Below are 144,179 nucleotides of genomic sequence, written 5' to 3'. Positions count from 1 at the left end.
CGGTTGGGAGTTGCTTCGCGTGGAGAGAGGTAAGGTTATTTTTAACTACTAATTATAAGTAAGTGGTCATGTTTGAGGGTATAATCGAACTCTGTAGTGTTTTTTGGTGTATGTATTAATAGTTTAAGTAGCGTTTTGGTGAAAAGTCTCCGTTATGGATGTGTCGTGCTTTTTTTACTTCAAGTCTAATTTTAAGTGTTCGGAAATGTCTTCTTACATGGTTAATGTTAATGGTTAGTATATTTACAAATGTGAAGGGGGTATTTGTGGGTGGCTTTCGTTATGTATGTTATTTTACAGGTTTCGGTTCCTCGCATGAAAACTACATGGAAGGAAGCGTGTTTTTTAACGGAGAAACAAACGTTTAAGTTATTATGCTTATATTTAGACATTCTTTCTCCTATTTTTCGTGTTTGCCAGGAGCGGTTTTTACACTTTTTAAACCTTTTTCGGGTTTTTTTGAGGGTTTCGATTCGGATTGATACATTGATATGCGTGACCGTTTTTTTAAAATAGTGTGTATATAACTTTAAATCCTAAAGTGTCCACACTACTGTTTTCGGGATTTCCTGGAGCGTTTTTTTACGTTTTACTTTTTATTTTCGGGTTTTTGAGGGTTTCCCATATTGGAATAGTAAGATATTGGATTGGATTGTATGGATTGATTTTTCCTTGATTGCGTCTCTCAAGTCCAAAAATTGTAAGTATTTATTTTACAATTTTGATTGGGTGGGAAATGTCGATTTTTCATGTTATGTGTATGTTATAAAAAATTATAAACATTGCATATTTGTTACGAATTTTTCAAAAAAAATTTAAAATGTTTGTCAAACAAATATGTTTTATTTATAATTCATTATATATGTGTATGAAATGTAATTTTTTTTAATATTGTAAGAAGACATTCGTATATTTACTTTACATTTATTTAGAGGAGACTTTTTGCTATTATTGCCAGGTATTCTAATCCTCTAGTTGTAGGGTATAATGTGACTTGATTTTGAAGTAGTCGGAACATTTGTTGGGTTTGTTTAGTGAGTTTTGGACCTATTTGTGACACTGATTGTTCCATTCTTAGTTCCTGATAGCTTTGTTCTTTTTTCAAAGCTTCTAGAAGGTTTTGGAATGTGGGTTTGCCTCGGTTTGTAGTTGCTTGGAAAGCATTATGCCACCCTTCAACACTGTTGTTGGTTTTAGCCTCTTGGTTTAAAGTACTGAGGTAGACATTCCACCAAGGGATTTGGAATTTGGGCTGGCGTCGATGTCCTGATCTGTGCAACCTTCCCACCCAAGTGTCTTCAAAATAGTCTAGCAATGGTGTTAGTTTGTCCTCATTCCTCTTATAGTATGCGCTGTCAATTAATAAATTGTAATGTTCAGCAACATCTGTAACAGGGACGTAGGCCAGGGCTATTAACTTTTTAACTTGATAGGCAAAGGTGCTATCTGTAGAGTATAGTATACTTAAAGTAGATTTTTGGAGATGCCTCCATATACTCTGATTAAAATGATAATAGCAACCCTGGATTGCTGTGTGGGGAAATGTTCTCAAAATGCTATTAATCATAGCTAATTCGAAATCAATAATTATTTTTTCAGGAAAATAATTATTGATTTCCGTTTTGAGAACATTTAAAATTTCGGTGTAAGTTGTTTGCTGTTTGTTGGGTAGCAAACAGTAAATGAAAGGTATGTTAGAATGATGGTATAAACCGTGGATGGAATACAGTTGGTAAAAAGGTTTTGGGCAGGGTTTAAATGTTCCATCCATCATCCATTGGGGACACTGTTGGATTTTTCTTAAATTACTTGCAGTTGCAAACATAATTATTCTGTTTGTACTGCTTTCATTATCAAAAAGAATAAATTTATCTTTATTGTGTGTGATGGCCATTTCGGGAGAAATAATAATTTCATCAAAACAAGTTGGGTTGGGTTGGGTTGTGCTAGTGAGGCGTTTAGTGCGTGCAATTGTGCGTTTCAGGGAGTCAATAGAGGGTAGTTGACCTGAAGCATGGGCAGGGATTTTTACCAGTTCTTCTTTCAGGATTTGTGTGGTGGGTTTGTCACTTTGTGTGCTAGCACTTTTAATACTTTCTAAAGCATCTCTAATTTCAATTTCTGTGACATTTGGGGGATGATTATGTTCTCTAGTAAATAGCACATTACTTTCCTCAGTAGTGGCCCTCCCATAACATTTGTTGGAGTAATATTTTGTACACTTCCAAAAAACCTTTCTACCACTTTGTCTCTCCTGATTGTACACATAACCCATGTAGCATAATAGTAATTTATTTTTCTGAGACATGACAAATTCTGCACCTTCAGTCATTTTGATTTACTTGTTCTAGGAAAGAGTAGAAAGAAACAAAATCAGAACCCATTTTTTTTACTTTTGTGGTGCTAACATCATTATTGATGCATTTATACTTACAGTTAATCAAAGTAGTAGTCACAGAAGCAGAAATGTCTTTTCAATGATGTTCTTGTATGTATGTCTTTATTTGCTGTTGGTATGAAAATATAGAAAAACAACGTTAATGTTTACATATAACAAACGTATTTCCTACTCAAAAGCAGTTGTCATTTTTGCCTACTAGTGCATTTGATGTAAACATTACATATACTTACTTGTTTAAATAGTAGTATAGTAGTAATTGCTGGAGTACATCAATTTAGTACAGGTATGATCTGTAGAGTAGATAGAATAAATAAAAGCAAAATATTATTATTTTAATACTGAACCGTTTGGAAATGTAACAGATTTAAACGTATACTAACTTCTAAATATGTCGTTTTCTTTGTTGTAGATAGAATAGCTGTATGATGTATTCTGAATATCTGTAGAGGAAATATAAAATAGATAACATGTTGTTAAGGACATAGTCTGTGTTATTTTCGGCAGTTTTAGAGAAATGACAAGTATACTTACATTTTTTACAAGGCTATTCTTGTATATTGGTATATTTTGTGTATGATGTTTTCATATGATATGTAGAATAGATGTATGATGTTTTCTGAATATCTGTAGAGGCAATTCAAAATATATAACATGGTGTTAAGAATATAGTTAGCGTTTTTTGTGCCCACTTTTTAGCAAATTACAATTATACTTACATTTTTCTGAAGGGTATTCTTGTGTTTTGGTATAGTTGATGTTGGCTTTTTCAAATGATCTATAGGGAAGATGTAAAAACCAAGATATGTTGTTTAAAAATGTGCATTAATGAAATTGGCAGTTTTATCACAAACACATCTATACTTACATGTGTAATTAGTTTAGTTTTATCGTTTTTCCTGTAGAAATAGCACAATTTCTGGATATCTGTAAATATAATGTTTTTAAAAATTAAATACTCTTGTAAATTAGTGTTTAAAAACAGCAGTTGTTGTGTAACAGAGAATTATTATATACTTACTATCTGATTTTGCACGTGAAGAAATATGACCATTTAATAGGAATTGTGTTGGAGTAGTTTCTATTAGAAAAGTAGGAAGACATGAAAATAAAATAAGTGTAAGACTTAGGAGATGTAAGGAAAATAGTGCACTTCTAATTTAGTTTTCTACAAAAATGCTGTGTTACTTACTTGATTAATTAGCTAGTGAGCTGGATCTTTAAAGATGTTTATTGTGCAACAAAATCTTCAAAGTGTTGGCATCTACTTTCCAGAGAGGTAGCAGCAACAAATGGTAGAATGCATGTATCCCTTTTATAGTATATGTGTTATGTGTGCTTTGATTTGATTGGTTGTAGGATGTAAGGAAGCATAGTATAGGCTAGTTTGAATTTTTGTAAGTTAATTGGAGTGTTTGTTGATGTGAGAATGGTGGTATGTGGTCTTTCCCGCATTAAAGCAGGTTCGTGTTTAAATGCAATATATTTATATGTGAAAATAAGTAATGAAAATGTTAGTTAAATGCAAAGAATAGTAGAAAATGATAAAATGCATGTAATAGAATGTATAGCAAATGTGGATTAATAGTAATTTTATGTAAGTAACAGGTATTATATGTGAAATGTATTTTTTAGTGAGAAATGACTTTTATTGATGATAAAGATGGTATTTTAGAAAGAAAAGTGTACAAACATGAACTCGATATTTTTTTTTTTACGATATTGTGGTAGTCTATATTTTTGTAGTCGATATTTTTGTAGTGTTAAGGCTAATTTCATGTCCAACGATATATTTGTAGTCGATATTTACTTAAGCGATATTTATGTATTCGATATAGTTAGTACTCGATATTTTTTACTCGATATTTTTGTATTTTGTGTAATAAGTATAGTAAGTCGATATTTTTGTCGTTGATAATTTGTCAACGATATTTTGGTAAGTCGATAAGGTGTCCGTCGATAATATTTCAGTGATCCGAATTAATTACAGTGGGACACAAGCCTGTATCCATGAACTCACATAACAAGGGAAAATGGAGAAAGGCTCAGGTAGATTGTAGTTGTCTGTATCAAATAATTACAATAAAGCAAACAACAATTGCAGAGGGTTTACCTTTAACATAATATAGCATACAAATCACTGTGTATAAGGTTGACAAATTTGTTGACGGCGTTTCTATCCTTAACCAAGAGATATAGGATCAAATGTCCCTGAAAACATTTGTCTGTAGTTTACTTGTGTAATGCTTTGGGAGCGAAGCCGTGCACGATGAGGGCGATGATGTTGTGATACAGGGATCACCAGAAGCAATGATCTGATCTAATAGGATTTAAATAATACATGGGAGGTAGCCCATGGAAGGTAGTCCATAAGGCTTAATGCTTATCTTTAGGCCACTTCGAAGTCATCATCATTCAAATCGATTGGCTTCAGTGAATTTGAAAACTTCCATCTTCTGGTGGCAGTACTTGCCGTAGTCACGCTCATGCCCACGCCATGAGTCATTCCATCATCTCTGATCCTCCTGAGTCTGACCCCAAGTATGGTGTCCAACTCCGTACCAACAGTGTTCCCACTCAAAATGCAATAGTTCGGCCTGTAGAAGTACCATTTTGTTATTGAAAAACAAGAAGGGAACGATTGAGTCACTTTTTGGGTAGACTAGATTTGTGTTTGCAAACTTTGCATTATGTAAGGGACTGGTCGAGTCTGAGTCTTTGAGGAGTATAAATACAAAGCATAAAACAATAAAAAACAAGACAGAGTGGAGTGTGGACTGTGTGGAGTGGAGTTGAACCCGGGGAAGGAATCTCACTATCCAATCTTTTAAAGGGGAAGGAAAAAAAATAACCTTCAGGGGAAAATGCAAATTTATTGATCAGCTGCCAGTAGGCCAAGGCCACCAACTTGTTAAGAATCTCAAATTCATCACTTACACTTTAAGTGTGGCAAACACCCAGTCTAACACTGCCTGCCAGCACATGAATCATATCAACAAAATGGTGTTATGCTGTTCCTCTAGAAGGGGGAGAGGAGAAGGGAATAAAATGAGTCAAAACTAGAGGCTGGGACCCACTTTAACCAGGTGCGTTCTACAGTTGGGAATCCATTGGTTGGATTATAATGCCCTCACACACCCTTTCAGGTGTCATGCTTCATCATATGGACTGCTCCTCGTTGGGTCGGTGGTGCAATACCCAACGGGCTCACCTAAAAGGGGCACTTTATCAGAGATCTTTTATCCAACAGCCGTATGGTGAAGTGCGGGTGTGGGGCCAGACGGGTGTAGATGTGTGTGTGGATTAAGATAGGGCTGGCGTCAATTCTTTTATTCTGGTGGTCTCCTGCCCTTGTTAAAAACAGTGAGCAAGGCACTCATCATGATATCATGTCTCCTGTTAGTGTGGCCGTTACTGAGAATTAATGGTCAACATGTTTCTCGCGTTGTGTACAATAACTCGCGATTCTTCAGGACCGAGAAAAGACAAATACTATTTTCACTAAATACCTTGGCTGTTCATGTGAGCCAAAGAAGTGGGTCTATCCCCAATATGTGGAAGTACCTGTGGTAGTCTGGATATGCCTGTAATCAGAGAAAGAAGGAACAACATTTCAGGCATTAAAAGTAGCAGACAATCAGTTAGGTGCAGCAGTAGTAGTGACTCCAAAGTTTCTTCTATAGTTAAAAGTGGTGAACGCAATATCGCGAAAGGATATAAAATACATAAAGGTAGAATAAGGTGGTGCATTCCCACAGTGAGCTAACCCCTGTGGAAAATTGAAGCAGGAACAGAAGAACAGGTTGGACTCACCTAAAGTACCACACTTTCAGGCTTCAACCCGGTAGTTGTCACATAGGGCATAGCTCCTATGTTATGGACTGTAAACAAAGGACAAATGTACTCGCTGTTAACGGGGATTGAGCCTGGTGGGGATGGGGGGATGTCTAGTCTCCAGGCCCAAACTTATCATTATTTACATAAAAACATGGTTGACAACATGGTTGAAAACAAGCCCTTTACTCAATAAAAATGGTGTCAATACATATAGGACAAAGTGTTTGCCTCTGTCATCACCCAATAGCTGTAGTTATATTGGGCCATTGCGTGTGCTTCTAGATGTAGGAGATTGATAGTAGCATCACTATGTGCGCGCTGTAAGATAGTCACAAAAAACTGCCAGGCCGCTACTTAAGATTCTAGACTGAAGGGGGTGTTGTATTCTCAATAGGAAATCAAAAGGCACCAATACAAGCATAAGCTATTTAGATGTGTTATTCTCTAAAGGAACATGCGCTATGCCATACGTGCTTGTATTGGATGGTACAGTGGTTGCAGAGGTGGTGTAAAGGAGGATCAATGGAGGGGGCCTATGCCAGCCGGGCAAACATGGGTGTCGATCTTTCTCTGTTGAAAAAGGGTTTGTTGACCTCTAGTGATGGAGTCGCTCCGGTTAGTTTGACACAGGCTACCTAATGGGGGTGGGTACTGGTCTCAATCAGTCGCGTGTGCCTGTTAGTAAAGGACAGCGGAGGGGCCTTAAGGTTGCGTGTTGTGGATGAGTCTCGATCCTAGTGAAGATCGCTATTGTGGCAGTATCACAGCGTGGTCAGTGGCATGAGCCCGCTGTAAGCAGGCGGTGGCTACAGGCTCAGTGTAATATAAGGGCAATGAATATTTAAAAATATAAATTTCAACTAGAACCGACCCCGAATTCGCACCCCATAATTACTCACGTTTGGCTGCTCTGTGTACACGCTCTTGACCTACCCGCTCCACAGGATCTGGGAGGTGGTGGGTTGCGGAGGCCATTGCTCAAAAGCAGTGAGGCGTTACCACGTGATGGGGGTGAGGGCAGTGCCGAGTAAGGCCAGCAAGTTCCTAATGCGCGCAGGGCTACCATATTGGAAAGGTGTGATTAATATTGTGTATTGTTCTGTTTGAAATGCAATACTTGCTGGGGCTTGCAGACTGTACGCAAACTGGTGTGTGATCACCTGTAGTTTGTTAAAAATAGTACCGTAATACCACTCGATGGGGGTAGTATCAAGTGAGTCCCGCATGGCCCTTCTGCATGTTTGGCGGCCATATTTGAACTGTGTGAAAATGGTTCTTGGGTATTGTAGTTTTTATTGTATATTGTCCTATGAGGAATACAAAACCTCACTGGAGATTATGTTAAGCATGAAGGCCCAACAGCGTGTGTAACAACCTAGGAGGACTGGCTGAGGAGGGTGAGAGTGTGACTTAGGTTTTGATAGAGCTCCACGGTATCTCCTCGTTGAGGCCAGTGTTGTCTGAACAAAGACGATGTATCCATCTTTGTTCCTTTGCAAAAAGATTCTGTTTGGACGTGTTTGGGTTGGCCTCTAGAATAAGCCATTTCAAGAGTCAGGAGAGTGGTTCTTTTTTAGGTAGTACATACACATCTTGGTGTTGGATTCTTGCATCTAAAGCTACTGCGGTGCTCTGAGATCCGCAACTTAATGGGTCGAGCCGTCATACCCACATACTTGAGACCACAGGGGCATGTCAGGAGACAGATACAGTTTGACGTTTTGCAATTAGTGTGTACTCTCATTTCCAACTGGAACGAGTTGTTCAGTGTGATGGTTTTGTGCACTGCGGTGAAGGAACAGGCGCTGCACATGCCACATGGGTAGTGCCCTTTCACTGCTGGTAGTTGCCACAGTGTCGTCTGTTGACTCAAAGGCTTTTCCTTCTTTGGTCCTGTCTGGATCAGTATATCTTTAATGTTTCTAGAGCGTTTGAACGCAAAACGTGGTTGCTCAAAGCTCATGACTCCCATGTTGAGGATACTCCAGTGTTTCTTCAGTATTTTTCTCAGTTTGTTCGAGGCTGGCGTAAATGTAGTTACGCAAGTCAGAAGTTCTGTGTTAGTTTGTTCTCCTGTTTTATATTCCAGGAGTCCTTCTCTGTGATTATTACGGGATTGTTTTCTTGCAAGTGACACGTTCCTGTGAGGATAACCTCTGGCGGTTAGGTTTCTTGTTAGTGTTGTTGACTCAGTCTTATATTCCTTAATGGTTCTGCAGTTTTGCCGCACTCTTAAAAATTGACCAAAGGGGAAGTTTTCTTTGAGTGCTTGGGTTGTGGCTGTTGAAATGTAAAAGGCTGTTTCGGTCGGTACTTTTCCTATACATTGTGATTGACAGATTGCTACCTTCGATTTTAATCGTCAGATCCAGGAAGGCTATCTGACTAGGGGATGCTGTTATAGTGAAATTCAGGTAAGGATTGAGGCTGTTAATCCACCTAAAAAACCTCCTATATGACTCACTATCTCCTGACCAGAAAATCAGGATGTCCTCTATGAAACGTTTCCACAACCGGATGTTGGCATGGTATGGATTAGAGTTGTAAAAAATGTTTTGCCCCTCGAATTACACCATGTAAAGGCAGGCCACACTGGGAGCAAAGTTACTCCCCATGGAAGTACCTTGCGTCTGATGCTAAAGCTGGCCCTTAAACTCGAAAACATTCTCGGTCAGGGCCAGTGTGGCGCAGTCCATTATGAAGGTCGGTGGGGTAGGTGACTCCCAGGGGGTGGCATTCAACACCTCCTCAATAACCGCTAGTGTGGCGCTCTGTGGGATGTTCGTATAGAGGGCCTCCACATCTAGGGTTATGAGGAAGTTGATCTGATCAATGTTTTCAAACTGATCAATTAATCGTAGGACGTCTGTGGTGTCTAGTATGTATGACGGGATGTTTGACTAATGGCTGTAGAAAATGGTCGCAACATTGCGACAGTGGTTCTAGAACAGAATCTATTCCAGAGACTATAGGGTGGGCTGGTACTAGTGAGACCCCTTTGTGAATCTTTTGAAGTGTGTAGAAGTAGGGGGTATTTAGTTCTTTCTTTGGGAGGAAGACAGCTTCCTTTTGGCTCACTCACCCTTGCCTCCCTGCGGAATCAACTAATCCTGTGATGACTCTAGTCAGTCATTCAGTGGGGTTCACAGGAATGGGTGTATAGTATTTCAGATTGCTCAGTTGTATAAGGCATTCTGTCTCATAGTCCTTTGTGGCCATGATGACTGTGGCACCACCCTTGTCTGCTTGTTTAATAGTGATGGTGGGGTCCATTGCCAGGGATTCCAGTGCCTGCATCTCCTTCCGTGGGATGTTGTTAAAATGTTTAAGTCCAGTAAGGGTTTTCACATCTTTTAACACTGCCTGCTCATAAGTGAGCACTTCATTTGGGAACATCCCGCTGTGTGGGGTGAAGGTGGAAGGGTTGTGTAAACCTGAGTCATCATTAGGTTCATAGGTCTTGCCCTCAAAGAAAGCTTTGAGGTGTATCTTGCGAACAAACTGGTGTACTTCGCATGTCTGTAGGAAATCGTCAACCTTGGGTGTCAGGACAATTCCTAAACCTTTCTGAAGGACAGTTACTTCAGTGTCAGTGAGTTGGCGTGGTGACAAATTGACCATTAGATTCATTTTTTGGAGGTCCTGCTCCTGGTTTCCACCATCAGTGTCTGGGGTTCCTCCCATTGTACTCTTTTTTCCAGTTGATTTCCTCTTCTGCGCCCTCGCCCTCTGCGAATGAATTTAATGGTCAACTTGTCACCACGCCAACTCACAGACACTGGGCTTTCAAATTTCCCCAGACACTCTTATTGTATCTAATAACAGGAGACCCTCTTGTTTAATGCGTTCCTGGAGATCCCCTGTATTGTTTCAGGGTTCGTAAAATATTCTGGGTGACCCAGGTCCTCCATAAAATCACGTTCAAACCTTACCCAGTAGATTTTCAAGGACTCTTCCAGTTGGAGGCTATCCTGCAAGGTCTCCATATGTAGCTAAGTCTGTTCTTTTGACCAGATCCAACTCCACAGCAGTATGGGATCCAGTTTTATGAGGTCCGAGATAAAGGCCCAGCTCCTCGTGACGAACATAAGAAGATGTGCTTGGTGGAGCTGATAAAATTTACCTTAGGAAGGAGTTTTCCACCAGTTGTAGCGGGGAAGTGTTGGCAAAACTGTCACCAAAATCAAGAGAATGCTCACTTGAATAACTGTGTGCACTGAATGCTCACTTGAAAAACTTCGTACACTACCTTAAATCTTTATAAGTGTTGGCAAAACTCCACACCCCCACCCCATACATTGCAGTTGAGATGCACTTGGCTCTGTAGATTTGAATAAGCTCAACTGGCGGTTTTCTGCCCAGTTTCTTGGAAAAGGATGTAAGGGCAGCTGTTGTCCATATGAATGCCAGCCTTTTGGTAGATATAGTGTGGGCCTATGAATCAGCATGGCTAAATAAGACACCACTGTATGTAATACTCTTCGTTGGAGCTAATTTCTGTCTGTCTACAAACATGTCTCGTGACCTCTGACTCCCTGTGCCACATTTCATAACAAAGGTCTGAGATATATTAATTCCGAGACCAAGGTCCTTCATATAGTTAGTGAAACTACTTAGGACCTTTTGGAGGCTGATTTCAGTTTGGGCCATTAAGACCGCATCGCGAGACTAGGTCGGCCACCGGCTTGAGGGAAGTCTTGTCTGCCCCTAAGTAAGGCATTTTCCAATCCATTAATATAAAGGTTAAAAAGAAAGGGGGCCAGGATGCAGCCTTACCTGACCCCCTCCCCTAATGTAAAATGCAGCTGTACGTTCCTCATGCAGACCGAAACGCACGCTGGCTGAGGCACCAGTATAAAGCCGCCTAAGGAAAAGGGTGATATTTGCCTCAACCCTCACAGCTTCGAGGACCTCCCACAGTTTGTCATGTATTACAGAATCGAAGGCCGCGTTTAGGTCCACAAATGCCAGGAACAATCTTCCCTTTTTCGCTTTTATATATTTCTCCATCAGAATAGACAGATTTAGGCTTTGATTGATTGTTCCCAGCCCTTCCCGAAAACCATACTGCATATCAGATAAAACCCGTCTTTCCTCAACCCAATCTTCCAAGCGTTCCAAGATCACAAGCCCTTCCACTTTTACCATAGAGTCAAGTAAAGAAATTGGCCTGTAACAGCCAGGATCATGTCGGTCCCCTTTTTTTAATATTGGGACTATGATAGACTCAGCCCAACTCTTAGGTAATGGAGCTTGGGAACTAGTGTTAATGACCTCAGTTATAATAGGCCCCCAGAGGGTAGTATTAGAGTTGAACAGGTCCACTGGAACACCATCTGGACCGGAGGCTTTTCCGCCCATTCTAAGTGCGAGCGCTCTGTTCACTTCCTCCACGGTGACCTGCAGGTACATGTCATTATAAGGTTCTAATATTGTGTCACAAGTTGGCCTTTTAGGGTATCCTTGTCCATTATATAACTTTGAGAAGTGCTCAATCCAGGAAACCTCAGTTATCGCAATTTATTATGAGGGACCATCACTAGGAAGTAGGAACAGGGTCTTCCAAACTCTCCAGATCGCGGCGCTATCTTTCTGTTGCGCCGCTCTGCGGAGTGCTCCCCAAGCATCAATACGCATAGCACTCCTCGATGGCCTGTCTATAAGCCAGTCTAGCCTGACTAACACCATTAGGACTTCGGGGCTGATTATGAAGCACACGCTTTAAATTGGAATGTGCTTGCGTGCACTTCGTGCTAAACTATCCCAGCTCTTTATTTCTATTACGATGCTGGACAGTTAGTAAATTCCTAACCTCTTCTGAGATTTCCAGAAAAGACGCTAAAATACTATCATGGGTGGCTGATTCACTTAAACAAGTGTCACTAGTCAATATCAATTCATTTGTCACCATGAGAGGATCCACTTTTGTCCACGGTAGAGTAAAACCATTTGTTTAATCCATTTTTATCTCTCTGTTGTCATGTGTTGCGTTGGCGACCCTTTTCGGTCCATATGATGGTGTATTAATCGTTAAACATACAGAAAAATGATCACTCAAAGAGTTATTGCCCACCTTAAAAGAATGCAGCCTAAATGCATGGTTACAAGAGACCAATATATAGTCCATAGTTGATACTAGGCCTCTTCCATTAAAAGTATAAGGTATATCGATAGGCATATCCAATAATTTGCTTGCAAAGCCCAGTTCTACACTAAAAAGCAACTCTTTAAATAGTTCCCACAATATTGAATGACAAAAGTGGGTATTGGACAAACCATCTTCACTGATGAAACCACAAATTCTGTTATCCTCAAAGGGACAAAGAGCACAATTAAAATCGCCTACCAAAATTAACATTGTATTTTTTGAACCAGTGTTACGGATAGGCTTTAGATCATCACTCACCTAGTTTTTTTAACACCTTGCCAAGATTAGCTAGTGGGATGCTACTGTAGAAATTAACCAGGACGATACAGTGTGTTATACTTAAAGACAATTTGACTATATGGTAATAACTGTCGGCCAGGTATGGTTCAATTTTATTTACTACCAACTTGTTGGAGATGTATGTGCAGAGCCCGCCCTTTGGCCTTCCCCTCAAAGCCCTTCACTGTCTGTTTGTGGAGTGTTTTAAGTCCATTTATATGAGATGCCTCTATGGACCAGGTTTCCTGCAGGCAGAGTATCTCGTGGTTCACGATATAGCTGCACCATTCTTGATTTTGTAATTTTGCGCACAACCCTGATGTGTTCCAGGGGATAATATTCCAAGCAAGATGCTCAGAATTAGTCAGGGAGGTAGAGAGGGCAGGTTTAGAAATATTGAGGTTACCAGTGCAGGGTGGGGCAGATGATTGAGTTAAGTGCTCACAGGGTCTAATGGAGGGAGTTGTGCTCAGTTTACTAGCATCCCACTCTGTGCCCTCCTTCATTCCAATACTTGGAATTGTAGCACTCACTGTTTCTTGGGAGTCTATTCTTGCACCCTGCTCCAATGTACTCTCCGTACTGCACTTAGCAGGCCCGCTATCATAAGTTAAGTGCTGGTTCTTAGAAGCCAGTCAGTCAATGTCTTCTTAGGAGTTGAAGACATCAAAATGATTACTGACTAGGACTGAATACCTGGTCTGTCTTGGTCCGCAAGGATTCTCTATCTCTGGGAAATACGATGGAAGACTATGAGGTTTATAGTGGTAAAATGCTAATCCCAAAAGCTCTAATGGACCAGTTACCTATCCAGTCCAATATAGTTTGAACCATTCCCTGAGACCTAAATGATAATACAATGCAATCGCCAGATAAAGACTTGGTAGACCTTCCCACCCAACCAATACCCTGTGCCGTCTTAAATTCTGTGAATAGGTCATTAGAGATTCCTGTCTTTGCTCTTAAAAAATGTAAGAACTTGTTTCTCAATGTTGACCAGTCTTCTACAATGCCAAAAAGCAAGGGAGGGACAATAGCCAAGACAACTGTATAAAGTGTTGCGTCGGGGGGAAGATGTAGCTTCCTTGGACCCCTGGTCTAGTTTTGTCATCTTGGGCAACTATCGACTGTCCTCCATCTCTGTACTGGGGTGAATGTATGACATTTTTCTGCATTCTGTCCATCAACGGTTGTTTTTGCATTTGTCACCCCGAGTGGGGCGGGTATGCTCAGACATGAGCCCCGTGCTCTCCATGCCACTGGAATCAAGGTATCCAGGCTGATGAGGGCTGAAAGCCCGAAACCGGCCCTAGGATGCTTGTTTGCAGTCCAGGGAGAACCTGGCTTGGCAGGTCGGGCTGGACTGTTCCCATGAGGCACAGGGTCCAGACTGATTTGCATATGGCTGGGTTCCAACTGAAATGGCGACCAAAAAAATGATGGATTTAGGCCCAGATCTCTTTACTGGGGTGAATGTATGACATTTTTCTGCATTCTGTCCATCAACTGTTGTTTTTGCACTCATCACCCCGAGTGGGCCGGGTATGCCCAGACGTGAGTCCCATGCTCTCCATGCAATTGGAATCAAGCTATCCTGGCTGATGAGGGCTGAAAGCCCGAAACCGGTCCGAGGATGCTTGTTTCCAGTCCAGCGGTACAAAAGGGGGGGGTGGTAATGGACGGAGCATCTGAACCAATCAAACACTCACACCCAGTCAAAATATCTGGGTTTAATCCATCACCGTTCTTTAGCCCACTCTGCCACCCCAGTTCAGACATGGCTATATGCAAATCAGTCTGACCCTGTGCCTCATGGGAACAGTCCAGCCCGAACTGCCAAGCCATGTCTTCCCTGGAGCGGAAACGAGCTTCCGAGGACCGGTTTCTGGCATTCCAGCCATCTTCAGCCCGGCTTGCTTGAATCCAGTGGCAAACTGAGCAAGGGACTCATGTCTGCGCATACCCTGCCAAACTTATGGCGGTCAAAAGCGGTACAAAAGGGGGTGGTGATGGACGGAGCATCTGAATCAATCAAACACTCACACCCGGTCAAAAGATCTGGGTTTAATCCATCACCGTTCTTTAGCCCTCTCTGCCACCCCATTTCAGATATGGCTATTTGCAAATCAGTCTGACCCTGTGCCTCATGGGAACAGTCCAGCCCGAACTGCCAAGCCATGTCTTCCCTGGACCGGAAACAAGCTTCCGAGGACCGGTTTCTGGCATTCCAGCCATCTTCAGCCCGGCTTGCTTGAATCCAGTGGCAAAGTGAGCAAGGGACTCACGTCTGAGCACACCCTGCCACACTTATGGTGGCCAAAAGCGGTACAAAAGGGGATGGTGATGGACGCAGCATCTGAATCAATCAAACACTCACACCCAGTCAAAAGATCTGGGTTTAATCCATCACCGTTCTTTAGCCCACTCTGCCACCCCAGTTCAGACATGGCTATTTGCAAATCAGTCTGACCCTGTGCCTCATGGGAACAGTCCATCCCGAACTGCCAAGCCATGTCTTCCCTGGACCGGAAACAAGCTTCCGAGGACCGGTTTCTGGCATTCCAGCCGTCTTCAGCCCGGCTTGCTTGAATCCAGTGGTGAAGTGAGCAAGGGACTCACGTCTGAGCATACCCTGCCACACTTATGGCGGCCAAAAGCGGTACAAAAGGGGGTGGTGCTGGACGGAGTGCCCCATGGGGCAAAGGGTCAAGACTGATTTGCATATGGCTGGGTTCAAACTGGAATGGCATGGTGAGCAGAAAAACGATGGATTTAGGCCCAGATCTCTGTACTGGGGTGAATGTATGACATTGTTCTGCATTCTGTCCATCAACTGTTGTTTTTGCATTTGTCTCCCTGAGTGGGATGGGTATGCTCAGACGTGAGTCCCGTGCTCTCCTTGCCACTGAAATCAAGCTATCAAACCGGCCCTAGGATGCTTGTTTCCAGTCCAGGTAGAACCTGGCTTGGCAGTTCGGGCTGGACTGTTCCCATGGGGCACAGGGTTAAGACTAATTTGCATATGGCTGGTTGGAAACTGGAATGGCATGGTGAGCAAAAGTGCAATGTATTTAGTCCCAGATCTCTGTACAGGGGTGAAAGTATGACATTTTTTTGCATTCTGTCCATCAACGGTTGTTTTTGCATTTGTCACCCCGAGTAGGACGGGTATGCTCAGACATGAATCCCCTGCTCTCCTTGCCACTGAAAGCCCAAAACAGGTCCTTGGATGCTTGTTTCCAGTCCAGGGAGAACCTGGCTTGGCAGTTCGGCCTGGACTGTTCCCATGGGGCACAGTGTCAAGACTGATTTTCATTTGGCTGGGTTCAAACTGGAATGGCATGGTAAGCAAAAAAACGATGGATCTCTGTACTGGGGTGAATGTATGACATTGTTCTGCATTCTGTCCGTCAACTGTTGTTTTTGAGTCCTCCATCTTTTGGCATGAGGGTCTCCCTACCACAGTTAGTCCCCTTTGGTTCATCTTGCCTACAGGGCCTGCCATGTTTCGAGTTGGAGAATTCAACTTGGTTGATGAAGTGGACACAGCTCCTCTCCCCAGCAGCCGTGTCGAGGCCAAGTGATTAGTGTCATTAGACAAGTGCAGTGCCCTTGTAATGAAATGCTCTTGTTTGCAGGGTTACCTTCCAATCGAATAGGAGGTTGGTCTCCAATGCTGTTAGAGTGGACAGTCCTCGTTCTGCATTAACAGAAACTAGACAAAGCTGCTGGAGGACTGTTTCTTAGTTGTTATATATTAACCAGCCTCTCCTCCAACTGGGTTATCTTTTGCATCAACGGACTCAGAAGACCTGACACAATCATATTTAATTTATCCCAGAATTCCTCCTGCTCCTGCTCCTGGGTTGGGGTCAAACTTAATAATGCAATATCCTTCGGGTGGCAGTAAGTCCTTGTGTAGGCTCTCGTCCAATAGGTTTTTAGTTCTATCCCAGCACCTTTGATGGAGGGTTGGTTTGTTTATTAGGGCCCTGACCCCTCCTCTTCTTAGGTGGTGGGGCAAGGCTGCTCCCTTGACAGGGTGTAGCTTTCTGACCTCTTGGGGTTATATTTGGCTTTGGCATATTGATACTTGCCTCGGAAACCTCCGGGACTTCATTAAGTTCTTTAAGTTCCAGAACAGTTATCGGAGGATGCGGTGTGTTAATATCATGACAGTTATCCACCAAATCAATGATTTCTGCAGGGGCAGTCATTGGCAGTCGAGTTGGAGGGTAGTGAGGCTCTAATGACAGTCTACGTGTGGTAAATGCTATTTCATGGATCAATGCCAACTCAGCCCTTAATAAGAAGGCATCTAGAGTTCCTACCACACCCTGCCCTGATAGCGGCTTGTACTTACTCATAGTTTAATGCAGATTTGATTTGTTCCTGGTATGACGGTTAATTGCTGTTAGTTAGTTAATTACTATGTCTACGTACCTTGTTTAAACCACCCAATGCATCTGGTCTGTATTACGATCTGTCAATAATATGGCCCAGCCTGGCCTCCTTCAGGCTGTGACAAGCCCAGACGGGCCTTTCCTTGGTCCAGGCTTTGCCTGGGCACACCCACGTGCTTCCCGCACTGAGGGAGCCCTGTCATCCTTTTTAACACCTCCTGGCACTGCTCGATGGCGTGGGCGACGTGCGCGCCGCTAGGGCTGCTGGGGCATGTAGTTCCCTAAACCGGGAATGGCCACAAGTATCTCCGGTGGTGGTGGCGGCAAGTGACTCTGGTGGCGGGGTGGCAAGAACAGTTCAGGCAAGTAACAGGTGCTCCCACGCTGCAGAGCCCTGTCGTCCTTTTCAACGCCTCCTGGCGCTGTTTGGTGGCGTGGGTGGCATGCGCGACGCTAGGGCTACTGGGGCGTGTAGTTCCCTGAACCGAGATTGGCCGCAAGTGTCTCCAATGGTGGCGGCAAGTGACTCTGGTGGCGGTGGCGGCATGAACAGTTTAGGGAAGTAACAGGTGCTCCCCTATCACAACAAGCTCACAAATCACAACAACAAACACAAATCACTGAGCGTGGAATGCATGCCAGCATTTACCTGTTCTTCTGGTATGCTCACCGTGATCTATTGGTGGTTCATTGCAAAATGCTGATCCTCCATTTGTTCATTAAGCAGAGAATTGCCAGTGTAAATTGAATTATAAATGTCACATGTGGGTGGGGCAGTACCTCAAGGGTAGGAAAGCATTGATAGTCACAGCTTAGGATAGAGGCAGGCGCACATTTGTTTGTATTCTCTGTCCAATGTCTGGCTAGAGGTAAATGGCTTTGGAGGGTGTGTCGGGAGTCAGATTTCTTCACTGACTGCAAACAGTTGCAACTCCAATCCGGCAATAAAAATGTTTCTTATTGTAAGTCGGTGGGGATGAATTGGTCAACCAGACAGTCAGACACACACAAATAATAAAAATAATAATGTTCATATATTTTTTTTGTTTTTGAATGTCAAAGAAAGAAGGCCTAGTGGTCAGGGAAGTCGAAATTGTCCTCAAACTCTGGTGGTTCGCCCAGAAGAAGGTCTTGTAACACACTACTTCCATGACCTGAGTCAACGTCATCTTCCTCATATGATACTTAACATAAGAGGCAATCCAGTGGTATAAAGTGCTGATTCATTTTGATCAAGGTTACTCTCTCCACGTTTTGGGGTGAGAGACAGATCCTTCTCTCTGTGACAATGGCACCAGCAGCACTGCAAACACGCTCAGCGGAAGCTTTGGCTACAGGGCAAGCCCAATAGTTTTTTCCAGGCTGCTGAGCACTACTCACTGGTACATCTTCCCATACCAATACACCAATGGGTTTTGATCAAGGTAGACCTCTGTTTCAACATTCAGATAGCCTTGGACAATTCGCTCAATATTCAATGTTGGTGCTTAACTTTGCTTGACCTCTTTTGCTTTCGCCTCCATGCTGGACTTAAGCTCTGCCAGTAAAAACCACTCAGTTGCCGTTTTGAGGCCTGATGCTCCTGCTCTTTGTGTTGTTAATGGTGTTCTTGTCATTGGTTTTGGGTGCTGTGAGCCAACAGCACTGCTGTCAGGCTCTGATCTTGAAGGCCGCACCACAGCACTTGTGCCCTGGACCAGTGGGCCTCTATTTCCCTGCTGTTCTTTTTCTAGCTCACTGCCTTGCTCAGCTATCTATGTTTTGTATTTTTTAACATCCCTGTCTAAAAAAGGAATGAGAGTGGACAGTAATGGTTTGGACCGTGGATCAAGGATTGTGGCACTGATCCACCAAGTCATATGCATATTTTCTTTCCTTCCACACCTGCATACATTGCAGACACCTCTTTTGGCTGTTCCTGTAGCATGTCCAACAATGGCATAGCTTGGCCCATGGTACTGACCTCTTTACTGACTTCCCATGTGAACACCTCAAAAAGAAGCAACATCTCTGTCAGGCATTTGACTAGGCCCCATTAGTCCATCTCAATAATCATTCCTTTTACAGTTACATCTCCCCTTTGCATGACATATTCATTGATAGGCCTGTACTGCCCAAACAGATATTCAATCATAAAATTAGTGGTGTTCCAGAGTGTTGGCACCCCTCCATGAGGGCTTTAAGAGGCATTTTATTATCACGCTGAATAACCCTTAGCTGTTTCCGGGCTTTAAATGAATAGCTGAAATGAGTGCAGATTCTTCTGCAGGTAAGTAGTAAGTTGCTTACTTGGGGCCAGATGTACGACGGTATTTAGCATGTGCAAATGGGTTTGCGACCCATTAAAGCATGCCAAAATCTTGTGGCCAATGTAAAACACTATTTTGCGATTCTCAAATAAATTACGGTTCGCAAAATAGTGTTTAGGGACTCGCTATTAGGGAGGGGTTGTCTCCTTCCTAACAGCGACCACAAACCCATGTACCAATGTTTTGCGACTGAAATTGCGGTCACAAAACACTCGCAAATTTCCACCGTCTTCAAGAGGGTGGTAATGCGGACCCCTTCCCTTTTGTGACTGGATCAAAAAATATTCTTTAAGGGCAGGCAATGGACCCAGGAACCACTACCTGCCCTTATTAAATAAAGCAAAAACATTTAAATTTTTTAATGCATTCCGTTTTCCTTTAAGGAAAAAGGGCTACATTTAAAAAAAATCTGCTTTATTGAAAAGCAGTCCCAGACATGGAGGTCTGCTGAGCCCAGCAGGCCACCATCCCTGGGAGGGCCAGCCATTCCCAATGAGGTTGCAAATTGCGAGTGGCTCATTAATATTCATGAGCCTCTCATTTTACAACCCTATTGGGAATCGCTCACAGTGTCTCTAACACTGTTGTACATTTGCTACTCGCAATTTTCTAGTTGCAAAAACAAATGGTCGTTCATCTGTCCCTGTGTCTTTTTTATTTTTAAAGTCCTGTATAATGATGTTTATGCAGTGCGCCAAACACAGGACCCTGAAATAACCACCATCGGCAATGGCCTTAACTATGTCACTGCCATTGTCTGTGGCAACAAATCCAATCTTTAGCCCTCTTGGATGCAGCAATTTAAAGACCTTGTTGGTTACGTCTTCCAAAATGTTTGCAGCTGCACGCAATTTCTCCATTGCGAACATTGCTACTGTGGTATGCTTCTGAGCAGCATCCAAAATCTCAGCAGTGTCAACACCTGAAGATATTTTTTCTCTAGCCCCCCACAAAAGAGATCCAGTGTTGAGTGATGCACATGTATTCAGTCGCTTGGCAACTGGTCTACATGTCTGTTGTCAGGTGGATAGTGTGGACAGCACTCTGCTGCAAACCTTGTCCAAGCAATTTAAGCGCATTGTAATGAAGCGCTGGAACAGCAACTGTGGCAAAATTGGACCAGCTGGGAACCTTCCATTCTGGGCCGATGGCTGCCATAAATAAAAATAAAAAACCCCTTTGACAAAAGAAAAAGGAAGGAGGTCAGCGCTAACATTTTAGTTAGCTTTGCATTGTACAAATGTTCGGTTGGGTGGTTGCGTTCATACTGCCCCTCTGGCCTAAACATGGCAGGAATAGTAGCGTGAAGGTTTTCTTTCCTGATACCACTGAATCAGGTGACTTCTTGAAACCAGGCGGCGGTAGGCTCAATGTGCTTTTCAGTGGGGCAGTCACTGTCCTCTCTTGCCTTGGTGTCTTGACCTGAGTCTTGGACCATTGAGATGTTGCGGGCTATACTACTGCATTGCTGGGAGAGGACTGCTTTGCGTAATGAAGATGTCTTTCTCTTCTTCTCCTTCCACCATGATCGGATCGTATTTGGATTACCTGCTCAGCCAGCTTTTACCCCCTTTTCCAACAACACCTGCAGTTTTTTGGCAGCTAAAGTGTGTCTCTCAGTGGATCATATGTTGCTTTCTCAAATGGAACATTTAGCCCCGGTACCATGGTTTGAACCGAGCTTACCTGACAAACCTTTGCTCTGCAAAGGGAGCATATGGCAATGTTCGCTTCCTTCTGGCTAACAGAAAAGAAATCCCAAACTGGGGAGCTCAACATTTTGATGCTGTTGGTGCCACTGCAATGTCATATGAACTGGTGGTAGGTGGGCGTTTTCATGTTTGACCCTCTGGTTCTGCAGTGCCTACTTCTACTGAAGAGGTTGTGGATGTAGGTCGCTGCCAGGACTTTGCAAAAATGGCAGCTGGCGGTGGTTGGATATGTGGTGCCACTGCCACATCCCCCCGGGAAGTTGGGAAGGGATACTTAGGTCTCCACTGGGGCAGGGCTAACATCCATGATGACTGGCTCGTCATCATCCCCCTCTTCTACATCTGCTTCCATAACTCTAAAGGTTTTTGGAACCTTCCTTTTCCCTAGCCTCTTCTGAGTCGTCTTGTGGCGTGTCTCACTCTCAGACTGAGGCGGGATCCAAGCGCATCTAGATCATCAGAAGGAGAGCTTGTAGAAGAAGACTAGGCACCAATAACCCTCCTTGTTCTAGCTGGAGATCTGGAAGACGATGGATCTTCTGGAGCAGATTGCTCTACTTCCTCAGTATGTAGCTCAATCTCTTGAACTGCTCCTACCTTGTAGGAACTACAATTAGCGGTTGTGGCTGTTATTATTGTTGTTGTAAACTTCTCTGAGTTTCCTGCATGTTCGGGTACTACTTTGCGATAGAGATAAGTCAATATTGACATCACTGCTCGTCGACGTTGCCGTGATTAGACTGGCTGCCTCTGTGACACACATGGGCTTGGGCCTAGATTGGGGTGGGTCCACTGATTTGGGGTTGCTGCTCCTAGCTTGCTCCCCAGAGGCCAATGTTGCAGGCACAGTTTTTTGTTTTCCAAAAAACATCTGGGGCGACAAACCAGTGGTGGTGGTAGTAAGATCCTTCTTCTTCTCACTGGCTACTTTCTTGGTACCAGTTTTAGGCCTACCAGTGACACCTTTCTTTGGGGCCATCCTGAAGCTGGTAGATAGCAGTGGCACTTAGCTTCACAAGTTGAAGAGACGTCTGATGTGTGGGTCGCATCATGCTGTGCACAGCGCGTCTTTCAGGCAGTACTGTGAGTGATGTGTTGTTGTCTCTTGTTTTGTATCTAAAAGAAAAGAGGCAAGAAGGACATCACTGAAACATGGCATTGTTGCTGTTCAATTTGAAGTGCAAACAAAAAAATCATTTATTCTGTGGTCACTACTGTTACTACCTTAATTAACAATAAAGTGTACATATATCTACTTGTTTGTAAAACTGAAAACCACACCAACAAATAACTACTTTCATGGTGACTGACACTCAGGAAGAATAAGAGAAAGCAAAACAACAACAAAACACAGATGAAATTGGTTGCTTTATGTGCAATATGTGATTTCCCATCACTCATGACATGTGATGTGGCAATGACTCTGAGGTAGGTGGACCTTACAATGGCAATAGAAGGAATAATACCTATACAACGAATGCTGTTGTGCATCTATAGCAGACATGTGTTTGATTTGATTGAACCAAGATGTAGTGGCAAATGGTATAAACAAAGAATTATACAAAAAAACCAGAAAATTTAAAAAACTATTTACAAAGTAATTTAAAAAAATTTAAATAATTTAACTAATTAAACATAAGTGACATCATCAAAAAATAATAATGTTCTAATTAAACTGCTATCTCCTTGCTCAACCATCACAAGGCTGAATTTGTTTGGACGCACGAAATGGCTGCCAACCAGTGCCACATTGTCTTCAACACCAAAAAGTTGCCTCTCACACCTATATTTTAAACCACATTTGCGGAAAAGTTGAGCACACCAATAGTCGTGATCAACAAGGTATTTTTATTTATACCGAACCAATCTGGGAATTAATCAAGTTTAAGCATGTTTTCACACATAAAGACACATAGATACAAAAATTATTTACAATTTGAATATGAAATACATTCAGGAAAAAAAGGGGGGATATAATCCTGGTTCTAATAAGCAAAAACCATTTATAAGCAAAAATAAGTGATTATTCAAAGACAAGACAAAACCATTATGAACATGTGTAACATACAGTGAAACATTTCGGGTTGTGAATGATGATTAAAGCAAGCATAGTAATGAAGAAAAAAAGGGGGGAAGTAAGAAAGAGGCAAAGTAAATTTGTGACTTTTTGCAGTAGCAGAATAACTACTGCCTTGAATTGACTCAAAACAACTCCTTCCTAACTGGCCGACGCGTTTCGATTCCAGTGCAAAAGTTACTGGAATCTCATCAGGGCACAAGTGAAGTTCTGTCTGTCAAGAGAGAACGGAATTGAATTAAATCAGAACTATATGAGTTCTTTCTCCCATTAAAAGTGACGCTCAGCAAGGAACCTACCAGAGTGTAGGAATTGAAGAAATGCACATAAATTCTCAGTGTGCAGCGTGAAGCTTCTAAAACAGGGGATCAGATGAGGGTCACCTACAAATATGAACATTATGTGGTCAGACTAATGTTTTATTGTCCAAACACAATCAAGAATTGAAATGAAAACAAAAAGGACGTACCGTCCGAGGTGAATATGCAAATTCCGCCTGCCGGCGCTGTGTCACCGTTTGTAAATCAATGTGGGGGAAGGCTGGACCATGGCTCTTGTTCGCGCTGAGAGAGAGAAGCGAGGCCACAGGTCAGAGTTTTAAGTAAATATTTGTGTGAAGTACTAACTGCGATTAGATGGGAAACAGGATGTACCTTACTATCAGCAAACAACCGGGCTTAGCGCTCCGTAAATGATTGTCAAGGGAGTCCCGTCATGACATCTAATTGGAAGGGACATCCGCTGTGAAAAGGAGGCGGAAAAAGCATGAGACCGCGTCCTTGAACAATAATGTGAGTGAATCTAAGAGCAGCGCTGGGGAGCATTGCCTACCTGTGTTCAGTTAGTGTCAGCCTTCAGGCGTTCTGGCGATCTCTGTCGAATCCAAGATTGGCGCCAGGTGTGTTTACCTGTATATGAGTCACAGGTAAAAAATGGGCATCATGGGATATGTAGTTTCTAGCCCAACATGTGTGTTGAACAGTGAAATACATATTAAAAGAATGACGTTTTTATAATTAGGTGACCGAGACATGTACAGCTTTGGAAAATTTAGAAGAGGAGGAAAGAGACAAACAGAGCCTCCCGGATGGGAGTGGTCTGCCGCAGCATTAAGTTGGAATATCTAGACCCTTGAGATTTCCGATAAAGTGTTAAGACCGTTTTGGGCACTCTTGAATTTTAAAATGAGATATGCTTCTTTCTGGAGGAGCATTCTGTCGATATCCACGTTTCGATTGGAAGATCGGAATGTGTACAAGACCGTCCACTTGAAGTCATTGATGTCGTGTTTCTCATTTAGAAAATGATCCACCATTGGGGCATTTGCGGTTTTATTCTTTAGCCTTGATCTGTGCTGGCAAATACGAGTGTTGACTTGTTGTGTCGTCTTACCGATATAGATTTTGGCACAGGGACATTGGACTGCATAAACCACATTCCTGGTTTTGCAATTAGAGAATTCTCTATGGTTCCATCTTGTCCCCTCATGCGTGAATTCATCCCCTTCAATGGTGTTGGGGCATACTACACAGGTGCCACATTTGTGGTGGCCTGTGATCGGTTTGAGATTCCACTGACTAGGGTCAGTGGAATCTCAAACCGATCACAGGCCACCACAAATGTGGCACCTGTGTAGTATGCCCCAACACCATTGAAGGGGATGAATTCACGCATGAGGGGGCATCATGGGATATGTAGTTTCTAGCCCAACATGTGTGTTGAACAGTGAAATACATATTAAAAGAATGACGTTTTTATAATTAGGTGACCGAGACATGTACAGCTTTGGAAAATTTAGAAGAGGAGGAAAGAGACAAACAGAGCCTCCCATACTACACAGGTGCCACATTTGTGGTGGCCTGTGATCGGTTTGAGATTCCACTGACTACGGTCAGTGGAATCTCAAACCGATCACAGGCCACCACAAATGTGGCACCTGTGTAGTATGCCCCAACACCATTGAAGGGGATGAATTCACGCATGAGGGGACAAGATGGAACCATAGAGAATTCTCTAATTGCAAAACCAGGAATGTGGTTTATGCAGTCCAATGTCCCTGTGCCAAAATCTATATCGGTAAGACGACACAACAAGTCAACACTCGTATTTGCCAGCACAGATCAAGGCTAAAGAATAAAACCGCAAATGCCCCAATGGTGGATCATTTTCTAAATGAGAAACACGACATCAATGACTTCAAGTGGACGGTCTTGTACACATTCCGATCTTCCAATCGAAACGTGGATATCGACAGAATGCTCCTCCAGAAAGAAGCATATCTCATTTTAAAATTCAAGAGTGCCCAAAACGATCTTAACACTTTATCGGAAATCTCAAGGGTCTAGATATTCCAACTTAATGCTGCGGCAGACCACTCCCATCCGGGAGGCTCTGTTTGTCTCTTTCCTCCTCTTTTAAATTTTCCAAAGCTGTACATGTCTCGGTCACCTAATTATAAAAACGTCATTCTTTTAATATGTATTTCACTGTTCAACACACATGTTGGGCTAGAAACTACATATCCCATGATGCCCATTTTTTACCTGTGACTCATATACAGGTAAACACACCTGGCGCCAATCTTGGATTCGACAGAGATCGCCAGAACGCCTGAAGGCTGACACTAACTGAACACAGGTAGGCAATGCTCCCCAGCGCTGCTCTTAGATTCACTCACATTATTGTTCAAGGACGCGGTCTCATGCTTTTTCCGCCTCCTTTTCACAGCGGATGTCCCTTCCAATTAGATGTCATGACGGGACTCCCTTGACAATCATTTACGGAGCGCTAAGCCCGGTTGTTTGCTGATAGTAAGGTACGTCCTGTTTCCCATCTAATCGCAGTTAGTACTTCACACAAATATTTACTTAAAACTCTGACCTGTGGCCTCGCTTCTCTCTCTCAGCGCGAACAAGAGCCCTGGTCCAGCCTTCCCCCACATTGATTTACAAACGGTGACACAGCGCCGGCAGGCGGAATTTGCATATTCGCCTCGGACGGTACGTCCTTTTTGTTTTCATTTCAATTCTTGATTGTGTTTGGACAATAAAACATTAGTCTGACCACATAATGTTCATATTTGTAGGTGACCCTCATCTGATCCCCTGTTTTAGAAGCTTCACGCTGCACACTGAGAATTTATGTGCATTTCTTCAATTCCTACACTCTGGTAGGTTCCTTGCTGAGCGTCACTTTTAATGGGAGAAAGAACTCATATAGTTCTGATTTAATTCAATTCCGTTCTCTCTTGACAGACAGAACTTCACTTGTGCCCTGATGAGATTCCAGTAACTTTTGCACTGGAATCGAAACGCGTCGGCCAGTTAGGAAGGAGTTGTTTTGAGTCAATTCAAGGCAGTAGTTATTCTGCTACTGCAAAAAGTCACAAATTTACTTTGCCTCTTTCTTACTTCCCCCCTTTTTTTCTTCATTACTATGCTTGCTTTAATCATCATTCACAACCCGAAATGTTTCACTGTACGTTACACATGTTCATAATGGTTTTGTCTTGTCTTTGAATAATCACTTATTTTTGCTTATAAATGGTTTTTGCTTATTAGAACCAGGATTATATCCCCCCTTTTTTTCCTGAATGTATTTCATATTCAAATTGTAAATAATTTTTGTATCTATGTGTCTTTATGTGTGAAAACATGCTTAAACTTGATTAATTCCCAGATTGGTTCGGTATAAATAAAAATACCTTGTTGATCACGACTATTGGTGTGCTCAACTTTTCCGCAAATGTGGTTTAAAATATAGGTGTGAGAGGCAACTTTTTGGTGTTCAGAATATAATAGGGTCCAGCCTCTTCACCTGTCCATAAGGGCCTGGCTCCTCTCTTTTCCCACATTGTCTTCAACAACAACACTGAACAGAAAGACTTTGATTGGAAACAAGGAGAAGACATGCATGCCTATAGGGAAAGCACACTGGCTGGATCCACAAAATGGCCACCAGCCACATGGTCAGAATAAGAAGCTGGAGGCCTAGAACAAAGAAAGCATGCAAGTCTATGGCAAAAGCACACTTGCTGCCTACACAAAATTGCCACCAGCCACATGGTCACAACAAGAGGCAGGAGGCCTGTAAAACAAACCGGCAGCACATGCAGGCCTAGGCCGGTACAGTGCACTGACTATACACACTGGCCAAATGGCATCTGGAACAAAGGCATGCTGGCCTATGGCAAACAGAAAAACGCACACACTGGGCAGACAAAGGAGGCATGGTAAAACAGAGAAAACATCATAAATTCAGCAATCCAAAAATGAAAATTATTGGGCTATTTTTTTTTTACAATAAGACTCATCCTTCAAAGGTATTATCCCACCTAGTCTTGACTCCTACACACTGTTTGCATGAAAAAACACCAAATACAACAAAAAAGCAAATTTTGTATTTAAATCAAAATCCATCCTCTAGCCCAGAGCTTTCCAAAGTACGTGACGCAACACGGTACTGTGTCGCCTGACATATGTGAGTGTGTCGCGCGCCGGTGCTCTCTAATCAAGCATGTAAGTCTGTCTTCAATCTTTAAGACAGACGTACATGCTTGAATTGACGTACGCACATTCTCGTACATCAGGACGTCCGTGCTGCATACTTTGCAAAGCTCTGCGTATGTTTTTTGCATCAGACAACGAGACCGCATGCCCCGCTTTCTCACTTTCTGTGTGCTAGTGAGTGTTTGCTTTGCCGACTCCGAAGACAGTAGGCTTTCATGCCTCTGGCAGGCTCCTAGACTGTAGCTTTTACAAGGCCTCTGTTTCTTCGAAGCAATGATTACTTTAGACAAAAAATTGATCCTAGATTGTGGTGCAGGTATTTGTAAAATATCCAAGATTCTAAAAGGTGGACATTCTGCTCCAAAACTGTGTTCCGTCTTGCAGCATTCATGGACAGCAGGTACCCAGTCATGCTTGGTGCTACTAAGTTTGCTTGGGGACTGCTTGTTTTTGTAAGGTGTTTTCACTATGGCGCCCACATTTTAAGGAGCTGCAAGGCAGAGTTGCGTTTCGGAACAGAGTTCACCTTTTAGATTTAGAAACTTGGATAATTTACAAATATCTTTACCTCAATCTAGGATCAGTTTTTTGTCTGGCCGTCCTCGACCCATGCCCTTCAGGTGTGCCACGCTTGTTTCCCAAATTGTTTTTGGTGAGCTTTTGTTGGGACATGCCAACAACAAAGCACCTTAACTTTTTTTTTGGCATTCAGCTTTCTGATCCAGCGCCATCTTCCCACTTTAGGCGTTACAGGAGTTGGTGTGGGAGTGAAGGGTCGTTTCTTTTATATCTTTTAATGCTATCGAAATAGAACAAAGGTTTACACCTCCGGTATACAGTTGTGTTTAGTGCTTGGAGCACAGGGTTAGATTTGGCAGCACGATCTTAGCATTCCATCCCATATAGGTCAATATGTCAGTGCCACTGGCTGAATAGCAAAAACACCTTTCACTGCAAGATGTGTGATGGCAAATGATATATAAAAAGATTTCCGCAAGGTAACACATTTTGTCACATGACTAGACTGCCATTAGTGCTTAGATCTATTGTTCAACAGCTAATGTTTAATGTATTATATTGGTGTGTCAGTAATTTGATAAATACTACTGAGGACACCGTCCGTCTGATGAACTCCATCCACTCAGGATCCCCCACAGACCCATGTCCTCACCACATCTTCAACAAAGCCGACTCCGTCATAGCACCGCACCTCCGAGACGTCATCAACTGCTCCTTCAACTCCGCCACCTTCCCGGAGAGCTGGAAACACGCTGAACTCACCGCCCTTCTGAAAAAACCCACAGCGGACCCCAACAAACTCAAAAATTACCGCCCCATATCGCTCCTTCCTTTCCCGGCCAAAGTCATCGAGAAAGCTGTCAACAACCAACTCGCCGCTTTCCTCGAAGCCAACAAATCCCTCGACTCCTCACAATCTGGCTTCCGAGCAAAACACAGCACGGAGACTGCCCTCATCGCAGCAACAGACGACATTCGAACTCTTCTGGACAATGGAGACACAGTCGCCCTCATCCTCCTCGACCTCTCTGCAGCCTTCGACACAGTCTGCCACAGCACCCTTTTACAACGCCTCAGAAACATCGGAATCCAAGGAAAAGCATTGGAATGGATCACCTCGTTCCTCACCGGAAGAACACAGAGAGTCCGACTTCCACCATTCAAGTCCGAGGCCACTGAAGTCATCTGTGGTGTACCACAAGGATCCTCACTCAGTCCCACCCTCTTCAACGTATACATGAGCCCCCTTGCGGCCATCGCTCGCCAACACAATCTCAACATCATCTCCTACGCAGATGACACTCAACTGATCCTTTCTCTCACCAATGACCCCAGCACCGCCAAAACCAACCTACACGAAGGAATGAAAGAAGTTGCCGAATGGATGAAACACAGCCGTCTGAAGCTGAACTCAGATAAAACAGAAGTCCTCATCTTAGGTACATTCCCCTCTGCATGGGACGACTCTTGGTGGCCAGCAGCCCTTGGAAATGCTCCCATCCCGACGAACCACGCACGGAACCTAGGCGTTATCCTGGATTCTTCACTCTCAATGAACAGACAAGTCAGTGCCGTATCCTCATCCTGCTTCAACATTCTTCGCATGCTCAAAAAAACATTTCGCTGGATCCCCACCGAAACCAGAAAAACAGTCACCCATGCTCTGATCACGAGCCGACTGGACTACGGAAACACCCTCTACGCAGGCACTACCGCTAAAATCCAGAAGAAACTCCAACGAATCCAAAACGCCTCAGCCAGGATCATACTAGACATCCCGCGTAACGAACACATCTCTGGCCACCTGAAAGACCTCCACTGGCTGCCCATCGATAAGAGGATCACTTTCCGACTGCTGACCCACGCACACAGATCACTCTACGACATTGGACCAGAATGCCTCAACTCTTGACTGTCCTTCTACACCCCCTCCCGCCAACTACGCTCTTCCAGCCAAGCCCTCGCCACTGTACCCCGCATCAACAAGACCACTATGGGAGGAAGATCCTTCTCATACCTTGCGGCTAAAACATGGAACTCACTCCCCACATACCTTCGCCTTACCCAGAACCACCTAGCATTCAGAAAGCAACTTAAAACGTGGATATTTGACAAGTAATCCTCCTCCCTTCCCTAAGCGCCTTGAAACCCTCTGGGTATGTAGTGCGCTATACAAATTCTTTGACTTGACTTGACTTAGTAGTATTGTGAGATGATGTGTGCTGGAACAGAATATAAGGTGAATGTCTAGAGCCATTGGCGTAAGTTAACTGAACTCAGGGGACCACCGACACCAGGGGGGGTGGACCACTCAGGTATAATTGCTGAACTATACATAATCCTGCTACATAATCCTGCTAAATCAGTGAGTCTTTTTTAAATAATACATCTTGCCGGTTGTGTGACCTCGGCTATGTGTGCCTCAGGCTTGCCCTAAAATGTTGCGTTGTGACTGTTCAGCCCACGAGTCAGCTAACTCTAGACAATCCATCTTAAAAGTCTGCATAAAAACCTTTAAAGCAGTATCCATATCCCCTTGCATCAACCGTGCATTTCATTTATGGTATGCTTTGCCAAAAACCCACAAGTGTAAAATGAAGTCAGGGATGTAATATAATCTTTGAGGTGAGCGTAATCAAACTTTTATCAAGAACCTTTTCTGAGACAGTCTTAGCCAATTTTTTTATGGCATGGAACGGACATCTGTTAATTTGCATCTTGAGCTAGCACCTGTTTATGCCATGATACACTAGGAACTTGGTAACATCTCAACCCACACTACTAATTCCATTACAACACAACAAACCCCGAAAACAATGATTTACACAATAAACATCCAGGGCTGCTGAGTGATTGCATCTTTGGTGCCACAATCACTTAATAACCTTGATTGCACCACAGGCCAACTTCTTGTTTCAGGGCGCAGAGCAGGCTGATGTTTCTAGGTTTAGTCTGACGGAGCACATGTGAGAGTGGTGCCCGTGGCAGCCTGCTGTCTGGCCAATCCACGGTGGGCGTTCAAGGCCCTTCCAAATTTCTCTGCGATAGCTGCTGTTTGTCCCGCCTATTCCACCAGTCAGATGGGGTCTGTGCACTTCGGAGGCTGGTGCTGAGTGTAACAGTGAGCAGCAGGGGCCTGTATTCAAGCCCAGGTGTTAATAATCGTCTTCACTGGCCTTTTCACTAAACAAGATTCATTAAAAAAAGGTAATGGGACAAACATTGTATTGCCAGAGACTTAAACGTCAGCTTTAGGAGGAATCAAAACTCGACAAACATATCTTGGTTGCAGCAAAGTTCTTTGCATAAATAGGTAGTTAGGGAACCAATTCAAGATTGTGTACAATCATGACACCCTTTTCTACGTAATTGTATGCTTTATAAACTCATTTAATTCACCCATTCATTGGACATGGAGGGAAAATGTGGCGTCTTAGCTGTTTGGGACTGCAAGAACTTTTGGAGATGAGAACCTGAATAACAACCGAAGTGCTCTTTGAATAGATTTTGTCTTTATCTCTTTTCTGAACTGCATGCATCGTTTGGTGAGCCTAATATGCAGTGGCATGTTGTTCTCAATTCTTAACGCATGCTTGCTGTTGTGTTTCTTTTTTTTTGTGTTTTTTTAAATATTTCTTGACTAGCAGTCTGGAGATGTCCTGACTCATTCTGCTTATATGTGAACACCGAAGTAACATTTGTTGTAAAAAATCCACGACTAAACTAACGGCACATTTCTTACAGTCTAATCACACACCCAATGATTTACACTGGACAATTCTGGAACACCTGCCCACGGCCTCCGAACAGAAACTCTTCGAAAAGGAACAACGGTGGGTGTACCGTCTGGGCACCCACAGAACAGGACTTAATGATGATATCCCCTGGGGTAGCATCATGTTCTAGCCCACATTCACCCTTTCTGTTTTCTGTTTTCTGTACTGCTGGGCTTTTCCTAAACAATCTCTGCTCGTTATAACAATTGCCCAAGTTGACAGTAACTTTACAATGAGAATGAACATCCGTTACTTGCAAATACACATGTACACTTTCATATCTACTGAGCGTTAATCACAATGGATAATAATCTTTGTGGTAGTTGTCAGACTCGCCAGTCCTTAGATAGGTGACATGTTCCTCGACGCTGACACAAATACACAATAACAATACTACACCATGCTCATACCCTCTATTACCTAACTGTATTAGGTTGTGAGGACTAACCTACAGGGGGCGCTTTCATTTCCATCTTTTGGTTATAAGCTGGGTTCCATCTCCTGAATACGGGCTATTTGTCTCTTTGATGGGTGTCTGTTTAACATAATTTTGTCTCTGTGATGGGTGTCTGTTTAACATAATTTTGTTAATATCGGCTTGCATTTCCACCGTTTGGTTTTAAGCTTGGTTCCATCTCCTAAATATGGGCTATTTTGTCTCTGCGTTAGGTGCCTTTTAACATAATTTTGTTATTATCGACTCCACCAGGCTTCACCTACTTACGTATTCCTCGTTGCCTCTGTAGGAGGAGGGGACCGAGAAATTACAATGTGTTCCATTTAATGTGTATCACTTTAAATGGGCGGGTCGATACAGCTCACTCCACACCAACATTTAAGGAGGGATAGGAAGTGCATTATTCTCCTTCCGGGTGAGACGGCAACCCTGATTGTAGGTTGAAGGCGGGGAGTCGCGTGTAAAGCAGTAAGTGTGGTCAATTTCCCCTCACAGCACAAGCGAATTTAATGATAAATATCCGAGACTCCCGTATATCTTTCCCTTTCCTTAGTCAATTACCGCGTGAAGAATACCCGCGCTGTTTTCATCTGAAGGGGATTTAATACGGCCCCAATGGCGTGAGTCTATTTTTAACTTATTTCACTGGCGTGTTGCTTGAACTGAGAATTGTTTGGGGTTTCTTCGACATGCTGAACGCATACAGGTTTCACCGTTTTTACATTTTACATATAGCAGTGCATATAGCCATAACGAGAGCATAACCTTAGCCGCGCTACTCCTGGCAGCATGCTTACCATTTAACTATTATGAGAGACACAGGAGACTCGGAGGCATGGAAGTTAGGCGATCGCCTCAAATGACCAGATGTCCCTTTTCATATGAGTATTTGTTCAATTTAACACCGTGTATTTGTTTAATTTAACACCGTGTATAGGTGTCAGTAGCCTGACTGCACACTGAATCTCATAGAAATGGCATTTCTTTTACTTTCCTTGGTTTTCCATGACCGCTTCATTGGATAGGTCAGTGTTAGTACTAGTTTTTAAACCACTAAAGGTTTTAATGAACCTTGAATTTGGGATTGAGCATGCAGACATAGAATGAAATTGAAGCTGCCTCAGTCACAAGAACTAGAATTTAGTTTATTCCTTCTGCATGGGCATGCTGGGCCACTAAACCATGACATAGCATGCAGCCCTGTTACCATTTAACCCATGTCCTCTCACTGAATACAATGTCAGAAAGGACATCATATGCCAATAATTCCTCTTTCTCTTCACAGGTTTTTGGGCCAGGTTGCACATTTTTGCCCTGACCTTTATCATGGAGACTGCCCATGATAGTTATTTATTTAATATATTTTTTCACATTTCGAACCTCACAGTAGGGTGCGCCTTAGCGCGCGCATACCACTGGGGGTCTAATTTTTAGGTCCCGACGAATGCTTAGCAAATGGCAGTATAACAGCAGAAACATGTTGACCAGTATTTTTGTATACTACTAAGGACATTTGGTTTCGTAACACAGAACCTAATTGTTCGCTCACTTGTTTTTAACAAATACAGGTTGGTCATTATTAAAACAGGTATAAAGACTACAACCTAGTATTTTTTTAAAATATATTGCACCTATTATCACCACACTTTGATTTGGGCACCTTTTGCACCCACCACATCCTGCTCCGCTGCAAAACAGGCGTTGTAGCACGCTGGGGTGGTACTAGATCGCCCCAGCGGGGACCCCGTGATGAAGCATGTCACCAGCTAGTGGTGAGTGAGGGTCCTTCTACAACAGGGAGATCCCTGTCTTGTGTCACAAAGTGGGATACAGTCACCTGGTTGCAGTCACAACCTGACTAGTGAGGTGGGTGCCACTCCTGTGAAACACTTTTGTTGGTATTGTCCTTTCTGGACATATGGCGTTTTGTAGTTTATTAGTTTATTATTTGATTTAGTACACTGTGGTTTACACTCCTCCACGGTGTTCAGTTCGTACCAGTGGTATTATCAATACCAACAAGTAGGACATCGCAACATCTTATACCATAACCAGTATCGTTTTACCACAGATGTTACTCCTGCACCCCTGCTTGTACATCTTTCTTTATGATTGCGTATGAGAGCTACTCCAGATATCTGGGTTCAGACTACCAGTTGTACAAAAATAACACTTAAAAAAATACTTCTAATTAGCTGCTATAATGTGCCTATTATTGTCAAGGTTTCCACGTTAAAGAACAGTAAATGTTAAGCACCTTGAATAATGCGCTGCATGGCTAAATACTTATAAGATCCCACAGGCAAGACCTATTGACTATGCCAATGCTTGATTTTGTTTGCAGTGTTACTTGGTGAACTTGACCGAAGGTATTTGAGCACTTAACATGAGCACCAGTTACATTACACTCAATCAATCATTGACACTTATAAAGCGCGCTAACATACCCGTAGGGTCTCAAGGCGCTGGGGGGAGGGGGGGGGAGGTGCCGCTACTGCTCGAACAGCCAGGTCTTCAGCTTCTTCCTGAAGGAGAGGTGGTCTTGGGTCAGGCGCAGGTCGGGAGGGAGGGAGTTCCAGGTCTTGGCGGCCAGGTAGGAGAAGGACCTTCCTCCTGTGGTCGCTCTTCGGATGCGGGGGACGGCGGCGAGGGCGTGGTTGGCTGATCGGAGGTGGCGTTTGGGAGCGTAGAAGTTGACTCGGCTGTTGAGGTAGCTCGGGCCTTGGTCGTGTAGGGCTTTGTGTGCGTGGGTGAGGAGGCGGAAGGTGATTCTTTTGTTGACGGGGAGCCAGTGAAGGTCTCTCAGATGTCCGGAGATGTGGCTGGTTCGAGGGATGTCGAGGATGAGTCTGGCTGAGGCGTTCTGGATCCGCTGGAGTCTCTTCTGGAGCTTGGCGGTGGTCCCGGCGTAGAGGGCGTTGCCGTAGTCCAGTCGGCTGGTGACGAGGGCCTGGGTGACGGTCTTCCTGGTCTCGGTGGGGATCCACCAGAAGATCTTCCGTAGCATGCGTAGGATGTTGAAGCACGCCGAGGAGACGTTGTTGACTTGCCTGGTCATGGAGAGGGAGGAGTCCAGGATGAAGCCCAGGTTGCGTGCATGGTCTGTCGGTTTGGGTGCGGTGCCCAGGGCGGGAGGCCACCAGGAGTCGTCCCAGGCGGAGGGTGAGGAGCCCAGGATGAGGACCTCCGTCTTGTCCGAGTTCAGTTTCAGGCGGCTGGTCGTCATCCACTCGGCTACCTCTTTCATCCCTTCGTGCAGGTTGGCTCTGGCGGCGGCGGGGTCGTTGGTCAGGGAGAGGATCAGCTGGGTATCGTCGGCGTAGGAGATTATGCTGAGGTTGTGTTTGCGTACGATGGCCGCGAGGGGGCTCATGTAGACATTGAAGAGGGTGGGGCTCAGAGATGATCCTTGGGGGACGCCGCAGATGACTTCGGAGGCCTCTGACTTGTACGGTGGTAGGCGGACTCTCTGTGTTCTTCCGTCGAGGAAGGAGATGATCCATTCCAGCGCCTTGTCCTGGATTCCGATGTTGCTGAGGCGCCGTACTAGGGTGCGGTGGCAGACCGTGTCGAATGCCGCAGAGAGGTCTAGGAGGATGAGGGCCGCTGTTTCTCCATTGTCCATCAGGGCTCGGATGTCATCGGTGGCGGCGATGAGGGCGGTCTCGGTGCTGTGGTTGGCTCGGAAGCCGGACTGTGAGGGGTCGAGGGATCCGTTCGTCTCGAGGAAGGCGGCCATCTGCTTGTTGACGGTCTTCTCGATGACTTTGGCTGGAAACGGGAGGAGCGAGATGGGGCGGTAATTCTTGAGGTCGGTGGGGTCCGCTGTTGGTTTCTTGAGTAGAGCGCTGAGTTTGGCGTGTTTCCAGCTCTCAGGGAAGATGGTGGTGTCGAAGGATGTGTTGATGATGTCTCGCAGGTGGGGTGCGATGACAGCGTCGGCCTTGTTGAAGACGTGGTGAGGGCAGGGGTCGGTCGGTGATCCGGAGTGGATGGAGTTCATCGTGCGGATGGTGTCTTCGGTGCTGATCGGGGTCCAGGCGTGGAGGGTGGTGGTGGGGGGTGGTTGTTCGGTCATGGTGTGCGTTGGTTGGTTGTTGAAGCTGTTGTGTATGTCCGCGATCTTGTTGTGGAAGTATGAAGCGAGGGAGTTGCAGAGGTCTTGCGATGGGGTGATGTTGTTGTTTCCTGCGCTGGGGTTGGAAAGCTCTTTCACGATGTTAAAGAGTTCCTTGCAGTTGTGTGCGTTGTTGTCCAACCGGTCCTTGAATGCTGTTTTCTTGGCGGCGCGGATCAGCTGGTGGTGTTTCCGGGTGGCCTTGGCGGCGCGGATCAGCTGGTGGTGTTTCCGGGTGGTCAAGGTCACAAGAGGTCAGCTAGAGCCTCAGTTTTTGCTTCCGCCAAAGAGAAGAAGGGAACTGGGAGGCATGGAGGAGGTTATTTCACTGTGGCATAGTTTATGCTTTAAAAATGAAGTATTGTAAATTAAGAAAATTAAGATTTCAAATTACCAAGAGCCTAACATTCTTAACAAGTTTAGGCTCAGTTTGATACAAGCCAAGGAGAAACTGGGCAGATGGCATGATCTCCCAGTGCCCTGTTATCTAATATCCACAGAGTTATCAGCAAGTAGCAGTCACTTGTCTCTGGCCTTCTTCATCCTCCTGTTTGTTGAAGAATGAGGGTGTGTGGTGGTATAGTTGTCAAATGTCACCTGTTCAGCCTCATCTGGCCGCCAAACTACACATGCCAGGGAGGACTGGGAAAGCTGACATCTGCCCTGGCATCCACTGTGAGACATGGTGCTGGTAGAGGTGTGAGAGTTTCTACTAGAGGTGTCAGGGCTGTTACTTTTTACTCTTTTTAGGTGGTGGTAGCCTGTCTGTGGGAACTTTATTTAAAAGGTGTGTTTTGACTGAATCACTAATTTCTTAGGTAGGTCTATATACTGTGTATTCTATGCTGGAAGATTTGCTTTTAGGAGCTCTGTTGGTTGACCATGATTTTTTCCTGCTACGTTCAATGGGTTATCCTGCTATGTGTTTCTTTCATTGTGTCTTAAGCTTCCACTCTGAATGCTGAATTTCCCTTCTGCGGCCTGTGTGTCAATCGATCTGTGCCTCTCCACCCTTTGCAACCCCTCTGTGTGTCTGTCCCCTCCTCAGTATCAGCTTCTTCTGCCTTATACCCTACTGAAGTTTGCATATCTGCCCCTTTCCCCACTGCAGCCTCTCTGTTGTATCTATCTCACCCCTGCCGGCCCTCTGAGCCTCTCCACCCCGAAGCTCCTGTGTTTAACTGCCTAGCCCTAGCCTAGCCTGTTTAACTGCCTGGCCTGCTGCCCTTTTGTATGTGCTCTGCCTCATCTCATCAGTGCAGCCCCTCTATGAGCTAACTGTAGTGTTTATGCGTGGCAAAGTTCTCTTGCAAGCCCTCAGTATGACCCTTCCCCCCACATGGGCCAATACCCTGTTTCTGCTGTCCCTCTGTGTGACCACGACTCTTGGAACTCCAATATGACACTCATCATCCATTCCGCCTTTCCGTGCCACTCCCCTTCACATGTATGACACCAACCTTACCCCACCAGGTCCTTCATATATCGCTCTTCCATTTATTTCTAAAACTGCACACTTAAAACAAAAAAAAAAAAAAAAAAAAGTAACCTTTGTTATATGCTAACCATCTTATGACTGCTCAGCTACTTGTGCACTAAAGTGAAGCTCACTTACTGAATGATGGATTGAGATGTTTGTCACAGTCACTGTCTTTGCCAGAACAGATTCACAATTGGGTTATTAACCTTCCTGGTTTCTCAAATGTGCTTGAAAATGCACCATTTGCCTACAATTTTCCCAAATTTTCTCGGGGGAGCCCCCCGAACCCCTCTTAAGTGGTTGGAGCTCGCTCACTATGCTCACTGGCATTACCGTGTCACTAAATCAGAAATGTCTAAAAAGTTATCACCAACATGAAAAGTTTGGAAAGCGGTGCTCTGGCCTAATGCTGTAAACACCACAGAAACTTTTGTTTCGTCCACTCATGACTAACACTGGGCCTGCTGTCTGGAAAGCCAATTGGCAGACTACTTGGCCACATATTAAATCAAAATTTTAAATGTATTAAAAAAATCTCGAAAATGTAGTAAACTGTGCAACATTTTTCCTTTACAAAAGAAGAAAAAATAAATGCAAAGAAATCACTAGGCCCCGACTGAAACAACAGGCCTCCCACCACAATGAATTTTAAAAATTGATTAAAAGTTCAAATAAGTCCAGGTGCATGGCCCGAATCAAACAAACAACACCAGTTTATCAACACCCATTTCACGCCCCTTTATACAGATGAAAAGGTATCATATTTGCAAAGCACCACTTTGTAAATATGGAGAAGGGCATTGGGCCATAGGAACGTTGGTGAAAGTGACATTCTGGGGGCGCTATCACCTTATACATAAGTCCCCATGTATTAACAATCCACAACTTAGCTTCCTCTCCTATTACTCAATGACTTTAAGCTTACCTTTTCCGAATAACAGTGCTCTGCTGCCTTTTGTCTAGGTTTGTGCTCTGTAAATAGCATACAAATATATGCATGTGTACTCAGCAAGAACATATTTCTAGTCACAGAGTTATTATAATGCAGTTCTAAATTTGAACTCTTCCTGCTAAATATTAAGCTGGTTTAAAACTGCTACAACCTCACTTATGGTAAGGCTCCACTCAGAACGTCATCATACCTAATCAATACAACTTATGGGCTGAGAATGTCATAACAGTGCACTGGCCAACCAGATGTAGAGTCTCTTCTCTCTCTTGTTCACAAAGAACTGTGTTACTGACCACCCAAAAGATGTATGTTGCTTAGAGACATTAAGCACAATGACCTCTTAAATTTGAGATTTCAGATCTGCTGCTGTGCGCAAAACTCAATCAGAATGCAAACACCCTACTGGTCCATTACTGCAAGGAGATGCTTAACCCCTTCGCTGCTAGGCCTTTTTGCCCCGTGTGCTAAGCCTTTTTTGGGCTATTTGGGGTAGTTAGGGCTTAGGCCCTACAACTTTTTGACCACATAAGCTATCATGCCAAATTTGTGTCCTTTTCTTCCAACATCATGGGGATTCTAAAGGTACCCAGGGTGTGTGGGGTCTCCTGGAGGGGTCCCAAAAATTAGTCAAAATACAGCTACATTTTGTTTTGGGGGGGAAATGGGAAAAGTGCTGCAAATGAAAGCATCTGGGATTTTCCCTGCAAATTGTATCAAAAAAGGGTTTTTGGGGCTGAAATCACCATTTTCCTAGCTTTTAGGGAATGACAGACATTTGTCAGAAAACCAAAACATGTTAAACAGTTTTGGCATTTTTCTGGGACATAGACTATTTTTGCAATTTTCTGTGCTTTCAACCTCCTTTCTCAATTACTTTTTGTACACATTTTCTTACATTTGTCTTTTCATTTGGAAGGCAGAAATGCATCAAATGTCAATGGGTAATAACAGTTGCTTTGCAAATCTGAATTACCCTAAGTCTCCCGATAAAAATGGTAGCTCACTTGTGTGGATAGGCATAGTGCCCACACCAGAAACAGCTCAAAACGCAAAGTGAACACACCAAATTTTCACAATGAAAAATTACCTTTTTTTGCAAAGTGTCTAGCTGTAGTTTTTGAACCCTAGCTTTGCCTGCGCCTAGGGAAATCTAGGAAACCTATACATTTTCAAAAACTAGATACCCAGGGAAATCCAGGATGGGGTGATTTGACTGGCTCCCACCATGTTCTGTTAATCCCTTGCAAACCTAACAAATTGTCCAAAAAAACACATTTTCCTCACATTTCTGTGGTGGAAAGTTCAGGAATCTGTGTGGATCCACAAATGTCCACCCACCCAGCGTTCCCCAAAGTCTTACGAAAACAATTGTACCTCACTTGTGTGGGTAGGCCTAGTGCCCGTGACAGGAAACGGTACAAAACGCAATGTGGACACACCTCAATTTCACTTTGAAAAATGACCCTTTTTTGGCAAAGTGCCTAGCTGTAGTTTATGAACTCTAGCTCTGCCGGCACCAAGGGAAACCTAGAAAACCTATACATTTCTTAAAGCTAAACACACAGGGGAATCTAGGATGGGGTGACTTGACTGGTTCCCACCAAGCTCTTTTACCCCGAGTCCCTAGCAAACCTAAAAAAGTGTCAAAAACACAATTTTTCTCACATTTCTGTGGTGGAAAGTTGTGGAATCTGCATGGATCCACACATTTGCTCCCACCCTGCATTCCCCAAAGTTTTTCAAGAAAAATTGTAACTCACTTGTGTGGGTAGGCCTAGTGCCCGCAACAGGAAACGGCGCAAAACGCAACATGGACACATCTCAATTTCACTGTGAAAAATTACCCTTTTTTGGCAAAGTGCCTAGCTGTAGTTTTTTAACCCTAGCTCTTCCGGCACCCAGGGAAACCTAGCATACCTATACATTTTTTAAAACTAGACACCAAGGGGAATCCAGGCTGCAGTGACTTAACTGCCTCTCACCAGGTTCTGTTACCCAGAATCCCTTGCAAACCTAAAAAGTTATAAAGAAAATGCATTTTCCTCACATTTCTCTGGTGTAAAATTCTGGAATCTGCGTGGATCCACACATTTACACCCACCCCGCGTTACCCAAAGTCTTCCAAGAAAATTGGTACCTCACTTGTGTGGGTAGGCATAATGCCCGCAATAGGAAATGGCACAAAACACAACATGAACACGCCACAATTCCACAGTGAAAAATGACAATTTGTTTCCAAAGTGCCCAGCTGTAGTTTTTGAACTATAGCTCTGCCGGCACCTTTGAAAACCTAGCAAACCAATACAATTTTGAAAAACAGACACCCAGGGGAATCCAGGATAGGGTGACTTGACTGCCTTTCACCAAGTTCTGTTACCCAGAATCCCTTGCAAACCTTAACATTTTTAAAAAAACCCACATTTTAGTACATTTCTGTGGTGGAAAGTTCTGGAATCGGAGTGGATCCACAAATTTCCATGCACCCTGCGGTCCCCAAAGTCTTCCAAGAATATGGTACCTCACTTGTGTGGGTAGGCATAGTGCCAGTAACAGGAAATGGCGCAAAACGCAACATAGACACACCACAATTTCACAGTGAAAAATGACCCTTTTTTGCAAAGTTCCCAGCTGTAGTTTTTGAACCATAGCTCTGCTGGCACCTAGAGAAACCAAGCAAACCTATACATTTTGGGGTGACTTGATTGTCTTTCACCAGGTTCTGTTACCCAGAATCCCTTGCAAACCTAAAGAAGTGTAAAAAGAAAAAACACATTTTATCACATTTCTGTGGTGGAAAGTTCTGGAATCCGTGTGGATCCACAAATGTCCACCCACCCTGCGTTACACAAAGTCTTTCAAGAAAATAATGGTATCTCACTTGTGTGGGTAGGCTTAGTGCCCGTAATAGGAAACAGTGGAAAATGCAATGTGGACACACCTCAATTTCACTGTGAAAAATTACCCTTTTTTGGCAAAGTACCTAGCTGTTGTTTTTGAACCCTAGCTCTGCCGGCACCTAGGGAAACTAGCAAACCTATACATTTTTGAAAACTAGACACCAAGGGGAATCTATTATGGGATGACTTGACTGCCTCTAAACAGGTTCTGTTACCCAGAAATCCTTACAAACCTAAAAAGTTGTAAAAAAAAAACCCAAATTTTCCTCTCATTTCTGTGGTGGAAAGTTCTGGAATCTGCGTGGATCCACAAATTTCCACCCACCCTGCATTCCCCAAAGTTTTCCAAGAGACATGGTACCTTACTTGCATGGGTGGGTCAAGGACCCGTGACAGGCTAGGGCCCAAAACCTATTGAGGCGAGATCAAAATTACTTATCACAAACCAACCTGTTTTTTCAAGGGGGGTTCCCATGAGTTTTTTGCCCGGGACTCGGCAGCCATCAAGGGAAACCTACCAAACCCACACATTTCTGAAAACTAGATACTAGTGGAAGTCCAGTGAGGTATGGCTTGCGTGGGTCCCCCAACATTCTCCTACCCAGAATCCCCTGCATACCTCAAATTTTGCTGAAAAAAAAACTTTTTTCTCAAATTTATATTTGGGAAAGTTCAGGAATCTGCGTGGATCCCCAAATTTCCTCCCACCCAGCATTCCCCCAAGTCTCCCGATAAAAATGGTACCTCACATTCGTGTGGTTGGGTCAAGGACCCGCGACAGGCAAGGGCCCAAATCCTATTGAGGGGACATCAAGATTAGCCATCACAAATCAACCTGATTTTGCAAAGGGAGTCCCATGAGTGTTTGGCCTGCGGCTCGGCAGCCATCTAGGGAAACCTACCAAACACACACTTTTCTTGAAACTAGACACCCGGGGGAGTCTAGCGAAGTATGGCTTGCATGGGTCCCCCAACATTCTCCAACCCAGAGTCCCCTGCAAACCTTAAAAAACGCTGAAAAACTCACTTTTGTTCTCAAATGTTTGTGTGGGAAAGTACTGGAATCTGCATGGATCCACAAATTTCCTCCCAATCAGCGTTCCCCCAGGTCTCCTGATAAAATGGTACCTCACTTGCGAGGGTGGGTCAAGGACCCGCAACAGGCAAGGGCCCAAAACCTATTGAGGCGACATCAAAATTACCTATCACAAACCAACCTGGTTTTGCAAGGGGGTCCCATGAGGTTGGTAATGGGCTGGTGTGGGCTATTACTTAGAAGATTCTCCAGTAAGTGGTGCTGCTTTCACCTCACCCGCCCCATCAAACGTGTGATCCAGTGATGGTATAATTTAGGCCACATATATGACACGTGCGACCCAACCAATGCTGGATCTGAGGGCGAGCGGGAAAGGGTTTGCCTAAAGGTCAGGGGCCAATGTTCGTGATTTGCCTACCAATATAGCTTCCACCAAAGAATGGTGGAAGTAATTTAAGCCACACATCTATAAATCACACAGCTCTTGGAATAGGGTTAGGGTTTTCATTAATGGGGATTTTGGGAAAGGTTTGACAAAGACAAACACTACTTAAGGACACCATTCATCTGGGAAATGGGCAGCATATCATCGTCATCAATCAGTGGTGCACGGAAAAAAAGAAATGATTATGACACAGTACAGTTAAGTGCACTGCAAACAGAGGCCAACATTTATCTAGGCAATAAGCAGCAGCACATCATTTGCCATCACCCTGTTGTTAGAAGGAAACAAAGGAATGAGTGTGACAGAGTACTGATAAATGCATTGCAATCATCCCTTCTGCCCTCGAGACCCACTTTATCAGATATCTAAATGTTTTGTATTGTAGGTTGGGGAGTGAACCCACCCACCCACATATCTTAGGTAGTATGATTGTTAAAAGAAAAATGATACTGCTTTGCAAAATTGGGTGGTGCATCTGCATTTACTTCCGAATTGTCCACTCTTTGGAGCAGGAGTGTTGTTGAGCTTAGCTAGCTTTCGATTTTGTTTGTGAAGGGAACTAGAAGAAGGCCTGCAGATTATAAAAGAGAAACCGTATTTTAGAGTGAAGGAGAAGGACAGAAGGAATGTAAGCTCTAGAGGAGTGTATCAAGAAACCTCAGAGGCAGAGAAAGAAAATAACGAAAGGCGACTCAGAGTATCACTTTTGCCACAAGTCCAACACACTTACAGAGCACATTTCACAAATGCACCTGTGACTATTCCACACAGTTGGGTACTAGGCCTCAGACTCTTGATTTACCTTTGAACTGAAGTCGATACTTGATAACTTACTGCTACTAGCTGTTGATGAGGTAGTATTGCAGCTCCTGCCCTGAGTTCTTCCACGTTCCTCCTCCTGAATCTCAGTAATGCTGTCCCAGACCAGTCATCATCATCATCATGAATCACTATGACCCAAGCAAGATAGACTTGGAGTTCACTGCGGATGCAGAACAAGTAGAGAAACAGAACCGCAGTATTTTGCATAGGGTTTTGCTTGTTAAATAAGTGACTGTTCTGGTCTTTGAAGAACCAGAGAAAAAGGATAACATCCTTCAATTAAATCTGGCTAAGTGTGAAGGGGCTACAGGAAAAAAAATAGTGCCCATCACTCAAGCCCCAAACAATGCAAATCAATAGTCATCTCAAGACATTTCCCATATTACAGTTCAACACACCCTCCATCACTTTCAGCCCCTACATCAATCATCGCTCACAGTCACTCAATAATCTTATCACTTAGTGGTGCAATAGCTACCTGGTCCACTCCACGCATGGTGGTAGGTACACTTTCCCCCCTTTAATGCAAGAAACAGATTGGAATTTAGCAGTTTTGTAAATAAAATGACTGTCTGGGGCAGCCAACCTGGATGATGAAAAAAACAGAAGGATCATAGGGGCGAATCATAGAGGTTAATAATTTTTGATAAGTAAGTTTGTGAATGCCAATCACCTCCAGGGGAAAATAGATCACCGACCCCTCAAGCCCCAAACATTGCAAGTCAGTCATCTCATGCAAGCTCCCACATTACAGTTCAACAAACTCCCTCACTGTCTGCCACCACTTGAATCATTAATCAACTCAAATCATCACTCACATAGTCGCTCACTGTTGAAATAGTTGAAGTTACCTCTTCCAATCCAAGCATGGGTAGTTTAGCAATTAAGTATTCAAGCATCTTTTTTTACAGGCAATGCATTGGGATTTGGTATTGGCAGGCAGTCTTGTTCATGATAAATGATTTTGTGAGGCAGCCATTCTAGTGCTAAGTGATGCAAAAAGTGGTAGGCAGTAGGCAACAGCCGTGCGCCGGGGAAAGGCATTGTCCACAATGTCATGAAGGAATTGTGAAGACTTTTTCAATGGACACTGGTCGAACTGCAATCCATCAATATATATGTGACTAATAAAAAAGTTGGGGCAGCATAAAACTGACACATAAATGATAATGTTCCTCCAGCTATTTATTTTTTATTTTGCAAAGAAAGAACTAAGTTTAATGAGTAGATTTTTAAAAGTTCTATGGGGGCACTGGTATACTTAGTCCGGGAAGTAGAGTTTGTCAGGTGGTTCCCCCAGAAATTGGTCAGCTAACACATTTGATTCAATTTCAGACCAATCACCCTCCTCTTCCTCCTGTGATGCTGTTTCAGGATCGTGTAATTGTGTGGTATAAAATGTTGGTTCATAGTCAATCTCCCCACATTTTGAGGCAAGAGACTGGGCCTTCTAACTGTGACACCTGCACCAGCTGCCCTGAACACATGTTCAGGAGTCACACTGGCGACAGGACGAGCCAGATATTTTATTGCCAGCCTGCTGAGTTCTGCCCATTGAGACATCTTTCCTAACCAACACATCAATGGATTTTGATCCACATAGACCTCTTATTGATCATCCAGATACTCCTGGAACATCCTGTGAATGGTCAAAGGTCCTGCCACTTACTCAACCTGTTTTGCCATTGACTGTGCACTGGACTTGAGCCCTGTCAAAGAAAACCAATACAATACAGAGGTTGGGTCAGGTCCTTCTGTTGCTGTTGTTGCTTGTGTCCTGGTTGATGGTGCTGTTGGCTGCTGTGAGACAAGACTGCCCTCTCGGAACTTGAAGGTGGCACCCCAGAACTGCGGGTGGGGCTTGAAGTCCCAGCCATTCTTCTTCAAAATCTCTAGCTTGCTCTACAATCCACCCGATCCATGGAAACATCCCCTTAGAAAAAGGAATGAAAGTGTGACAGGTGTCAGAAGTCTCGCTCACAAGCAGCCAGAGACTCTTGGCGCTTGCGGTTTAGACCCAAAAGAAAACTCAAGCGTGCATATGGAAAAAACATCTGCTTCGCACCTGAATGGCAGGATTCAGGAATTCTGCACTCCTCCATTGAGCGCGGAGTGCCCAAATTCCGCAAACTGTTCAACAAGAGCGGAGTTCTGGAGGAGGCTCAGAGTGCAGACTCACGTTGGTCAGCCTGCAGTCCCCATAGGATCTGACACCATTCTCCAGACATCTGTTTTCTTTGACCAAGCATCTCCAGCACTTACAATTACTAGTATTGCTTACCTTGCTGAAGACGTCTCCACTCTGAGTCCTCCTCTATGACTATTCTGCAATCCTTGGCTTGACGTGTCAACATCCCTACAAATTGCCCTTGTTGACTATCCTTCATTCGATATCAGTCTACTCTCTTGTTCCTCGTTATCTAGTACCTTGACCCGGCTGGACTTGTGGCCATGGTATTTATAACGCACTCCTAGAAACTCATATTCTGGTCCTGAAGATGACCTCAATTCTGGACAGGTCGAAGCGCTGTAGACCCTTCAGCACAATTCTTGGCGTTACCTTTGTGGTTCTATGAAACTAATTGTACCTCCCAAAAATGTACTGATGTATGGGAACCTCCAAGAGTTCTTTGTATATATTTGTGTCTTTTTCTTGCCCCTTTTTATTTATGAATATATTTCACTTGTCACGTGCGCCGTTCACTTTATTTCTCACGAGCACTAATGTGCACAAGTCTGTACAGGTTACATGTACATTTAATGTGACTGAGTTCCGCCATTTTGTCCTCCCTTATTATTGCCATTTCTGCTCAATACACACCAAGTGTTGCATTTACTGGTTATAATTGTTTTTTGTCTCCCTGTTTTCCTCCCCTTCCAACTCTTATGTGCATGCTTTCTTGAACATGAAATTGCCTTCTAAATAATATCTGTTGAGACACTGTTGTTTGCTATACAAACTTCTAAAAGTGGCATTTTAAGAATTGTGTCTTAAAATCCAACTTTACCATTAAAAAGTGTTTCAAATTAAAAGTATTCAGAGACCCAACTTGATATTCTAACCTGTTCCCAATTGAAAGCTATCACTTAAAAAAGGTAACCCAATGTTATCCAATTGGAGAAGCAGGCCTTGCAGTAGTGAAAAACATATTTAAGAATTTTTAACTTCTAGGCAATGAAAAAGTTAAAATAGACTGCACCATGCCCTGTAGGCTGTTTTCGCCTACCATAGGCGTGACTTCCAAAAGACTGACTAGACAAATGACTGACAAGTGTTAAATTGTACACTTTGTTTAATTTGAAATTTTGATCAAAGCAAACATTTTACAAAACAGTAAGGTTCATCAGATACTTTACCTCTAAAAGGGCTCATTTGGTGAGTGAAACTTTCTTTCACGGATCTGTATAACAAAGAATCAAGTGCACAGTTGCATTCTGCCTTGGTAAAATATTAGCAGACTGATGTAATATTGGTGGAAGTGTTCAAAGTGGATTTAACATCGCAAGGCCCCTGCTCACCCCTCAACATCCTGGGATGGATATTTCTCGTTTTGTATTAAGTGATTTATATGGTTTTCGATCACATTCCGGACCTTAGCCTCATGTTACTTGTTATGATGTCTGACAAGTTATAAAATGGATGCCAAATGTTAAGGAGCAGAACAAGCTCACTAAAAAGGCAGACTATTGAGAGCTTCTGCAATTTGAACCCTGATATGGATTGAATTTAAGAATCAGATTATAAGCAATAGCGGCTCAGAAATAAGTTAAGGCACGGGCACAATCTTCTCAAATGTATAGCGTATTTTAAGTCTATTTAACAACATAGAGATGGTGTAGTAAGCAATAAAAGCGATTTTTATAAGGGCTATAATTCATTTACAGCAGACATCAAAGATCATCTCTCCTGGTAATCTCTATAACAACAGTTATGCTGACCCTGCAATTTGATAAATCCATGCCTGGTCTAGTAGGTAGGTATGTATTTAGACGTCCTTTCATCTAATTTTCTTATGGGCTTCATAGTATCAAAAAACAATGCTGTCCATTTTAAAAAATCTGTAAATTATGGTATGGCTAGACCGCTCGATGAGCTAAGTGTCCTTGCATACACCATTAGGTTGCTAACTAGAAATCAGAGTTTCTGGGTTTGCCATTCATTTGCTCATTCTTCTGAAATACCCAAATTTACTAATATTTTGTGCCGGGTTTTGTCGCTAAAGTAACACAAACTGGGACAAAGTGTAGAACTGGGGTTTATGTTGTAATCTTGAAGATAGTTAAGCTGCCACTATGTCATGTCTGGAATCCAACTGTGCCATAGAATGCAGTGATGCATGCCTCTTGGCAGATCTAGGATTCGAGAGCTGACCATCTTGCTGTACAGTTGGTGTTATGCTTTACTCTGGGACTCCTGATTAAATATTTACACCTGTACCACTTGTGCAAGCTGCATCTTTTCAACAGTTTACTTTCCAGTGCAAAACTTAACTTGTATGTGAAGGTAGCCTTAAGTAATGCAATGTAGCACAATGCACACATTTTTACTTTTCATTGAATGGCCATACCATGGGTTGTTCAATTGCATTCCTATTAAACCACCCATGGGCTTTGACTAAAGCCATATGTCCTAACAATTGTATTCAGGGCTCTGTCCAAAAGAATAATGCCTCTTTGATGCTGGCAGTAACTTTGAGAAATGTTCTTGTTTCTTAAAATGTATGAAACGTTGCATGCTCCCTGCACTTACAACATACACAGAAAGCAAGAAAAATGTTAAACTATGACTAAGTATAGTATTTTGTACTATAAGGGTAGCCTTTCAATACGAGGACTACACTTGACATCACGCATACATACTCTTGCACTGTGGTGCAAGGGCAGTGGTGGCTGGCTTGCACTGAGGGTGGTGGGGCAGGGGTTGCGGGTACAAAAATAAAACAATAAAATAGACATGCCAGACTTCTAGCGCGTCCTCCTTCTCCCTCGGTGTCTTCTGGGAGCTCCAGAAGCAGGAAACTGCACCACCCAATCCTGGCACAGCTCTCACAACCAGTGAGTGCCAAAAGTGCCAGCATTAGGGAAAGGAGCAGCAGCACAATATATTTGGAGATGTGAATCTGCGATGCTCACTTGTCCTCGCACAATACAGCACCTAACGTTGGGTGTTATGCTACATTCTGCAATAAATTATGAAATGTCCCCTTAGGTCTCATGCTTGAGAGTTGGTGGAAAGCAGCAGCAGCCCCTTCAGTGCTCCCACAGCTAGTGGTCTAACAAAGTTGGGAGCAAAATTGTATTCAGGGTGTCAGGAAGGGAGAATAAGGCTACTGGGTTTTCCTGGAATGAACTGGTTGACTGACAGTGCCTACTAGCACAAGATTGAGTGGGAACCTTTTGGTGACTAGCCACAATCGAGAAAGTTGATTTTGTGTCAAAAATGAACCCCATTTGAAATCAGGAGTTGCATGAGCAATGTTTCCATTTCTCCTTTTTTCAGACTTTGCATGTGTGCTACACTCTACAGCACACATACAAAGTAGGAACAGTTTTAAATGTAGTGTAAGCAAAGTATTTTGTACTGGAAGGGTAACCTTTTAGTACAAAACCTATGCTAGACTCATGCTCACACCCTTGCACTATGTTGCAAAGAATTGTGCATGGCACTCGGCAGCAAAATCAGCACCGGCGCTGGGGAGAAGGGAGGAGAGAGCCATATATCTGTAGATCGGTTGCTCTCCTGCCCTCACCTTCTCATGTAACTCAACAAGGCTGCTGCGCTGCTCGCATGAGAATTTGGTAAATCTGGGCCACAAAGTGAAGCAAACCACTTCCATCGATTTACTTCCTATTATAAAAACCTGCAGGCGCAGCGCAAAATTGTGCAGCGCTTTGCCAGCCTCCACCCAACTCTCAGTTAATAGCTCAAGATTTGATAAAGATTTTGCTATCAGTCAAGCATCGCCTTGAATTATATATTGAGAACACATGCCTGCCTAAAAGTGCTCTCTGTACAATAAGGATTTTATTTTTACTGGCCCCTCTGAGCCACCTATAAAATCCGCAAAAAAGTGCAATAGCTTATGAGTAAGATGAACTCTGTTATTGATCCATGATGCTAGCATTCAGGTGTATCAATCAATCACAGAGCAATTACACTTACCAGCCCCTAGCCCCCCTTGTATGTTTATAATGATCAAACACGGTTAGGAATAATAATTTGCCATAAATTACATCAATAACACTAAAGTAAAACTAAAACTTGTTACTTGCAAACATGGTTTCCGATATTATAGTCATTAAAAGCATCCCTGGTTGGATATAGAGAAAAAGCAAACGTGGTTAAAAATAAGAGGGTTCTTACGCACATGCCACTGCCACGCGCATTGGAATACAAATGCATCCTGTGGCGGTGTTACTTATCAAGTCGTGACATGAAAGGATTGCATGTAATTTGAGTCTCTGTATGAAGTCTTGCATCTTTATACTTTTGTATCATTATTTTTAGCAGCTCCTGCTGCTCTCGTAAGTCCCCGAGGCCTTGTGTACAGTCAGGCCTCCTCAACAAATAAAAATAGCAACAACAGACACAAGGGGCTTGCATTTTGTCGCAGCTGTATCCTTGCATACGACGATCAGCTTATGCCAAAGATTTCTTTTATTTTTATTTTGCTTGCCGTAGGTTCTGCATTTTCTTTATGCCAGGGGCATATTTTATTACATTTATAAAATATAACTCATGCTGAAAAAATACAGTTTGCTCGTCCATTTAAAGTTTTGTTTTGATTTTCGACGGTAGACCTCTTCCGAAATTGGTTTTTTTTTTTGTTGTTCCTTTGTCAAACGTCCACGTTAACCTTGTTGTAGTTTCTCCTTATCGCAGCCAAACTGACAAGAAGAATAAACAATAAGGGCCTGACTCTGAGTGGGTTTGTGGTGCTGAACATCTGTGGCGCGTGGGGGGCACCGCAATCTATTTAACCCAAGTACTGATCCCTTTCAAGGTGGCTGTTTTCTTATTACTGTAATAGGAAAATGCGCCTATCTGTGTGGGGGCTGTTACCACGGTGTAAACGATGTATCAATCACATTGCTGCTACATGCAATCGTTTTTGGATATAGATGTTAACTCCTCCATTGAGGGGACGAAAACACTCTGGAATAAAAATAACCCAACTCATAAGTAGGAAAACGAGGCCGCATGTATTTATTTATGTATCTCTTTTCTAGATTTGGTGGAAATATAGCTTTTTATTCTTCACACCGACAGGAAAGGTATTTCTGTATTTTGATTGTGATCCTATGTTGATAGTGATCAAGACAAACCCCCATTGCTGTGACAATGAATAACATTAATACATATGACACGTATTTATGTATACGTTTAAATACCTGTTTAAATGGCACTGCCATTTAAACATATATTCATTTAAAAGGGGAAGCAGAATAGGGATAGAAATCTTTTTCTGTTCCCAGTAAGACAAATCAAATCGGGCATTTTTGGGGCTATTTCTAAATCAGTGGAAACAGAAATATCACAGAAGTATCTTAAATAGGGTCATGACCACTGCAAAATGGATAACCCTCTCAGAGAGTCTGTGATAGGATGGTGGAAGAGTGTAAATCTGAATGGCTACAAGCAGCCACAGACACTTGTTCTGATTGGATGAAAGAGGCCAACCAGACTTTATTAAACAACTTTTTCAACTTGTCTCTATGGTTAAATTGTTCTGACCAGTTGCTGGCAGCCATTCCGCTTACCCTTTGACACAACAAGCATGTCACCATTCCTGTTTTATGGTTCTCATAGAATCACGAAGCAAAATAAGTTTCCCTTGTTTAGAGATGGAGATCACGCTTTTTTCCAATCTGCCCAAGTAGCTGTTTTTTTTGGGTTCTCTAACAAAATTCAAAGATTCTCCAACAATGATACCTGTCAGCCTCTGCATTTCGGGTAAAATGTTGCCATTTCTAATGCATATCTGACTAAAAAGATAGTGGGTATGCTTCAGGATAGCCAACATGTTATGGGCTGATAAAGTCATATTCCGGCCAATACAAAGTGAAGGTTAAATCAAAACCAATTCATTCCATGGTTTACACCATAAAATACTAGAAATGTCACCAGTTGTAACAGGTAATGAGAGACATTTATGCTATTTATAGAAGGTGGTACAAAAAATTGATAATAGCAGGTGGTAATATTGTTACCACTGGGCCCGCCAGCTTTTTCTCCTCGGCACTCATTGACAGAAAACTTTTTCATTCTCTTTTCCACCCCTTTATCCCCATGTCCCTCAAAAAACCCTTATACCAAATCTGTGTGAAATATATCCTGATTAGATTGAAGATTCCGGAAAAATATCGAGGAGGGAGAGAGTGTAAGAGAGGGATGCGCCCTGGTGAAAAGTCTGAGGGCCATTTGTAGGTAGCCAAACACCGGTCGGTAACGGCCGAAATTCTGTAAATTTGCCGTTACCGACCGGTATTTAGGCATTAGAGATGTAGGAGGCCAAATTTAAGTATTCAGTAAATATGAATCGGTAAATATCGATTCATCATTACCGAATTAAAAATTACGGAATCGGTATTTACTGAATCCTTATTTACCGAATCGGTAAATAAGAAACTGTAAAAATTAGAATAGAGATGTAGGTAACTTTGAAAATGCAGAATTTCATGAAATTCGGTATTTAAGATCGGTAATTACCATGGATTGAAAGCAGGTGGTAACCAGGTGCAGCCCATAAAACAGGCCCCAAAATGCAACAGTGTGATCAGAATGGCAGCTTTCTATGTGATAGCAAGGCGGCTACGGCTACAGGCAGCAGGAGAGAGGCACTGGAGATGGGAGGAGCAAGTCTACAGACAGCGGATCACACTATTCCAACTTACTGAGGCAGAGATCCATGAAAGGTACAGGCTACACCCCCACACCATCCTGGACTTGATAAGGGACCTGCACCCACTCCTGGAGCATCCAACACCAAGCGCGCACGCCATACCACCACATGTGCAGGTGCTCTGTAGCCTACACCTGCTTGCATCTGGCAGTTACCAGGGGGTGATAGCTACGATAGGTGGGGTGTCCAAGAGCTGCCTGTCTCTTTTCTTCAGGAGGTTCCTGGAGGCCATGATGCAGAGAATGCATCATTACATCAGTTTCCCTGACACACATGCGGAACTGCTGAAGACTAAGACCAACTTTTAAAAATGGCACAGTTCCCACATGTCATCAGCTGTATTGATGGCACACACATCCCAATCTGCCCACCTGCAGCCACTGAGTACATCTACAGGAACAGAAAGTCCACACACTGAATAAATGTGCAGGTAATCTGTGATGCTGCCGACATAATCACAGACATTGTGGCCAAATTCCCAGGAAGCACCCACGACTCTTACATCTTCCAGAAAGGTGGCATCTACACACGCCTGATAGCGGGGGAATTTGGAGAAGGATATCTGCTAGGTAAATCACTATGACACACCCAGAAAGATATTGCAGATGTACGTGTTGTTGTGCATGTGAGTAATGGCTCTCTCTTTTCCACAAAGGCGACAGCGCATATGCCGTCTGCTCATTCATTCTTACTGCCTACCTGCACCCATCAACCCTGAGTGAGAGACGTTACAACGAGGCACATAAATCTACACGCAACGTTGTGGAGCGCACCTTTGGGCTGTTAAAAAGCAGGTTCCGCTGCCTCCACAAAAGCAGAGGCGCACATCAGTACTCACCCTTCATCTGCCGTAAAATAATTGCAACTTGCGCAATGCTGCACAACCTTGCCACTAGGAAAGGAACAGCAGTAGAATTAACAGATACTGAGAATAATGATGATGAAGATGCACAGCCTGAGCCCAACACAGCAGGAGTTGCGCCAGCAACAGATGGGAGACAGAGACGGGCAGAGATCACATGCAACTATTTCTAAGTAGGTAAGGAGACACAGCCAGGCATTGCATGTACATGGCATAGTTTAATAACTGGACACTACGACAAAGCAAAAACGGCACACCATGCCAAACCAAATGGTTACAAACCTAATAGGTAGTCATGGGTTACCTTCACCCTCGATATATTCAAAAATGTGTGGGAAGCATTAACATCTGCACCCATGCACAACAGTGCTGGATGCCTGCAGCTGGCCTTCCTCACTGTCTGCTGAGCCAGGGCCCGCAGCATGCCACCTGCTGCTCCTCAGTGTCTCGTACAGGGGGGGTAATGCTGCTCCTGCTGGTGGTCTCATCACTCTCCCCCACACCTAGTGCACCTGCATTTATGCTGACTGGGTGGTCAGCAGCACTTCCAGTGAGGTTGTCACCTTCCCCATTGCCCTGGTGACATCAGTGCAGCAGGCAGTGCACAAGCCCCTCCTGCATTGCCACCGAGCGCCTGCAGAGCAGGGAATTGGCAGTTGCCAGGCGGTTCACTGCCTTGGTGTGCTGCTCCATGTACTGCCTCTACCTGCACCTTCTTGCCCTGTCCTTGTCCAGTTTGTCACAAAGTACCATCAAAGACTGGGACATGTCCCGCATGCCCTCTGCCATCCCCTTGATGCCCTCCACCATAGAGCTGAAGCCCCTGTCAATATTAACCATGTTCTGGTTTAGGTGCCACATTTGTCTTTGAACAGACTTTATCGCATTCCCCTGCAGGCGCTGAACCTTGACCATACTGGCCTTCAGCCCTCCGAAGACCCCATCACCCTGCTAACTTGTGCTGTGCTCCCGGGCCCTGCGGCGTCTCGCACCTGTGTGCGCACCCTCGGAGTTGGACTGCAGCCCAGGATTTGTTTCTTCCAGTGGACGAGTTGGTGTGTCACCCCCCCTTGTGTCCTCGGAGGACGACTCCATGACATGGAGAGTGGCAACAGCATGCCTTCTGGGCCTTACCACTACAGGTGATTTTGCCGCTGGTGAGGCTGACAGATCTTGTGAGGCCTGCTGTGGTGGTGAGTCAGTCAGCAGTGTTGATGCTGGCTCTGCTGTAGCGCCTGGCTCTGGTGGTGCAGGTGCCTGTGGTGTTGGTGCCGGTGGTGGTTGAGTGCTGAGACCTGCACTTGTGCTGGCCTCCTCAGTTCTTCCCTTACGGGGTGCCCTTCCCTCCTTCTCCTGCGCAGTTCTGCGCGATGACTCTCCTGTAAGCATGGGTGAATTTTGCGAATCTCGCGTTCGCGAATTTTGCGGATTTGCGAACTCGCAATCCGCAAAATCCGCGAATTCTCGCGAATTTGCGGATTTTTTTTTTTTGTGTGTTTGCGCGGGTTTCTGCCAGTTCGCGAGGGTTTTGTACAATGTCGCAAATTGCGAACTTACCTGTCGGGTCGCAAGTTTCGCGAACTTGTTGTTTCTACGTGTCCAGCCTGTTTGGGACACTCTTCTTCATCACTGCCACTCTCTGTCACCACTGCCACTCTCTGACTACTCATGCCACCCTCTGGCCCACCCATGCCACCCTCTGTTTCATCACAGCACCCTCTGGTTGTCCAGTCAGTGTACATTATTGTGGCAACGCAAGCACACCTTCCCTGCCTCAAGTGACCTGAATTAATTTGGGGCTGATTAATGTGTCACAGAATATTTTTTTAGCTGGCACCTGCTTCCTTAGTGCTTCCTGATTAGTGAACTTTTGCACTTGCTAAGTGCTTTCATTGTTGCAAAATTAGTTACAACACCTGCCCTGCCCCAACTGACAATAATGAATTAGGGGCTGATTAATGGATTTGAACTGCCAGCCTGGCTCCTGCTTGTCTCCCTTAGCTGTAATTCAGGACCTTTGTGGCATATGTGTAACTATTCTGAGGTTCAGAGCAGGGTCACATAATAGTTGCAACTGGCAACTGAACTCTGGAGGGGCCCCTCAGCAAGCACTACAGGAAATGGCTACTAATGATGAGCCTGAACTTTTGAACCTGGTAAGTAGTTACTTTCAGTTTGCTAAAATCGTATTTCTGCAATTTTGCACTTATTCGCGGGGCGCGAACTCACGCGAACTCACGCGAACAGTGCGAGCAGTGCGAGCAAAATCCGCTGCTCGCGGATTTGCGGATTTTGCGGGAGATTCGCGAATCTCGCGGATTGCGAATTTCCCGAAAATCCGCAAAATCCGCGAGCGAAACGGATTTTCCGCCCATGCTTACTCTCCTGTGGACAGATATGGACATTAGCTCAGTGGTCCTGCAGCCCTGCATTTCAATATCAAATTACAATCCTGTCACACTATCTCAATGTCCTCTTCTGTTTCTGACTGATATTTGTGGCATGCCTTGTTGTTTAGTGTGATGACTGTCATGATGGGTGTTTCCCTGACTCCATCTCACATGATGCATTGCTGGTGTATACTAAAACCGGCACTGGAGTGTGAGTCACACAGCCACATTGGGGAATAGGGATAGGGAAGGAAGGGTGGTTTGCTGTGCATGCTTCTTACCTTCTTTTTGGCAGCTCTGGCTGAGCTGTCTGCATCCCCGATTCCAGACACAATCTCGGGCTCCAGGGTGGACTCAACAAGTTGCTCCAGGTCAGTGAGGGCAGGTGCCCTGCTCCTTCCTCCCTCTGTGACACTGGCCTCTTTCCTCTGTGCAGCCAGCTTCTTCTTGGTAATAATCCGAAGATCATACCACCTTTTTTTGAGGTCATCTATGCCCCGTGGGCTCACCCCAATGGCATTCACCTTTGCCTGGATTGCCAGCCAGATCTTCCTTTTCACAGCCTCTGCTACCTGCAGGGACTGCTTGCCAAAAAGCTGTGTGTGGTGTTTCACCACCTCCTCCACAAGGACCTGAAGCTCACTTGCACTGAACTTCATTTTCTTTTTTCTTTCTGCTCCTTCCCTCTCTGATTCATTGGATGCCATCCTGCAGTTCTCCTCAGCAATGTTCAGCCAGTCCCTCAGTTGCTCCCAGCTCTCCAGAAGGTTCTGATTGTCTGTACCTGCATGGGTGTGGCATCTTCCTGGTTGTGGGGTGGGGTGGATGAACAGGATTGGTTGAATCCTCAATTGCTTGTTTTTGGAATCTCCGATTCGGTATTTACCAACTCTGTATTTACCGATTCGGTACACATTTTCCGAATTTTTCTGATCTGATAAATGTTACCGAATTTTTTCCTACACCTCATTTACCAATTCCTGATTAACGATTTGGAAAAATAGGTATTTAAGAATCTGTAAAATAAATGTACCTACATAATGCCCTAAGTCTTTTGTCTATTCATCTATCCACTCTTCATGCATTGAATTGTTGAATGAATCTGTGAATTGAATGTATCGTTAAATGAATTTTCTCTCCCATGAAAGTTGATGGAGTTTGCACTGTGAATTTATGCTAATGAGCGTTCATTTATGACTAAGATATAGATACAATTTATTGAATCTTACCCAGAGTCTGTGGTTATTTCACTAAGATCAGTAAGTTAGTTAGTTAATTGTTAATATCACCATCAACTACTCAACTAATGGTCCATTGACCAAAGGGAGAGTGTTTATCTGTGAAGATTAGTTAAACGTTGACTAATCCAGATCAAAGTGAACATAAAACTTGAACCCTAGCGAAACAGCCAGGGAATGTGAATGTATATATGGGCTCACTTGAAATTCTTGTTGACTGTGAAGTGTTTATCCCTGGCCTTTCGCTGGATCAGTTTTTCGGGCAGCAGAGCGATGGTTATTATCGATTCGTTTGGTGATTATTGTTTATTGATTATTAGGTATTAATTATTGATTATTGACTATATGTTTAACACTAAGAGTTAGCTTAACGTTTTATGTTGTCTGGAAGCACAGGTACAGAGATACCTGGGAATCCTGGAAACGGAATTTGGAAGAGTGTGGTAAGGAAATCACACTGCAGAAGGTTACTCGTCAGTTGTCATAATACCATAACGCTATGCAGGGCTGTAGGTTTTATATTAGGGACTATAATAATAATAATAATAATAGGGGGTCTTGTAAAAGCGCATGGTGACGCCAGACGGCGTGTCCCCGCGCTGTGATGCGAGCGCTAGCAGAAAAGGTGCTAAGGTGGGAACCCACTACCGGGCATAAAGAAATGTTTTTAGCTTGGCTCTGAAAATGGGCTCTGAGGATTCCAGGCGCAACGCCACAGGGAGTTTGTTCCAGCTAGATGCAGCCAGATACCTGAAGGACCTGCCGCCCATCCTTGCTTTGGACACCTTAGGAATGGACAGGTGTCCCGAGCCAGAGGATCTGAGGGAACAAGAAGGCTCGTATTGTGTCAGGAGACCCTGTAGGGGGAGAGGTGCCCTGCCGTTGATAATCCGATGACAGGTGCATAGTGCTTTAAATTCCACCCTGCTTCTCACCGGAAGCCAGTGTAGGGCCTGGAGCGTGGTTTTAGAAGCTGATCTTCTGGGCTGTCTGAGCACCAACCGGGCTGCGGCATTTTGTAAAACCTGCAGGCGGCTTAAATTCTTCTCGAGAGTCCCCAGGTAGAGCAGGTTGCCGTAGTCCATCTTGGACGTGACTAGTGCATGCACGAGTGGCGGGCTTTGATAGGAAGGAGCTCTAGAACCTTCCTGAGGGTCTTGAGGATCCCGAAACAGGAACCAACCACGCGATTGACCTGGGGTCCGAAAGTTAGGTTGGAGTCAAACCAAACACCAAGATTTCTCGCCTCCTGGCAGGGGATTTGTGTTGGTCCTAGGCAAGGTGGCCACCATGCCGACGTCCAGGCCGCTCGGTCTCCCCCCACCACCAGCACCTCAGTCTTGCCTCCATTGAGCTTAAGGCAGTTGGCAGACATCCAAGCAGCTAGGTCTTGCATGCATGCTCTGAAGATGTCTGCCGCAAGACCGGGCGCCCGCGATAGGGAGATGACCAGCTGCGTGTCGTCGGCATACGACACCATGCGCAAACCGTGACTCTCCACTATGATGGCAACCGGGGCAACGTACAGATTAAAAAGAGTTGGACTCAGTTACGAGCCCTGCGGCACCCCCTGGTCCAAGGCTACTCGCTCAGAGTAGCTGTCGCCCTGCCTGACTTGGAAACCTCGGCCAGATAGAAACGACTGGATCCATCTTAGCGCTGCACCTCCTACCCCTCCTTTGTTCAGACACTGTAGCAAGATGGAGATAAGAGAAGAGTGTGTGTGACAGCAGATGGCCCGCCTGTGAAAGTTTGGCCTTACCCAAAGGAGCAGTATCCCTAGAGGAGTAAAAGGTCCTCCCTGAGCTTAAGTGAAAGGTAAATAGTGTTTTTTTACTTGTAGTGATAGGAAGTACTTTCTCATTGAAGCAACTGAATAAACTATCTTTGGTTTAGAGGAGCAAACAGAGTAGCGCTGTTTTTACGTTGTTATTAACCGAAAATGTATAAAGAAGAGTTAGAAAAGATATTGTCGTATTACTTTGTGAAGGGAGGGTCAGTAGCAGGAGTAGTACTGACCTCACAGAGAGCCGTGCTGGTATTGGTGGAAACAACAGGCGGGTGAAAAGAGCAGATTGTAAAGGGAGGGTCAGTAGAAGGAGCAATACTGATGTCACAAAGAGCCGCGCTAGCATTGGTCAGACAAGTGGGTGTGTTTGATCCTCTGATTGGTGAGCATGGTGCTGGTATTGGTTGCAGAAAAGGGATACGTAGTAAGCCCAGATTGGACTGTTGGTGTGAAACGCGCTGCTATAGGACTAGTGTCAACAGACAGGATACGTGAAAATACGGAAGAGTTTTGGGGTTTTAGCAACTAAATTAGTTTAATTAAAAGAGCTGTAAGGATGAAGCTGATTAATAAGATCAAGATTTTCTTTAAAAAGGACAAAAGTGTGGTGACTAGGGAAGGAATTCTTATGCCACCTCATGATATGCCTGCCTCCTTTATGATTATGGAAAGTGGATATCATACATGTGTGGTGGGAAAATTGGATGGAATCTACAAAAGGTGACAGTGTTCCAGCTTTTCCAGAACATGGTATATTTAATTAGAGGATTCTTCAGAACTTGAGAGATAGGATGAATTCATTAGAACCAAAACCTAGACTAACACAGTATGAGGCTTTGGAGGAATGGGAAGTAGAGGCATATGAGCGAGAGAAATACAGAGGAGGAAGAAGAATTAATAGTGGATTTTTACACAGATACCCATTTGATACTCAAGTAGATCAGATGAAAAGATGGAGAATATCTGTAGTAACAGAGGGTTTATATCCAGTGTTAATGGCTGAAGATCAGGAATGAAGTAAATGTTAGGGAAAAACAAAAAACATGAGTGTCAGAAAGAGGGTGTGATGAATCTGATGATGAATTGTTAGAAGATGTTCTAGTCAAAAGACATCCGCCTTATCGAGAAAGTGCTAGAGATACAACTCCAAGTGCCCCTATGATGGGAACGCCATTGGTTTCACACGTTTTATATGATCTAACAGTCATTAGAGCATCACAAGCAAAGGAAAGGGATGCATTGAACAAAACAAAAGAAGAGATAATACAGAAAATAAATCAGTTAGGTTTAAATGCTGAAGCATTGACAGTACCAGTAACTATTGTATTGTATTGTATTGTATTGTATTGTATTGCAAATTTTAAAGTGCACTATCACCCCACCGGTATCTTGGCACTGGAGTTAGCTCCCCAGTATGCAAATATTTACCAACAGTGATGAATATACTGTGTTACACCCTTGGGAAGAGCCATGTTTAAGCATCTTCCTAAAGGGTAAAAATGATTCTATTGCCCGAAGAATGGGTGGAAGATCGTTCTAAAGACGGGCAGCCACACAGATAAATGCTCTGCTTCCAAACCTGGAGGTTCTGATTCTGGGTGTGCTGACCAAATGAGCAACCAAAGAACACAAGCTTCTTGAGGGGGCCTACCAAGCAACTTTGTTCTGCAATGGTGCTGGTCCCAGACCATGCAGTGCCTTGAATACAACACAGAGTGATTTAAACTGAATTCTCTGTGGAACTGGAAGCCAGTGAAGCTCTTTGAGGGACAAAGAGGTCAAGGCTCCATCGGGCTTCTTTAGGGCTTGTTTTGCAGCTCTAGTCTGAATTCTTTGGAGTTTTACGATCAAAGGTTTAGGGGCAGGATTTTGGTCCTGTTATTCCATTGTATGATGACAAACGCGGTACACCAAAAACACAAAGTGTGACAGTCTCACAGAATGGTGTTAGAAAAGAGATAGTGATGCTAGAAGATCAAACTAGTGAGAGTGATTTGAATGTCTCATTACTAGATCTCCCGAATCTTGACACTGTGACTGAAACCCCAAAAAGAATTTCACCCTTAAATGCAAGGAGGAAAACCAATTGTTACTCCATTGGCAGGAAGTTCTACTGGATTTACCCCTGAAAATCTAAAGGAATGGGCAAAAGGATTAAAAAAGCAGAAACCTCAACCAAAAACTATAGATGTAGGCAAGATTAGGAGGAAATGACTATTGGTATGATAAGTCCTGGCAGATTAGGTTCATATGGAGATGAAGAGATGTTGTTTCTGTTCAAAAGTATAGCCTGGAGAAAAAAGAATATTCATGAGAAAATATCGGAAGAAGTTGTAGAATTTGGAATAGATATAGAAAAGTCAAAAATACTACTAAAACCTTTTGGATCAGAATTTACTGAAAAGGACTTAGAAAGTTTGAATGGATCAGGAAGGAGATTGCACATAAAGGAATGAATGCAGATTTTGAAGAAATAGAAAGACGTTGATCGATGGAAAAGTAGATGGACAAAGAAGAGAGATGAAGCATCTACAAAGGAAGTATCTACATTTCCATTGAGGGAGGTAGAAAAGGTTGAAAGATGTGTCCGATGAGAGAAGTTCCTGGTGGTGGATATGTCATGTTCCATGGAGTAGATAGGATATTTTGTCCTTTACGAATGACTTCCCTAGATTGAGAGAGAAACCAATTGAATGGTACAAGCAGGTAGAGTAAGTAAGTAAGTAAGTAAGTAATTTTATTGTTTTAGGTTAATTAAAACCATTACAAAAGTACATTGATAGCTCATACCTTCGGATAAAAAGATTTTTAGAAAAATATATTATTTTTAAAACAAGAGAATTTTGATAAAAACAGTTTGGTGCAGGTGTGAGGTCCCAGTGTGGTGTCTTGGCCAATATTCAACTAGTCCGGTCTAGTGCCATCTTCCAGATTTTTTAGTTTCAGTTCCAGACATTTCAGGAATTTGACCATCTTCCCATTTAATGGGGGATGGCCTGGGTCGAAGCAAGCAAGAACCGCTTGTCTGCATGTGCGGATTTTAAGTTCATTGAAGGCCGTTTTTAACAGGGCTACTCTTTCCTCTTTCAGCCTTGGGCAGGTGCATAGTAGATGTTCGAAGTCTTCATACTCTGCCCCGCACAGCCTGCATTTTGTCCCCCAACCCCTTCTCAGCCATGGTTGCAAATGCGGAATACAGGGTAGAATTCCTAGCCTATGTTTTAAAAAGGCTAGAGAGATTTGTTAAAGTTTCAAAAGTTTTGTTGAAAGATTTGGATGGCCATTTTGACATAGTTGTGCCCACAGATTTGTGGACAGAATGTAAAATTACAGTTGATTGGCAAGCTGAAAGGTAACCTAGAGATGCAAAAACAGTGCACCTTCAGAGGACGTAGTCAAGAAATATAATCAAGTGATTATCTTGCTGAAAGGGAAATTTCCCCCTAGAGAAACAGATTGGGTTAAAATAGACAGAAGAACTCAAGAACCTAAGGAGTCAGTGCATGCATACTATGAAAGGTTGCTATAGGTGATTAAGCAGTATAGTGGTTTTGAGAACATTGGTGATAAAAATATGGGACATTTTGTATATAGGTTTGTGTATGGGTTAAGACCAGAACTTAGTCAGATCATTCAACAGCATATGCTTTGCTGGCAAAGCAAGTCAATCAATGACATTCTAAAGTACGCAAAGTACTGTAGTGATGACATTGATGCCAAGCATAAAAAGTTGAAAGAGAAAATGATGTGGGCACAAGTGAGGTTGGCAGAACACCAAGAGGCAGCTTCTGGTGCTCAAAATGATAATCAGATGAATGGGCAGAATCAGAATAGTCAAGCACTGAATGAAAATAAGGGAAGAGGGCGAATAAGTAGAAATGAAGGATAAAAGAAATATCCTTGTCATGGATGCAGAAAGCTTGGACATTGGAAGAATGAGTGTAGAAATATTCAACAGAATAATGGGGTAAATCAAATTTTAAATTATGCAGATGCAGAATGAGGTGGTTGTGAACCAACAACAACAGGAGCAGGTAGTTACTCCTCGGTTGCAGGTGCCACAAGCCTCTTGGACCAACAATGTGAAAGCTCAGGTATAGAGATACAGTGTGAACACAGGATTTCACAAAAAGGTGGTAAGAATACACAGACTGTTCAACAATTTTGGATGCAAAGTAATGCGAGTGATTTGGAGATGTCCCAATGATGGTGACCGAGGGGGGAGGAAGAGTGCGTGCTGGGCGCATCCTTGGCGGTAGATCAGTCAGGTCCTTTTGTTGATGGAAAGGTTGATAGAAATGACATCACTTTTCTAGTGGATACTGGTGCAACCCGTTCTACTGTGAGAACAACAGAAATTTCAAACCTACCCCTCTCGGGAGAAACTGTCCAAGTTGTAGGAATCTCAAATAAGCAAATAAGGACCTCAGTCACTAAACCAATAGAAGTGAATATTGGAAATTTCAGAGACATGCATCGGTCTGTAGTATGTGGTTCAAGTCCGGTGAACCTGTTAGGTAGGGACTAATTGTGCAAAATGAACTGCATCATCTTCTGTACGCTTGATGGTGTTGCCTTCCAAAAACCTGATGAAGACGTCTCTTTCAAGATGATGTTAGCAAAACAGGGAACAGAAGTGGATGAGATGTTATCACTTTTTACTGGGAGTGATTTGCCTGATGAATTGAAAACCACAGTAAGATCAGATGTGTGGGATTTCACAGTAAAGGAAATTGGTCTAATGGCAAAGGTAGACCCAGTTATAATCATGGTACAAGAAGGTGCGCTATATCCAAACAAACCACAATACAGAATGAGTCCTGATGTACATCACATATAAATCACCATATCTTCACACCTCATTCTCTCCTCAAACTTCCAAGTGTAGTGGCATTCATACTAGGGAATCAACACATTCATGCATTCAATTATACCATTTCTTATACTCATTAGAAACCCACCTAGGGGTAACAATCTCAGCATCAATCTAATATGAAAAAAAAGCGACATTACATAGATTCAATAAACACAATTTATATCATTTGTAATAGGCCATCAGAAAATGTAAAACTCAAAACTTTCCCTAGTATGAATGCCACTACACTTGGAAGTTTGAGGAGAGAATGAGGTGTGAAGATATGGCGATTTATATGTGATGTATTTTTGTGGGGTTCTGTATAGTAATTTCTATTTGAAACCTAAAGCTGGTTGAAAAAAATTGAAATTAAGGTGAATGAAAATACTTTTGAAATAAATAGATAAATTCAAACCGAAAAGTGGTCGAGAAGGATTAGTTTTGTTTCCGTCTTTCGGATGAATTAGTGGAATAGACAGCAGCACTGGCAATCGTAGATGTTTATTGTTTAGTTTGGTATAGCCTTGCTGCATAAGTGCCATAACCCTCTCATTGATAAATCTGTGTCAATCACCAGCATTGGGAATTCTAGATTATACAAAAGAGTTTGCTTTGTTGTGTTGTGAAAGAGAAGGTTGTGCACTTTCAGTGTTAACACAGTGACATGGATTGTCCGGATGTCCAGTAGCATACTTTTCTGATACTCTGGATATAGTGTTAGTCAGTCAATCACTTTTATTCGATTTTTTTTAAAAATCACAAAAATACACAGGATACAAATATATAGAAAAGACGATAAAGTGTGACAATGATCAAATCTGTACAAAATATATCATATATCAAGTCAACATATTTCATGAGATCAAGAAGGATAATATATATGCACAAAATAATACGACATTGTAAACTAATCAAACAGAATAATTATTTCACTTGATCTTAAAAAATTTTTAAAACACAGCAAAATTTGCTAAAATATTTCATTTAGGAATTGTCCTTGTCTTCCTTTGTTACGCCTTTTGTTTATGCGAACTCCCGCTACTAAAAAATTTGCTACATGAAAAGTTATTCGAACGTTGTGCAACAATTGCAAAAATAAGAGTGCTGGTCTGACCTGTAGAAAGCCAGCCTCTCGAAGAATCGGTAGGAAATATTTTTTCCTAATTTGTGCATAATGATCGCAAAACATAATAGATGTAGAGTGTCCTGGGATGAGAAATGATCACAGTCACAAGGACTTGCAATGTCAGGAGTTTCCCATCTGGCTTAAGTGCCCAACAGAAAGTGTATCAAATTAAGACGAAATCTAGTTAAAAGAAAACGGTGGAATGGTTTGTTAACAAAGACCAGGTAGGGTTCTAGGCCTGGGGCAGTAATGAGGGCGTAATTGCTTCTAACGGTAGGTTTTTTAAACTCTCTTTCCTCCCGCTCTGCTATAAAAGAGTTTAACAATGATGTTTTTATCATCATAACATCCTCTATATGAATGGTATCTGGGCAGTAGAAAAGATCAACACGTCCCACAAGTGATAACATAGATTTTACGTATGCCAGCTATGGGATTTTAAGGACACCATCCATGGCCAGGCAATCTTTGAGGATCTGATGATTTAGGGAGATTTCATCATTTAGCCGGGTTTTTAACCAAGAGATGACGGGGGTGATTTTATTTGATCTGTAACATACCCAATACCTAACTCTGAGTGAGTGGTAAAAATGGGGGTAGACTGGGGGACGGAAAGTAATGCTTTAAGAAATCTATTTTCCGCCTTCTGAATATCATATGAGTTTGTATATCCCCATATTGACGCACCATAGGTAGCGATTGCTAGGCATTTGGCTTTATAAACTTTGAGAATGGCCTCCATTGGGCGTGACCCCATTCTTTTAGCAAAGTTCAAAAGAGCTGCGGCTGATCTAGTAACTGCATTTGATTTAGACTTGTGTTGGGCGCCCCAAGTTCCTTTATCGTCGAAAATTACGCCCAAATGGGTAAAGGAGGAGACCCTAAGTACTTCCTTTCCTGTGCAGCTAAAAGTTATGGGTTTCTTTTTCCTGCCCTTAAGTCCCACAATCATGACCTGCAATTTTTGTGTGTTTATTTCGAGATCTAGTGATGTCATAAAATCCCCAAAAGAGGCCAGTAACTTATTTAGGGCCACGCCCGTTCGGGCCAGTAGGACCGCGTCATCCGCGTACAGGAGGACCGGGATGTTAATTTCTCCTGCACGCGGGACTCGACTCCCATGGTGGAGAGCGCTGGCTCAAGTGCATTTATGTATAAAGTAAAAAGGAGCGGGGCAAGTATGCACCCTTGCCTCACCCCTCTCCGCGATTTAAACAGTCCAGTGTATCTTCCATCTTGAGTGACTCTAACAGAAGCCTCTAGTCCTTGGTGTAGATCTGCCAAAAAACTGACCAATGGTCGTTCCATTCCCATATCTAACAGGACTCTCAACAGCTTTGACCTGTTAACCAGGTCAAAGGCTGAGGAGAGATCCATAAATGCCATATACAGAGCCCCTTCTTTCACTGTGGTATATTTACTAAGGATCATGTGCAAATTTAGGCACTGATCAAGGGTGCTCCTTTTAGACCTAAAACCGTATTGAGCATTTGATAGGATTCCCCTGCCTTCTAACCAAGTTGTTATCCTACCCAAAATGACTCTGCCCAGGATCTTAATGGCAGAGTCAATTAGGGAAATGGGTCTATAACAGGCAGGATCGGCCCTTAGTCCCTTTTTAAAGATCGGTATGATTATTGACTTAGCCCAAGATTGAGGGAACTTATTTGCTCTAGCGGAGTTAAACACATTTATCAAAATCTTACCCCAGAATGTGGGTGCCGCTTTATATAAGTCTGCAGGGACCCCATCAGGGCCCGGTGCCTTGTTTTTAAGTGTGTCGTTTATGGCTTTTTCTACTTTCTCGGGCTCAAATGGTTGAATTGGCTCTGAGGGAAAATAGATAGGGCCCTCCTGGGTATGGGCAGATATAGGTTGACTATGTATGTTACCAAAATGGGATAGCCATTGCTCATCTGGTATAACACATTCTGCGACGTGATTCTCCGCCCCTGAAAAATAGGGGTGATTAATCACCTCCCAGAATTTGGAACTATCCCGCAAGACCTCATCTTATTGCAGGTCATTCAATGCTTGTTCTTTAATCTGTTTCTTCCTGGCATAAATTGCCTGTTTATAGGCCTTCCTGAGTAAGGCTATATTTATTTTATTTCTAGGTGTCTCCTTTAATCCTTTTAAAAGGGCGGAATGAGCCCTGGAGCAATTGGTGTCAAACCACCTTTTTCCTCTCTGCCCCCCTGATTTAGGTTTAAGCGTTAGTCATTGTTTACTTGCTGGCATATAATATTAAAAGCCTCCACTGTTCTATTATTAGAGGCAAGAGGATCTAAACAAATGCCAACCTCCACTTCAACCTTTGCCAATACCTCTTTTAGGAAGGTAATCGGGGTCACTTTAGACCATTTCAACCTTCTACCCTGGTCTTTGGTTGTCAAATCAGTCACACAACGTATGTCGGATTCTTTAAAATCTAATAACCCCCCCCTGTGCAACCTCTAATACCACAGGGTTATGGTCGCTAAAAATAGAGTCTACTACCCTATAGCTTGAAATAAAACCCAAAATAAAAGGTGAAATAAAGATATAATCTATGATCGAACCTGTGTCTTTCCCTTTAAATGTTAGGCATCTAGGGCCTATTGCACAGCTACTTGACTCGTAAAGGTTAAAGAAGGCCAAAAAGTTCTCCATTGCTTCCCCATGTTTAGTGTGCTCAAAGTGCGTGAGGAGCGAAAGAGGTGGGCCCCCTTTGTCTTCCATAATGCAGTCTTTTTGGCAAGGATGGATGTTGAAGTCACCCATAAGGATGATATCACAACTATTTTTCGTTATTTTATAATTTTCAAAAAATTCCTCAAGTGATACTACAAGTTGGTTTGTGCTGACAAATTCTGGAGAATTATAGAAATTAATAAGTAAAATTGTGAGCGAGTTAGTCACTGACAGTTCTACTACTAAAAAGTAAGGGGAGCTTGTCTCTAACTGTTTGACTTTCCCTTTCAGGTTAAGTGAAAATTATATAGGCAGGCCGCCCTTTGCTCTTCCTGAAGCACTTGGTATAGCAGGAATGTTAAAATGAGCAAACCCATCAAGATCAAAGCTATTGGCTATGTCCCACGTTTCCTGAAAAGATATAATATCGAAAGATGAGACAAAGTTCAGCCAGTTCTCATCCTCGATCTTAGATCTTAGGCCTGCGATGTTCCAGCTAAGAATTCTACACATATTCTTGCCTATTGAGGAAGAGATCTGATTAGTGTCTCGTTTCTTGTGTAGTCAGTCTGAATTATTAGGAAATGTCAATGGTGCAAAACGATTGGATAAAAAGACTCCCTCGATCTGTTTGTCAATCAGAGTCAATGTAGGTGTCGTGGTTGGGGGTGGGTACTGAGGAGCAGGGGCTGGGACACTGCTCTTGTACTCCATGGCAAAATTACATGGCCCTATGGTGGGTGTCTCTCTATTTCCAGATACCTTCTGTGGGTATGGATGTAACTTCTTGCTCCCTCGCGGTGGATAAAAATACCCTAAAGGGAGCGGTCTAATGACATTCTTTGAGATGGGAGACCCGTCCCAGAATAATTTTTCAGCAACTTGTCTCTCAGAGAAATTGATGACGATACAGTCTCCCTTGATATTCGTCTCCCCATGCCCTACCCACCCCACCCTTCTGGCCATAATAATAGAGCGGGATATATCGTCTTCACCACTAGAGTATTGTTTGCACCATTCCCTGGATTTGTCTAGCAAGTCCCTAGTAGACTCGTTCTCATTTTGATGTAAGAAAGGGACCCCAGTTATTACTGCCACGAAAGAGGCCGCCTCAGGGGGTAAGTGCAACCTGGGAGTGCTAGAAATACAGGGGTTAGTTATGTTGTTGGAGAATTTAGGGCATGCTACAGTATTCCCTTGAACAGCTGGAATAGGGTTATCTAACGGGAGTGACTTGCTAATACCAGGCCTGGCCACCTTATGAGGTAAGGTTGATGAGGCAGATGTGGGTGGCTGATGTATATTCCCAGTGCTGACTTTTACCTCTATGCATTCCATAGACTCTATATTACTAGTCTCAGTAACCTTGTTAGCATTAGCAAAAAATTTGTCTCTGGCGCGAAAATCGTTGATGAATGAGTCAATTTTCTTGCACCTCTTTAACAGGCCAGCCAGACATGTATTTAAACAGTCAACAATGTCTTTACCAATTTCTCCAATAATTGGTTCCAGTCGGGCATTAATCAATTCTTCCAATTTATCTCCCATGATTGAGGAAATGTCGTGAACAAGGTCCTGGTGAAGGGAGGCAGAAGAACCTTTCCCCCCACTTTTCTTATACTTCTGTTTGGCCTTGTTTGAAGAGACATTTAAACCCTGAGTCTCTATAATTTGTACCGGGGGTCATGGGTTACAGTTACTGAGTCACAAGTAGGTGGAGCCCTGATCGAACAATACTCAGGGGTCGGCTCTGTGGGAAGCAAGGGGTCTGGAATAGATAAATCAGGAGACTTTCCCAATTCCAATTCCTTCTCGGCTTTGGCTATTTTCTGGTTAATGGCACCAACTGCTGATGTAAGATATGAGATAATGGTATCTGCTTAGCGGGGTACCTTTGCCTCTTTAGACCCTAACCCTTCAGTACCCAAGTGTTTGCGCTTACCCATTTGTACGATCACAGGAGGTGGCCCTGCCCGGCCTCTTCTGGCCCCTGATGGCCACAGATGGCCCGCCCTCTGACCGGGCTCAGCCCGGCGTCGCCCGCGTGCGCCCCACAAGGCGGAAGCCCCAGCCCTGTCTCCGGGCGCGGGATCCTGACGCGGCTGTTCACGTCCCCGTGAGAGCAGGATACGCTGGGGAGTGTAGTTTTCCCTCGCTCTCCCCTCTCGGCAGCCGCAATGTCCTGAGCGGCAGAGGGGGAGAGCGGAACTGGTCAGCTGGGCGTGCGGGGAACCGGGCAGGCAGGCAGGCAGGCAGGCAAACAAACAGTCCCTGATGGCGTGCAATGGTGCCCCCTAGGGCAGACACCCCCACTCGGCCGCAGCCCCAGCCCTGTCTTAAGCGCCTCCGGCGCGGGATCCTGACGCGGCTGCTCGCGTCCCCGTGAGAGCAGGGGACGCTGGGGAGTGTAGTTTTCCCTCGCTCTCCCCTCTCAGCAGTCGCGATGTCCTGAGCGGCAGTGGGGGAGAGCGGAACTGGTCAGCTGGGCGTGCGGGGAACCGGGCAGGCAGGCAAACAAACAGTCCCTGATGGTGTGCAATGGTTTCCCCATGAGCAGACACCTGGATATAGTGGCTGCAGCATTACCTGGCTTCTTAAACACAGTAGCCGCAACTTGTGTGAGTCTGGAACAGAGTGAATTGATTGTGATGGGACATCCTATAAAGGTGTTCGTGCCACATTCTGTTGAGATCCTTTCAACAAGGATGCATACTCAACATTTGACCCTTAGTCGGCTGACTAAGAATGAAAGAGTAACATTGGGTGCCAATAATGTAAGTGTGGCACGATGCACCATGATGAATAAAGCAACCTTGTTGCCCAATTCCAATTGTGAAGAAGTGAAAGAGGAAGTTGATCATGATTGTTTGGATGTGACAGAAATGTGTACAAAGCTCAGACCTGACCTCCTTGACGTTTCTCTGCAAGAGTCAGACTTTGTACTGTTTGTTTTAATGGGTCCTGTTTGAGGAGGGAGAATGAAGAATTGATGTCAAGTTATGCTGTATGTTCTGTGTCATGTATCATAGAAGCTTCCTATCTAAGAGGAGTCACGCCTGCAAAATTAGCCAAATTGTTCACATTAAACAAAGCATGTAAAATTGTGAGGAAATTGAGAGTAACCATATTTACAGATAGTCAATATCGTTTTGGGGTTGTGCATTACTTTTGCCAATTGTGGCTACAAAGGGGATTTCTGACTTCTTCAGGATCTCCCATCAGAAATGGCAAAGATGTTGAAGAATTATTGGAAGCATTGCAATTGCCAAAAGAAATTGCAGTGGCCAAATGTCCCGCACATAAGTCAGGAAATGATTATGTGACATTGGGTAATCGGTACGCTGACCAAGTTGCACAATTCTGTGCTTGAAATATGATGTCTTTGAACAGAGGGATGGAAAAAGAAGTTAACAATTGCCAATTATTGTTTTTTTCTGCTTTTGAAACATGGGACAAAGGCAGACAGTTACAGGATGACGCAGATGCAAAAGAGAAGGAACACTGGATCAAATCAGGTTGCACACGAAGAGCGGACTATGAAGTGTGGGTGTGTCCAGATGGTAGACGAATAATGCCAGATAGTTTGTTGTTGCAAATGGCTAAGGTATATAATGGAACCACAGACATTGGGAGGGATGCCATGATTAGACATTTCAGGCAAGCATGGTATAACCCAGACTTTAGGGTAGTTGCAGATAGTCTCTGCCAAAGATGTTTAACATGGCAATTGCAAAACCCAGGGAGAAAGACAGTTGTCAGGTAGGGAAAAATTAGAAAAGCAGAAGGACCATTCACATCATTTCAACTAGACTTCATTGAGTTGCCACTATGCAACAGTTTGAAGTATGTCCTTGGTATTGTGTGTCTGTTTTCTCAATGGGTTGAAGCCTATCCTAAGAGAAGGAATGACAGTCTCAGAGTTAACAAACGACTGTTAAGAGAGCTCATTCCAAGATTTGGGGTTTCAGTCACTTTGGAATCAGATAGAGGACCTCATTTTAATAATTAAATAATCAAATTGATTTATACAGCTTTCAAAATTGAGCAGAAATTACGTTGTGTCTATCGACCAGAAGCTTCTGGTGTGGTCGAGCAACTCAATGGGGCAATAAAATCCAGATAAGGGAAAGCGTGTGCATTCACTTCACTTAAATGGCCTGATGCTTTGCCCCTTGTATTGATGAGCCTTAGAAGCATTCCTGACTGAAGAACAGGATTAAGTCCACATGAAATCCTAATAGTAAGAGCAATGAGACAAGCATGCGTACCTGGAAACAAATTGATGAATATAACTGATGATCTAGTGTTGGACTATTGTGAAGGACTAGCTGAGCTGGTACATTCTGTGTCCCACCAGGTTGGAGAAGATGCTACCACAGCACAGCCAAACCATGCTCATGATTTGTGTCCTGGAGCTGAAAGTTGTGAATTCGGAGAAATCTGAGAACCAGACTCTGAAGAACGCATTGACGAGAAACAACCAAGTACACGTCAAGTAGATTGGGCGCCAGTTACTGCGACTAAAGATACTGCTGTAGAGACTGAGAAAGAGCCGGAGTTTGAAAGACAAGAACAAAGTGAGCAAAGAGTAGAAGGATCAACTACTGAAAACCCAGATCAAGCTCAGTCAGAAGAAGAAGAAAAAGAATCTATTGCAGAAAATTCAGATCCAGCTCAGTTAGGAAAAAGAAAGAATCAATTACAGAAAATTTAGATCAAGCCCAGTCAGAAGAGGAAAAAGAAAGACCAGAGGGTCCAGAACAAAAACAAACAACAGAAGAAGAAAAAGCAGAGATTTCAGAATTGGTCCAACAAAAAGAAAGAGAAAATAATAGGACATTTGAAATACGTGAAGAAGGTGAAAAGGCAGTACAGACAAAAAGGGTTAGAAAGGGAGATCACTGGCTGATTGGAGTGAAAAGACTGAGATACATTCTGAAACGAAAAACAGGAAAAGAATTAATTAGAACAAGTAAATGTGGTGTGAAGTCAGGTTGAGCAAGAACAATCAAGAAGAAGATCATTGACGTTGTCGAAAAGAGGGAGGGTCCAAGTAGAAAATATAAAGCTCCAGATTGGACTTACATCATCCTTGCAGATTTTGAAAATCTTGATTTAAATGGAGAACAAGAAAGTGACACTGATGAAGTATCTGATGAAAGGGAATTGAGACCACCTTAAAGAAAATCCTTTTGCACAAAAGGTGAATTTATTGAGAGAAATGTTCAAACAAGAAGAAGGAAAAGATCCAAAGAAAAAGGGCTAAATAAAGCTAAAAACATTGAAGTATGGGATCACACAAAGATTTCACTTTTTACAATATTTTTTTTAGAAAGATAATACATTTAGAAATAAATTTTAGATGCTTAAATGGCAGAAGTAAAAGTGACTGAACATCTGAAATCTAGCGTAAAGCGGAGATGTGTTAAATGTTGTTTGTGTAGTATTACAATAATAATGTGGATGTGGGTATTGTTAATGGTTGTAATACCTGTCCTAATGGTGACTAATAATCAAAATAACACAAATGTTACTGAAAGAATGAATGTGGTCACTAAGAGAACTACTACAGATTGAGAAGGAATGGATAAGAGCATGCATTATCATGACAAATCAAATAGTGATTCGTCATTAAATGTATTTACTAAACTCCTATATAAATATGTAGATACGATGGATGTGAGTGATTGTTATGTTTGCATGAAATTACCTACTTCGGTCTCAGAAGGTGTAACATAGCACCATCTTCCATTAACTTATGGTGTGTCTTGTAGTGTTGTGTCTGGTTTGTTCTATGTCACTGGCAAGTTACAATATTATTATTCAAATATGTATCTAGTGTTTTCAGAGATCCCTATTAGAAGAAACTTGAATTCAGTGCTTCGTAGTAAAGAGGCCGAGTACATGGACACATTTTTCCTAACAACTAATCCCATAGATATAACACATGCTCACAGAAATAATCTAAAATGTCTTTTTCGTGACAAAGAAACAGATTTTCCAATTTTAGTACAGGAAAGAAGACATGATTTCCAAAAGAAGGCGGTTGAGCAGAAGTTGCTTGTACCTCCACGGGCTACTTTAGAAGGGGACTATAAGAAAGGCAAGGCTCATGCTGCAATGTCCCTAGACTTGTCAAAATTGGGGAAATTCTATCTACATAGACTAAAAACAGAGTATAACAGTGTCTTCATAGGTACTAGTGAATGCGAGCATACCTTCATAATTATGGGCAGATAGAGACTAAAAGGGGAAACTGATCCTGTATTCCCAGGAATTTATTCTGTGTGTGGTAAAAATGCCTATTAAAGGTTACCTGCACAATGGTATGGCAGTTGTTATATTGCCAGTGTATTCCCGAAAGTATACCACATCACTAAGAACAATTAAATGGATGAAATAAGTAAGGGACTAACAAGAAGTAAAAAAGCAAGTTTTTCAGAAATAGTAGGTGACATATTCTGTGCAATGATACAGTCAGTTGGAGTTGTATTGAATTTGCATAAGTTGTTCACAGTAGATGATCATTTATCAACAGATACTGCTGGAGGGTTCTTAACGAAATGGTTGCAATCAGATCTTTGGTCTTGCAAAATAGACTTGCCCTTGATATTCTATTGGTAAAAGAAGGTGGAGTCTGTGACATGTTAAACGTTCAACACTGCTTTACATATATCTGTTGTAGTTGTGTTCTCAAGTTGGTACACGCCATCCACCCCTCCCCTGCCCTCACCTTTATATTCCCTCTCTAGAGCTCACCTTAGAATGTTGGGGCTCTCAGGCTGCTGTTGGAGAGTGGATGGTCAACAAAGAAGTACGCTCTGACAAACTCTCCTGTTGTCATTTCTTTATTTCAACACTGGTGACGACCTCTGCTCAGGGGGCAGTTTTGACCATTTCCCCTCTTTGTACTCTCTCCATTCCATCTGTGTTATTTCCATTGGATATCATCAAAAGTTGTTATCCTGCGAAATTATCCTATTGAACTGGTCCGATGTTAGGAGTTCATTCACTGAGTACATACCCGGAGCAGAAAATAAGATTGCTCATTTCTTATCAAGGCCCCCTCTACGAACTGATGTGCAAGAGGAAATTCTGGATAATCCCATCATGGCAGTGGACGACCCTGCCATCACAGAAGAAGAATGGGACAAGTTCATGGAGGAATATAAGGAGTTATACAGGCTCAGAGACATCATGGTGAAAGGGTGACTTGACAAAACGAATTAACTCAAGGAGGAACTGACCGAGAATTGGGAAGTCAGAAATGAGTTGAGTATCATTGGGTGCAAAGTGTACCACCAATGCAGAGTGATGACACCTACAGGACTCAGGAAGAGAATAATAGAACTGTTGCACGAAAGGCGCTTGGGGTGCAGCATCACGAAACAGAGAGTCAGGGCAACATTCTGATTCCCTAAGATGGACGCCATGACGGAGCAGCAAGTCAAAGACTGTGTAAGCTGCGCAAAGAGTGACAAGTCTAAAGCCTTGCGCAAGGCATTGATGCAGCGGTAATTTCTTCTGGTAATTTCTTAATGCAAAACCCTCATGCTACCGCTATTTACCGCTGAAAAAGGTGTTGGGCCCTTGACACCATGTATTACCTTCAGGAGACTTTAAATAAACATGAACAGTCAAAAATGCAATTAATATTTAAGCCAATGAAGAGAGTTGTTGAGTATTTTAAAGGGTTATATTTTCTAGTCAAAAGTCATTTTTTTCTCTGACCCTTTATTCATTAGTAAAATATCAATCAGGTTACAGAATTTGGAAAGCAGGAAAAATAGAATTAATACAGAACATATTACAGTCTGCATATAAGCATACATGTAGAAAGGAAAATGTGGTGCAAAATACTAGTCAAAACTCTTAAAGAGTTTCTAAGAAAAATAGTCTTGCAAGGTTAATCAATAATTAAATAGTTGACAAAAATCTCCCATAAAGAGAAATAAATGTATAAGACAAATATATCTTTTCATACCTAATTAATTAGTCAAAGCATAAACTTAAAATTTGTGCATCTAAATCTAAAAAGTCTTTCTTTCTGTTGCTTCTCTCTGCATCTCTGTGTCAAAAAGAGTGAACAGCCTGCCCTTCACAAGACCTTAAAGGAATGTGGCCTGTCGTGCCAAAAATATGCGGTGCCAGGACTCTAAAAAATAAACATGAGCAAGGGAACCTCCCCTCTCCTCAGAAGCAATTTCCACCCTCAGCTATCTCCTGCGACGTTTCTCGTACCTAACTCACATGAATGAAGCAGAGGATAAGCCAAAAGAGGCCAAAAGTCAAAGGAGCCTGGAAGCCAAAAGTGAGCTAAAACCCAACCATGCCTCCAAAGAGATCATTATTTATACTCTAATTCTTGGCAGACTACACAAAAATGTTTCATGTTCAGGAAAGCTTGTACCTGATTGGTCAGTCACGATGGCATGAGACCTCCCGGACCCGGCAGAGAGGGGTAGGTCTACAAGTGGAGACTCGGCAATTCAAAACCTGCAAATTAAGCGGTTGTTCCCGGAACTTGACCTGCCGGGTGCTGATGTTGTAGCTTGCATCGACATTGATAGGCAATTACAGCACAACACAGGTACCTTTGAACCTTTACACACACTGGAATACCTTACCTTAGCAAATGTAAATGCTCTTTGTAGACAGTTTGTAATAGCACATACTATCTCTTATATACACGGTCCTGAAGAAACGCTTGTCAGAAGACGCATAGCGGGAAACATGTCGACCTATTTATCTATTCACTAGTCTAGACTCTCACCAGGGAGCATTATTTCCCTCCGAGCTTATTCAACTTCCTTTTTTAACTTGGAGTAAGGGACCGCTAGAATAAACCTCATCCTGGTGCTCTTTACCCCAATTTTAACCCCCATAAAAACATCTACACAATACTGGCCCCTCACCCACACTTCACCCATACGGCAGTTGGAAAAAGATCTCCACCAAAGAGCCCCTCTTTGAGGTGTTGCCCGTTGGGTATTGCAGCGCCGACCCAACGAGGAGCATTGCCGATGATGGAGCATGACAACTGCAAGGGTGTGTGAGGCCATTATATCCAACAAATTGGATACCCAAGCGTTCTATCACTCTGCACGGGTGCACTGTTTTTCTTTTTCAGGGCCTGTGTTAATTTGTTCCCCTATGCTCTCTATCTTTTTAATGACTGCTGCTTCCTCAAAGCAGGTTTGAGAAATCCTATTTTCAAATATATGTATTTGTTTCTAGGCTGCAGATATTGTTAATACCATTTTTTCCTCACCTTTTAGTGCTTGATCATTTCTGTTCAATCATATGTGAATTCTGAATTTCTGAAATAAACCCTGTCCTAATCACTCCTTCTGCAGCTCTTTGAACCCTGTGAGTAGGGACCATATTAATTGGGACAGTCATAATTTTTCTAGGCATTATCTGTGCATCTGCAGTTTGCAGTTCTTGGACTGAATCAGTCACATTTCAAGCAGCAACACCTGGAGGTATCACTGTCAGTGCTGAATCAACAGGTAGTGGGTCAATATAAAATGTCTGCACAGTTCTCTGAATCTGTTTTTCTCTCTGTACAATTAAGCAGTAGCCACTGTAGTACTTACTAGTACACTATTTTCAGTATTTTTAATGGGAACCACAAAAAGTGGCGGACACTCAGTTAACAATGCTTCCATTATTACATCACCTGAATCATTATTTATTTGAAGTTCTTTATCATAACTCATTTCCTTCTCCTGGATCTGGTGCTTTACCTTTTTATCCTCACTTGCATTCTCTTGCTATCTTTTACCACATGTTTGAGGCCTCAAATTGTGCAACTTTAGATGGTGTCATTATTTCACACAACATTTTCCTTAATTTGTCAATAATTTGCAATTCAAAAGTACCATCTTTTGGAAACCTCAAAGCACCCTCTTTTTCAGTAATCTTGTACCATTGGTGAACCCACATACATGAATTTTGTCTCAAATTGGTAGACATAAAATGCACAGGTGTTCCTTCAGGAGCATCACCAATAAAAAACATATTTTTCACTCTACCTCCTAACAGTTTCTTTAAACCCTCAAACATTTTCATTTTTGCAACAATTCAATGCAATTTCTTTTCTCCAAAGCTGTCAGTCTTAATTGCAGTCAGTTTTACTCCTACCACTGACCCTCCTCAAATTCTTACTGCAATATTTTCTGAGTTTTTCTTATTCAATAATTCTGTTAGAAAGAACATAAAAACATTTGCTACTCTGTCTGTTGTGCTAAATAAAGGATAGATTTATTTTCACTGCAAGTAACACATTCCGCTTATTCTTCACAAAGTAATAACTTCCGTTTACTCTTCAAACACTGCAGGTAAATCCCTTCCGCTTACCCTTCACTCAAGCTCAGAAGAAGCTGCTACTCCTTCAGTGTTACCCTTTCTAGGTTATGTAACACCAAAGTTTCACCAGCAAACTCTTTGCTGCCACTCAAGCTCAGAAGAACCTGCTACTCCTTCAGTGTTACCCTTTCTAGGTGATATAACACCAAAGTTTCACCAGCGAACTCTTTGCTATCAATCACTCAACCTTTTACACAGAAAAAAGTCCCTAATTTAAAACTGCCAGCCCTACCTAGCTTCTCAGGGTTATTCCAACAGATGAGTAACCTCAGAGCAGTGTGGCTTCCATTTATCACCCGCTATTCCTTCCCGGGATTTCCAGGTATCACTGTACCTGTGTTTCCAGACAACATAAGACAAGACACTAACTTACTTAACATGAAGAGTTAAAACATGTAATCAATAATCCAAACATTCTGTCCTATGAAATTACCAATATAATCAATAACACCATAAATTCAAAATGAGCAACATTTCACCAACAGTCAAAAAAACCTTAATATTTTCAAAACTTCAAAAAATACATCCTAGCACATTAACAACATTTCACAACACTATTGATACTCACACCACTCCAGCAATCACCTTCTTGCATCACCTTCCAGTACTGCTTTGCCAGTCTTCAGGTTATGTGGGAACAAAGAAGGGGTTGTGTCCTGTACATGCGCTGGGTAGGACACGTAAATGTATGAGAGAAAGAAGGTGACCCAGACGCTTTTTGGTTCTGCCAGTAATTTTATTTTAGGCAGATTTTTCGCCCTATTGTATTTAATCAATGGGTGCTTTTTTGATTTTTATATTCAAAATGTACAGGTACTTCAATTGAAGATGTATTTATCAAAGTCCAAGGACTTGCTTTGTCATACACAGATTGGTAATAAATATGTACACATATATTACATTTAACACTAAACAAGTACTTTTGTGATATTTACAATACACAAAGACATTACTTTTCAAGAAATGACATTACATTTCAACAATAGTGCAGATTGTACCCTGCTAACAGATTTTGTCACCAGACCCGTTTTCAAAATGTCTTGAATATATTTTTGTGGTCTGGTATCGCAAGGGAAAAAGGGGGGGTTTGTATTTTACCCAATCATTGACAAAACAAAAAGTGTCTCTTCTTGTTTTCTACCCTTTGCGATGAAAATGATTCGTCAACTAAATTGGACAAGGGAGTGCAAAAGGTGAGCCGACGCGTTTCCAAGCCTGTGTGTTGCTCATCAGGCTTTTCTTCAGGGCTTTTGCTAGTGGGTACCTTTACGAGGAACAAATTCCAGTTACCTAGTAAATCGTGACCACGGAGCAAGGCAGCGACTCAGGGAACCCACATCCTTTTTCAAAGCAAAACGCCACTATTAAATAGCCACATCAACAAAAGACGCCGCCACATCTGAGAAAGCAGCGGCGAGGCTGCGGGCTGAAACTCCATACCCTGCCGCTGCCATCCGTAGCACGCCAGATTTAAGCAAGTAAGGACAAGATTCACGGCCATTACGTTCAGGACAATAGAACGAATTGCCAGCAAGAAGCCAAAAAGCAGACAGAACTGGAATTTGTTCCTCGCAAAGGTACCCACTAGCAAAAGCCCTGAAGAAAAGCCTGATGAGCAACACACAGGCTTGGAAACGCGTAGGCTCACCTTTTGCACTCCCTTGTCCAATTTAGTTGACGAATCATTTTCATCGCAAAGGGTAGAAAACAAGAAGAGACACTTTTTGTTTTGTCAATGATTGGGTAAAATACAAACCCCCCCTTTTTCCCTTGCGATACCAGACCACAAAAATATATTCAAGACATTTTGAAAACGGGTCTGGTGACAAAATCTGTTAGCAGGGTACAATCTGCACTATTGTTGAAATGTAATGTCATTTCTTGAAAAGTAATGTCTTTGTGTATTGTAAATATCACAAAAGTATTTGTTTAGTGTTAAATGTAATATATGTGTACATATTTAATACCAATCTGTGTATGACAAAGCAAGTCCTTGGACTTTGATAAATACATCTTCAATTGAAGTACCTGTAAATTTTGAATATAAAAATCAAAAAGCACCCATTGATTAAATACAATAGGGCGAAAAATCTGCCTAAAATAAAATTACTGGCAGAACCAAAAAGCGTCTCAGTCTTCAGGTTCTGAGCACTGGAGTCAGGAATCAGGACTTGGACATTTATCTAACTTGGGCAATTATTGTACTGCCCTCTTAAGGTCAATGACCCCTTAGTTGAGTAATTGATGGTGAAATCAATAATCATTAATCACCAAATTAACCAATAATGACCATCCTCTGATTACCAGAAACTGATGCAGCTGTAATTTCTTCTGGTAATTTCTCAATGCAAAATCCTCATGCTACCTCTATTTATAGCTGAAAAAGATGTTGGGCCCTTGACACCATGTATTACCTTCAGGAGACTTTAAATAAACATGAACACTCAAAAATGCAATTATTATTTAAGCCAATGACGAGAGTTTTTTCTCTGACCCTTTATTTATTAGCAAAATATCAATCAGGTTACAGAATTTGTAAAACAGGAAAAATAGCATTGATACAGACCATATTACAGTCTGCATATAAGCATACATGTAGAAAGGAAAATGTGGCGCAAAATATCAGTCAAAACTCTTGAAGAGTTTCTAAGAAAAATAATCTTGCAAGGCTAATCAATGATTAAATAGTTTGCAAAAATCTCCTATAAAGAGAAAAAAAAGTCATAAGACAAATAAATCTTTTCAGACCTAATTAATTAGTCAAAGCATAAAATTAAAATTTTAGCATCTGAGTCTAAAACGCCTTTCTTTCTGTTGCTGCCCTCTGCATCTCTGTGTCAAAAAGAGCAAACAGCCCGTCCATCACAAGACCTTAAAGGAATGTGGCCAGGCGTGTAAAAAATATGACGTGTCAGGACTCCAAAAAATAAACATGAGCAAGGGAACATCCCCTCTCCTCGGAAGCAATCTCCACCCTCAGCTATCTCCCGCGAAGTTTCTCGTACCTAACCCTTATGAATGAAGCAGAGCCTAAGCCAAAAGAGCCCAAAAGTCAAATGAGCCTGAAAGCCAAAAGTGAGCTAAAACCCAACCACGCCTCCAAAGAGGTCCTTATTTATACTCCTGGCAGACTACACAAAAATGTTTCATGTTCAGGAAAGCTTGTACCTCATTGGTCAGTCACAATGGCATGAGGTCTCCCCATCCTGATCTCATTCTAAATTCCTGACCATACCAGTTTTAACATAAATGATTAATACATTTTATATGTTTAGCAACATTTACTAGGAAAAATGTTTCTATCTTTTCCTTCCTTCCTGTCACAGTACAGGCTGGGAGGATACTCTAACTAACTCTGGTACATTGGCACAATCACATGAATGTACAGTTCATAGTGGCCTTGACTCCTTCATGTTTTGAGGCAAGCTGGCACAATCTGCGAATGCTCTCTTCTCTTTAATGCAAGTCACAGCCTTGCTGGATTCACAGGCAGCCATGTTTTCTTAGGCCCAAAAAACAAAACAAACACAAAAGAGTATTAATTTCATGTAAATGTTATGTGTTGTTATGTTATTGGGACTTTTATTGAGCGCTCAGCTACTCAAGCAGAGTGTCCCAGCGCTAACAGACCTAACATAGCATAACCCCAGTGGCGAAGGGGAAGTTAGAGACAGAACAGCCACATTTTTAGATCTTTCCTGAAAGATACTAAATTCTCGATCTTTCTCAGAGCGAGTGGCAGAGCATTCCAAGCCCGCGGCGCCAGATATTTAAAGGACCGACTCCAAGTCCGCGCACTCCTAATTGCCGGGACCGTGGCCAGAGACAAGGCAGCCGATCTTAAGGCTCTGGATGAATGGTGAAAAACAATTCTCTTCCGCAGATAGATAGCCCCAATGCCATGAAGGGCTTTAAACGCAGTGGTAAGGGCCTTAAACCTGATGCGTTTCCGGATTGGCAGCCAGTGGAGGGACTTCAAAAGAGCGGTGGCATGAGATCTGCGGCCAAGGCCGAAAATTGCTTGTGTCGTAGTTCTGTACTAACTGTAGACGAGACCAAAGATATTCCGGTAGGCCGAGGTAGAGTACATTAGCGTAATCCAACCTCGATCCAACCAGGGCTTGCACCGTTGTTTTCCTATGGGATATGGAAAGGAGAGGGAGAAATTTCCTTAACATTTTTAGTATCCTGAAACACTGCCCAACCAGACCAAGAATCTGTGTTTTTAATGAGAGACAGTTGTCCAACTTGATTCCAAGATTCTTAGCTACCGTGGAGTCAGTGGAAGGAGGATACATCCCTGCGGGCCACCAGGCCTTCCAACAGGGGTCAGGGGGGCACCAGAAAAAGAGGAGCTCAGACCTGTTGGAGTTGCATTTCAGCTGATTAAGTTGAAACCAGGAAAATACAGCACCCAAGCAGTTCTTAATGCTCTCACCATCAAAGTCAGTGTTCCTACCACATGTGAAGAGAAGCTGGGTGTCATCGGTGAACGAGACAATCTGGGCGCCGAGAGACTCTGCCAGTGCCGCCAGAGTGGACATATAGATATTAAAAAGAGTGGGGCTCAAAATCGACCCCTGAGGTACTCCCACCTCCAAAGGCGGCACTGCAACAGAGTACGGGGGGGCCAGACTGTCTGTTGTCGGTTGGAAAGAAACGACTCAAACCATCTGAACACCGTTCCCCGGACACCATTCTCCAACAGTCTTGATAGGAGACGGTCATGGGGAACGGTGTCAAATGCTGCCGTGAGATCTAATAACACTAACAGTGCTTTCCCTCCATTGTCTAGAACTTCCTTGATGGCCTCTGACACCTCCAACAGTGCCGATTCAGTGCTCAAATTAGCCCTGAAACCGGACTGGGTATAGTGCAAGATCTCATGCGACTCTACAAAGTCGGCCAAGACAGAATGCACGTGTTTTTCAGCCACCTTGGCCAGGACCGGAAGCAGCGATATTGGCCGATAGTTGGCATGGATACTGGGGTCCAGGGACGGCTTTTTTAAGAGGGGAAGAACCATCGCCTGTTTCCAAGCCAATGGCACGGTGCCCGTTTCTAGCGACCGATTTAAAATCGGATTCACAATCGGGTTAACGACATGTGCCATTTTGGCTAGAAACTTAGCGGGGCATGGATCAAGTGGGGAGCCAGATCTCATTTTAGACAGAACTTCCAGAGAGGATTGAAGCTCAATGGGGGCAAAAGTCGCAAGAGTGGGATGTCCATCGGCTGCTGCAGGAATACAGGGTCCTGGATTAGGCATACCCCCTACCGCGGCAGCTGGAAAATTTTCCTGGATGCTAGTGATCTTATTTGCAAAGAAGCCTGCCAGTTGAGACACCCAAGGTTCCGAAAAGGAGCACTTAGGCGTGATGGCAGTCGGAGAAGTAAATTCCTTCACCACCAGGAATATTTATTTGCTGGTGTTAGTAGCCTCCTCAATTCTTCTAGCAAAGTAGGCTTTTTTCCCCAGATAGATTTCCCTATGGTAGGTCTTGATGCTGAGCTTAAACGCCTCCTTCAGAGGTTCAAGATAACTTACTCTCCAAGCTCTTTCGCCTTTCTTACATAGCCTGCGGCTGGAATTAAGCGCTGGGGTGAACCATGGAGCGGATGCGCGGGAAGCGGTCTTGAAGGACCGCTCGGGGGGCACCAGCTCCTTCAAGCAGCACGCAAGCCACATTTAAAAGAGATTAATGTCTGCCTCAATGTCACCCGACAACATGCAGGGGTGATTCAACAGATATTGTTCAATCATATCCGGTGACACTCTATGAAAGGAACAGAGTATCTGTGATGCGCGCCCTTTATCCCTAATGGTGGAGCCAGATTTGTGCAGAATATCAAAGGTCACCAGCATATGGTCAGACCAAAGTACTGGTAGGGGGGGGAAACTCTGATAGGGGTGATAGAGAAAATTTGGTCAAGCATGTGGCTCTTACTGTGCGTGGGTAACGCCAGATAGGGTAACAAGCCCAGAGGCTTGGTGGAATCTAAAAGCTTGATTGTGTCTACTGCATCCGCTTAGTCAAAGTGGATGTTAAAATCGCCAAGGAATATAAGTGTTTAAACTGCACACATAATGTCGAGATCACAGAGGAAAGTCCCTCATGGAAAGATCCCATGGGGCCCGGGGGTCTATAGACCAGCAGTCCCGCACAGGATTGGGCTGGTGTCAGTGACAAGCAAAATCCTAGCGCTTCGGCCCCTTGAATGTCTTCTGTTGGTATAATGGAGCATTGAAGGCGCCTGTCGATCACTAGAGCGACGCCCCCTCCTCTTACCGAGCCCCGGTCTTTCCTCAACAATAGTTGGGGGGCAAAGCATTGGCGATGTCCGGCCCAGACGGCTCACCAAGCCATGTTTCCGTCAGAAAAAGACAGGCTGGTTTAGAGTCAGACAGAAGGTTGAACAAGTCCTGGGCATGTTTGCACACTGACCGAGTGTTCACAAGTGCACAGCTAAAACCATGTTTAGAATAATCAGACCCTGGCGTTGGGACATTTACGTGCCCCAGCTCCCTGGTGTCCCCTACCGGCAGGGCTTCCCTAAGTGCCCAGCCACATCCGGGACAATAGGAGTTGCCCTCAAAATTGAGACCCTGAGATGTACATTCACTACTACAGGGACTACGCAGACTCAAAAGTTGCACTGACGAGTACCTGTATAGAGAATTTTGTGTCCGTCTCAGGAAATCGCCAGGCCGTCCGCCCTCGTCCGCCTCCAGGACGCTGACGGGCACAGACGGGCTTTCCTTAGGCGCTCCTTTGGCGCGAGTCAGGCGCGTTCGCTGAACGCGTCCGCTGCGCGGAGCAATACCCGTCTAGATTTACAGTCCCGCCCGTAAGTCCGCAACCCTTCCTCACCCAAGATGGCCGCAGTACTAGTGCGCAGCCTCCCTGACCCTCAATGCCCCTCAGCTCGTATTCAGCTGAGAGGGGAGCGCCCAGATCAAGATCGGCAACAGGGTGACAGGAGAAGCGGCGCGATGGTGAAAGGAGACAGGTAGGTGCTCGTCTGCCCCCAGAGAAGGGGTAAGAGCAGAGCCCGATGCCTACGAGTGAGAAGATAGAAAGGTCTCCTGGCTTTCCGCCTCAGGAGAAAGAAATAGGCAGGGAGCAAGGCGGTTCAATTAAAAAATAATGGCACGGGCCACACACACAAAGCAGCTATATTTAAAACACAGCCCAACTTTCACAATTTTACAATTCCCAAATGGGGTATAAAAAGAGTTTTAAAAGTGGCGTTCAGCAGCTCGCTCCACCAGGCATCCGCACTTGAGTCGCGCTATTGTAGGTCTGTAGCCATTATGTTTCCCTCCTTTATACTAATACCCTTTATAAGGATTTCGTAGCAAGCTAATAATTTTAAAGCTGCTTTTCTTATTATTTGTGCTCCACGTGCAAAAATGTGCAATGTACAACATAGCATTATTATGCATTAGCGTAAGTTTCAAAAGTACACACAGTTAATACATACATGCTTTAATGTTTTAGATAGCTTTTCATGCAAAAAAATGTTCAGCTCCATGTGTAGTGTTTGGTGCATTATTAATTCACACACATTATAAAAGAGGTGTTATGAACTGAAATATTTTTTTATTCAAATATGCAACAAGCCAAAGTCTCTTAAGACAGGAATAGTGAATCTAGATTGCAAGGGATGAACTGGGAAGAGAGAACACATTCTACTAGTCTTTAAAACTTCAAAGGCCACTTAAATCACAAGTTTTTCTCTATACTGCAAAAACACATGTTAATTCAACTCAAGCATTTCAGACTGAGTAGGCCTCACTTTCATATTTTTCATGTGCCATGTTTTTAACTTTCACCAAAATGTGCGTGTCAATTTAAATGCAGTCTGTCTGAAACACACAAATAAAGCAATGCCTGACTCCAGATGGAATCTGCTCCATCAGCACCCCTGTCAAGATACCGATCAAACCATGGAATAAGCTATCCATGGACATAATAGGACCCATGGACAACCTGGGTATCCAGAGGCGATTTATGCTCGTCCTAATTGATTACACCTCACATTGGCTCACCCAGAGGTTTGTGCATCGCATCAGCACCAACACTATGTTTGAATTCCTCAGAGGTGTATTTTCAAAAGAGGGCATTCCCCCTACCTTTATCACGGACAATGGGGTCCAGTTCACCTCGCAGGCCATGAAGGAATTCTTAAACAATATGAACATAAAACATGAATTGACGGCACTGTATTGCCAAAAGCCAATGGCCTAGTTGAACGAGCTAACAGGATGATCAAAGAACATATTCAATTGGCTGTGGCCAATGGTCACCACGTAGAGCACCACCTACAGAACTGTTTATGGGCATATCACACCTCCCCAAACCTGGTTTCTGGTATCTCCCCTTTCATCTCACGCCACAGGAGAGAACCGTGCACCAAATTCAACCCTAGTTGGCTGGAGGGAGGCAGAGAGGCAGGGAGGCAAATCCCGACTGGGAAGAAGGTACTAGGAAAGTGGTTTCTCATCCAACCAATTACAAAGAATGGTACAATAAGAAGCACAGGGTAAAACAGCAGTTTGGGAAGCTGGTGCAGTAGTACAAATCAGGAGGAACACGAAAGACTGGCACACCCAGAGTAGGTTTTACCCTCCTTGCCACATTGCCAAAGCCCTAAAAAAAAATTGTCAAACTCAACAATGGGCAATAGTGGAGCTGTGACAAAATTGTAAGGTCTGAAATGTGACCTACTGTTCTTTTTGTAATTCTGTTAATATTTCACATGTAGAATTTTGAGTGACACAACGTTTCCTGTCTCATTATAATCCACCTGTTGCATAGCTTGAGACTTTGTCACCTCTGTTCATTAAATAGGAAGGGAGGTTTATTGTAGTTTTGTTCTCAAGTTGGTACATTCCGTCCACCCCTCCCCTCACTTTTTTATTTCCCCTCTAGAGCTCACCTTAGAATGTTGGGGCCCTCAGGCTGCTGTTGGAGAGTGGATTGTCAATAAAGAAGTACGCTCTGGCGAACTCTCTTGTCGTCATTTCTTTATTTCAACAATATTCCAGACAAAAGTAAAGGCATTGAGGGATATATTAAGAATATTACAAAGATTCATAAAGACTTGACCCAACTGGAGGTTGATAGTATTTGCGAAAGAGTTAGGGATACATGCATCAAGAAATGCTTTTGCGAGTCCTAATTGTGATTATTAAGGAATCGCAAGTATGGACTCTCAAAAGCCTATGCAATTAGGAATCGCTATTAAAATAGCGATTCCTAAACATTCCTTAATTGCGTCCGCAAAGTGCGAGTCGCAATCAAGGAATGGCTTCCCATTCATTCCTATGGGCCTACTGGCAAATGAACCAATAGGTACCCGCAAATTGTGCATACAATTCCAAGGGTGCAAGGCTGTCAAAATGACACCCTGTTGCACCCCTGAAATTGTGATGTGCACCCATGTTGCGCACACATATGCCCAAAGGGAATGTGTGTGTGTAACCTGAAACCTTGAACATTTTTTCAAAGTTTTTGTAAATTACAGATCAGAGTAATTTCTCTGTATTTTGCGACCCCAAATACCAAAACCACTATTTCTAAGTGCTTCTAGCATTGCATTTAAGAAATCACAAATTGCGATTGCTTAAATGCAATCGCAATTTAAGAAATCGCAATAAATTGTGATTTCTTAAATTGCGAGTGCCTAACACTTTATCGCATCGCTAAAGGCCTTTTTGTGGGTGCAAACGGACAATTTTTGCGAATCGCACCGTTTGCGCTCGTAAAACCTTTGATGCATGTGCCTGTTAGTGAGAGTCTTTCCACTATAGGTAGCTGGTTTTCCACTTTTGGGAGTAGTGTATTAGGAAAAATATGAATTCCAGTAATTCAATAGCCTTAGTAATACTGATGATAATAATGACCTATAAATGTTGCACAGGAAGAATGAGAACTAGACTGATGATTGAAACCAGAAATAGAAGGATGGGAAGAAAGAGAAAAAGGGAGGAAATCGAGCTAGAGGAAGTGAAAGAAAATCTATACGGCAAAATGAAAGAAATGAACATGAAAGAGAAAAATAGAGAAAGTGTAGAGAACAACTGAGATACATTAAATAATAAAGTTGGCACTTGGTAATGAGGATTATTTTATGATGTCTCTAAAATGCCATCAGAGAGGGGATTGTTGGAACAAGGATTCAAGAAAACGAAACTTGCTCGGAAGCAATCTCTCATTAATAGTACTAATCAGTCAAATAGTATAGAAAACGAAATTGACATACACACAGCATTTAAATACGGGGAAAAGATCTTTACACACCCTCAAAGAACAAAGAATAAACTGCTGCGCAACCAAACCCCGCTTTAAACCGAAAAATGCTTTTGCGCATATGCAAACCAGAACTACGTAGATAACCATGTGACTAACCTGTTTGAGGGGGAAAACTCTCACGCATGCACATAAGTTACTAACATTAGGTCTTGAGGCACCGAATGCCAGGCATATTCTTCCCTGAATTTAAAGAGAGCTATTGTTGTTAATACTTTTGCTTAAAGAAAGAGAAATTAACATGACGTACAGAAGAAGTGGGTGGTGAACAGTGTCAATCACATATTTGATAAATTAACATCTGTTTATAATTCCTTTATTAATAGTGTACCTTTGGGCCTAATGTGGTAGGCAAAGGAAAAACATGGCGGTGAAGATGGAAGCGAGCTAAGACATGCGCAGTGTGATAATGATGTGACCCGCTGACTGTGTCGCTGACAAGATGCCAAGAGCCAAGGACAAGTCACTGTGTGAACGCTTTCTCGACTGTGGAACACTATGGAAATATGTTTTTAATTTGAAACATTAAACACTTGTGAAAAGAAATAAGGCAGAATAATAAATGAGCTGAAGGAGAAGGGTTTGATAGCCAAAGGATTCATTAATAAATTAAACATGACAGCATGAGATGATGACAACTACCCTGCCCAATCACAGTCCATGACCAACCGATATTTGCAACTTTTGACGGCGGGACATGCAGAAATAAAGAGTATAACTAGAGTGTCTAATTGAGTTATGTTAGATTAGATCATCGTTTCCTGCATTGATGCAGAGAGAGAGAGAGAGGCAAGAGCTGCTTCGGATGATGAAAAGAGAGAACATACTAGGAAGATTCAAACCTGAATGACACCCTGATTAGATTGAAGATTCCGGAAGAATATCAAGGAGGGAGAGAGTGTAAGAGAGGGATGCACCCTGGTCTGTGGAAAAGTCTTAGTAAGTATTGGCCTGTCCTGATCCTGTCCTATAGTCTTTGTCTCCAGAGGGCTGTTTTTCACGTTATCGCCCTTGGGTAAATGTTTTTCTGTCTTTAAATTTGCATATCTTTTGGAAATGAACAAATTAATGATTTATTATGTCTTTTGTCTCTTCATCCATTCACTCCTAATGCATTGAATTGTTGAATGATTCTGTGAATTGAATGTATTGTTAAATGAATTTTCTCTCCCATGAAAGTTGATGGAGTTTGCACTGTGAATTTGTACTAATGAGCGTTCATTTATGACTGAGATATAGATAACATTTATTGAATCTTACCCAGAGTCTGTGGTTATTTCCCTAAGATCTGTAAGTTAGTTAGTTAATTGTTAATATCACCATCAACTTCTCAACTAATGGTCCATTGACCAAACAAAGAACAGAAGATTAGTTAGATGTTGACTAATCCTGATCAAAGTGAACATAAAACTTGATCCCCAGCGAAACAGCCAGGGAATATGAATGTGTAAATGGGCTCATTTGAAATTCTTGTTGACTGTGAAGTGTTTATCCCTGGTCTTTAGCTGGATCACCTCCATGCAGCCCTCGAGGTCAGAGATATGGTGAATTATCCTCTCCTAAGTAACTATATCCAGACCAGGTGACCATAGCCATAGAATGGCAGGCGGACTGGCCACATTGCACAGGTTGAAGGGGTAACAAGATCACAATCCCATACTAGCCAGTTTAATGAGCTTCCAATCTGTTTACACTTCGGCCCTCAGCAGGGGGACACCCCTTACCCCCTTGTTTAGGTAGAGAATAAAAAGGTTGTGCCGGGGCTTGAAGATTTAAATGTTTCTTCTTTGGAATAATTCCAATAAAATCACATTAGTTAGTGCAGAGCGTATTTATTGGCACATCAAGTGAACAGCCAACACGTGTTTCACCCCTAATCGGCCAGCAGGCCTGGGGCTTCTTCAGGACAATATTGATATAATTATATAATTCCGGCTTGTAGCATCGTCATAAAGATAAACGATTAATCTAATAGTCACGGCGCAATGCCTGGTTTCTCCTGTGTCGACTGGCCACATTCACTGGTGGGTCTGATCGGCAGGACAACACCTGAGCTGCTTTGGAACCAGCTGATCATCTTACAATTGGCACCGGGGTGGGGAAGGGGGTGAGTTGAGGGAAGGACGGGAGGAGGTATTTTCTGGCAGAATTAGGGCTGTTTTAATGTGTTCTTTGACCTGGGTTTTATTTAGGACATTTCTCGCCTTGGCCAGCATCATAGGTTTCAATGGAGATTTTGTTGGGGGAGTACTCACTTTCCATAAGAGGTTCTTATGCTTTTGTTCCTTCTAAGTAGCTTCTACTTCTAAGCTTGAGGTACTCCCTTGGATGAAGATGCATCTAGAACACAATCCTGCACCCCCAAAATCATTTTCCACACCTTCCTCGCATGCTGAATAGAAAATGATTACCTTTAATGTGAAGGGTCTCAATCACCCAATTAAGTGCAAGGAGGGCTTGCATCTTATCTGAAGCAGGTCGAGGCAGAGCTATGTCTGCGACAGGTGACCCACTTGCTCCTAGGGGACTGTCACCATTTGAAACCTAGAGCCCTCCTACAATATTTCTCCTTAGTTGCCACAAAAACAGCAGGCTTGGCTATTTTTGTCTCATATTTCCTTAGGTGTAAGATGGGCACTTGAGTGGCTGAGGTAAAAGGACAGTTACTAGCAAACTGGCTTGTGGTGGAAGATTTATAACTTTACCTTAGAGTTATTGTACGCCCCTAATGATGGTTGTTAGAAATGGTGGTCTCTAGTTGACAATGGTTTGCACCTTTGTCCAATTAGGGACCCTTGTTTCTAGTCAGGGTAAGGGGCTACACTGCTAAAATCACCCCTGCTCACCCCCTTGGTAGCTTGGCATGAGTAGGCAGGCTTATCTCAGAGCCAGTGTGTAAAGAATTTGTGAACACATACAGTAATACAGAGAAAACACTACAAATTGATACCACACCAGTTTAGAAAAATAAGTAATCTTTACAAGACTTAACACAAGACACAAGACCAAACATCAAAAATCCACAATACTGTAATACAAATATGACTTTAAAATTGTAGAAATAGCTTAGTTCAATCAATCAATCAATCAATCAATCAATCAATCAATCAGGGCATTTGTATAGCGAGCTACTCACCCCGAGGGTCTCAAGGCGCTTGGGGGAGGGGGGTCCGCTACTGCTCGAACAGCCAGGTCTTAAGTTACTTCCTGAAGGCGAGGTGGTCTTGGGTCAGGCGGAGGTGGATGGGGAGGGAGTTCCACATCTTGGCAGCCAGGTAGGAGAAGGATCTTCCTCCCATGGTGGCTCTTCGGGTGCAGGGAACGGCAGCGAGGGCGTGGCTGGTGGAACGTAGTTGGTGGGCGGGAGCGTAGAAGGTCAGGCGGTCGTTGAGGTATCTGGGGCCTTGGTTGTGGAGAGCTTTGTGTGCCGGGTGAGGAGTCGGAATGTGATTCTCTTGCTGACGGGGAGCCAGTGCAGGTCTCTCAGGTGTCCGGAGATGTGGCTGTGTCGGGGGATGTCCAGGACGAGTCGTGCTGAGGCGTTCTGAATGCGCTGGAGCCTTTTCTGAAGTTTGGTGGTGGTTCCGGCATAGAGGGTGTTACCGTAGTCCAGACGGCTGGTGACGAGGGCCTGGGTGACCATCTTCCTGGTTTCGGTGGGGATCCACCGGAAGATCTTCCATAGCATGCAAAGGATGTTGAAGCATGACGAGGAGACGGCGCTGACTTGTCTGGTCATCGAGAGGGAGGAGTCTAGGATGAAGCCCAGGTTGCGTGCGTGGTCCGACGGTTTGGGTGCGCTGCCCAGGGCAGGGGGCCACCAGGAGTCATCCCAGGTGGAGGGTGATGATCCCAGGATGAGGACTTCTGTCTTGTCTGAATTCAGTTTCAGGCGGCTGTTCGTCATCCACTCGGCTATGTCTTTCATCCCTTCGTGTAGGCTGGTTCTGGCGGTGGCGGGGTCGTTGGTGAGGGAGAGGATCAGCTGAGTGTCGTCCGCCTAGGAGATGATGTTGAGGTTGTGTTGGCGTGCGAAGGCCACGAGGGTGCTCATGTAGACGTTGAAGAGGGTGGGGCTGAGCGATGATACTTGTGATACGCTACAGATGACTTCGGTGGCCTCGGATCTGAACAGGGGAGGGGGACTCTCTGTGTTCTTCCGGCGAGGGAGGAGATGATCCACTCCTCTGCCTTCTCCTGGATTCCGATGTCGAAGAGGCGCTGCACTAGGGTGCGGTGGCAGACAGTGTTGAATGCTGCGGAGAGGTCCAGGAGGATGAGTGCCGCTGTTTCCCCGTTGTCGAGCAGGGCTCGGATGTCATCTGTGGCTGCGATGAGGGCGGTCTCGGTGCTGTGGTAGGCTCTGAAACCGGACTGCGAGTGGTCGAGGGAACCATTCGTCTCGAGGAAGGCGGCCAGCTGTCTGTTGACGGTCTGCTCGATGACTTTGGCAGAAAAAGGAAGGAGCGAGATGGGACAGTAGTTTTTGAGGTCGGTGGGGTCCGCTGATGGTTTCTTCAGTAGGGCACTGAGTTTGGCGTGCTTCCAGATCTCTGGGAAGGTGCCGGTGTCGAAGGAAGTGTTGATGATGTCCTGGAGATGGGGTGCGATGATGGCGTCGGCCTTGGTGAAGACGTGGTGAGGGCAGGGGTCGCTTGGTGATCCAGAGTGGATGGAGTTCATTGTGTGGATGGTGTCTTCGGTGTTGATTGGGGTCCAGGTGCGGAGGGTGGTGGTGGGGGGCGTTGGTGGGGTCGTCGGGTGCGTCAGCTGTGCGTTGAAACTGTTGTGTATGTCTGCGATCTTGCTGTGGAAGAACGAGGCGAGTGAGTCGCAGAGGTCTTGTGAGGGAGTGATGTCGTTGTTTCCGGCGCTTGGGTTGGAGAGCTCTTTGACGATGTTGAACAGTTCCTTGCTGTTGTGGGCTTTGTTGTCTAGTCGTTCCTTGAAAGCGGTTTTCTTGGTGGTGTGAATCAGCTGGTGGTGTTTTCGAGTGGCGAGCTTGAGGGTGGTCATGTTGTCTGTAGTCGGGTCTCTGCGCCAGGCTTTCTCGAGGGCCCGGCAGTTCTTTTTGGAGCTCTTGAGTTCGTCGGTGAACCAGGGTGCTCTCTTGTTGCCGGGTCTGACGGGGGGGGTCTTCAGTGGAGCGAGGTGGTCTGTGCAGTTGCTGATACACCTTGTGAGGTTGTTGGCGGCTTGGTTCGGGTTCGTTGAGCTGGCGGGAGGGTGCTGGCTCATGGATTTGGTGAGCTGGTCGGCTGTGATCTTGTTCCAGCTTCTGCGGGGAACCTGTTGCGGGTGGTGGTGGAGCGTGGTCCTTCTGAAGCTGAAGTGGACGCAGCTGTCGTCTGTCCAGTGGAGTCCGGTGGCATGGCTGAAGGAGATGTCTTTGCTGGAGGAGAAGACGGGGTCAAGCGTGTGGCCGGAGTAGTGGGTGGGGGTGGTCACCAGTTGCTTGAGTCCGAGGTTGGCGAGGTTGTCCAGCAGGGTGGTAATGTTGCGGTCGTTGTAGTTCTCCAGGTGGAAATTGAGGTCCCCTAGGAGGATGTAGTCGGCGGAGGGGAGGGCGTGCGGGCTGATGAAGTTGGCGAGGTCTTCGCTGAATTGTGTGCGAGGTCCCGGGGATCTGTAGATGAGGGTGCCTCTGAGGGTGGTCTTGGGGTCGGTGTGTATCTAGAAGTGCAGTTGTTCAGCGGCGGTGAGGGTGTCGTCGGTGTTGGTCGTGATGCGGATGGTGTTCTTGTGAATGGTGGCGATTCCTCCTCCGGTCTGGTTGACACGGTCCCTCCTGGTGATCTTGTACCCGTCCGGGATGACGATGGCGATGTCGGGCGCTGAGGAGGCGTTCATCAAGGTTTCCGTGAGGAAGGCGACGTCTGGAGATGTGGAGTCGAGGAGGTTCCAGAGTTTGACGGCGTGTCTGTGGACAGAGCGGGTGTTGAGCAGGATGCACTTCAGGTGGTTGCTGCTTGGGGTCGGCTTGGCGGGTGCGTTGCAGGTCCGGATGCAGGAGAACTTGCAGGATTGGCAGGTGAAGGGTCCGTGGTGCGTCCTGGGGTGGCTCGGTGGCAGCCGGGGTTTCGGCCGGTGTTGAGTGCAGTGAGGGTAGCGGCGTCGTAGGTCCGGCAGGTGGGCTGGCATCTTCGGGGGCCAGGGGGTCTGGCGCTGGGCGTGGTCCAGGTGCAGACGGACACAGAAGGGCTTACCTTTGGCGCGCCTTCGGCGCACAATCGGCAGCGGCGGCGGGAGGAGCGACCGGGACTGACCAGCTCACGTCAGGTCGCAGCTCCTTGTCCCCCACGCCCGGCTTAAGTACTACTTAGTGGGAGGGAGGGGCAGCTGGGAGGCGGGAGCAGGGTGGCGAGTGGGGGGGCGGTGAGGAGATGCAGAGGGAGCGTGGGTGGGGCCGCGGGGGAGCAGCGGCAGGGAGCAGGTGGGCAGCGGAACAGGGCAGGGTACAGAAACAAAGTTAGGACACAAAATACAGTAGGCACAGCAAGGGCGACAACAGACGGAGGGGCAGTGAGACACGGAGCAAAGTTACAAGGGGCAGGGGATCGACAAAAAAATAAGCAACACGAGCAGAACACGACACAGATGGCAAACCTTAGCGGCACAGGAGAGAGCGGGCAAGGACAGGGGCCCACTCCAAACAGGGGCAGAGACTCGGCCTGGCAGCGGCGGCAGGAGGAGTGACCAGGACTGACCCGGTCAGGTCAGGTCGCCAACAAATGTAGTTGGTAAATGCGACACTTTACTCTCAAAAGTACCTGGGAAGCATCACGCAATACAAACAAAAGGGTTGCAGGGAAGGAGATGCGTCAGTTCCTTGCTTTGGGGGGGGGGTGATGCGTCGGTTCCTTACAGCAGCACAGGGGAGGTGATGCATCAGTTCCTTACTGGAGAGGAGGTTATGCGTCAATTTCTTACTGTGTTCTGGTTACGATGTGACAAGATGGCGCCTCGATCCAATGCAACAACGTGGATGCGATGCTGCACGCCCGACGGCAGTGCGGCAGAATCGATTAACTTTGGAGTTGCGACCGGCCCTGCAAACACGCTTCTTCGTGATGCTACAGCGGCCTCTGTAGCGGCGGCGCGCTTCTCTGGTGATGCAACACACTTTGTCTGCGATGCAATGGCAACGCTTCTTCGGCGATGCGACAGCAACTACTGTGGCGGTGACACGCTTCTCCTCATTGCATCGCGCTTCCATCTCCCAACGACACAGTCTCTCAGAAGGCTCAAAGAACAGCAGGTACCTCACTGCAGGTAGAATTCCCAGCAAGGGAATTCGGGGGGAGCTGGTGGTGTAGTCTTTGTGTCCCTCAGACTTCAGAATAGGAGGCAAGCTCAGTCACAAGCCCTTGGAGATCTTCCTCAAGATAGTAAAAGTTTACACAAAGTTCCTTTTCGCCTGTCCTTGTCAATAAAGTTACCACTGCAGGCCAACCCCAAACAGCAACAGCACAGGGGCAGTAATCTTCCTTCAGCTTCTCCGGTTCTTCTCCTTGGCAAAGGGGTTGTCCTGATTCACAGACGTGATCTAACGTTCTGGGGTCTGGGCCCCAAAATGTATACAGCAAAATCCTTGGTTCTCTAAAAGCAGAGAGTGTCTGTGCCTAGTCAAAACAGTTCTTTTCTCCTGGGTGCATCTTCCTGGCAGGAGGTGAGACAGCATAGTTTGAGAGCAGACCTGGCCCAGGTTGATGAAAGGTAATCTCCTCCCCCTACTCTCTAGTCTATGAGGGCTCAGGTCAGTGAAAGGAAATATCTGCCCCTTACTCTCTATTCAATGCAGGTCCTTTTCAGCCCAACCCTGACCCATCAGACTGCTGGAGCCTAGGCCCTCTCCAGCCCCCTGTTACTCAAAATGCAGACATGAAATACACAAACCTAGCAGAGACATGCTGGATGGTTATGCAAGGAAATACCTACTTTCTAAAAGTGGTATTTTCAAACACAGAATGTAAAAATCACACTCACTAAAAGATGTATTTTAACATTCTGAGTTCAGGCATACTAAATTCGAATTTCTACCTTCTTCCCTGGGTCAGTTAGGATGATAAGATGTTATCATCAAACTGCCCATTCTGGCCTATGGGAACAGGTAGCTGTGCAATAGTGACAAATGAAATTGACTGTAATTCACTATCGGGACATGCCACACACATCAGGGCATGTCCTACCTTTTACATATAATGCACCCTGACCTTAGGGGTGACTAATATGGATGTGATACGGGACACAAGCCAACCCCTCACGTACCTCCCATTTCCGGACACTCGCCTTCACAACAGCCCCTGAGGTACCGTCCTGGGACACCAACCTGACGACCAGCTCCCCTCCCCTCTCTGTCTTCCAGGAGCCAATCAGGAACGGGCGATTCCCGGAACCACAACCACCTGACCCCGGAAGTCCTGCCCCGGAATCACCACCGGAACAGGGTAAAAGCGGAAGCAAGGACAAAGACACCGTCGGAGCAGCGATCTCGTGGCAGGAGGCTCAGACCAGCGTTGAAGCGGACCAGACGAAGGAAGAGGCAGAAGAGTGGAGCGAAGACTGGTGGAGTCCAGAGGAGGAGGCTGAAGAGCGGCCGCAACTCACCTGGGAGTTGCGGCGGAGGGTGTGAGTACTACCGAACCCACCTCTGTAGCACGTTAGGTGCTTTGTATATAGTGTTCAACCCTCTCTCCTTGGTAGCACAAAGCCTGGCCTGCACTGTAAAGATTTGTATAGCACGTTCTCACTTGTACAGCACATTTGTACATAGCCGGAACCATCACGACCCCTCACCTACACACTGTCTCTCTCCTCCTTCCGAACCCGTCCCGCTACCCTTCCCTCACTGTCTTTCTTTCTACTCCCGTACACTCCTGGTGCTGGTTGTAGAATAGTGTCATAGCGAGACAGGTTAGACTAACCGCTACTTGCCCTCTTTCTCTTCCCTCCGAGGACCACCCAGCACGTATCCATCCCGGCGGACCCCCATTCCATCATCGGAGGGAGAAGACAAGAAACCATCGCGGACGACCGTTCATCGATACTGTCTTTCCATCACCTGTATTAACTGTGTTCTTGACACTATTAAAGATCCACCATTGCACACTACATACGGCCTCCTCGCCTGATTATCCGGCCTGCCCTAAGCCCACGCTCACAGGTGGTGTCAGAAGTGGGATCAGCTGGAAGCATGGAGGCCGTCGTCAAGCAAATGGCGGAGACCCAAGAGCAGTGGGGAGCATTAATAGAAAAGTTCCTTAAAACAGCAGAAGACGACCGCGGCCAACTACATGACGTTCTCAAGGGTCAAGGGGCCGCACACGACCAAGCTATGGGGAAGTTAAGCGAAGCCCTGGGTCAGCAGAGGCCGACTGCCTCCCTCCCATCAATCGTATTGCAGAAATATGTACCAGGGGAGGATCCGGACTATTTTTTCACTAATTTCGAGAGACTTGCACAGGCAGCCTCATGGCCGCCCGACCGATGGGGTCAATATCTGGGGCCGTTGTTGACCGGCGATCTCCAAGCCGCTTACCAGCAAGCCAATATTCAGGGGAACACACCCTACGCCGATATCAAAACTTGCATACTGGAACGCTTGGGTATCGATGATGAAACGTACAGGGTCAAACTGCGGCAAGCTAAGGAAGGTCCGCAAGAAAACCCCAGAGCTCTCTCTTTCCACATTAAAGACTTGGCAAACAGATGGTTGAAGCCCGAGACCTCTTCAAAGAAGATATCCTAGGAAAGATTTATTTAGAACAATTCTTGGCTTCACTACACCCCGCTACTCAGAGATGGGTACGACAACATGCCCGTCTCACCCTCGACACCGCTGTCAAGATAGCCGCTGCCTTTAACCGGGCTCAAGAATTACAAAGAGGGCGGGAAGAACATCCCAACCGTACACACAACTCGGGTGGAAATCGTCCCCCCAGACCTCCTCTGCCACGCAGACCAGAACCCCCTCCCTTGATGCCGACTCCCATATTGTACAGACCACCCCACCAAGGGCCACCCCAACAAGGACCCCAATGTTATAACTGTGGAGCCTATGGCCACATTGCCCGCATGTGTCCACAAAGAGAGGAACCTATGGAGGTGGGCCTCGTACGGAACTATGTGTGTGTTAAACCGGGAGCCAGTCCACCTCCCTTTCATATCCCAGTACACATCGATGGCCAGCCTGTTCTCGCCCTAGCAGACACCGGATGCAGACAAAGTGTCTTGCGACCTCAAGACATGAGCAAACCCGTTGGTCCGTATGGTCGACATTCAATGTGTCCATGGCGATACGAGGAGATACCCGACTGCACGCATCCGGGTACAACACCCCGCTGATCCTGGAACCGACCTCACAGTCGGACTAGTTCCAAACCTCCCAGAACAGGTGATCTTGGGGAGCGATTATGCCGGACTCCCCGGGCTCGTACAAAAGACCACCGATTCATTTTCCCGTTGGTGGAAAGAAGCTCCTTTTTTTCAAGAGCAGCCGGTAAAGACTTCGGATCCTCGACCCAAGAAAACACGTAACCAACGACGACAGGAAAGGAAGGGGTACTCCAGTGCTTACCCTGTTATACCGTCGGAACACCCCTGGCAGACTGACAGAGAGTTCAGGGCAGCCCAAAGGGAAGATCCTCTCCTGCGGGAAGCATGGGCCAAAGCCTTGGATAACGAAGACCCTTTACATGTAGGTCCCTATTTTTTTAAGAAAGCAGGACTGTTATACCGGAAAGGAGGGCCTCAGCAGAATGCCCAGTTATTAATCCCTGGTCCCTTTCGCAACAAAGTCCTGTTTCTTGCACACAGCCACCTCCTGGGGGGTCATTTCAGTGACGAGAAAACGAGTCAGGCTATCCTAGAGAAATTCTATTGGCCGGGTATATACCAACATGTGAAGAGCTATTGCCGGGAATGTCCGGTTTGTCAGAAAAACAGCCGACACCATCCCCCCAGGGTTCCCCTACAGCCGCTTCCCCTCATTGATGTTCCCTTTAGCCGAGTAGGGATGGACATCATAGGACCCCTGATACCCTCCCGAAGTGGTTGCCGTTATGCCTTGGTCCTAGTGGACTACGCCACCCGCTTCCGAGAAGCCGTTCCCTTGCGACAGCCCACCACTCAGAGTATAGCCAAAGCACTTATTGCTATCTTCTCCAGGGTGGGGTTTCCCCGAGAGATCCTTACGGATCAGGGCACCCCTTTTGTTTCCCACCTGATGAGACAAGTGTGTTCCCAACTCGGGATAAAACAGATTAGAACTGCAGCGTATCACCCCCAAACAGACGGGTTGGTAGAACGCTATAACGCCACCCTGAAACAGACACTAAAGAAGCTATTCGCTCTAGAAGCCAGGCGTTGGGAGGAGATGTTGCCGTTGGCCTTGTTTGCCATCCGGTGCAAACCCCAAAGCAGTACTGGCTATTCGCCTTTCGAACTCTTGTATGGTCGGCCACCCCGTACCCTTCTAGACATGGCCCAAGAGGCCTGGGAAGCCGAACCTGACAGAACCCAACCCCTTCCTGAGTATGTGGAGAATCTCAAAACCCATCTGGCAGTCATCGGAGACATTGTACGTCAAAACATGGAAGACGCCCAGAACCGGCAGAAGAGGCAATACGATAAAGGCACCAAAACCCATACCTTTTCTGTCGGAGACCTGGTCCTCTTAATGATGCCATCATCTGACCAAAAATTACTGGGTCAATGGCAAGGTCCCTACACAATCCTCAGGCAGGTAACCCCTGTTACGTACGAGCTGGAGTTGGACCCCACACGGGGTACGACCCAAATATATCATGTCAATCTCCTTAAGAAATGGGAGGGACCCCGACCTGTCTTGACAAGTGAACCCCACCATCTAGCGCTCTCATTTGAGCCTTGTTTTGATCCCGCTCTAAACGAGAAACAAAAACGAGCCCTACAAGAGGTCCTTCGACCCTCGAGCCACGTTTTTTCCTCCTCTCCAGGGCATACCACGATCACTGAACATGCCATTCATACGGAACCAAGGAAGGTGGTTCGGTTAAGACCTTACCGAGTCCCCGAAGCCCGACGGGCTGTCATTCAGCAGGAAGTCGAACAAATGTTACATATGGGAATCATTGAACCCTCCACGAGCGATTGGAATTCGCCGATTGTCCTAGTCCCCAAACCTGACGGATCGGTGAGATTCTTTATAGATTTCCGCGAGGTGAATAAGGTACCCTCCTTTGACACGTATCCCCTACCTTGCGTTGATGAAATGGTCGAGCGGATAGGGAAGGCCAAGTACAACTCCACGCTCGACCTTTGTAAAGGATATTGGCAGATTCCCCTTAGAGAACAGGACAAGAAAAAAACGGCTTTCTCCACCCCGGCCGGGCTGTACCAATTCACTGTTTTGCCCTTCGGCTTACATGGTGCCCCGGCCACCTTTCAAAGAGCCATGAACCAGATATTGAGGCCCCACTCCCTATACGCAGGAGCATATCTTGATGATATCATCATCTTCAGTGACAGTTGGGAAGAACATCTAGAGCATTTGGGGCACGTAGTTACATCCTTGGGTGCCTATGGGTTTACCATCAACCCTGCCAAAACCACCTTAGCAGCCCAGACTGTCAAATACTTAGGCTTTCTATTGGGAGAAGGAGTAATCAGACCCCAACAGAAAAAAGTAGAAGCCATCCAAGCCATTCCTTTTCCCCGAACCCGAAAAGACCTTCAAGCCTTCCTGGGTCTCCTAGGTTACTACCGACGGTTCGTCCCTAACTTCTCCCAAAGAGCTGCTCCCCTTACTGACTTGCTTAAAAAGACAGCCAAGACCGAAGACGCCCTGCGCAACCCTACTCCTTCTCTTTTGAGTACCTTCCAAGGACTGAAAGCATCCCTGACCTCTGAGCCTGTTTTAGTCAGTCCAGACTACTCTCAACCCTTTCTGTTGCAGACGGATGTATCAGACCAAGGCCTAGGGGCCGTACTCTCTCAGACAGACGACAAAGGAAATGAGAGACCGATTCTGTTTTTGAGTAGGAAGTTGTTTCCCCGCGAAATGAACTAGGCAGTTGTAGAGAAAGAGGCTCTTGCCATAAAATGGGCTGTCGAGAGCCTCCGGTACTATTTGGAGGGGCGCGAGTTCATCATCTACACCGACCATGCTCCCCTTGAGTGGATGGCCCGGAACAAAGGACACAATGACTGGGTCCTCCGTTGGTTTTTGTCCCTCCAGCCATTCCGCTTTAAAACAATTCAATGCCGACTTCCTTTCCCGGTATCCCCTCACTCCCACCCGTACAAGAAAGACAGCTAGGGGAAGGGGATGTGATACGGGACACAAGCCAACCCCTCACGTACCTCCCATTTCCGGACACTCGCCTTTCACAACAGCCCCTGAGGTACCGTCCTGGGACACCAACCTGACGACCAGCTCCCCTCCCCTCTCTGTCTTCCAGGAGCCAATCAGGAACGGGCGATTCCCGGAACCACAACCACCTGACCCCGGAAGTCCCGCCCCGGAATCACCACCGGAACAGGGTAAAAGCGGAATCAAGGACAAAGGCGCCGTCGGAGCAGCGATCTCGTGGCAGGAGGCTCAGACCAGCGTTGAAGCGGACCAGACGAAGGAAGAGGCAGAAGAGTGGAGCGAAGACTGGTGGAGTCCAGAGGAGGAGGCTGAAGAGTGGCCGCAACTCACCTGGGAGTTGCGGTGGAGCGTGTGAGTACTACCGAACCCACCTCTGTAGCACGTTAGGTGCTTTGTATATAGTGTTCGACCCTCTCTCCTTGGTAGCACAAAGCCTGGCCTGCACTGTAAAGATTTGTATAGCACGTTCTCACTTGTACAGCACATTTGTACATAGCTGGAACCCTCACGACCCCTCACCTACACCCTGTCTCTCTCCTCCTTCCGAACCCGTCCCGCTACCCTTCCCTCACTGTCTTTCTTTCTACTCCCGTACACTCCCGGTGATGGTTGTAGAATAGTGTCATAGCGAGACAGGTTAGACTAACCGCTCCTTGTCCTCTTTCTCTTCCCTCCAAGGACCACCCAGCACGTATCCATCCCGGCGGACCCCCATTTCATCATCGGAGGGAGAAGACAAGAAACCATCGCGGACGACCGTTCATCGATACTGTCTTTCCATCACCTGTATTAACTGTGTTCTTGACGCTATTAAAGATCCACCATTGCACACTACATACGGCCTCCTCGCCTGATTATCCGGCCCGCCCTAAGCCCACGCTCACAATGTAGAAAAGCGAAGGTTTCTGGACTGGCATGTGGGTGCACTTGCCAAGTTGACATAGCAGTCCCAGACTGCACACTGGCTCTGAATTGGCAGGCCTGAGCCATATTTTATAAGCTGCTTCTGTGGGTGGCACAGTCAGTGCTGCAAGCCCACCAGCAGTATTTGATTTACAGACTCTGGGCAAACATGGTGCACTGTACAAGGGTCTGAAAAGTAAATCAAATAAGCCAATCATGGAGTCACTAATCCAATACAACAATTTAAAATAGGGAGCACTTGCACTTTGGCACTGAATAGCAGTGGCAAAGTGCCCAAAGTATCTAGACCAGTGAAAACATAGCAAAAAATGGAAGGGAGACCCAAACCAATGGTGCCAGGTCTAACAATGGTCATGAACATTTTCTCCGATGTGCGATATCAGAGGTGATGGTCTCCCAGGATGAAGTGGTTGTGATGGGAGGTACCATAACCTTGCTTTTTACAACAACCTGGACAGATCGGCAGTACGATTTGGGCAGGCAGGAGCCCTTTCTGGTGGAGTGGGGCATTGGCTGAGAGAGGTGGACCTAATCGATGTTTGGAGGGATGGACAACTGCAGGTGCAGGACTACACTATTTAATCACATGCTCCTAAATGTATGCCTGATTGGACGATTTTTAGTGACAGGTGAGCTGAAGAGATTTGTAGAGGCAGTAGTGATTGAGTAGCAATCTCTTTTAGATCATGCAGCAGTGTCGCTGCCTCTTCAGATTCCCCTAGAGCGACGTGTACCCCGCCCAATGGCCTTAGGGAGAGTCGACTGCCACTGTACAACCTGCATATGTAAATTTGTAAATGTATTTTAGCTTGTAAAGCGCACTGCTACCCGTAGGTTTCCTGGCGCTGTATAACGCTGGGGAACCCGTCCTGGCTTTCCCTGTGAGATGGGCACCCCCAAGGTGAAGCTAGGCAGCCCCGGCGTTGATGGGGCTGTATGTGGAGATTAAGCAAGCTATTGCCCAGAGTTGCTGAGTGGAACCCATGGTTAGAATGACACCGAGGCGAGATTTATTGAGCCCGCTGACATTGGCCCAAACACCCTGCCGCGTCGGGAATTGAACCCTGGTCCCGGTCCGCCCTCTGTTTTTGGGTCTGCCGCCTCTAACCAGTGAGCCACACTACTCCACTAAAGGCCAAATAATCAATAATCGCAAAGCAAGCGATTATTGATTATTTGGCCTTTAATGACACTGATGAGATCTCTCTCACCACCCTGTGGGAGACTCTAAAAGCAGTGATCCAGGGAGAGCTTATTGCCGCTTTGACGGTGGACAAATGAGAGACCTCTCATAGGGAAGTCCAGGAGTTTGAATGCCCTACTCAGGCAACGGGGTGACAAATGTAGTTGATTACTGTCCAATAAACTTCGGGCTCAGCGACAGACAAATTGGGTTGATGCACTTGTGGCGCCCCGTGGCTCTGACATCGCAGTGGACGGCTCCATCACAGCAACCTTATGGATTTTTAGTCTCTCTCTTTATTCGACACAGGAGCTTCAGCAGGAAGCTCCCAGTGCATACCTTCAGGAGTGCACACCTCTCAGTTAATGTCCACAAAGGCCTACGCTATGGATCGGCTGATCCTGGTGGAGGAAGTTATCTTGCCATTGCCAGACTGAAACACCTTAAGACCCCTGGCCCAGATGGCTTCCCCACTCATTTTTCATAAAACGTTCTGCACCACACTAGCCCCTGTCTTTACACGCCTTTTTGATTCTTTCGCTGAGTCAGGGACTATGCTTCCCTCGATGCTTGTTGCTATTTCTAAGATCAGAAAAGTTAGGAAGCAATGTAGTGCCTACCACCCAATATCCCTTCTTAATATGGACATTAAGCTGTTTAAAGGTATCAATGAGGTTTGTTTGGGCCCTTATATGCCAGGGTTGGTTGACCTGGACCAGTATGGGTTTGGCTCAATGCTCCCGGAGGGAGAAAATACTCTTGAAAGTCGACACCCAATAGACATTCAACCGGGTGCATTGGCCGTATCTAGAGAAGACGCTATGGCACTTCAGCTTTTGACCGAGATTTTGCCAATGGATCCTGAGTAACTACAGGGAGCCACAAGCAATGGTACAGCTCAATGGTCACATCTCCACTCACTTCCCCATATATAGAGGAATGAGGCAGGTGTGTCCGCTCTCACCCCAACTTTTTGCTCTCTACATAGAATTGGAAACCCAGTGGGTGTGCAACAATCCACATATCACCTGAGTATGTTTTGGAGTGGAGGAGCACACTATCAGTCTATATGTTGACAATATGATTATTGCACTCGAGGATCCTCTGAGATCCCTCCCAGCCTTAATGAAAGAGATGGTGGACTTTGGGACAGTGGCAGGCTTTCGGGTTAATCTCCAGAAATCACAAGCCCTGAATCTGTCCTTTTCACCAGCTCCACCAGCATTATTAACTGCCTAATACCCTCTGTAATGATAGTTGACCTCGATCCCCTACTTGGGAGTCCAAGTGGCCCCCACAGTGCATGAAACGATGACCATCAACTTGATGCAGACAGTCCGGGGCAACTTAGCTCAATGGAAGCACTAGATCCATTCCTGTTTGGGTCGTATGGCTTCGTTAAAAATGACCATCCTTCCATGGGTCCTTTTCCTCTTTCAGGCCCTTCCACCCCTCCGGTGCTTTAGACACTACAAGGAGAGCTTAACCAATTTGCTTGGGCTGAAGGGAGACCGCAAATGAGTTGAGAACAAAGCTACCATTTAAATATGGAGGGGAGCCTAGGGGTCCCAAATCTATTGCATTATTAGGCCACACAGCTTCACCTCCTAGTTGAATTGGGATGAATCTCAGAAGCATTAGATCTTCATGGATAGAGCAGTGACGGGCAAACATCTATAGAAAATTCCATTCTTCCGTGAACCTCAAAGGGCGAGCCTATACAGCTCACCTATAACCAGGGCTACTCTACAGGTGTGGGATCGGATGGCTACACGAAAAGTGTTGATGTAATTTCCTTCCCAGCAGACCCCCCTTTTGGGCAACACCGATGTTACACCATGGTTGGACCACACCACTTTCTCCTTGTGGTAATCACTGTGTTGTTGGTATATAGGCCATTTTTGTCCACTCAATGGCCTCTCTCTTTTGAGTAACTTCAAGGAAGACATTGCGTGCCTATTTATTGATATGCCTTTGGCTCACAGCACCCCCGTACCCCTTATGAGAGGTGGCTAGTGACCAGGATAGTTTCTTGATCACTGACCTCTACACTGTCCTCCAGTGGGCCATCCGGTACACAAGTACTCAGGGCAGAGAGATGGGAGCTAGATTTGGGGAGGACATTGCCCTCTAAAGAGTGGGAGGAGATCTTTAATAGGGCACGGCATATAGCTCAGAACACAGCCAGCATAGAGACTGGCGAAACATTTTTTACTTATTGGTACTTTACCACTGCCAGATTGCAAAGGGGAAACCTCAAGTGCAGCACACACTATAGGAGGGGCTGTGGTTCGCAGGGGACCTTGCTTCACCTTCTCTGGGACCGTCATAAGGGTAAGTAGACATAATATCGAGTTTTTTATTTCGACTAGACATAATGTCGAGTTTTTTATTTCGACAAGACAAAATATCGACTAGACATAATATAGACTACAAAAATATCGACTTCAAAAATGTAATATCGACTAGAATAGTGGAGAAGTGTGGCTCACTGGTTAGAGGAGGCAGACCGGGAAGCAGAGGTCAGTCCGGGACCCGGGTTCAATTCCCGGCTCGGCGGGGTCTTGAGTCCTAAAATGTCCATGGACTCGACAATTCTCGCTCCGATGCCTACTCGATTCACGGGTTCACACTCTGCGACTCTGGGCAATAGCTTGCTTAATCTCCACAACGGCCCCTCGCGACGGGATGCCTGGCTTTCAACTTGCGGATACCCTGCCAGGGTTATCTCACAGGGGAATACCAGGACGGGTTCCCTAAGCAAGCGCTTAGAAACCGCTCGGTGATTTGCGCTATATAAATTCCTGTACATTTACATTTACATTTACAATAGCAATAATATCGATTCAAAAATATAGAATGGACATAATATCGACTAGACATAATATAGACAACAAAAATATCGAAATTAAGGTAAGTTAATATTATTGTTTAATTTTTGTTTAATATAATTCTGTAGCGGGTTGTGGGTTTATAGGGGAATAGGGTGGGAAGTAATTTAATTATAATTAATTAAATATGTTCTATATTTAATTGTTATTTATTTAAAATTAATTGTTAATGAATTATTAATTGGTAATTAATTAAAATATAATTGGTAATTATTTTTAATTGATTAATTGATCAATATTTTTTTAGTAATTCATTTTCTGTAGCGGGTTGTAGGTTTATAGGGGAATAGGGTGGGAAGTAATTTAATTATAATTAATTATATTTGTTATTTAATTAATTGTTTTTTTAATTAATTGTTAATTAATCATTAATTGGTAATTAATTAAAATATAATTTGCAATTAAATATAATTGATTCATTTGTAAATATTTTTTGGAAGTAATTTATTTTCTGTAGTGGGTTCTGGGTTTATAGGGGAATAGGGTGGGAAGTAATTTAATTATAAATAATTAAATATGTTATTTAATTACTTGGTATTTATTTAAAAATTAGTGTTAATTAATCATTAATTGGTAATTAATTAAAATATAATCGGTAATTAAATATAATTGATTCATTGATAAATATTTTATTTTTAGCAATTTATTTTCTGTAGTGGGTTGTGGGTTTATAGGGGATTAGGGTGGGAAGTAATAATCATGAATTAAATATGTTATTTAATGAATTGGTATTCATTTAGAATTCATTGTTAATTAATTATTAATTGGGAATTAATTACAATATAATTGGTAAATACGTTTAAATGATTAATTAAAAAATATGTTAATTTAATTATTTTAATTTCTGTAGTGGGTTATGTGTTTATAGAGGAATAGATTTGGAAGTCGTTTAATTCCAAATATATTGAGTTTATTTTGTAAAATATTTTTATTGTTTAAATTAATTGATTGTTAATAGGTAAATCATTAGTATTAGTAGGTAATTTATATTATTAAATAATTTTTATTTATTATTTTAATAGATTATGTAATATAATTTACACAATTCTAAAAAATGTAAATTAATTAGCAATAGATTTTACTATTTATGATATTTATATTTATATAAGAAGTATTTACTTTCCCTACTGTTGCACTCACTGGAGTTGGAATTGTAATTTTAACCCATACGCTATCCAACGTTTTCCCTACTGTTACACTCTCTGGAGTTGGAATAGTAATTTAAACCCCTACGCTATCCAACGCTTTCCCTACTGTTACACTCTCTGGAGCTGGAATAGTAAATTGTACACCTACGCTATCCAATGTAGTGCCTACCACCCAATATCCCATCTTAATATGGACATTAAGCTGTTTAAAGGTATCAATGAGGTTCGTTTGGGCCCTTATATGCCAGTGTTGGTTGACCTGGACCAGTATGGGTTTGGCTCAATGCTCCCGGAGGGAGAAAATACTCTTGAAAGTCGACACCCAATAGACATTCAACCGGGTACATTGGCCGTATCTAGAGAAGACGCTATGGCACTTCAGCTTTTGACCGAGATTTTGCCAATGGATCTACAGGGAGCCACAAGCAATGGTACAGCTCAATGGTCACATCTCCACTCACTTCCCCATATGTAGAGGAATGAGGCAGGTGTGTCCGCTCTCACCCCAACTTTTTGTTGGGGTGAGAGCGGACAATTACTATTCCAACTCCAGTGAGTGTAACAGTAGGATTACTGTTACACTCACTGGAGATGGAATAGTAATTTTTACTCCTACGCTATCCAACGCTTTCCCTACTGTAACACTTACTGGAGTTGGAATAGTAATTTAAACCCTTATGCTATCCAACGCTTTCCCTACTGTTGCACTCACTGGAGTGGGAATAGTAATTTTTACCCTTACGCTATCCAACCCTTTCCCTACAGTTGCACTCTCTGGAGTGGTAATAGTAATTTTTACCCCTACGCTATCCTACGCTTTCCCTACTGTTGCACTCTCTGGAGTTGGAATAGTAATTTTTACCCCTACGCTATCCAACTCTTTCTCTACAGTTGCACTCACTGGAGCTGGAATAGTAATTTTAACCAATACGCTATCCAACGCTTTCCCTACTGTTAAACTCTCTGGAGTTGGAATAGTAATTTAAAGCCCTACGCTATCCAACGCTTTCCCTACTGTTACACTCCCTGTAGTTTGAATAGTAATTTTTACCCCTACGCTATCCAACGCTTTTCCTACTGTTGCACTCTCTGGAGTTGGAATAGTAATTTTTACCCCTACGCTATCCAACGTTTTCCCTACTGTTGCACTCACTGAAGTCGTTACAGTACATTTAACCCTCTCGCCATCCTACGGTAAAAATATTGTATATGTTTAGTTAATAATATGTAGATATATATATATGTATTAAACATTTTTTTTCAAGTTACATTATTTATTTCTTCATTTTTTGTTTATTTAAGTATTTTAAATATGTTTCTATTAATTTAATTTATTGTTATATTACTTTTAAGTTACTTTTAACATATTTAAAAAAATCGATATTTTGAAATTCTATATTTTTTACACTCAATATTTTGGAGTCAATATTTTTGCACTTGCCTGTTTGAAGATAGGAAGTGGATATTCTGTTATCGATATTTTATCCTCGATAGTTTGGCCTCTCGATATTTTGTCTGTCGATGTTCTGTCAGTGATCCCGTCCTAAGTTTACATGTTATTGGGATGTGATATTTTTTGACATTGACACTCACTTTGATATGCAAACAACCCTGGTGTCCTGCTAATGTCTTTCTAGGCCTACCAATTGCACCCACCTTCCCACTCAAGTCATGCAGAGGGTGGCATAATGGCCCTGCGCTTGGGGCAGCTCTACAGAACGTACTCGCCCAGTGGGGTACGGAGAAAATCTCATCCCACAATCGGTGGTTGCATCGGCTTTGGCCCACATTGGAGTTGGAACGACTGACCCTCACATTGACTAACTAGGGAAATTCATTGAGGGAGATTTGGCATCCATACATAGCACTGTGGGGCATATTATCAAGGACGCTCTTGTTAATTCCCTTGGAAGCCCATGTTAACACCAGAACATGGGCTTTTATGGGAATTAACAAGAGCGTATTATCAAGCCCATTATTGACGTTTTATCTGCAGTTTCCTGCTGATAAAACAGCGATAATTTTAACACCGGTCCTTGATAATATGCCCCTTCTTTCGGTGGCATTTCGTGAATTGACCTGTCCCCGATATCGCCACTTATTGCTCGTGATAGAGCCAGAAAACCGGGAGGATGGTCTAGAGTGATATTGCGGAGTGTATGTGGGGTGTATTTAGTTGTCCCTTTCTTTTGAGTAATCGTTATTGGAGTAAGTACCCTGATGGTGGGAGCGAGTAGGAGGAAGGGGTTACTTGTTTGACTGTCGGTTTTCTCTTATGAATTAGTTAATTTTGGCGTGAACTCTTTCTGGGGCCTCCTTGTTTGTCATACTAAAATGCAATAAAATAGACTTGAACCTAAATTTGAGGCAGAACTGTGCCAGAAACAGATGGGGTTGGTGGAAGCCTATAACATCTTTAGAAAAACAAGCATTTCTTAAGTGATTGTGCACGTTTTTTAAATTAATTGCCATTTGCGGAAAGATGCCAAAGTTTAATTCAACACTATCATGTTAACACATAGAACATCCAAAAGCACGAAAAGACATTACACATGGTCACTGGCAATGAACTTCTGTTTTTATGATTCGTTTTGGTACCTAAAGTGTTGGATCTTCCAGCATGGGACACGGGCTATAGTTTGTAAAATCGATAATATTATGCTTTAACAGAGATTAATAAGACAAAAGAGAAAATAAATTGCATTGTGTTTTTAACAGGGAATGGCTTAATCTAACCTGCATAGCCCTGGTCTTTTTTTCATTTTCATTTTGTAGAACCGCTGTACACAGTTTAAAGTGTCATCTTTTCTCTTCCCATGGCCTATTGCATCGTAGAGCCTTGATTGTGACCTTCAATATTGTATTATGTTCTTGCTTGCTCTGCAGTTGTTTCTGGAGAAGACGAATTTACGACTGTTTACAATTGCACACCACTTCCTTCAGACAAACAGAGGTGTTGTTTATATTTTTGAAGGCGGTATTGTTTTCTGTGCTAGGCACAGTACAGTGTACTCATTAGATGTAGAGCAGAAGTCATTATACCATCTGAATAGTAATTTTATAAGACACACTACAGTGACATTACGGTTTATCAGTCTGAAGGTGTGCAAAGACGGTCCATTTGGGAGACAAAACCAGATTCTAACATGCTTCCTTCGGAGGCAGACTTCAGGTCAAACCTCTTCTTTTACAGCACCTCTATGTTTCTGTTCTCTCCTGCCTCATGGAGCAGAACTTATGACAGTGATGAAGCAGACTTCAGAGATAAGTTAAGAAATTGTTCGCAGAATTAAACTTATAATTATTAACGAGTGTTGCATGTTTTTGTATTAATTCAACCTAGAATGATTTGCACCCTCATGAACACGTGGGACTAATAATATGTGCTCTTGTCCCATTTGTCACTACGTAAAATTTATATATTAACTTTGTCTTTTGTTTTGTCAAACATTAACTGCGGCTGTTTTAAATAATAGTATGTGCATTTTCTTAAATGTGCTCTTGTTTATGTCGTTTCTTTCATGTGACAGTGTTTTGTTTGTCTTTTGTGCATAAAGCTAGGTAACCTAGACTAATGGGTTAACATTAGTGAAGGTGTGGGTAACAGAATAATTATCATTACTTGAATTAATTGATGTCTTGTGTTTCCTTGCATACTAGAGTCTTGCTAAAAAGAGGCCTGTGGCCTATTCCTAAAATGGATGTCCGAAGTCCTGTCAAGTTGGGCCTTGCACAGCAGAGAATGAAAGAAAACATTTTCTTCATAATTCTTTGAAACACAAACTCGCGGAAGCTGAGCTGTGCTGAACGTTGAGATAATCATTGTATAACTTTCAATGCCAAGGACAGGACATAGCGGCGGAAAAGCTTGGGCAGAGGAAGCAATGAAATGTTCCATTAAATGTTGTCTTAAGGAATATGGTTTTTGCAATGTGAAAGGCGAATGACTTCATGAACTGACATTTCTCGACCAATCACACTTCGAGTTGGTCTTCTTTTTGTATTCTTTTAGTTAGTCTTAGATAGTGAAAAGGTATCAAAATCGCCCCCTTGGGAAGAGCTCTGTTGGCTCGTTCCTGTGCTCCAGAGATGCTGTCGGACTTTTGACTCATGTAAGATCCTTTCAAACTTATGATTTTCCCTTTAGGTTTCTTTAGTTAAGTTAGGCAAATAGGGTCTAGGGAATGAGTTCTTAAATGTTTAAAGCATTTCTCATGCTGATTTGATTTAAACTGAAAGTCTAATGTGCCTTTCTAATAAAATAATGCTGCTTAATAAAATGCTAATAAAGAATTAAATTCTTAAATGCTCTTTGCTCAATAAATAAAGCTAATAAAATAGATTTTGAAATGACAAGCTGGTCTTGTTTGTTTCGTTTGAGTTACCATTAGTTAATCCATTGCCTATGATTTTGACTTAATTAAATGTTTATAAAAGTGTTTAATTAATTAGGTCATATGATTCAGTTGGTCAATTCATGTCTCAGTCATCTATGGGCCTAGTGATAGATTTATGAATAATGGTGAGTATCGTGGTGTAGAGTTGTACATATGAGACTGAATTTCCTTTGGCCCGCTGGATCAAATCTCTGGTAGCAGAGGATGGTTACTATGGTAACTGACATGTTACATGGTAATTACATAGGATACATGTTTAACACATGTTAAGTTTTGTCTAGTTGTTATATGTTGTCGAAAGGTTTTTTCCAGCAGTGAGAAAAATCCTATGTGCCAGCAGAATAGTGTGACAGGTGAAGTTACACAATTCATTTGTTCTGTTTTTAAGTTAGAGGTACTGAAATATCACTAAGTGTTGTGGACGTACAACACAAGTTCAAGGATTTTAGGTATGATAGGTTGTATGTATAGTGAGGTTTGCCTATGAAATCGTAGCTCTGAGTATAGGGACTAAGGGCCCGTTTTAAAACTCGTTGTGAAAAGAGTAGTAGGATTTTTCCGAGCTTGTGTGAAGGGTAAGGTGGCATCATCTATTCTTACTGGCGTTTGTGGATTTCTATTGGTTGGTTAGAGTTAAGCATGGGCAAATTTTGCGAATTTGCGATCTGCGAATTTGCGGATTTGCGAATTCGCGATCCGCAAAATTCGCGAATTTGTGCGAATTGGCAGATTTTTTTATTTTTGCGTGTTCGCAGGGCGCTTGGCGTGTTCCCGGGGCGCTTTGCTTGTTCGCAGGGTTTTTTTTGTGTGAGACCGCGATGCACCCTCTGGTTCATCACTGCCACCCTCTCTTTTTTTGTGCCCTTCTGCCCTCTTCCCCACTCGTTTTTGTGTCATTCTGCCCCTTGCCCCATTCGTTGTTGTGCCCTTCTGCCCTCTGCCCCACTCGTTGTTGTGTCCTTCTGCCCTCTGCCCCACTCGTTGCTGTGCCCTTCTGCCCTCTGCCCCACTCTGTGACCTTCTGCCCTCTGCCCCACTCCTGTTTTATTTTAGAATGGCGCCAGCAAGCTGCCAGCGCCATTCTAACATAGTTACTAAGTTAGCTTCATCAGGAAGCACTAATAGATAAAATAAAGCATGTGCTCGAGCACCTACATTTTATCTATTAGTGCTTCCTGTTGAAGCTAACTTAGTAACTATTTTAGAATGGTGCTGGCAGCTTGCCAGCGCCGTTCTAAAATAGTTACAAGTTTGAAGCTTGAACTTTTGTCCCCCGGATCCATTCCGCTCGCGGATTTGCAGATTTTTGGCAAATTCGCGGATCGCTAATTTGCCGAAAATCCGCAAAATCCGCGAGCGGAACGGATTTTGCGCCCATGCTTAGTTAGAGTTCTGCCAAAGATTTCATGTATACATGAATAGGTTTTCCCATATAAATGCATAAAACTGTTTTTGTGAAAATAGCGTTGTCTATTTCACGAGAGTGAAATCTTGAATGTCTGGTGAAACTATCACTTTGTTTAGTGAAACAGACAAATGGTTTGTTTTTCCATAGTTATTAACTGAAATCCATTGAAAAGGATTGTTTTAAAATTGCGCTGTGAAAATATTTTGTAAAGGAGGGGTGAGTTTACGGAGTGACACTGACACGCGCAGCTTCGCTGCAGCGGCAGTATACGTCACAGGGTTCGTGCTGCGATTGGTTAACATACGTCACAGCAAGCGCGCTGATTGGTTCACGTGACCAAAATGAGCTGTTAGCTGATTGGTCCTTTCTGAAAACAGGCTTCTCATTGGTTGAGCAAGGTAGTGACGTGGCTTAACCTGATTGACTTATTGGTGAGTTTCGAGCACGGATTGGTTAGAGTAGCGGAACAACTAGGAAAGACTTACGATCTTTTCTAAATTAAACAGAATTGTTTTAAAACATGAGTTATTATTGGAATAAAGAAGAAAAGAAGCCTTCATGGTTTCAGAAAATTAAAAATGTATTCAATCCTGACAAGAAAATTGAAGCGCGTGGTGGAAAATTACTTCATAAGTACAAAACACCTGCAGCATATATGGAAGGAGAATATGGTTATCATACGGTTCTCTGGTTTGAAAATTGGATGCAATATACTAAAGATGATGGTGTTTTAGCCTGGCCAGAAGATGGATCATTAAAGTTTTAAGAAACTTAAGAGATAAAATGATGGCTCTTTGGCAAAGACCCAGACCCACTCAATTTGAAGCTTTAGTTGAATGGGAAATTGAAATGATGGAACTCGAACGTGAAAATTGGGGAACATCAAGAGGTCCAAAATTAGATATAAATAGGGAAACCCATCAGGATAGAGTGCGTCGTTGGAGAAAAGGGGACATGCATGATGGTGTGTACCCGGTTATAGAAATGGTTGTTGAAACATTAGGTCAAAAGAATAATTCCATGAAAAAAGGTCATCTTGATGAAGAGTTAGATGATGCAGTTTTAGAAGAAATTTTTATTAATCCACCACCTTATCAGCCAAGCTGTTCACAGTCTACCCCGAGAAGTTTTTCAGGAATTTCTCCTAGTGCACCTCCTAGAGAGATTGATGAAAATTCACCCAGATTTTTGAGATTGCCTGAAAGGGCAAGATCAAAAAGTAAATCAAATACTCCAAGAGAAAGCAGAAATTATCCAGAGGTTTCAGATTCGAGAAATTATTTCTCAAATAATGACAAAAAAGCAGAGCTACCTGAAAATATACCAAACATTTCAGAATATTTAAAAGCGAAGGGAGAATTAATTCAGCAATTAACAAAAGGCATGGAAGCGGTAACAGTACCAGTTACAATTGGTCCTGTTGTACTAGTTTTTGAGCAAGGTGAAAACAGACATTCAGTCTTAACGAATTCATTCAATGCAGAAATTCAAAAAGTGGCTGAAAAATGTTATTCTGAATTAACAGAAATTCAGCGAGATAAAACAATGCCAAATTTAACTTTAAATCAAAGTTTGTCAAATGGTGCCACACCATCAGCTGCAGATTCAGATTATGGTTTTTTAGAAAAGACCATAAATACAACAGATTTAACACAGATTCCTCAACAAGTTCTTGAGTCTAAACAACTTGATGTTGCAAAATTAAAAGCAGATTTACAAGAATTAATTATTGGCACAATTGGTACTGACTGTTTGAAACAATATCAGGATGATGAACTGTTGTTTATTTGCAAGAGCATTCAGTGGAAAACTAAAAATAAATATGAACAATTCGAAGAAGTGGCTGCTGAATTAGAAATAGATTTGAGTCGTCAGAAACAATTGCAAAAACATTATAGAGTGGATTTTTATGAGAAGGATATTGAGAATCTAAATACCACAGGCAGGATAACCCATGTAAAAGAATTAATTGTGTTTCTAAAAAGATTAGGTGAATTAAGTAAATGGAGAGTTAAATGGACAAAGAAAAGAGAAGAAGAAAAGAGAGAAAGAGGAGAGGTTTTTGGTGAATTTCCTATGAGGGAAATAGCTGGTGGAGGTTATGTTCATGTTCCATGGACAAGACATGACATTCTGCTCTTTACAAATGATTTTCCTCGGCTGAGAGAAAAGCCAGTAGAATGGTATCGTCAGGTTGACAGATTCATAAAGGTTTCTAAAGTTCTGTGGATGATCTAGATGGTTTCTTTGACATTGTTGTCTCATCAGATCTTTGGACAGAATGTAAAATTTCAGTTGGTTGGCCCAAAGAGGAACCACCTCGACATAGAATAACAGGTTCTCCTTCAGACGATGTTATGGATTTCTTTAACAAAGTAATTGTCTGGCTGAAAAACAAGATTCCTGCAAAAGAAGTAGATTGGGTTAAAATAGACAGGACAAACCAAGAACCAAAAGAATCAGTTCATTCCTTTTATGAAAGATTACTCCTGGTATTTAAACAATACAGTGGCTATGAAAAATTAAGTGAAAGTGACATGAGCCACTTCATTTATAGATTTGTTTATGGCCTGAAACCTGAAATCGGAGAAATGATTAGAAACGGAATTGTCGGCTGGCAATCACTTTCAGTCGATGATATCCTGAGGAAGGCAAAATACTGCAGTGATGAGATAGATGCAAAACAGAAGAAACTCAAGGAAAAGGCAATGTAGGCACAAGTGAAGTTAGCTGAACAGCAGATAGCAACCTTAGAAAATAAAAATTTTCAGCAGAATCCAGCAAAGTTCAAATGTGAATAAACCTAAATTTAATATAAACATTGAAGAGCTAAAACAAAAGCTACCTTGTTTTAATTGCGGCGAAATTGGACACTTGAAGCGTAAGTGTAAAAATCCGCCCAGAAATTTTAAAAATTCATCATTAAAACCACAGATGCAGAGTGAGATAAATCAGCAGCAACAGCTACAGCGACAGTTAAATGAAATAAGTCAGCAGCAACAGCTACAGCGACAGAGTGAATCAGCAGAGCCAATTGAATCAGCAGAGCCAAATTCCACAGCCACGCTTGCCAAATTGCATGAATACACAGAGATACAGTCCAGAGACGGGTTTCTGCGGAGCTGAACAAGTAAAAAGATCACAAAAAGTAAATGTGTCAAATGTCTCTCAACAATTTTGGCTGAAAGAAAATGAGAGCAGTGATTCAGAAGATTACTCATGACGGTGCCTGAGAGAGGAGGAACAGTGTGTACTTGGAGCCACTCTTGAGGTAGATTAGGCAGGTCCATTTGTAAATGGTAAAGTGAATGACAAATATATCACTTTTCTTGTGGACACTGGTGCTACCCGTTCTACTGTTCAGTGGAAATTGAAAATCTTCCTCTCTCAGGTGAAACCATCCAGGTAGTTGGCGTTGCTAATCAGCAAATAAAAACAGATTTGACAAAACCAGTTGATGTAGAAATTGGAAATTACAATGACAAACACAGATTTGTTGTCTGTAACAGCAGTCCCGTTAACCTATTAGGTCGTGATTTGTTATGCAAGCTGAACTGCAAAATATATTGCTCACCAGATGGTATTGAGCTTCAGACTTTAGAAGAAGATGGTCTGTATAAATTAACTATGCTAATCGTTGACGAAGAAAATAAAATGTTTCCTGCTTTTGATAAAAACAATTTACCTGAGGAATTGAAAGAGGCAGTTAATCCGAAAATTTGGGATTTAACTGGTGATGAAATGGGTTTAATGAAACATGTGGACCCAGTAAAAATTACTGTGAGACAGGGAATAGATTTTCCAAACATTCCCCAGTACAAAATGAAACCTGAAACTATTGAAGGTGTCATTCCTGTGATTGAAAAATTCATTAAGCAATGTGTTTTGAGAGAAATTGAAAGCAGCCCATGTAATTCACTGATTATGGGAATCAAAAAGCCAAACGGAACTAATTGAATAGTTCAGGACCTGAGAAAGATTAATAAAATAGTTGTTCCTTGCTGTCCAGTTGCACCAAATCGAGCTGTAATTCTATACCGGATTCCGCATGATGCAGAATGGTATACGGTCATTGACCTATGTAATGCCTTCTTTACAGTTCCACTGCATCCAGATAGCCAACAATTTTTTGCGTTCCGGTTCCAGGATCGCATATTAGCATGGTGTTGTATTCCTCAAGGGTATCCATCTATCTTTAATCAGTTGTTAAAAAAATCCCTGGAAGATTTAAAATTGCCTGGAGAGTCAACGCTAGTTCGGTACATAGATGACCTCCTTATTGCACGAAGAACAAGAGAAAATTGTGCAACAGACACCATTACACTTTTGAATCGATTGGCAGATGAGGGACATAAAGTGTCACCTGCAAAACTACAGTTTTGCAAACAAGAGGTGAAATACCTTGGTCACAGAATTGCAAAAGGAATCAGACAAGTGACAATTGAGAGAATAAAAATGATTCGAGCGATACAGCCACCAACAACACAAAGACAGATCAGAATGTTTCTAGGAATGGTTGGTTATTGTCGACAATGGATTTGTGGGTTTTCAGTACTTGCGAAACCACAATAAAGGCTGACAAAGGCAGACATAAAAGACCCGATTGTTTTGACAAAAACAGAATTAGAGGCTTTTGAAAAGCTAAAGAAAAGTCTGTGTGAAGCACCAGCATTGGGGATTCCTGATTACGACAAAGAATTTGAGCTGTATTGCAGTGAAAGGGAAGGTTGTGCATTATCAGTTCTCATTCAGAAACATAGAAAAATTAGAAAACCTATAGCATATTTTTAAGCTGTTCTTGATCCTGTTGCAAAAGCATTGCCAGGTTGCTTAAAGCAGTGGCTGCAACAAGTGTAAGCCTTGAGCAAAGTGAAAGAATCATAATGGGGTTTCCTGTAAAAGTGTATGTACCTCATTCTGTTGAAACACTTCTTACCAGAAGTAAAACACAGCATCTGTCGAGTAACAGATTGACCAAATACGAAAAGGTTATTATGGGATCAGATAATGTATCCATTGCGAGATGTGTTAATCTCAATCCGGCTACACTTTTACCAGATAGTGTGGTTTCTGAAATTGACAATGAAACTGATGACATTGATCATGAGTGTTTGGATGTTTTGGAATACTGTACTAAACCCAGAAAAGACATTAAATATGTGCCTTTGCCAGAGTCAGACATTGTTTACTTTGTTGATGGCTCCTGTTTAAGAGAGCAGCATATTCATTTCATTTCATTTCATAAAGCTTTATTCGGAGCATTTAAAAACATGTCCATAAAAGCACATATAATACAGACAATTCATACATAATTCGTTAAAGAAAACACATGATATAGAATATACAATTATTAATTACAAACAATACATTAAACAATACATATCTCCAAAAAAATACCACATAATGCAAAATATCCAGAGGGGGATGGAATAAATATTTAAAAATATACAAATGTTTAAAAACACATACTTTTCCTGGCGCTGATAGCTTTAAGCAAAAAAGAAGCGGTAAAAAAGCAAATGTCCGGGTGATTCAGATTAAAAAGCAGTCTCATAGCATCCAAAGTGTTTCTCACTCCAAATCTATTAAATAATGGCTTCAAGTAGAATTTCCGTAACTCCCTATACAGTTCGCATGTTAATAAAAAGTGCTTAGTGCTTTGTTCAGTTTTATTATCACATTCACAGGGGCCAATAGGGCGCATTTTAATGTTTGGGCACGCAACCAGATAATGTACTATACCCATCCTCATTCTGGTTAGTACAAACTGGTGCGTGGTTCTTGTTACCTGTGACAGATATGGGCTGAAACCAGTAAATTCATTCATGCTATTGTACAGTACACATGTAGTTAACTTAGAATCCTCTAGAAGATGCCTTTCAATACAGTGATTTAAAAAGGTTGTTTTCACATTAGATTTGGAGATTTCCGAGAGACTGTAAGGGTCCGTTAACACATTGATCCCGAATAATTTTTGTAAACATTCAATAATATATTTGATCCAAGGGATCTTCAGGTGCTGGTCCAATGAAAAGCAGTCCTTAATAATTGCTCTGTTCAATGAGGTGCCATCACTGAACCAGATAGAGCGCCACAATAGTATGGGCCTTAGCATAATCAGATCATTTAAGGCTTGGGTCCCTGTTTCGCTATGAACCAAGGAATTGGAAGTAGACTTGGGTAAATATAAGAGCTTTTTCAGGAAGAGGTTCTCCTCTACCTGAAGGCTCTTGGCAGATGACACACCCCAGACACCTGCCCCATAGAGGGCCGCAGATAGACATTTAGCTTGGTAGATATTTAACATGTCTATAATGCGTCTATTCCCCAACTTCTTGGCAAACAAAAAGACCCAGTTAGAGCTCCTAATCATCTTAGTTCTGACTACTTTATGTTCGGTGGCCCAGCTCCCATTATTAGAAAAGGTAATTCCCAGATAGCAAAAGTGTTCAACTTTTTTAACTGGTTCACCATCAATAACATAGTGGGTTTTACCTCTGATTTTTGCTTTTCCCGAACTGCATTCCATTACATAAGTCTTAGACTTATTGATCACCAGTTTCCTATTCTTAATAAAGGATACAAAACAATCCATCAGACGTTGGAGACCCAAGGGTGTCCTAGACAGTAACACTGCGTCGTCCGCATAGAGTAATACAGGTATATTAAAGTTATTGACTCTAGGGGCATCCGCAGCGACTGCCTGCAGGGCAGATTCGACCTCATTAATAAAGAGGGTAAAAAGCAGGGGTGCTAAAACACACCCCTGTCTAATACCTCTTCCTATCCCAAACTTTGTAGTACATTCCCCATTGGGTCCATAGCGAACACTGGTGCGAAGCTTTTAATACAGTCGGGCTAAGAAATATATAATGCCTTCAGGTGCACCCATTTCCAATAATTTGGCCCATAATAATGCGTGATCTACCAAATCAAAGGCGCTACTAAGGTCAGCGAAACATAGATAAAGCGACCCTTTTTTCGCCTGGGTGTATTTTCCCACTAGTAGCTCTAAATTCAGGCACTGTTCAATAGTACCGCGGCCTTTCCTAAAGCCAAACTGACAGTTACTTAGGATCTCATTAGATTCTGCCCACTCCTCTAGTCTTACAAGAAGGACCCTACTCATAATTTTAACAGATGAATCCAATAAGGATATGGGTCGATAATTTATAGCATCCCCCCGATCTCCTTTCTTATATATGGGGATGATTATTGACTCTTCCCATGTAGACGGTATTTTACAGCAGATAGCTGTGTTAAAAATTTTGGTAAGTAGTGGACCCCAAATATCTGGCGCAGTCTTATACACGTCTATGGGAACGCCATCCGGCCCCTGGGCCTTACCTCCTTTACTAGATCTTATACTAGCCATGGTTTCTCCAATGGTAATATCTAAGGCTAGGGTGGGCCATCTATCTCCATTGGAATCTGTTAAATTACTAGAGTCAAAGATGTTAGAAAAATGCTGGATCCACGAGTCCATGCTCACATTAGATGTGAGTTCTGGGACCTTGTCATCTTTTAGGAATGGGCTATTCACCGTGGACCAGAACAGGGTACAATTATTCGTGTCCACAGCTTGGGTGAGATTATCCCAGGCTTCTTGCTGTAATTCAGCTTTTCTACGTTTGAGGGTCGTGTTATATCCCTGTCTAAGTTGGACCACCAAATCCTTGTCCCTTGGTTTTGCTGCAAGAGCCTCTTTAAGGTCATTCCTGGCAGTAGAGCAAGCATGGTCAAACCAACCCCCTATACATCTAACTTTAGACCCAGCCTCTTTAGTAAACTTTTTATTGATGATTGAATTAATCCTGTTAAAGTGGTCAATACTGTCTGACGAGGTGTCTTCCTGTTCTAAAATTGCCGTGATCTCCATCAGATAACTAGAAATAATGGAATCTGATGTTATGTCCGCTTTTTCTCCTTTCCACCTCAGTCTATAACCATTCTGTCTATGGGGTTCGATATTGGCAATGATACCCTGTTCACAGACATGGTTGTTTTTCCAGAAAGTTAATTCAGTAGTCAAACAGTTATGGTCACTCAACATGATATCTATCACCTTGGGCGTTGGGCATAGCGGAGCAATGGTTGAAGACATGCACATAAAATCAATAATGGTATTCGCGCCCCTTCCTTTAAAAGTTGGTATACTTTCACCCTTGTCGTTTTTAGCATTGTCCATAATTTCCATGTCATATTGAATCATAAAATTATTCAAGGTTTCCCCATAGGTGTGATGGGGAAAATGGACTTCAGCTTCCCCCAGTCGGTTATACACACCACAAACCTTCTGGGTGGATAATGGGCACACAGGAACATTAAAATCCCCCACAAAAATAAATTCAAATACACCATTAAAATTCTTCACGAAATTATTCACTGCCGTTTCTAATTAATTAATTGCTACATGTCTACTGTTATCAAAAACATTATTATAGAAATTTATCAATAGAATATTTCTGCCAATTTCTTGTGTAAGCCATAGAATTTGCGAATGCGCCCCCACATTAACAAACTTTTTCACTGAGATGGGTAATTTGACAGAAATTAGCACCATCAACCCACCTTTAGCTCTACCATGGGTTGAGGGCAGTGCTGGAAGCTCATAAGACACATACCCATCAATGCCTTTGAAATTTTTGCACCAGGTTTCCTGTAAGCACAGGATATCGAATAAATGCTCAAAATCCTTCCAGCCTAACGCATCCTCCTTGCCCGCAATTCCAGCAATGTTCCAGCTAGCAATATAACAAGTTACCTTCACTCTCTCTTGGCTATCATTAGGCTGTTCAACACTAGATATGGACATGTTATTCTCAATAATAAAAGGCTCTATGTTAGGTATAAAATTCGGGATGTCGCCCCCTGTTAACGTACAGTTCAAGCACACATCATTACCCGTTTCTTCAATTAACAAAATAACTTCTTCATTAAGGGTACTATTTCCTACTTCCCTAGGGGGGTCAATCTCATGTCAGTCATTCTGATCTAAGTAACTCAGGGACTGAAACCTGTTCTGGGTTGGGACTTGGTAAACCATACCATTATCATACAAAGGGGTGCTACCAAAAGGTACAAATGGGTTGGGGGTATGCATTAAGGGAACATTCCCCCCTATCATAGAATTCCCCATATGCAGCGGTGGGGTGAATAGACTATTTTGTGGACCAAAGAAAAAGTTAGGCATCACTGGTCTATTTACCATAGGTGGATAGGTAGGATTACTCGGTACCCTCTCCTTACAGTTTGCCGGAGGTTGCCCACCAAGATGATTATAAAAATAGCCCAATGGTCTAGCGACTACTTCAGTCTCCGACTGTGTAATTGCGGCCGCTCTAAGCAAGACAGTCGCCACATGTTGTGGATGCTTAAAATTTATTATCACACAGTCCCCCCCACCGACTTTTTTGGTGTTACCTATCCAGTTGACTCTTCTGATAGAGATAATTTGGTCAGAATAGCCAACTGGGTAGCCGCAATGACGGTTTAACCAAGAGATGGTTTTATTCCTCAAGGAGTCAGGTGTCTCATAATCATTTGGGGGCTGAGTGAGGATGGGGACGTTAGTTAATACCACAACGTAGGGTACACAGTCGGGTGGAAGATCAACTGGGCGTCTGCATATCCTAGTGGACACCCCATTAGACCCTCCCGTTGTGTCAGATGAAACTGGCACCGCAGGTGCCGATACTTGCATGGGGGCTGGCAATTTGGCACCCGGCAAAGTGCTTGTAACCCCATTGTTAGATTGCTTTGAAGATCTACCTGCCTCCTGAGTCGATGTAGGTAATGGTTTCAGTGGTTCTTTAGAAGAGTGTTTCCTGGTGGTAATGGGAGGGACACTAGTTGAGGCTTGAAGTGGGCTAAAGACTTTTCTAAGTTGTCAGCATGCTTGCCCACCATACCCCTTAACCTAGCTACTTCCTCCTGGAGATCTCCTATTTTAGTTAGCAATGGCTCTACCACCATACTAAGTTTACTGAGAATGGTACTCATTAGTGAGTCAATTTGGTCAGGCTTAATGGAAACATATTTATCTTGGCTCAGAGCTCCTAAGTCCTCGGTATGTTACAAATGTGTGGTGTCTTTTTTCTTTCTTGAAATATGACTACCTCGCTTGGGGACTGTTTTTCTACAAGCTCGCATAAATTTGGAAGCCCTCCCAGATTGCTGTGGTGTCCCCCCAACATTATCACATTGGTCATCATCCCCCATTATTGACTTGTCTGAAGCCTTAGTCACTTCAACATTAATACTATTAATACTATTATCAAGCTCTACAGGAGCGACCATCTCATTAACAATATTATCTGAGTTAATATAGTTATTTGCATCCGCCGACGGGGTCAAAGGGGGGTCTGCAATAGTACTTTTTCCTAGTGATTTCCTTCTGCCGCTGTTGATTTTGGAGACCACTTTCAATAAGTAATTGTCCGGTAGTGTACTTTGGACTGACATTTCAGGGCTTAATTTGACAGTATCAGGTGAATGTTATTTTAAAAAAACAAGGGGAACAAGTGGATTTTCCACGATGTATCCTTCAATAGTACTCACAGTTCGTGCCAAGGGGGGTGGCCCTGCCTGGCCTCTTCTGGCCCCTGACGGCCACAGACGGCCCCGCCCTTGTCCCGGGCTTCTCCCGGACGCTCCCGCGCGTGACTCACGGGGCGAGAGGGGGTGTCAGGCTTTATCTGGCGCCTCTGGCGCTCTCTGCGCATCACGGGCGCGCTGCTGGCAGAGGGAATGCTGGGGAGTGTGGTCCGTTCTCTCAGGACGCCTCCCTTCGCCTCCCGGTGTGTGCTGCTGCGTGTGCTGCTCCCGCCGTTCCCCTCACGGCAATGCCCATTGGCAACAAGGTCAGGTAAGTAGCGTGGTGTTTTAAAAAGGGACTAACCCTCCTCTTGTAGCTGCTCCTCTGAGACTCATTGCAGTTTCAATCCTATCTGGTTCCTAAATGCAATCTATATTTAGTCCAGAGAGCTGTATAGGCGGCAGCTCCATCCCCGTCCTGACCCGAGCAGCATATTCAGTTTGCACAGTTTCAGAAATAATTGAGGGTTCAACTCTTGAAGGAATTCGTTCAGCACAAGTGGCAGAATTAGTTGGTTTAATTCGTGCTTGTGAAAAAGCAGAAGGGAAAAAAGTTACCATAGTGACTGATAGTCAGTATGGATATGGCGTAGTCCACGACTATGGCCAGCTCTGGTCTCAAAGAGGTTATTTGACCTCTGCGGGAACTCCGATCAGGAATGCAAAATTAATCAAAAGATTGATTGATGGCATTCAGTTGCCAGAAAAGATTGCTGTTGTCAAATGTGGAGCGCACAAAAAGGGAGAAGACTATATAACTAAAGGAAATGCCTTTGCTGATGAAACTGCATGTTACTGTGCGAAAAACAATCTTTCACTTAATCGGGAAAAGGATAATGATCATATCATGAACTCTCTTATGCTAATATCTGTAGTAGAAACATGGCAGGGAGTAAAAGACTTACAAGATGAGGCAAATGATGAGGAGAAAAACACATGGCTCAAAGAAGGTTGCAGACAGCGGGAGGAAGATGAAATTTGGGTTAACAAAGATGACAGACCTGTTATGCCCAATTGCAAGATTGCTGACATGGCACGGATGTACCATGGTCCAGGTCATTTAGGAAGAGACACAATGATTTGACTGTTCAGGGAAACTTGGTATAATCCAAAATTTTGGATTATTGAGGAGTCACTTTGCCAGCGTTGTTTGATCTGCCAACAAATCAATCCAAACAGAAAAACAGTTGTAAGCTTGGGAACCATAGGACGGGAGGGTGGTCCTTTAACCAGGTTGCAAATGGATTTCATTGACATGCCACCACATAACAAGTTGACATATGTCCTTGTTATTGTCTGTCTGTTTTCAAGATGGGTGGAAGCGTTCCCAACTCGTCACAATGACTCAGTTACTGTGGCAAAATTGCTTTTAAGGGAGATTATACCTAGATACGGATTTCCAGTGACTATTGAAAGTGATTGTGGCACTCACTTTGAAAACAGACTGCTTAAATTAATTTGTGAAGCCTTCGGCATATAGCAAAAGTTGCACTGTGCTTACAGACCAGAAGCATCAGGTGTTGTAGAGCAGATTAATGGCACAATAAAAAACAGAATTTCAAAGATGTGCCTAGCTACAGGAGTAAAGTGGACAGACGCACTTCCACTTGTTTTGATGTCTTTGAGGAGCACACCAGATAAAAAGACAGGTCTTAGCCCTCATGATATACTCATGGGAAGAGTAATGAGACAGGCTTTTGTTCCAGTTGGAAAATTGTTGACAATAAATGATAGTGCAATTATGGATTACTGTAAGCAGTTGTCTGATGTGGTAACTTCTGTATTCCATCAGGTGGGAACAGATGTGATTTCAAAAGAAAAGGAACAGGCTCATGATCTATTGCCAGGAGACTGGGTCAGAACAACGGTTCATCGGAGGAGGAACTGTTTAGTACCCAGTTGCCAAAAAGCAAGACAGGTGATACTAGTCACAACATATGCTGTTAAATGGAAGGGTCTGAAGAGGTGGGTGCATGCAAGTCACACCATTCGCGTACCACCTCCTGATAACCCTGATGAAGATAGTGACGAAACTGCAACTGATTCAGACTCAGAAGAAGAACCTGAAGATCCAGAATCTGAAGATCGACAGAAAAGCCGGCATCTGGAAAATTCTGATGTGGATCAACCATCAAATGAAAAAGATCTAGAAATTGTTGTTGTTGATTCAGAAAATGAGGAAGATGTTCTCGAAAAAAGAACTGAAAAGGAAACTGTGTCAGAAGAGATTCAAGATCAGGAGAGTATTGAAAAGCAGATTGGAAGCTCTGAAAGCAGGAACGGAAATTCTGGAACTGGAAAGTTAGAAGTAATTCCAGAAGAGGAGGAAGAATTGCCAAGTACCAGCTACAGAGATGTTGTTCCTAACGGAGTGAAGCTGCAGAGTAAAGAAGTTCCTAGATACAGTATTGAAATCTCTGAAACTGACTCCGATGAGAGTGATGAAGAGTCTGAAATAAGAAAATTCTGAAAAAGGGCTTGGAAAGCTGAATGTAATGAAATTGAGCCTAAGAAGAAACTCTTGAGAAAAGGTGATGTCTGGCCAAAAGAAGACTTGAAGTTCAAGTTGGTGAAAAAATTAGCAGAAAGAGCAAAAGACCATTGAAGCCAAGTCAGAAGTACAAGTCTCCAGAGTGGGCCTGCATAATTATCCCACCAGTAGTTGAGGTTATTAGTAGCAGTCATGAAGATTTGGAAGAAAATAGTGACATTGATTAGATTTCGTTTTTCTTTAAGCTGAGGTTTATTTTTGGCATAAGGCTGAAGAAATTGTGTTAGGTGTCATAAGGTCAAAAAAATTGTGTTAGCTGGAAACACTTTTATGGACGCAAGGTCGAAGAAAAGCTGTTAAAGGGTTACTAAAAAAAATTTAAAAGGGGAGGTATTGTTTTAATTACTACTACTAATTTTACATTTTTGTTTTAAGTAAAAGAAGTAAAAAAAAAAAAGAATGCCTAATACTGACAATTCAAGGTGTGCTATCCTCAGGAGATGTTGTAAAATGTCTTCCATTTGTGTGATTTTAATCATTCTAGTTTGGTTACTGTTAGCAGGTATCTTTCCTCTTGGCATAGACAAAGAGGATTATAAGGTGAACAAGACAAGCAAAGCTGAATCTAAACAAGCTGTTCATAATGTTGCAGGCAAAACTAACAGGGTTATTGAGCATAGACCGAAGATTCACCAGGACGGATCTGTTGGTGATTTTTCTACTAATTCCTTTTCAAGACTCTTGACAGAGTATGTTAGAGTCATGGATGTCTAAGATTGTTATGTGTGCGCTAAGCTTCCTACTTCGGTTTCTGAAGGGGTCAAGTATAATATGCTTCCTCTTACTTATGGAATAACATGCAGTGTTATATCTAGCTTATTCTATCAGACAGGTCGTCTGGAGTACTATTACTCAGATTTTGATGAAATATTTGCTAACTTGAAGGTTGTACATAGTCTTAACAAAGTCAGACCTGCCAAACAGATGAGGGAATTCTTTCTGGTAACTAATGAACTCGCCTATGAGTATGCTTACAAAAATTATTTAACCTGCAAAATGAGAGATGAAGAAAGATCTTTTCTCAAGTTGGTTGAGGAAAGGAGGGCGATTTACAAAAGAAATGAGATGCTGAAACAGACTAAATCCAAGTTTTGGCAGCTCGAAGATGAGAAGCTTAATGGTGAAAATAGATTTGCTGCTATTGACATAGATGATCAAGTTAGTGGAAAATTCTGCATTAGAAGAGATAATACGCTTTACGACAATTATTTTGTTGGTGCAAGCCAGTGTGAGGACACTTATCGAACTGTAGGGGGTTGGGGATTTAAAGGTGGTATGGTCCGAATTTTCCCAGGAATTTATTTTGTCTGTGGGAACAAGGCATATTTCAGTCTCCCGGACCATTGGTATGGTACATGTTACCTTGGTCTATTTTTTTCTAAAATATTCCATGTGGACAGAAATGGGGAGGGTTCATTTGAAATTGGCAAACACCTGAATAGGTACAAGAGAGAAAGTTTCTCTGAGATCATGGGAGATATATTTGGTGCAATAATTCCTATGGTGGGAATAACTCTGAATGCAATCAAAATTAGAAAGGTTTCCACAATTGTTGACAGATTGTCCACTGATACAGCAAGTGGTTTTCAATTGGTCAATACTGAGCTCATTGCCACCAGAAGCATGGTTATGCAGAACAGGCTTGCTTTAGACATACTTCTAGCAAAAGAGGGAGGAGTCTGTGGGATTTTGCATGCCCAGCATTGCTGCACGTATATCCCAGATAAAAGTCAGAACATAGAATTGCTGATAAAGAATATCACTGAATTTCACTCAGAAATAGAACCCATGGAAAGTGACAATTTCTCAGAACGTTTGGCTAAAAGATTTGGGGCAATCAGGGAATGGTTTGCTGAAATTGGCAGTTCATTCATTGGCAAAGTGCTTTATCCTGTAATAATCATTGCTATAGTGACACTTTTGTTAAAAACCAGTTGCATGATTCACAAGAGAAAGAAGCATGTGAGGGAAAAGAAGATTGATTTACAAACTCAGAAAAGCTCAGGAAAAGGAGATAGAAATGGAAGCATTTCGCAGGGCTCAATATGAGAGCTCTAGACAAACTGATGAAACAGGAGTTTAGATTTACTAACACAGAAAGAGATCATTATATGACATTTCTAAAAGTAAAATTTTTGGATAAAATTTTGGGTTTTGTTTGGTGATTTAGAAATCACCAGATGAGGGAGTTGATGAAGCGGACTTCAAAGATAAGTTAAGAATTTGTTCGCAGATTTAAACTCCCATAATTTATAATACATTAACGAGTGTTGCATGTTTTTGTATTAATTCAACCTAGAATAATGTGCACCCTCATGAACACGTGGGACTAATAATATGTGCTCTTGTGGCATTTGTCACTACGTTTAAATAATATATTAACTTTGTCTTTTGTTTTGTCAAACATTAACTGCGGCTGTTTTAAATAATAGCATGTGCATTTTCTTAAATGTGCTCGTGTTTATGTTGTGTCTTTCATGTGACAGTGTTTCGTTTGTCTTTTGTGCATAAAGCTAGGTAACATAGACTAATGGGTTAACATTAGTGATGGGGTGGGTAACAGAATAATTATCATTACTTGGATTAATTGATGTCTAGTGTTTCCTTGCATACTAGAGTCTTGCTAAAAAGAGGCCTGTGGCCTATTTCTAAAAGGGATGTCCGAAGTCCTGTCGAGTTGGGCCTTACACAGCAGAGAATGAAAGAAAACATTTTCTTCATAATTATTTGAAAAGCAAACTCGCGGAAGCTGAGCTCTGCTGAACGTTGAGGTAATCATTGTATAACTTTCAATGCCAAGGACAGGACATAGCGGCGAAAAAGCTTGGGCAGAGGAAGCAATCAAATGTTCCATTAAATGTTGCAAGCCTCGGAAGAGTTTGTGACACATGTAGACAAAAGACAATGCCGCTCTTAAGGAATATGGTTTTTGCAATGTGAAAGGCGAATGACTTCATGGACTGACATTTCTCGACCAATCACGCTTCGAGTTGGTCTTCTTTTTGTATTCTTTTAGTTAGTCTTAGATAGTGAAAAGGTATAAAATGTGCCCCCTTGCGAAGAGCTCTGTTGGCTCATTCCTGTGTTCCAGAGATGCTGTCAGACTTTTGATTCACGTAAGATCCTTTCAAACTTATGATTTTCCCTTTAGGTTTCTTTAGTTAAGTTAGGGAAATAGGATCTAGGGAATGAGTTCTTAAATGTTTAAAGCATTTCTCATGCTGATTTGATTCAAACTGACAGTCTAATGTGCCTTTCTAATAAAATAATGCTGCTTAATAAAATGCTAATTAAGAATTAAATTCTTAAATGCTCTTTGCTCGATAAATAAAGCTAATAAAATAGATTTTGAAATGACAAGCTAGTCTTGTTTGTTTCGTTTGAGTTACCATTAGTTAATCCATTGCCTATGATTTTGACTTAATTAAATGTTTATGAAAGTGTTTAATTAATTAGGTCATATGATTCAGTTGGCCAATTCATGTCTCAGTCATCTATGGGCCTAGTGATAGATTTATGAATAATGGTGAGTATCGTGGTGTAGAGTTGTACATATGAGACTGATTTCCTTTGGCCCGCTGAATCAACAGGTTGCTCATCATTCTCCTAGTGCTAGATTGCATTTGGTTCTGGGTATTGTCTACGTTGCGGTTCAAATTCTACTGCCAAAGATAACTGGATATATTTGCATTTTTAATTTTTTTCATTTAATTGACTAACCATTGCCTTTTCTCTTTTGTAAGAAGTCTAGGTTTCAAAAATAAACATTCTTTGTTTGTAATTTGGACATCCTCTCAAAGTGATTTTCCTGTGTAGATTTTCCTATGTTTATTCTCTGGGTAAATGCTTTGATGGTGCTTAGGGCTGCCCTCTCTTAGAAACTCATACAAAGCCCTGAAAGTAATTTATCTGTTGTAGAAGCCAGACAGGTTTGTGGAGAAACTTCTGCTGCGATTGTGATGAATTTTAAATGCAGCACACTTTTTCTGCCAGTGAATGTTACAACTGTGATGAAAAAAACCAAAAACTCAAAATCAGTCTGTTGAACTAATCCAAAGCTTTTAAAATATCTTAAATATGTAAAAACTCTAAAACATATGCATTTTGCTCTGGATAGGTACTGCTTCTGCTGTCTGTAAGAGTCAATGGAATCAGTTTCCAATAAACACAGAGATGGGCCTCCCCATCCTTTACTAGTTTTAAAGTGTCATTTGCATTTTTGGATGGTCCACACAAAAACCCATTTGGTGCTTAAAGTGTCAGTCAGGCGATAGGTAGTTCTGCTTGTTTGTGGTGATTGACCATTTTTGTTGGTTGATTAGTTGTACAAATCTGTATGTGGGAGAGATTCCACATTCAAATGGTGAAGCGTTTATGCATTGCTGCACTGGAAGCACATTCAATTACATTCTCACTTTTGATTTGCCAGTTGCATGGCTGGCATGCTTTGTTAATATTGGCAGAGATGTCATTGCAGGGAAACCGCCACATTGCGGGCGCCATGGTGTGAATATAATGATGGAGTCTCTTGAATGAAGTTGCTACATTTTCAGACCATCTCAGTAGAGAGGGAGGCCGTCTTTCCTTATTTAGTGGTACAAGGGTGGGAGTGGCCAAGCTTGAATGGCGAGTGTTAGAAATGGAATCTCTGGTTGGTGGAGGCTTGCGCTAAAGTCAGGGAACTTGGTGACCGACACCGAAGCTGAACGAAGCTTCCTCACAGGCTGAACACGGCCTGAATACCGCTAATTGACAACTTCTAGCTGTGAAACTTCACAGTCAAGCAATTCGCTGACGGCAACCGGACTTACCGACTGGTGCCGTAATCTTTCACTTGAATACACCACCCGATAAGGACCGGGTTGGAACTATCACCGGTTCCCCGACCACGCGCCTCGATCAATTTGATCAGCCCTGAAGATTCACAGCCACATGCTGTGATGAAACACGTGTAGGCTTAAGTAACAAAGACAATGATTCCCAAGGGGTGAACACTGATGATAATAAAAACGTTTTGAAAAAAACACATTTGGCTGATCTATCCCAAAGGAGTGAATATTTTAACATATGATCAATATTTAATTACGCATAGTGTGCTCTGGATCCTTGCCAAATCAGAACAAGATAGAGGTTTGTGTACCTCTTTTCTTCACAGAGGTTAAGGTTTTCCTCTGTCCAAGAAGCACCTACTTCAATACCAAGTTAACCAAATACTTTACCGTGATAAGTTGAGCGCCAAAAATTTCTGAACACTTAAAAAACCTATTCTTAGAGTACAACCAGTAAATACTGGTAATCACTGTACTCAGCATCAGCCTGTATCAAAAACTACATTATGCACAGTCTCACATCAGGCGCGAATGACATTCTGCGCCACCCTCACCAGCATAAACACCTTATGCAATCATCTCTCAAGTCAAAACACATTTGACCCTAACCTCCTAAGCATAATTCACAATAGGGGCGTACATCACACAGTGAAACATAATCTCACTAGCATAAATCATTATGCAAAACAACCTCATAATCATAAATCATATTTTGAGGTATCAAACAGGGTGGGTAAAACATACTAAATGCATTACATTTACTAGCACCACATCACATTAAGGCCTGGTGCCCTACAAACCTCCCAGTCCCCCTGGCCAACTGGCCATCTCCAAAGGGTCTCAAATGCAATGTGTCCCAAGAGTCAGGGCGTGCCGTTATGCAGCAAAATCCAATTGCACCACTGCACAAACCTAATTGGTGCAGCTGGCACTAAGTGCTGCACAGCTGTGAAGGGATGAGGGAGAGGGAGTGCGTCTCACTCCTAGCTTACAATCCATCTCCCCCAAAGAAACCAATGGACTAAACATTGTAGCTGGCACTAATTGCTGCACAGCTGGGAACAATGGGGAAGACCTGGCACCTCTGTGCCATCTCCGTCCCTTTCACGAACTTTCTCAAGAATTGCACCACCCATTGCAGCTGCCTGCGCTGGTGCGGCCCAGCTGGGGAGAGAAAAAAAGGGGCCAAGGCACAACTGTGCTCTCTGGGCCTTGCTGGGGCTTTTAAACCAATATTGCCCAAGCGATGGAGCCATCTAGGCTCTAAGAATCAACTTGTCCCCTGGAGCACACTGACTCCCGAAAAGCCCCCTCGTTGCAGAGGCCCGCAACTGCAGCGCTGCTGTGAAGACCAGCCCCACACTGTGGGCACCAACAAATGCTCACGGGCCTCTCTGGCCCCTTTTAAATAGCCATGGCCACAGTTGTGCGGCCCGCTGCAGGTCGGGGCAGCTCAGAAGTGAACATCACCTTGTGCCCTGGTCAGGCACCATCATTATTCCCCACGGAGCCTCCCAACCTTTCTCACTCACTAAACTGCTGCTCGCTGGGGAATCCTCTTCACAGGGATTATTCTGGCCGCATCAGCTCACGGGACCGGCACCACCTCTCTCGCGGTCTCTTCTCTGGCTGCAGCACTCGCCGCATGCACTGGAGAACCCCCGCTCCTCGGGGACTCTCTCTCTCCCTGTGCACTGAAGGGGCAGCCTCTCGCAGTGCATCAGCACTTCACCCGGGCCCCCTCCTGGGACCCCGGACTTCTCCGGACACCGCGGGGCTCCCTTAGCTCATGGGAGCCCTCCAACAAGCCACAATACTCCTTGCCACCCTGCCTGTAGTCCAGCATGTCGCGGCACGGCTTCCCCCAGGCCAGGGAAGCGGCAATGAAGCACTCCAGGCCCCGCCCACAGTCAGGCGGCGCGGGCCTGATTTCCGGTTTGCCACCGATCGCGGCGGCTTCAGTTTCACGGCTGCATTGTGGGGTGGGCACCCGCTTGTCTTCAGAAAGGGAGAGTGGGGTGGGCACCCGCTCCTCTAATATGCTGTACAATATGGGCACCAGTATGCGGGGTGGGCACCTGCTCCCAGCAGCATCACAAGGGAATCCCTACAGTGGGGATTCCCTAAGGCAATATGCAGGGGTGCGCTGCAGATCCCCATTGCTCCTTCAGGAGCCCAACTCCAGTGCTCCCAGGGCGCAAAGGCAGAGAGGTAGCAAAGCCCTCACCAGGCACCAGTAGTAAGCTCACTGTCCTTAGGGGTAAAAAAAAAGCAGAAGGTCTCCCAAGAAGGCCTTGAAGCATCCAGGGGCAATGCAGGGCCCAGGGAGGTAAGCGCTCATGGCAGCCAACTCTGGGCCCCAGCAGCAGCACATCCCGCAGGGTCAGTATCCAAGGCAGAACACTTTCATGGGGTCACAGCCCCTTCTTTTAAACCACATTTTCCTTTGTCTACAAGGTGCAGGCAATGGGAGAACCAGATACAACTGGTTCAGAGAAGCTCCTGAGCACTTTGTTTTTCTCAGCTCCTCTCTCCTAATCACAGGACAGGCAAGGGACAACAGAGGCACCACAGGAGGTGGAGCCAGCATTGTGGAAGAAAGGCACAGCCCTATTCAGGTCCCAGGTGCAACTCCTCCCTCCCACAAACATGAAGATCTCCCTATTCACCACTGGGCAGACCCATCAGGGCTCCTGGAGCCAACCACACCAGCCAGCCCATGTCAATCACAAGCCAGACATGCAATTCACATCAAGCAGGCAGACACACTGCACACAGGAATGCCCACTTCTCAAAGTGCCACTTCTCCACTAGTCACAATAAATCTGCACACACCAATATGCAGCATTTATTCTCACGAGTTTGCACATACCAAACTCGCCCCTGCACTTCTCTCATATCAGAAAATTACCATGGACACACATATCCCCCACGTATTCCTATGGTAGGGCAGGCCAGTCTCACCACACATACACAGAGAGCGCAAACACTTTACACTGGACCACAGTGCGCAGAGGCCTAAAATCACCAACACTAGGTTACAGAAAATGCCTAGGAGAACGCAAAACGTTTCGGGGTAAACCTGCCAAAAGGGCCAAGTCCAACAGGGAACATCACAAGTGCCAACAGAAAAGAGAGGGTTGCTTAAAGAAGGAGGCACTGATTAAAAAGAGTGGTCCAAGAAAAGGCTTTCTTGAAGATTCAGTGCTTTTAGAGTTTCGGGCTGCTTTGAAAATGTGTCATTGGAAAGGGTTGTCAATAAGGTGGTCTCTGGGACAAGTAATCCATCAGAAAGGAATGTCCTACAAAAGGTAGAACTGTGTACAATGAGGGAAAGCCCTTGGATGATGTGGGTGGCATGGCAAAGACAGCTATGAGATGTGAGAACCTTGCAAAGAAGAGCACGTCCCAATGCTGTGTAACACAAAGCAATTGTTTTAAATCACATGGAGGCAGATATAAGTTACAGATAATAGTCATCATGGCTTGGAAGATAAAAACAATTGTTATGTATGGCTTCCACTGGAAGCCTTTAGCGTGAATCTCAAATTCCAAATCTAGCAATTCACAGTTATGACATGTCAAAAGATGGTAACAGAAGCTGTTACCCACTATTGATATCTCATAAAGGAATTATTGCAACAAAAACAAGGTAATGGTTGGAATACTTGAAATAATCTCAGCCAGTGGCTATTGCTCGGGCTGCATCGCAATCCATGGTGAAAAATGGTAGTTGGTTGCTTGCACTCCGGTTCAGTGGCGACCTTGCCTGACGATTGGGGCTAACTGTGCCCATGAGGAGCAATGCCAAGACTGTTTTGCATATGGCGGGTTCAACTGAGGTGCATGGTGGACAAAAAACGATGGATTGGGAGGCAACCTTAAGTGATTGCCAGTGGCTGAGATTAATTCAAAAGGTTAGTCTTCACCATGATTTTAAAAAATTGTATCTGACACCCTAAGTGCGCCACATACGCCCAGACTCACTTTGTCACTGGAGCCAATATTTACCTGGCTGAAAAGCACTAGTATGGGTGACACCAGTCCTGGATGCTTGTATTCTGGGTTCAGGGAGGACCTGGCCTAGCAATTTGGGCTGGACTGTTCCCACGAGGACCAGGGTCAAGGCTGATTGCATATGCTTGTTTCCAAACTGAAGTGGCATAGTTGGCAAAAACGTTGGAATTGAATGCATCTAGAGTGTTTGCCAGTGGCTGAGATCAATTCAAGCATTCCACACATAACTTGTTGTTTTTGCATAAACTAATTCCAGGCTGACCTGGCAGGGCACTCATAAAGCCTGCCAGACCGAAATTGGAAAGGAGTGAGCAGCACAGTTTCTATATTAGAAGGAAGGAAGGAAAGACACTCAGGGTGGTGGGAGTGTGTGGTTTGGGGCCATTTGTTTTCTTTTTGTGTATTTTTAACTGGGAGGAGAGGCAATGTTATGTATGCATAGCTGCTGAAAACAGAGGAAGATTATTTGGGGGGCCATACATACCATAAAATTATAGATGGGTAAACATTGAATGATGGGGATATTTTTCACTACAGGGTTCTCCGTGACTTCACAGACAATTCAAGCTTCACTCTCGTCTATCTGATGTCACCCAGAACCCCTCAGTGAAAAACATCTGTATAATTCACTGTTACCTAACTACAATTCTATATGCTAATTGTCTTGTGGAATACTTCCTTGAATTAAATTGTCTTCTTCTTTTTGCATTCCACACTATAATGAGGTGATTTGTGCTTCTGTTCAAATAGTGGTTACCATATTGTGAGCAGGCACTGTTACAGTGCTAATTTTGGAAGATTTAATTTTAATTTCTAATTTCTAATTTAAAACATTTCTAGAGCGCAGCGTACACCATGCGGTTTCTTGGCGCTAGTGGACAGTTTCGGCAACTGAGGGAAAAGACAAGAGGGAAAGGAATGAAGAGTTAAGCGGGGAAGGCCTGATTGAAGAGGAAAGTTTTTAGATCTTTGCGAAAGGAGAGATACTGGGTAGCAGAACGGAGATGGTCAGGTAGGGAGTTCCAAAATGTTGGAGCCAGGGTGGAAAAGTTGGCCCCACCCCACTTTTTGCGTGTGAAGCGTGGGATCTGAAGAAGGGACTTAGAGGAAGACCGAAGCTCTCTTGCGGGAACATAAGGTTTTATTAATGAAGAGATGAAGGCGGGGGCAGTGCCCTGGCGGGCCTGAAAGACCATACAGCCGGTCTTGAAAAGGGAGCGTTCCTTTACGGGAAGCCAATGAAGCTCCTTGAGAAGGGGGGTGGAGTGATGATAGCGAGGGAGGCCATATACCAGCCGGGCCGCCTGGTTCTGGATCGACTGGAGTCTTCGCAGGCTGTATGCTGGAATGCCATGATAGAGGGCGTTGGCATAATCCAGCCTTGATATCACCAGGGCGGCCATGATGATCTTAAGTGCCTGAGGGGAGAAGAAGCGGGAGACAGAGCGGATGGTTCGGAGAGTGAGGAAACAAGAGGAGACCACGGAGCTGATTTGTGAATGGAGGGTGAGCTGATTATTCATTTTGACACCCAGTGTTTTGACCGTGGTTGAGGGGGAAGGTGCGGGACCAAGAGAGGGGGGCCAGAAGATGGAGTTCCAGGGGCTGGATGAACCACCGGTGAGAACCAATTAGGTTTTATCCGGGTTCAGCTTACGGTGGTTGTGGTTCATCCAGTCCCTGATGAATGTCATTGTTGACTGGAAGTTAAAGACAGAGAGGGAAGAAGAGGACAGGTTGAAGATGAGCTGGAGATCATCCGCGTAATTGTACACGGTGACCTCCAGCTGCTGGAGCGCGAAGATAAGAGGGAAGATATAAAGATTGAAAAGTAGGGGAGAGAGGGAGGATCCCTGGGGAACACCACAAGTGACAGGGAGAGGAGTGGTGAAGAAGTCGCCTAGCCGGACCGCCTGGGTGCGGTCCCTCAGAAAGGAGGAGAGCCAAACCAGAGCTGATCCCCCAATTCCAGCCGCCTTGACACGGGAAAGTAAGATGGTATGGTCCACCGTGTCAAAGGCGGCGGACAGGTCAAGGAAGACCAGTGCCTGGTGTTTGTTATCATCCATACCCTTTCTGAGGTTGTCTAGGACTGAGACCACAACCGATTCGGTCGAATGTCTGAGACGGAAGCCGGCCTGGAGGGAAGCCAGCCCCCCATTAGCCTCAATATGGGCGCTAAGAACCGCAGTGACGTGGCGTTCCATCACCTTGCCCAGAAAGGGCAGCAGGGAGATGGGGCGATAGTTGGCCGAGATGGAAGGGTCGGCGCCAGGTTTCTTCAAGATGGGTACTATAGTGGCTGCCTTTAGCGCAGGGGTCACTACACCCTGTGCTAGGGAGCTATTGAGGAAGGCGATGGGGGGTTCAGAACAGCAGGAGTAAATTTGCTGCAGGATACGTGCCGGGCAGACATCCGCCGGAGACCCCGACTTCACTTTGGGAAGAATCTCCAGAAATGATTCCTGAGTGAGGGGGGGAATCGAGGTGAGAAGGCATTGAACGGTGGGGGGGGAGGGATCAACGAAAGCAGGCGAGGGTGGTGGGATGTTGGCCTTGATGGTAACGATCTTATCCAAGAAATAGGTGTTGAGTTGATCACAGAGAGGCTGGGAGGGAGGAATTTGGGGTGAGGTTCGGTCTGAGAATGCCAGGTCATTCACTATGCCAAAGATTTCCCTGGGTTTGTTCTCAGCAGACGTTATTTTTGTTGAGAAGTGGGTGGTTTTTGCGGCAAGGATTGCTGTTTTGTATTTGGCCAGTGATGTGAGAAAGTGGGTTTTTGATAAGGGACAGTAATTTTTCCTCCATTGCCTCTCCGCCCGTCGGGCGCTCAGTTTAAGCTCTTTCAGGTGGTCGTTAAACCATCTGTTGGAATCCTTAGGTCAACGGATGGAAATGCGACGTAGGGGAGCCACTGAATCACAGCCTCCAGCCAGCCAGGTGTTTATGGCCTTGGCTTGAGAGGCAGATGATAAGCCAGAAAGGGTGGGGGTGGAGTTTCGAAGCAGGGAGGTCAAGGAGGGAAAATCCAGTCTGTTCCAGTTCCGCGCCCAGGTATTTTTGGCATGCGGAGTTTTGGATACCGGGTTACGGGGAATGGAGAGGGAGATGAGGGCATGGTCGGACCAGGGGCAGGGAGAAACAGCCGTCGAAGCCACTGGGAGGTTGAGGGACCAGACCTGGTCGAGTATGTGCCCGTGAGAGTGGGTGGGGACAGTTATATGCGGCACAAAGTTGAGGGACAAAAGGGATTCTGTGAATTCCTTTGAGGCCGTACACTCATGTGGATCTGAGGGCCAGTAGTTGAAGTCTCCTAGCACCAAGACCGAGGCATAGTTGGCCACCAAGTTGGCCAACAGGTCTTGAAATGCCGGTAGGAATGAGGGCGAAGACTGAGGAGGGTGGTACATTAAGAGGCAGGTAATGGGGGGGGGGCTAAAAGAGAACGGACTACCAGAAAGTCAGCGGGGGGATGGGGGAAAAGGGAAGTGATTGAAAATTCAATTCCGACCGAGCGATCAAGGCGACCCCACCACCAACCCTGCCTGCTGGGCGGTTGGCACGTAAGGCCACATAGGAGGGGGGTAGGGTAGCCAGGAGAACAGGGAGGGAGGAATCACAATACCAGGTTTCGGTCAGGAGCAGTAGGTCAGGCTTCTCTGAGTCGAGTAGGACAAACAGCTTGTGGTGGTGCTTGACCGCTGACCTGGTGTTGAGTAGGAATACCGACAAAGGCGGAGTGATGGGGTGAGGGTCGAGTGGGGGGGACAAGGTGACGGGGGGCACACAACGGAGGGTGTGGTGTTGTAGGGGGGGAAGGAGCGAGGCCTAATGAGGAGATGAGCCTGCAGAAGGGATCCGGAAGTGGCCAGTGGCCTTGGAGGGCGATAAGTTCCTTGGAGGAGTAAGACATCATTTTGGCATGGTGTCGTGCCCCTAGCCCCGTCCGGCCGCGGACGGGCGCAGACGGGCTTGCCTTAGGCGCTCCCGCTGCGCTCGTCCGCTGCGCTTCCTGCCAAGACACATGATATATGGTGAACGGTCAGGGCGTAAGAGGGGGTGTGGCCAGCAGAGGGGGCGTGTCTCGGGACGCACCTCGCCCTCGAGAAATGGCGATCAAGATGAGGGTGTCGTTGCAGCGATTCCGCTGTTCAAAGTGCCAAGAGTGCAGTAAGTGAATATAAAATTAAGAACACAGTATCACAAGAATTTTTAAAATCAATTCCTAGCGCTCCCGGCTTTCCGCCTCAGGAGACCGATGTAAGTGCGCCGCCGAGGGGTTGGGCGCGCTCTTTATACACCTGGTAGGGGGCATGGCCAGCAGAGGGGGCGTGTCTCGGGACGCGCCTCGCCCTCGAGAAATGGCGATCAAGAAGTGCAAGATAATGACCATCATATTCCTGAGCAGTGTTAGTCTGTGGTAGTTTCTATGGCACCCACAGAAATCTCAGTGCATGCATCGACACAGAGACCTTTGCTTGCCTGTCTGCTCTCGCTCTAGCTAGAGCCGCTGCTGTTGTGTGGTGGTTCTTCCTCTGAAGTGACCACAGTGTCAAAGGCAACTAATTTGCACATTACCTGAACACTGGATCCTATCCCAAATGTCATGTCTGTGGTGGGTTTCTTGCTGCTCATTTGGATTTTAGAGGTGACTGATACAGCAGGTATGGGAACTAAGGATCAATGATCAACTACTAAGTGATTGTGTTAGTCTCAAAATACACGTAGGATTAGACAATTGGGGCAACTCTGAATATACATTAAGGATTGCTGCCAGCACAAATATAAACGTGCTCCAAGGAATAAACAATGATAGGGCACATTTTGAAAATCTATGCTCAGTTTCAGGTTTTCTGAGTGTATTGCAAATCAGAACATGCGTTTATGATGGTGTGATGGTGTGTGGTAAAATAGATAGGCAGCTAAGCTGTGGTTCAAATTTGGGCAGTCAGTCACAATTATGAGCAGAAATACGATCATGCATTTTAAAGTAATACGTAATAATACAATTCTGAACATGCCCTGATGATTACTGAGTGACTTGGAACGCTTCACCATGCACTATGGAGTACTGAGTAACGTGGCAATCTAATGAGTGAGTGTAAAAATATGAACAGGCCATACATGATGATTGGCAGCACAGAGCTGAACATGCTTAAGGGGATAATTTCTGACCTACAGTGGGTATTTTGGCATGAAGATGAGAACGCCTGTGTAATGTTTACACTGGAATAATGGTGGTAATAATTGATATATTATTGGCCCTTTGTGGCACCTAGCCCTAGTGTAATGTATTTACTAGCATAACATTTGATAGTCTTGTCATTTTATAACATTGTAATTAGTGCTGCCTAAATTCTCATTCTGTAATATTGGTTTGGCCTGTTAAAATCCATCTGTGCACTCGCTCAGCCATTCATCTATTTAGTCACTCACTCATCTACCTATATGCCCTTTATCTCCATATGTAATATTGGTTTGGCCTGTTGCATGCATCTGTGCACTCACTCACTCATCCATCCACTTATTCACTTCTTTGATTTAGCCACAAATGAATGCGAATCGTCAGAGGAGGGCGGGGAGCTGAATAGGTGCAAGGGAGGATGATATCCCTTGGTGTAAGTTTGATGACCGATATCACCCCACCCCTCTTCTTCATGGAGCCTGAATTATTAGGAGTCATAGACCACTAGAGGGAACATATCCTTTATAGTCTGTATGACTGCATGCTTCATATTTAGCGTACTGTGTAAACCAGCATTAGGAGTTGGTATTTAACACAATCTGTAGAAAATCTACGGATTGGGTTGGTCCTGAAAAAAGCCTGCTGACCTGGAGTGGCACTTGTAGCAGTCTGAAACATGTCGACCTTACTGAATTATAGATGGTAGGGGTCATTGCGCTCATAGGACATCACACTGTTTTTTCCCAGCTAAAGGACTTTATTAATAAACACGAATTAGGATCCTGAAGGCTTTTTTTTTACTTGCACTTAGGTTTTAGTAAGAGCTCCACTTACAAACCGAGTTGAACCCACAAACTCACACCAGGTGCAGTGGGTGAGGATCCAATGATGAAGCATGCCCCTGGTGTTACTAGCATAATCTAATGTGTTAGAAATAGTTTGTGAGAAGTAACTGGGAAGACATTATATGTATTCCTGATGAAGGTGGCTTTATTAGAAGGTCCGCCGAAACACGTTGATGCAAAAAAATAAGGAGGATTATGCTCTATATTAACTGAAGATAATTCTGACGCTCTAAAAAATTAAGTTTCTGTTTGTGGCCTCCTTTTTACCAATAGTAATCTAATTGTTTCCTTATTTTAACTGTCTGTCCCTATTTTAAATTATTTTATGATGTATTGTAAGATGAATAAACTGTCTAGTATTTTCTCATAATTTTGTTTGTTTGTACATTCTGCTTCGCCAGTATAGTATCACGTTAATATTGTTGTTTCTATTCATGTGTGTTTGAGAACGTACGGTCTAACAGTAAGGTGTTCCAAAGGGAATTTTTTGCTTGACGAAAGTCTATTGTGGTACTCCATCCCTTTGGTTGTGGGGTCCCTCTCTCTTTTATTAGAGGCTGAGGATTGCCCCAATTTAGCTTCACACTCCTCCTTGTTTTTCTACATAATTAAACTTTCTCCAAGGCTTACACACAATTTAACTATTGTATATGATAGATGTTCCCTCTCTCTGACTAATTGAATTCTTTCTCAATTAAAAAAGATATCTTTTATGTTTAGATATTCACTACAGACCTTAATAGCCATTAGACTGAGGAGGTAGACGTGATGAAGTCATGTGTCTCAGTTTTCTCTCTTATCCTATTTCCCTTTACCCTCCTCTGCTCCTAGCCATCATATTTCCTTATATGTAGTTATTATGGGGATGATGAGATGTAAAAAAGAACATTGCTTACTGTGGATCTTGTGCACAAGGGGAGTGAAACCCTAACAAATGCATTAATGATATCCTAGCCAACAATATACAGGCGTTGTTGGATGTACCTCATGCTACTCAAACCTCATTAGATGACAGATTATTTTTTCTTATTACACTTGTGTAACCTTGTGCAACATTGGCCATTTCCCAGTATACTTGCAACATGTAATGCCACATGGTATGCCATTACACTAAGTCGTGTAATGTGGGAGTTCTTTAGGATAGAAATTGGCAGGAACACTGGTACGAATGGCTAGATTGTCTGCTGCTCAACTTGATGGTTTTATTGAATGTTTTTGTTAAATAAAAATAAAAATAAATATGTAAAGCTCCATTTAAGCAACTTTTTTAGTCAGCATTCATTTTGCTTTCCTGCAGATTTTGCTGTTTCCAACACTGTTGGATTTTTGGGAAAAATCAAATAAGTTCAGTTCACTTCCTTACAAAATATGTTTTTGGACTAATGCTTGAGGCCTGACAGTCCGTTAATTTCCTGCAGGCCATATATGTTTTCCTTCATTATTTTAAAGGATTTATCTCATTCTCATTGCTCTTGTTCAAGAAAGCCTTAGAGGCCTCTGGATGGCCTTGAACAGACGCCAAATCAGGGGTTATGTCGACCTCTTCCTATTAGTGGTTGGAGGGGGATGTAAGGCCCAGACAGGGAGCACATTTTATTTGGTCTCTGCCCATTTACCCTTTGCCTTTACTTGTTCAAAATGTTGTCAAACGCGTGTGTATGGTTGTGTGTGTGACTGTATGTGTGTGTTGATTATTGTGTATCAGCTGCAACTTTTAAAATATGTTGACTGAATGTGTGGCCTAAGGCTGTTAATGCGAGAGGCAATTTTAATTTTGATCATTGTCGTATGCATGAAATCAAAGAGTGGAAGACGCAGGCCAAATATTAATTGAGTAAGAGACTATTCGCAAGAGTCACAATGATAGGAAAATAGACAATTACGACTGGCTCTTTGATAGAACGCATCATGCACTGAAACAATGTACCTGCACCTAAAAGAAGAGGTGGCTGACAGATGTTTCAATATGCAAATTGTGACAATCTTTGTAGAGCACCTTGGACATTCTCGTGTGAAAATATAGACTTATAGATGGGTTACTGAGAATAACAGGGATGTATTTCACCTGAAGGGTTCTAAGTGAAATCAGATCGACAATGAGAATGAATCTTCAGTTGTCTATGATGGCTCTTAGAACCCTGAGGTAAAAAAATCTC

General features: G+C 43.7%; 1 long non-coding RNA gene across 1 annotated transcript; it reads left to right on the top strand.

The window, feature by feature from the left end:
• Window positions 1-32,830: 32,830 nt before the first annotated feature.
• Window positions 32,831-89,776, top strand: LOC147708635 (uncharacterized). The gene is made up of 3 exons (XR_015296652.1): window positions 32,831-32,891; window positions 32,977-33,043; window positions 89,022-89,776. It is a non-coding gene; the product is annotated as an uncharacterized LOC147708635 (long non-coding RNA).
• Window positions 89,777-144,179: the final 54,403 nt, after the last annotated feature.

The sequence above is a fragment of the Lissotriton vulgaris genome, chromosome 6, assembly GCF_964263255.1.
Source record: "Lissotriton vulgaris chromosome 6, aLisVul1.2, whole genome shotgun sequence".
NCBI lineage: Eukaryota > Metazoa > Chordata > Amphibia > Caudata > Salamandridae > Lissotriton > Lissotriton vulgaris.
The sequence above is the reverse complement of the archived record's forward strand: the minus strand, read 5'-3'. Positions and strand labels throughout refer to the sequence as shown.